Source organism: Pristiophorus japonicus, chromosome 12 (assembly GCF_044704955.1).
Source record: "Pristiophorus japonicus isolate sPriJap1 chromosome 12, sPriJap1.hap1, whole genome shotgun sequence".
NCBI lineage: Eukaryota > Metazoa > Chordata > Chondrichthyes > Pristiophoridae > Pristiophorus > Pristiophorus japonicus.
In genome coordinates, this window is record NC_091988.1 from 197,114,374 (window position 1) to 197,230,981 (window position 116,608).

General features: G+C 47.2%; 2 protein-coding genes across 4 annotated transcripts; both read left to right on the forward strand.

Moving 5' to 3' along the window:
* Positions 1-8,686: 8,686 nt before the first annotated feature.
* On the forward strand, positions 8,687-36,196 carry pnp4a (purine nucleoside phosphorylase 4a). The gene is made up of 6 exons (XM_070895126.1): positions 8,687-8,816; positions 13,156-13,319; positions 20,613-20,716; positions 23,750-23,925; positions 25,937-26,127; positions 35,827-36,196. The coding sequence occupies exons 1-6, from the start codon at positions 8,791-8,793 to the stop codon at positions 36,039-36,041; spliced, it is 876 nt and encodes a 291-aa protein (XP_070751227.1). The 5' UTR covers positions 8,687-8,790; the 3' UTR covers positions 36,042-36,196.
* Positions 36,197-42,551: 6,355 nt separating this feature from the next.
* On the forward strand, positions 42,552-106,849 carry c12h20orf96 (chromosome 12 C20orf96 homolog). Of its 3 annotated transcripts, none has more exons than XM_070896387.1 (11): positions 42,552-42,627; positions 46,831-46,905; positions 49,252-49,429; positions 52,624-52,751; positions 55,209-55,367; positions 62,262-62,361; positions 63,553-63,710; positions 64,594-64,695; positions 72,031-72,117; positions 81,816-81,934; positions 106,620-106,849. In XM_070896387.1, exons 2-11 carry the CDS (start codon positions 46,846-46,848, stop codon positions 106,678-106,680), a joined length of 1,152 nt encoding a protein of 383 aa, XP_070752488.1. In that variant the 5' UTR covers positions 42,552-42,627; positions 46,831-46,845; the 3' UTR covers positions 106,681-106,849. The 3 variants fall into 3 exon arrangements, with proteins under 3 accessions (XP_070752488.1, XP_070752486.1, XP_070752489.1); XM_070896385.1 differs by lacking the exon at positions 106,620-106,849 and adding an exon at positions 93,545-93,642; XM_070896388.1 differs by lacking the exons at positions 72,031-72,117; positions 106,620-106,849 and adding an exon at positions 93,545-93,642.
* The last annotated feature ends 9,759 nt before the right edge of the window (positions 106,850-116,608 follow it).

The following is a 116,608-nucleotide window of genomic DNA, read 5'->3' on the forward strand; positions in this document are numbered from 1 at the left end:
GAGAACTCCCCAGCTCTTCTTCGGAATAGTGCCCTGGGATCTTTTACGTGCACCTGAGAGGGCAGACGGGGTCTCGGTTTAACGTCTCATCCGAAAGATGGCGCTTCCAACTATTGTGTTCCTAACACAGATGAGGCTGCACACAGGGAGGTTAAAGTAACAGTGATCTCAGTCTTTATTAAGACACTCCAGAGTGAGGAACAGGCCTTAGGAGCCAGCTTATATACAGTGCTCCCAAGGGATGCTGGGATCCCTTGGGACTTCAGGGGATGAGCTCCCTGGTGGCGGAACATGGGATTGCATGCTTTACAGATACACAACATCACTTCCCCCCCCCAAAGTCAAAATGAAAACTATTTACAAGGTGAGGCGATCGGGAGCCTTTCTTTCCCTGGTGGACCGCCTCGGTACAAATGTCTGTTCTGGTGTGTTGGCTGTGCCCTCGCTGGGCTGGCGTGTTGTGGGCCCTGCAGGGCTGCTGGGTGAGCCTGGCCTTGCTGGGCTGTTGGGTGTGATGGGTTCGAGTTCCTGGTCCGGGGTGGTGTCGTTGATCCTTTGGGTGTGTTGTGGGCTCGAAAAAGGTTGTGTCTGCTGTGGGTTGTTCAGGGCAGTCTGTGAACCACAGCCTCGTTTGGTCCAGGTGTTTTCTGCAAATTTGTCCATTGTCTAGTTTGACGACAAACACCCTACTCCCTTCTTTAGCTATCACCGTGCCCGCGATCCACTTGGGTCCATGTCCTTGGTATAGCACATACACAGGGTCATTCAGATCAATTTCCCGTGACACAGTGGCGCGACCATTGTTTACATTTTGTTGCTGCCGCCTGCTCTCTACCTGATCATGCAGGTTGGGGTGAACCAGCGAGAATCTGGTTTTAAGTGTCCTTTTCATGAGTAGCTCAGCCGGGGGCACCCCTGTGAGTGAGTGGGGTCTCGTGCGGTACCTGAGCAGTACTCGGGACAGGCGGGTTTGGAGTGAGCCTTCTGTGACTCGTTTAAGGCTCTGTTTGATGGTTTGTACTGCCCGCTCTGCCTGCCCATTGGAGGCTGGTTTAAACGGGGCCGAGGTGACATGTTTGATCCCATTGCGGGTCATGAATTCTTTAAATTCGGCACTGGTGAAACATGGCCCGTTGTCACTGACCAGTATGTCAGGCAGGTTGTGGGTGGCAAACATGGCCCTCAGGCTTTCAATGGTGGCGATGGCAGTGCTTCCCGACATTATTTCACATTCAATCCATTTTGAAAAAGCATCCACACCACCAGGAACATTTTACCGAGAACCGGGCCCACATAGTCGACATGGATCCTCGACCATGGTCTGGAGGGCCAGGACCACAAACTTAGTGGTTACTCTCTGGGCGCGTTGCTCAACTGAGCACGCACGCTGCATTGCCGTACACAGGACTCTAAGTCAGAGTCGATACCGGGCCACCACACGTGGGATCTGGCTATCGCTTTCATCATTACTATACCAGAGTGTGTGCTGTGGAGATCCGAGATGAACGTCTCCCTGCCCCTTTTTGGGTAGCACTACGCGGTTACTCCACAACAGGCAATCTGCCTGAATGGACAGCTCATCCTTTCGCCACTGGAATGGCTTGATTGGCTCTTGCATTTCAATGGGGATGTTGGCCCAGATCCCATGCAGTACACAGTTTTTTACTAGGGACCGCAGAGGATCTTGGCTGGTCCAAGTCCTAATCTGGTGGGCCGTGACAGGTGATTTATCATTGTCATACGCTTCCATGACCATCATCAAGTCTACGGGCTGCGCCACCATCAACAAGTTTGCAGGCTGCGCCATTTCCACCCGCGTGGTGGGCAATGGTAGCCGACTGAGAGCATCCGCACAGTTCTCGGTGCCTGGCCTGTGGCGGATGGTATAGTTATACGCTGATAGTGCGAGTGCCCACCTTTGTATGCGGGTTGAGGCATGAGTATTTATCCCCTTGTTTTCAGCGAGCAGGGATGTGAAGGGCTTGTGATCGGTTTCCAGCTCAAATTTGAGGCCAAACAGGTACTGATGCATTTTCTTTACCCCGAACACACACACTAATGCCTCTTTCTCAATCATGCTGTAGGCCCTCTCGGCCTTAGACAAGCTCCTGGAGGCATAGGCGACATGTTGCAACTTCCGCGCAACGTTAGCCTGTTGTAATACACACCCGACTCCGTACGACGATGCATCACATGCTAGCACGAGTCTTTTACACAGGTTACACAATACAAGCAGCTTGTTGGAGCATAAAATGTTTCTGTCTTTCTCAAAAGCAATTACTTGTTTTTTTTCCCCATACCCAGTTCTCACCTTTACGTAATAACACATGTAGGGGCTCTAAGAGGGTGCTTAACCCCGGTAGGAAGTTACCAAAATAGTTGAGGAATCCCAGGAACGACCGCAGCTCCGTGACGTTCTGTGGCCTGGGCACATTCCTGATAGCCTCTGTCTTGGTGTCTGTGGGCCGAATGCCATCTGTCGCGATCTTTCTCCCCAAAAACTCCACTTCTGTTACCATGAAGATGCATTTCAACCTCTTCAGCCGCAGCCCTTCGCGATCCAGTCGCTGGAGGACCTCCTCCAGGTTTTGTAGGTGCTCGACGGTTTCCCGACCCGTGACCAATATGCCGTCCTGAAAAACCACCGTGCGTGGTACCGACTTGAGTAGGCTCTCCATGTTTCTCTGGAAGATCGCTGCAGTCGACCGAATTCCAAACGGGCATCTGTTGTAGATGAACAGTCCCTTGTGCATGTTGATGCAGGTGAGGCCCTTCGAAGACTCCTCCCGCTCCTGCGTCATGTCGGCCGAAGTCAGGTCGAGCTTGGTGAACATCTTGCCTCCTGCCAGCGTCGCAAATAGGTCGTCTGCCTTTGGTAGCGGGTATTGGTCCTGTAGCGAGAAACGATTAATAGTTACTTTATAATAGCCGCAAATCCTGACCGTGCCATCACTTTTGAATACTGGAACAATCGGGCTGGCCCACTCGCTGAATTCCACTGGGGAGATGATGCCCTCTCATTGCAGCCTGTCCAGCTTGATTTCCACTCTCTCCCTCATCATATGAGGTACCGCTCACGCCTTGTGGTGAATGGGTCGTGTCTCTGGGATCAAGTGAATCCGCACCTTCGCCCCGGAAAAGTTTCCAATGCCTGGTTCAAAAAGGGAAGGAAATTTGTTAAGAACCTGGGTACATGAGGCCTCATCGACATGTGATAGCGCTCGGATGTCATCCTAGTTCCAGCAGATTTTGCCCAGCCAGCTCCTTCCAAGCAGTGTGGGGCCATCGCCCGGGACAATCCAGAGTGGCAGTTTGTGCACTGTGCCCTCGTAGGTGACCTTGACCATGGTGCTGCCCAGGACAATGATAAGCTCTTTGGTGTACGTTCTCAGTTTCGTGTGGATGGGGCTCAGGGCTGGTCTGAATGCCTTGTTGCACCACAGTCTCTCAAACATCTTTTTATTCATAATGGATTGGCTAGCGCCAGTGTCCAATTCCATGGCTACGGGTAAGCCATTCAATTTTACATTTAGCATTAAAGGTGGACATTTCGTCGAAAATGTGTGCACCCCGTGTACTTCAGTATCTGCCTCCTCTCTCTGAGGCTTGAAATTGCTTTGATCCACCATGGATCGATCTTCCTCTGCCACGTGGTGGTTAGCAGGTTTTGCAGAGCTTGCAGCTCCTCTGCAAGCTCGTTGGAGGTGCCCCATTGTTCCACAGCTCTTGCAAACATACCCTTTGAAGCGGCATGACTAGGCTGAATGGAAGCCTCCACAATGCCAACAAGGTGTGAATTGCCTTGTATTCATCCTTTGTTGCGGACTCTGGGTTATCTGGGTCACCTGAGGCCTGCTGGCAGTTGCAGACTCGTGGTTTCTGCCCTGTATATTTCTGCTCGCAAACACAGTTCCGGTTAATTTTGAACATTGCTAGCACTTGTGTGCTGAGAGATTTGTTTAGTGTTATCACTGGTGGACATAAACGCCCGTGTTATCGCAATGGCCTTACTGACGGTCGTTGTCTCTACAGTCAAAAGTTTTCATAGGATGGTCTCGTGGCCAATGCCCAGTACAAAAAAGTCTCTGAGCATCTGCTCCAGGTGGCCATCAAACTCACATTGTCCTGCAAGTCGCCTTAGCTCGGCGACGTAGCTCGCCACTTCCTGACCTTCAGATCGCTGGCACATGTCGAACCGATACCTCGCCATCAGCACGCTCTCCCTCGGGTTAAGATGCTCCCGAACCAGTGTACACAGCTCCTCATACGACTTATCTGTGGGTTTCACCAGAGCCAGAAGATTCTTCATGAGGCTGTAGGTCGGTGCCCCGTAGACTGTGAGCAGGACCACTCTCCTTTTTGCAGCGCTTCCTTCTCCATCCAGCTCGTTGGCTACAAAGTACTGGTCTAGCCGTTCGACAGAGGCTTCCCAGTCCTCACCCTCCGGGAACTTCTCCAGGATGCCCACAGTTTGCTGCATTTTTGCATTGGATTCGTATACTCGTCGCCAGTTATTATGTTCCTAACACAGATGAGACTGCACACAGGGAGGTTAAAGTAACAGTGACCTCAGTCTTTATTAAGACATTCCAGAGTGAGGAACAGGCTTTAGGGGCCGGTTTATGTACAGTACTCCCAAGGGATGCTGGGATCCCTTGGGACTTCAGGGGATGCACTCCCTGGTGGCGGAAAATGGGAGTGCATGCTTTACAGATACACAACACCAACAGTGCAACACTCCCTCAACACTGCACTGGGAGCGTCAGCCTAGATTATGTGCTCGAGTCTCTGGAGTGGGACGATGAACCTTAATCTTCTGAGTCAGAGGCGTGAGTGCTGCATTACAACAGCAACGACACTTCAAAAAGTACTTCTTTGGCTGTAAAGCGCTTTGGGATGTCTGGCGCGATATAAATGCAAGTCTTTCTACTTTCTTACAGTTCCAACCCACCAGGAAACACTTTGCGCATTTCCACACTGTGACCCCCCAGCATCCCACACCCCCCCGCAATGCTTTCACAATCCGCTACTACCACCCCATTGCTGAGACACCCCAACCCACTCTCCCACCATTGCCAGTACCCTGAGTAACATCGCTTAGTTAACTCTAGATCTGTTTGGTTTCCATGTTTCAAGCCACTTTTATAAGGTGTGCTGTACACCCCAGAGAGGTATGGTTTCATGTGTCTAGGTATCTAGGAAGAACCCTTACTGGGTCATGTTTAGTTTTATTGACAGGCGGAACACGAGTGATAGTGAATCGCCCCCCCCCCCAAACATCGGGCAGGGATCGCATCTCATAAAAGGTAATTTGCCCATCTCCGGCCCCGCATCAGCTCATCCGCTGCTGAAACCCTCGTCTAGACTTGACTATTCCAATGCACTCCTGGCCGGCCTCCCATCTTCCACGCTCCCTAAACTAGAGCACTATCGCCCATACCCTAACTCGCACCAAGTCCCGTTCACCCATCACCCCTGTGCTTGCTGACTTACATTGGCTCCCGGTCCGGCAATGCCTCAATTTTGTTTCCAAATCGACCGTCCCAATGACGACCATCCCAATGGCCCCAACCTCCCTATCTCTGTAATCTCCATAGCCCTACAACCCTGAGAAATATCTGCGCTCCTCTAATTATGGCCTCCTCGTATTCCCGATTTTAATTGCTCCACCATTGGCAGCCATGCTTTCAGGGGTACGGTAGTGCAGTGGTTATGTTACTGGACTAGTAATTCAGTGGCTTGGACTAATGATCCAGAAACGTGAGTTCAAGTCCCACCACGACAGATAGGGGAACTTATATTCAATTAATTAAATAATTCTGGAATTAAATGGCTCGTAATGGTGACCATGAAACTACCGGATTGTTGTAAAAACCCAACTGGTTCACTAATGTCCTTTAGGAAAGGAAATCTGCCGCCCTTACCCAGTCTGGCCGATATGTGACTCCAGACCCACAGCAATGTGGCTGACTCTTAACTGCCCTCTGAAATGGCCCAGTGAGCCACTCAGTTGGTGAAGTCAGCACTGTGGGAGCACCTTCACCACACAGACTGCAACGATTCAAGAAGGCGGCTCACCACCACCTTCTCAAGGAAAAGTAGGGATGGGCAATAAATTCCGGCCTTGCCAGTGACACCCACGTCCCATGACCGAATAAATAAAATTAAAAGTTACTTGGCCCTAAGCTTCCTACACCTCTCCTCCTTTAAGAGGTTCCTTAAAACCTACCTGTCATCTGTGCTAATATCTCCTTATGTGGCTCGGTGTCAAATTTTGTTTGAAAACACTCCTGCGAAGCGCCTTGGGACATTTTACTACGTTAAGGTTGTTATATAAATGCAAGGTATTGTTGTAGCTGTTGGTTTTTTTCTGGTATTTTGCCTCTCCCAGGATATTCCATAACTGCGGGTTTGGAGGAGGTGGGATGAGGGGGTTTAGGAAATGTCTAGTCAGGAGCAGGAGTGGTCCACTCAGCGCCTCGGGCCTGCCCAGCCATTCAGTTAGATCGTGGCTGATCCGTACCTCAAATCCAATTTCCTGCCTTTGCTCTGTATCCATAGTTATTGAATGATGCTCCAGCCATCAAACGTGTGGGGCAGACTTGATGGGCCAGATGGTCTTTTATTGCCCATCGTTTTCATATGTTCGTGTGTAATGTTTTATTTTCCACTGCACTACCCAGAAGACCGTTCTATTTGTTTTAATTCATTCGCGGGATGTGGACATCGCTGGCAAAGGCGGCATTTATTGCCCATCCCTAATTGCCCCTCGAGAAGGTGGTGGTAAGCCGCCTTCTTGAACCGCTGCAGTCCGTGTGGTGAAGGTGCTCCCACAGTGCTGTTAGGAAGGGAGTTCCAGGACTTTGACCCAGCGACGATGAAGGAACGGCCGATATATTTCCAAGTCAGGATGGTGTGTGGCTTGAAGGTGGTGGTGTTCCCATGCGCCTGTCGCCCTTGTCCTTCTCATTGGTAGAGGTCGCGGGTTTGGGAGGTGCTTTCGAAGAAGCCTTGGCGAGTTGCATCTTGTAGATGGTACACACTGCAGCCAGGGGGCGCCGGTGGTGGAGGGAGTGAATGTTGAAGGTGGTGGATCGGGTGCCGATCAAGCTTTGTCCTGGATGGCCGAGAAGAGGGTGACAGCTACAAAGCCAAGTCGCTGATTGCAGTGCGGGCAGGCACAGCAGGAGGGGCGAAGGAGCGGCAAGAGTCCGTAGAGGGAAGTGACCGGGGCCCAGAAGAGGCGAGGGCCCAGGGGCAGCATGGGCCAGCCCACACTGCGATATGTCTGCGCACTAGGTCCGTGCAGCAGGGCTGGTCTCCAGTTAGCCTTGGGTAATCCTTGCCACTGGTCCAAGACCTGGCTCTGTCAAGCCCGTGTGGTGGCTGGTGTGCAATGGCCACCACACATAAAAAAAATCCACGCACAGGCATCTTCCACCCTTCAGGATGTAGTTCGGGATCTGGAATATTGGGTCCTTCATTGAAATACCTGTGAACTCATCCCTTTTTGGCATAGAAGCAAGTCATCCTCCCTTCGAGGGACTGCCTATGATAATCTTGATGATGTCCTGGATGGTGTCGAGCTTCTTGAATGTTGCAGGAGCTGCACTCATCCAGGCAGGTAGAGAGCATTCCATCACTCTCCTGACTTGTTCCTTGTTGGCGGTGGAAAGGCTTTGGGGAGTCAGGAGCCTGGACACTCGTCATAGAATACCCAGCCTCTGACCTGCTCTTGTAGCCACAGTATTTATGTGGCTGGTCCAGGTAAGTTGGCCACTCTTAGATTGAAGTTCCTCTTGCTATCTATCACACATTGGCCTTTCATTGCCTTAGGCTATTTAATGCTGTGATTTACCTCGAAGCAGTGTTCAAATTTAACCTTTTTATATAATTTAATATTTAAATGACTAAAAGGCTTTCCATGCCACTGATTCTGGAGGGGTTCCAGCAAAGACTGTTTGAATGGGTCTGAATGTAATGCCTCCCCACACAATGCGTTCTTGTGCTCATGTATATCCCTCTGTTCTGTCTCTGGTTATTTATGGGTCTGTCTAGAATTTGTGTGAACTGATGTTTAGACAAAACTCACTTTATAGTCGAGATTACAAATAGAATAATAGTTAGTTTGGGCTGTGCCACAAAGGCTGAGATGCAATAAAAGGAGATATGGGAGACCGCTTATGGTCACCTGACATTGACCCTGTGGTTCTATGTCAACATGCAATGTCTTCTTTTGACTCTTGAGAGTTTAAATGTTGGCGATATTTACTGTTTGTGGTATAGTACAGTTCAATAAGGGTTGACATCATTGCACCACCCTACCAAATCGCAAAAGCCAAAATCTTGGCTGATCTATCATTCAGAAACCTGTAAGGAACTTAACTTTTCTCAGTTGGCTAGTCTACAAGGAAGTGCAAAAAGACTAAACTCTATACTACAAAGTGTCTTTTCGATTACAACTGACCCAAGGCCATTTAATTGCTGGTCACATGCACTTACTTGAGTGAGTATCTTTCTTGCTCCGAAAAAAAATTATTGCATTTAACAATTAATCACTCCACCCTCACCGCGGCCAATCATATTCTTACATTAGCTTACGTGAACCAATCACTTGGCATCATAGTAGGATGCCAGTTTTTTTTAAAGATACAAATTGAAAGTCTGGGCCGGTGAAGCGGTGGGAAGTCACACAGCAAACAGTGTTCGTGCCTCCTTACTCAGCTGCTGAAGAATTGTCTGAAAGAATCTTTCCTTGGAAGAGCTCAAGAAGCAGGCTTTGTATTTGACATGATGCACTCGGAAGAGCTGATCCGGTAAGTTATCATTTGAATTGATGTCCCGGTGAATCTCCCATTGGTGTTGCTCACGGCAAGTCAGGTGGTATACGGTGCATTGTGCACACAATTCTGTGCCCAGGTGGAGGTGTGTCCAGTACGGCTTGTCCCTTCACAGACAGTAGTCCTGGCCACGATAAAGATCCTGAAGACAGTTCCTAATTACTTGCTGTTTAGTGCGGTATATCTCACTATCAATCGTCACTTTCTGTTTATTAAGTACATTGAATAGTTCATTTGAGGATAACCTACTGAGATCGATAGATTTTTGTTGGGGAAACAAAGGCGGGAAAATGGAGTTGAGGTGTGGGCCAGCCATGATCTCATTGAATGGCGGAACATGCCCAAGGGGCTGAATGGCCTCTTCCTCTTCCTACACTGGAAGAATATTAGTAACATGATTGTACGTCACGTTGCATAATGTCACATACCTTCAGGTTCCCAATCACTGTCAGCTACAGATTAAAAATTCCATTTATTTGCTTCCAATGCACACTAGAAGCGCGTTGTGTATTGCCAGCCCGTGAATTATGTCCTCTTTTTAATTTTAAATGACAGAATGTTGTGCTCTGGGGTTTTCCAAGAGTACAGAAGCAAAATTTCTACCATCGAGTGCAGGTAGAACACTTGCCTCTGAGTCAGAATAGTTGTGGGTTCAAGTCTCAGTCCAGAGACTTGAGCACAAAATCTAGGCTGACACTCTCAGTGCAGTGCTGAGGGAGTGCTGCATTGTCGGAGGTGCCGTCTTTCGGATGAGACATTAAACCGAGGCCCCACTTGCTCTCTTAGAAAGATGTAAAAGATCCCGTGGCACTATTTCAAAGAAGAGCAGGGCAATTATCCCCGGTGTCCTGACCAATATTTATCCCTCAATCAACATCACTAAAACAGATTATCTGGTCATTATCACATTGCTGTTTGTGGGAGCTTGCTGTGCACAAATTGGCTGCCGCGTTTCCCACATTACAAGAGCGACTACACTCCAAAAAGTACTTCATTGGCTGTAAAGCGCTTTGAGACGTCCGGTGGTCATGAAAGGCGCTATATAAATCCAAGTCTTTCTTTCTTCTTCTTCTTTCTTGTATTAGCGACATCGTAAAAGCATTCTGAAAGAATGCGTTTCTAATGCTGCAAGAAAGGACAAGCAGAAGAAATCTTTCCCCCCCCCCCCCCCCCCCCCCCGATTCACTTCAGCCTCCAATCTGAAGATTCTGATCGCTCTCCAATTGGCTGCGAGAAGGCGGGGCCCCGTGAGGATGGATGTGTCGAGCGACCAATGGCCTGAGTGGGGGGGGGGTGCGGGGCAGTTGGTGGCGGGAGGTCATGTGATGAAACATCCTGGCATTTGTCCAACCCAGAGATGGTCACACTACATTCCTCCCCCAGTGTTAATTTTATATTTCCTGCTCCAGCCGTCTTTGTAACCTCGTGGGGCGGCACCAAGAAATATTTTGATAACATTTTCATCCTCACCAAGAATGAAAGTCCATTTGTTATTTCAGAAGTGTGATGAGGCGTGAATCATTAAAAAAAAATAACTGAATGTATAGCCTGCCACTCATCCATTTCTTAAACTGGTTCACCAGATCTTGCCAGTAAAATATTAACTCTTTCTTTCAGTTGGGGATTTGGAGATTTTATCTTTACTGCTGTGGGGTTTTGCTTGGGTCGATGTCCACACCCCATCATCCCCTCACATACCAAACGGGTCTTAATCCTCCCCCTTGACTGAGGATTTTAGATGGCCTTCTCTTTCACATCTGTTACCCCCCTTTCTTTTGCTCTTTGGGCAGTTTCCTCGGCTGTTAAAGGATCCTCACCTCCGGCACGGGGGGTGGGGGGGGGGAGTGGGGGGGCAGGGGGGGAACGGACTCATGTCCCTTCTTTGTGGCTGAAGCCAGTTTAAGGTTAGTTTAGAGTCACCAACCCTCCAGGATTGAGCCTGGAGTCTCCAGAAATTGAAGATTGATCTCCTGAACACTGCAGTGAGCAACCTGGTGGGAACCTTCAGGGGAAATTTAAATATATTGTGTGTTTTTAGCATTTTCTTTGAACACTTTTTTTTATTAGTCATAACAGTATTGGAGATGGGCAACAGGTTGTTTGACTGACAGCCAAGCATCATCCACTATGGCTAATGAAGTGTCTATTCACTTTCTGATTGGCTGTGGGAAGTCGGGGCTCCGCGATGATGGATGTGTTGGGCGACCAATGGCGGGTGGGGCTGTGAGAGGTCATGTGATGAAACACCCAGGAACACGCCCAACCAGACAGAGTTGGCGATCCCTAGGTTCGCTGCAGATTTGTTTGACTGTTGCATCACTTGCTTTCCCAATGTAGTTGCTTTTCTGTTGTCCTCATCATGCCGGTCCGTTTTTTTTGTACAAAGTTTGCTCTCGGGACGCGTCATTGCGGGCAAGGTCCCATTTATTGCCCATCCCTGGTTGCCCTGACAAGATGGCAGCAGTTGTCGTTCCTTCTTCCTGGGACGTTGTTTCTACAACTGAGCGGCTTGGGAGAGAACTGCAGAGGGCATGAAGAATCAAGCTCAGGGAGCGGGAGTGGGGGTCACGTGTCAGCCAGACCGAGTTTTTTTTTTTAATTAGTTCCTGGGATGTGGGCGTCTCTGCCAAAGCTGGCATTTATTGCTCATTCCTAATTACCTTCAAGAAGATGAGCCACCTTCTTGAATACAATGGAGTGTCTCGCTGGGCCATTTCAGAGGGCAGTTAAGAGTCAACCACATGGCTGTGGGTCTGGAGTCACATATAGGCCAGACCGGGTGAGGACGGCAGATTTCCTTCCCTGAAGGACATTAGTGAACCAGTTGGGTTTTTACTGATACTTGCTTTTTATTCCAGATTTATTTAATTAACTGATTTTAAATTCCCCAGCTGCTGTGGTGGGTTTGAACTCGTGTCTCCAGATCATTAGTCCAGGCCTCGGGATTACTAGCCCCAGTGACATAACCACGATGCTACCATGGGTGGCAAATTTCTTTCCCTGAAGGACGTTAGTGAACCAGTTGAGTTTCCATGACAAAATAGCAACTTTCATTACATTACATAGAATTACAGCAGAGAAACAGGCCATTCAATTCGACTTCCTGAACATTTGCCAAGAGCTGATAACTATTGCTCCCAGACCCAACCAGATGATGAATCAATCTGTCCACCCTCTGTGCCATAGATTCATGTGCGCGAGACTCCAGTTATTATTCTGTATGGTATCACTACGTCTAGCTGATATTCTGATCTATGTTTTGTGTGGTGTTTGAGAACAATGTCATGAATATGTGGAGAGTTCGATACATGCTGAGTGAAATCGAGTCAGTGATGGGCCACCTCTTCCATCTCTCAACATTGATTTTAATTTGTTTTCGTCCATTTGCCCTAAACTGCATTACACAGTATTTACAGCACAGAAACAGGCCATTCAGCCCCACAGGTCCATGCTGGCGTTTATGCTCCACACGAGCCTCCTCCCACCCTTACCTCATCTCATCCCATCAGCATATCCTTCTATTCCATTGCCCCCTCAAGTGTTTATCTAGATTATCACAAATTACCATATTTATTGAAATGAATTCATGATCACTGGGCCTGAGTCTTGCTACACCAGACTGAGATGAGGAGGAATTTCTTCACTCAGAGGGTTGTGAATCTTTGGAATGCTCTACCCCAAAGGGATGTGCATGCTGAGTCGTTGAGTATATTCACGGTTGAGATCGCTAGATTTTTGGTCTCTAGGGGAATCAAGGGATAATGGCACATACCTTCAGGTCCCAATCACTGTCAGCTACAGGTTAAACTCGCCGCAGAAAGTTAGGGCTGGTACTCAGTGGCGTAAGGACCCTTTTAATGATGAGTTTATGTTCCTGCAATGCCACCCAACCTCTCTGACCCAGAAAAGAACAATTGAAACTGTGGAGTCTCATTCCTGCAGGTAGTAAATTGTTCTTCCAGATTTTTAATTGGTTCCATCGTTCACCGAGGGCCCAGATGCCAAGTTATCGGCTCGCGCTGCCAGCAAGTTAAGGTGCTAATAATTGTCGAGCTGAAGGGTGAGGAAAATGAATCTAACTTACGGGGCACGCCGTAAGATGCCCCGCTCCAGCAATTTCTGGGCCATTATGTTATTAAATCAAAAAATACAAATAAACAGGAAGAAAATCTACAATACAAACACCCAAGTAGACTAGCTGCAGTCTTGCCTGGTTCCGGATGCATAGAACTTTGATAGTCCCAGAACATCCTTGAGATCCCAGTTTGAAAAAACATTACTGTGGGTAATTATTTAACCGTGAGAATGTTTTCAGCTATGAGACCTACCAGGAGACAGCAGAGTGGCTGCTATCGAGAACCAAACATCGACCAAAGGTGGCGATAATCTGCGGCTCCGGACTGGGAACGCTCGCAGAGGCACTCGCAAACCAGGAAACGTTCAAATACACCGACATTCCCAACTTTCCACAAAGCACAGGTACGGAACATGATTTATTGGGGGCCCATTAAGAGACTTGAGAGAGGCGTTCAAAATATTCAAGAGTGTTGATAGAAGAGAGAAGGAGAAACTGTTTCCAATTGCGGAAGGGTCAGTAACCAGTAGACACAGATTTTAAAAAATTGACAAATGAACCAGAGGTGAGATAAAGAAAAAATATTTAATGCGAGTTCCTGTAATCTGGAACGCGCTGCCTGAAAGGGCTGTGGAAGCAGATTCAACAGTAATTTTCAAAATGGAATTGGATAAATACTTGAAAAGGAAAGATTTGCAGCATTACGGGGAAAGAGCAGGGGGGAGTGGGACTAATTAGAAACATAGAAAATAGGTGCAGGAGTAGGCCATTCAGCCCTTCGAGCCTGCACCACCATTCAATAAGATCATGGCTGATCATTCCCTCAGTACCCCTTTCCTGCTTTCTCTCCATACCCCTTGATCCCTTTAGCCGTAAGGGCCGTATCTAACGCCCTCTTGAATATATCCAATGAACTGGCATCAACAACTCTCTGCGGCAGGGATTTCCACAAGTTAACAACTCTCTGAGTGAAGAAGTTTCTCCTCATCTCAGTCCTAAATGGCTTATCCCTTATTTTTAGACTGTGTCCCCTGGTTCTGGACTTCCCCAACATCGGGAACATTCTTCCTGCATCTAACCTGTCCAGTCCCGTCAGAATTTTATATGTTTCTATGAGATCCCCTCTCATCCTTCTAAACACCAGTGAATACAGGCCCGGTCGATCCAGTCTCTCCTCATATGTCAGTCCTGCCATCCCGGGGATCAGTCTGGTGAACCTTCGCTGCACTCCCTCAATAGCAAGAACGTCCTTCCTCAGATTAGGAGACCAAAACTGTACACAATATTCCAGGTGAGGCCTCACCAAGGTCCTGTACAACTGCAATAAGACCTCCCTGCTCCTATACTCAAATCCCCTAGCTATGAAGGCCAACATACCATTTGCCTTCTTCATCGCCTGCTGTACCTGCATGCCAACCTTCAATGACTGATGGACCATGATACCCAGGTCTCGTTGCACCTTCCCTTTTCCTAATCTGCCGCCATTCAGATAATATTCTGCCTTCGTGTTTTTGCCACCAAAATGGATAACCTCACATTTATCCACATTATACTGCATCTGCCGTGTATTTGCCCACTCACCTAACCTGTCCAAGTCACCCTGCAGTCTCTTAGCATCCTCCTCACAGCTCACACCGCTACCCAGCTTAGTGTCATCTGCAAATTTGAAGATATTACACTCAATTCTTTCATCTAAATCATTAATGTATATTGTAAATAGCTGGGGTCCCAGCACTGAGCCCTGCGGCACCCCACTAGTCACTGCCTGCCATTCTGAAAAGGACCCGTTTATTCCGACTCTGCTTCCTGTCTGCCAATCAGTTCTCTATCCACATCAGTACATTATCCCCAATACCATGTGCTTTAATTTTGCATACAAATCTCTTGTATGGGACCTTGTCAAAAGCCTTTTGAAAGTCCAAATACACCACATCCACTGGTTCTCCCTTTTCCATTCTACATCCACATCCTCAAAGAATTCCAGAAGATTTGTCAAGCATGATTTCCCTTTCATAAATCCATGCTGACTTGGACCAATCCTGTCACTGCTTTCCAAATGTGCTGCTATTTCATCTTTAATAATTGATTCCAACATTTTCCCCGCTACTGATGTCAGGCTAACCAGTCTATAATTACCCGTTTTCTCTCTCCATCCTTTTTAAAAAAGTGGTGTTACATTAGCTACCCTCCAGTCCATAGGAACTGATCCAGAGTCGATAGACTGTTGGAAAATGATCACCAATGCATCCACTATTTCTATGGCCACTTCCTTAAGTACTCTGGGATGCAGACTATCAGGGCCCGGGGATTTATCAGCGTTCAATGCCATCAATTTCCCTAACACAATTTCTGTCAGTTCGTCCTTCTCACTAGACCCTCGGTCCCCTAGTATTTCCGGAAGGTTATTTGTGTCTTCCTTTGTGATGACAGAACCAAAGTATTTGTTCAACTGGTCTGCCATTTCTTTGTTCCCCATTATAAATTCACCTGAATCTGACTGCAAAGGACTTATGTTTGTCTTCACTAATCTTTTTCTCTTCACATATCTATAGAAGCTTTTGCAGTCAGTTTTTATGTTCCCAGCAAGCTTTCTCTCATACTCTATTTACCCCCCTCCTAATTAAACCCTTTGTCCTCCTCTGCTGAATTCTAAATTTCTCCCAGTCCTCAGGTTTGTTGCTTTTTCTGGCCAATTTATATGCCTCTTCCTTGGATTTAACACTATCCTCAATTTCCCTTGTTAGCCACGGTTGAGCCACCTTCCCCGTTTTATTTTTACTCCAGACAGGGATGTACAATTGTTGAAGTTCATCCATGTGATCTTTAAATATTTGCCATTGCCTATCCACCGTCAACCCTTTAAGTATCATTTGCCAGTCTATTCTAGCCAATTCACGTCTCATACCATCGAAGTTACCTTTCCTTAAGTTCATGACCCTAGTCTCTGAATTAACTGTGTCACTCTCCATCTTAATAAAGAATTCTACCATATTATGATCACTCTTCCCCAAGGGGCCTCGCACAATTGGATTGCTCTTCCAAGAAGCCGGCACAGAAATGATGGGCCGAATGGCCTCTTTCTGTGCTGTATCATTCTATGATTCGATTATTTATTCTGAGCAATTTCCATTCATTTAAAAGCACTACTCAGAATTACAGATAATTTATATTTCCAAATAAATAGATAATTGGGGACCAGGGGTCACAATTTTGGGTTGTATAAGGTCGGATCTCGGTTAGATGTCAGGAGGTAGATCTTTTCCCAGAGAGTGGTGGACCTGTGGATAGACAGCGATTCACTGAATTTCTTCAAGTGAGAACTGGACCTCTTTTTGGCAGGGCCGGAGATCCTCTGGTACAAAAGGTAGGTACTGCACGGCATGAATCAGGGCAGAGTGATCCCCTGGACTAGTCTCGATGGGTGGAGGGTCGGAGAGAAATTTCCCAGATTCCCCCCCACCCCGCCCAAATTGATCTGGGTTTTTATCTGCTTTATTCACCTCTCCCAGGAGATCACATCTTTCGGGTGGGGTGAGGAGCTTATATATTTTGATGCACATGTAGAAGAATCATAGAATTATAGAATCATAGAACGGTTACAGCACAGAAGGAGACCATTCGGCCCGTCGAGCCCTGCCGGCTCTCTGCAAGAGCATCTCACCCAGTCCCACTCCCCCGCCCTTTCCCCGTAGCCCTGCAAATTTTTTCCTTCGGGCATTTATCCAATTTTTTTTGAAAGCCACGATTGAGTCAGACAGTGGATTCATAAGGCTAGAAATTCAGTATCGCCCCGGTTGGGGCGTTTACTTTTGAAAAATTGTAAGTTTTGTGCCAGGTACTAATCAATCTCCACGCCCGTGAAATTCAGTCTCAGCGCTTATAGAATGCAGCGGAGCGCTAAATCAGGCGCTAATGGCAAAGCTGAGTGGCGTTAGGCTCCAAGCGATAACGAATATGAGGTGTTGTGTAATCGGGAGTGAGCGTTGCTGAAGGCGCCTTACACCCACTAAGGGGAGGGTCACTGGAGTCTGCACACCCGCCCCCAGTGATTCGGGGAGAGCAGAACGGCCATATGCCGTGGGATGAAATGCAAAGTCCTTTGACGGCCCGCAACACTCCGGGAACCGAGCAGCCTTTATTTGGCTGCAGATACATCCTTCGCTCTTGGGCACGCATAACTGAGCTTTGGAACGAAAGTACTGGGGCGCATCCAGTTAAGTATCGTCCCGCCAGCCGGCTGGTTCACGCCTTCGCTCCCTGACACTGTCGGTGCGAGGCGGGGGCGGGGCGCTACTCACGTTTGCAGATCGGGTGTCCAGCGAGCGTTGCACACTCATTGACGTCGCGATCTGCACACCGAAAGATGCCGAGGCGCTAACAGTTATCGCTGGCGTTACGTGGGCGGAGCGGGATTCACCCGGTTAGTGACCCCCCCCACCCGGCGCTAACTAGAGGCACTAAGCAGCCAAATTTCTCCCCCATAGAATCATAGAATCGCAATTGTCCGAGGACAGGCTAGATGTCCGTCATTGTTCATATGTTCTGGCAATGCTTTTCCCTTTTTCCTCTCCTGCCTTGAAAGCAATGACTCACACCATTGCTACCAGCGTCTTGCTCAAATGACCATATGTAGGCACTTCCAAGACCAGCCACTAATTAGCGAGTGGGGACTTTGACCAATCTTTCCCTTCACCAGCACAATGATGGGAAATTTCAATGGCTCAGCTGAAATCAGTTAATTTATCACAGATTCGGGTTTGAACCAGGGACTTTGCTTTACTGTATGGCGCAGTGCGTTTAATCATTAAGCCACTGCGAGAAAGAAACATAGAAACAAACATAGAAACATAGAAACATAGAAAATAGGTGCAGGAGTAGGCCATTCGGCCCTTCTAGCCTGCACCACCATTCAATGAGTTCATGGCTGAACATGCAACTTCAGTACCCCATTCCTGCTTTCTCGCCATACCCCTTGATCCCCCTAGTAGTAAGGACTACATCTAACTCCTTTTTGAATATATTTAGTGAATTGCCCTCAACAACTTTCTGTGGTAGAGAATTGCACAGGTTCACCACTCTCTGGGTGAAGAAGCTTCTCCGCATCTCGGTCCTAAATCGCTTACCCCTTATCCTTAGACTGTGACTCCTGGTTCTGGACTTCCCCAACATTGGGAACATTCTTCCTGCATCTAACCTGTCTAAACCCATCAGAATTTTAAACGTTTCTATGAGATCCCCTCTCATTCTTCTGAACACCAGTGAATACAAGCCCACTTGATCCAGTCTTTCTTAATATGTCAGTCCCGCCATCCCGGGAATCAGTCTGGTGAACCTTCGCTGCACTCCCTCAATAGCAAGAATGTCCTTCCTCAAGTTAGGAGACCAAAACTGTACACAATACTCCAAGTGTGGCCTCACCAAGGCCCTGTACAACTGTAGTAACACCTCCCTGCCCCTGTACTCAAATCCCCTCGCTACGAAGGCCAACATGCCATTTGCTTTCTTAACCGCCTGTTGTACCTGCATGCCAACCTTCAATGACTGATGTACCATGACACCCAGGTCTCGTTGCACCTCCCCTTTTCCTAATCTGTCACCATTCAGATAATAGTCTGTCTCTCTGTTTTTACCAGCTTGTGGACAGATTGTTCTGTGCACTGGGACTATGTTTGGAGACAATAGTTCTGTGATTTGTGGTTACCCAGAAAGTGTGGTGCCCAAAATTGGACACAATGGCCCAGCAATTCCGGCCTCCCCGGGTCCATACGAGTGTGCACAGACCCAGGAAGGCATTGCAAAAGCCGGTTTTCAGTGCACAATGCGCATGCGCTGAAAACCGGCTTTTCCAATCTGTCAAACTGGAGCTCGACCCATCCTCCGCATCTTGGGAGCGAGGACATTTGCAAGGGCAAGATTGCGGTATTTATCCATATCTTGCCCAGCAAATGTCCTCAAAACTCTTGCGCCTGATAAAAGCAGGCACATAACCTACTGTTACGGGCATAAGAGTTTTAAAATACACAAAAACATTTTAAAATAAAATTATAAAAACACATTTTATTGTTAAAAATACTCCTCACCACGGTAAGTTTATTTTAAACCCTAATTTTAAAAACTTTGTAAAAATCGGAAAAAATATTTTTTTTATAATACATAAATAAATGTAATTTAAATTAATAAAAATATGTGGTGTATTTTTTCTGTTTTTTTTATTAGTGTTTTGGGTGTTTGGGGGCTGTTTCTCATTCATAATAATGGGAATTCCAATTTATGGAGTTCCCATTATTATGAATGAGAACATACTTTACCTGATTGGCTGCCCAGAGCCATGTGACTGCAGCTCCAGCCCTGCGCACGTCCCGACATGCAGTCAGTGGAGGCCTCAGGACCGGGAACTTGTGTGGACGCAGCAGGATAAGGTAAGTGCGCATCTTTTTAAAGATTTTCCCTCGATCGCCCGCGGGAAGCAGACGACTGGGAACTCTGGGCCAATACTCCAGCTGAGGGCTAACCTGTGATTTATAAGGGTTTACCGTAACTTCCTTGCTTTTGTATTCTATTTATAAAGCTAAGGATCGCATAGGCTTGTTTAACAGCCTTATCCACTTGCCCTGCCACCTTTAAAGATTTTATAGAGATCTATAAAATACTAAACCGTATAGAAAAGGTAACTTGTTCTAGTTAGACAGTAGGACAGGACGGACAAGTGCAAAACTAACAAAAGGCAAACAAAGGACGGAAGAAAGAGGGTCTTTTTCACATGAGGAGCAACCAACATCGGGAAAGAACCTCCAAATAGGCCAATGGAGTTAAAACCCTGGGATCATTTAAGAAACACTGGGTCCCACTATTAGCGACTGTTGCTTTGTTCTGGGTGGATTGGGTGCGGCAGAATGAGTAGTCATCCTCATTCATGATCTAATTCGGTATGATGACATAGTGTTATCTTACTGGATTAACAATCCAGAGGCTAGGACTAATGATCTGTGAGGGCACAAGTTCAAATCCCACCATGGCAGCTGGGGGATTTTAATTTAGAATTAAAAAAACTAGTATTGGTAACGGTGACCATGAAACTACCGGATTGTCGTAAAAACCCATCTGGTTCACTAATGCCCTTGAGGGAAGGAAATCTGCCGCCCTTACCCGGTCTGGCCTATGTGTGACTCCAGACCCACAGCAACCTGGTTGACTCTGAACTGCCCTCTGAAATGGCCTTGCAAACCACTCAGTTGTATCAAAACCTATATGGCCTTCACCTCACGGGACTGCAGCAGTTTAAGGCGGCGGCTCACCACCACCTTTTCAAGGGCTGAGGCTAGGGATGGGCAATAAATGCTGGCTTTTCCAGCGACGCCCACATCCCGTGAATGAAGAAGAAGCTTACATACTTACATTGTCTCCCTGTCCGGCAATGTCTCGATTTTAAATCCCTCCATGGCCTCGACCCCTCCCCATCTCTGTGACCTGCTCCAGCCCTATAACTCTTTGAGATCTTTGAGCTCCTGCAATTCCGACCACTTGTGTATCCCCGATTGTCATCGCTCCATTGGCGGCTGTACCTTCAGCCGGTAAGGCTCCTGTGAAGCACCTTCGATAGTTTTGCTACATTAAAGGCGCTATATAACTTGTTGGGTTAGGAACAGTTGCGAGCTTCTTGCGGTATGCTGCTGATTGTCCTCTATTTCTCTATCCAGTGCAGGGACATGCTGGTCAGCTGATATTTGGAGAGCTGAAGGGCAAGACGTGTGTCTGCATGCAGGGGCGTTTCCACATGTTCGAAGGATACCCACTCGCAAAGGTAATGGCAACTGTAGTATCTCTGCACTGTATTACAAAATCACACGAGGCATAAACTGCAGACAAGGTCACTCATGACCTGCACCTTTATTCCCAGGACCAAGGAGTGCTGAGCCTGCGTGGAACCTCCCTTTAAGTACCTGGCTGACCAGGTGAGGAGTGTCTCCCACAAGTTCACCCCCTGTGGTCAAGGTGTGTATTTCACAGTTGTATACAGTGTACAGTGTTGTTACATATTGGTTACAGTTATGTGAAGGTTACAAACATGACAGCAACGTCCTCCAATTCCTGCCGCATGAGGTAGGTAACGTGACTCAGTGGGCAGCACTCTCGCCTCTGAGTCAGTAGATTGTGGGTTCAAGTCCCACTCCAGAGACTTGAGCACTTAAATCTAGGCTGACACTCCAGTGCAGTGCTGCACAGTCGGAGGTGCCGTCTTTGCGTGAAACTTTAAACCGAGGTCCCGTCTGCTCTCTCAGGTGGATGTAAAAGATCCCATGGCAGTATTTCGAAGAAGAGCAGGGGAGTTATCCCCGGTGTCCTGGGCCAATATTTATCCCTCAACCAACATCACTAAACCAGATGATCTGATCATTATCACCTTGCTGTTTGTGGGAGCTTGCTGTGTGTAATTGCTCTACGAGATTGGCTGCCGTGTTTCCTACATTACAACAGTGACTGCACTTCAAAAAGTACTTAACTGGCTGTAAAGCGCTCAGACGTCCGGTGGTCGTGGAAGGTGCTACATCAATGCAAGTTGTTTGTGTTATTTGTGATGCAGTCCTTGTTAGCGGTCGTCTCGTCAGACACTGCCCAATCACAGTGCACCAGGTCAAGAGGCCGCTTCAGCATAAACATTGCAGAAAGAACAGCATCGTTTTACATTTCCTATAAATGAGCCTCCTTGCAAACTCACCACACGAAGGTGACGGCCATTCACAGCAATCGTCACTGTATTTCAATGTCGTACTTTACAGCCTCAGGACGTCCCAAAGCACGGTGTGGCCAATGAAGTACGTTTAAAGTGCAGTCGCTGTTGCAATGCAGGAAACGTGGCAGCCAATTTGCGCACAGCAAGCTCCCACACGCAGCCATGTGATAATAACTAGATCATCTGTTTTTAGCGATGTTGGTTAAGGGATAAATCTATCTACTGTACTGCATTTATATAGCGTCCCTAAGGTAGTAAAATGTCCCCAAGCGCTTTCACAGGAACGATTATCAAACAAAATTTGACACCAAGCCACATAAGGAGATATTAGGACAGATGGTCAAATGCTTGGTCAAAGAGGTAGGTTTTAAGGAGCATCTTAAAGGAGGAGAGGTGGAGAGGCGGGGAGGTTTAGGGAGAGAATCCCAGAGAGGGCCCAGGCAGCTAAAGGAACGGCCGCCAATGAAGTAGCAATGAAATTGAGGGATGCGCAAGAGGCTTGAATAGAATCATAGGGGTCAAGTTTCGGGCCGCGCCTTGAACGGGGCCACGAGCCACACCTGATTTCCGCGCTCAAAACGTGCCTAAAACTTACCTCGGTATTCTCTCCGCTGCTGGAACGTTCCAGGCCCTTGGCACAGCACAGCACGAGGGGTCGGGGGCCGAGCCATGTCCCAGCGCTGAAAACAATGCCGGGACCTCTGTACATGAGCGCTAGAGTGTGCGCGCATGTGCAGTAGCTCCAGGCCACCGAGGCTGAGTGGGAGGGGCCCGAAGCACGCCGCCCCTAGCCCTGGCCGAATGGGCTCACTGGGGCAGTGAAGATAGGATTGGACCTCCCTCCTCTTGAGCTCCTGCTCCGGCTCCCTCCCCCCCGTTCAGCTCCCGCTTCCGGTCCGGCTCTCTCCCGCCGCGTCCCCCCCCAATTCAGCTCCCGGTCAGCCATTCGGCCCGTCGAGCCCGTGTCGGCTCTCAGCCAGTCCCACTCCCCCGCCCTTTCCCTGTAGCCCTGCAGATTTTTTTCCTTCAGGTACTTATTCAATTCCCCTTTGAAAGTCACGATTGAGTCTGTCTCCACCACCCTTTCAGGCAGTGTATTCCAAATCTTAACCACTCGCTGCATAAAAAGATTTTTCCTCATGTCGCCTTTGGTTCTTCTGCCAATCACCTTAAATTTGTGTCCTTTGGTTCTCGACCCTTCCGCCAATGGGAACAGTTTCTCTCTATCTACTCTGTCCAGACCCCTCATGATTTTGAACACCTCAATCAAATCTCCTCTCAACCTTCTCTGCTCGAAGGAGAACAACCCCAGCTTCTCCAGTCTATCCACGTAACTGAAGTCCCTCAACCCTGGAACCACTCTAATAAATCTTTTCTACACCCTCCTTAAGGCCTTCACATCCTTCCTAAAGTGCGTTGCCCAGAATTGAACACAATACTCCAGTTGAGGCCGAACGAGTGTTTTATACAGGTTCATCAGTGAGCTGGGATGGGCCAAACCATTCCCTTGGAGGTTGAAGGTAATAGGAGAGAAGCTGAGATGTGTAAAGGAATGGTGATTACTTGATGCCAATCTTAGGCTATACAAGTTTGTAGGATGTGGGCTCTGGACTTGGCCCAAAGATGGCAATCCTACCTGGTGAGAAGATTTTCTTCTGATCGCACCCAAACACCAGTATCTTCGACAGAACTCTGACTGTTGAATGAGATCCTGGTGAGTCTGGGATTTTTCAGATGTACTCAATGATGACCCAAATGGTTTCACCTCATCAGGCGTTGAATGTGCCAAAAGCTGTGAAGGTCAGCAGTGGTCACACCTGTAGTGTATGTAGGCACCTTTGGTAATGACTCCACGAGACCTGCAGTCCTTTATTAGCAGCTCCGGAGTGCCAACAACAAGCTGCGAGTTCCCTTTTATATTGGGTTACCTGCTGTGTGCAGGCAACCCCTAGGTCTCCAGCAACAGCACCCTCTCGTGTACCGGTAAGGTGTGTACATTCAATGTGGCACAACAGTATTTCAGACATCACACAGAAAACAGGCATGCATACACAACAACACCGAACAGGATTAAAAATATGTTTTCTCTCCCTGTTTCCCGAGGTGACCTTTCCAGTCCGGGTGTTCCGATTGCTGGGTGTTGAAGTCCTGATCGTGACCAACGCCGCAGGATCAATTGCCGATGGTTACAACACAGGAGACATCATGATCATTAAGGATCACATTAATATTCCAGGTTTCGCTGGGCAGCATCCTCTCTGCGGACCCAATGATGAACGGTACATAACCATTCAGGTCGATACCGTAGACGCTTTACATTTGCCCCCAGCTCCCTTTCAATTTTTCTTTTGCGTAGAATTACATAGAGTTTGTAGCACAGAAACAGGTCACTCGGCCCAACAGATCCATGCTCCACAGGGGTCACCTTCCATTCGACTGCATCTAACCTTAACAACATGACCTTCTGTTCCTTTCGACCCCATGTGATTATCTCGCTTCCCCTTAAATGCATTGCTGCTATTCGCCGCAGCCACTCCCTGTGGCAGCGAGTTCCACATTCTCACCACTCTCTGGGTAAAGAAGTTTCTCCTGAACTCCCTGTTGAATTTATTAGTCACTATCTTGTATTGAAGGCCTCTAGTTTTGGTCTCGCCCACACGTGGAAACGTCTTTTCTACCTCTACCCTATCAAAACCCTTCAGTATTTTAAAGACCTCTGTCAGGTCACCCCTCAGCCTTCTCTTTTCTAGAGCAAAGAGCCCCAGCCTGTTATACTTAGGGGTTAAAATTCAACCTTGACCGGGGCGCTGTATGGGTATTGGCAGATCGAGCGTGTGTTATACACCCTGCCCGATTCTCCTTTCCATAGTATTTGGGGTAGGGCATCTTGGTAAAGGTTTACATACTGGTGAAAATAAACCTTTTTTGTTTTGAGCAAGGATATGTACTTTTTCTGTATAAAATTATAGAGCATTGCTTTTTACTAAACTGTCGCTATAGAGCTCCCCAGTTTTTAACCGACACTTCTGCCAGTGGAAACCGTTTCTCCTTATTTACTCTATCTATTCCTCAATGAGTGGATGGAGATTTAAATGAGTGGGATAAAGTTCATGGTCATGCCTGGAAGGCAGCTCGATACGCTTTTCACACTCCATGCTTTGTATGGTACGTTGATGTACTTATCCACTGTCACAGTTATTAATGGAAACTCGTATATGGCAAATAAAGTGTCCATAGTAAGGATACACCGTCAATTAAGAATACTGTGGGAAGGAGGACTTCCAATATAAATACTCCCGAACACTGGCATGCAACAGATGATTGGGTATAATAAGCAAATTCATAAAAACAAATACTTGCATTTATATAGCACCTTTCATGACTATTGAACGTCCCAAAGAGCTTTACAGCCAATGAAGTACTTTTGGAGTGTAGTCACTGTTGTAATGTGGGAAACATGGCAACCAATTTGCACACAGCAAGCTCCCACAAACAACAATGTGACAATGACCAGATTATCTGTTTTTGTTACGTCGGTTGAGGGATAAATATTGGCCCCACGACACAGGAGAGAACTCCCCTGCTCTTCTGCGAAATAGTGCCATGGGATCTTTTACGTCCACCTGAGAGAGCAAACAGGGGCTCCGGTTTAACGTCTCATCCGAAGGACTGCACTGCACTGGGAGTGTCAGCCTAGATTTACGTGCTGGAGTCTCTGCAGTGGGACTTGAACCCACAACCTTCTGGCTCAGAGGCGAGTGTGCTACCCACTCAGCCACATTGGACCCCAATAACCAGAAAAATACAACTGGCCACTGCCCATCTTATCTGCTGTATCGGGTAGAAGTAGAGAAGATGTTTCCACTGGTGGGGAAACGAAAACTAGGGGCCATCAATATAAGATAGTCACTAATAAATCCAATTGGGAATTCAGGAGAAACCTCTTTACCCAGAGAGTGGTGCGAATGTGGAACTCGCTCCCACAGGGAGTGGCTGAGGCAAATTGCATAGATGCATTTAAGGGAAAGCTGGATGAGGGAGAAATGAACAGAAAGTAATATTGATTGGGTGAGATGAAGAGGGGTGGGTTGAGGCTCATGTGGAGTATAGACACCGGAATAGTCCTGTTGGGTGGAGTGGCCTGTTGCTGTGTTGTAAATACGATGTTATTCTAGGCACTGTATAATCTTTCTGCAGCAGTGTTTTTTTGTAGGTGTGAGAAAAGCTTGGGGCAGAAAAGAAGAGGCAGAAGAATCAGTAAATGAAGTATTGAGATGTTCTTGTTTGTAGGTTTGGTTCCCGCTTCCCCTGTTTGTCTGATGCCTATGACAGGAGCCTCGGCAAGCTGGCTCTGGATATAAGCAGGGAGATCGACCACTCTGACTGTATACATGAAGGCGTCTACTGCATGGTTGGAGGCCCCAGCTTTGAGACGATTGCTGAAGCGCGTCTTCTTCACAAGCTCGGAGCTGATGCTGTGGGTAAGGTAGTTCATACTAACCTGTACGCGATTCGTCAATCGCAGGCTACAGAAAGACTTGCATTTATGTCGCGCTGTTCACGAACTCATGACGTCCCAAACCTCTGGCCTGCTCGTCCACAACCTCTGGGTTACAGCCATACCATCTTCAATATAGTAACGAAAATTGTGTTTCTGCAGTTCTCCAAATGGAAGTACTTCATGCCCACTACAAGTCTGCTCAGTAGCAACTAACCCTGAGCTGCAGTCTTAGTCAGCTGACATGTTTGGCCTTGCTGCTTCTTCAGCATCTAAATGGAACTCTCTCAGACCCACCATTGCTAAAAAACCACCTCAAAGAGCTTTGGCTTCCTCTTTCACATCAGACACTCCTTCTGCTCTCAGCGACCTCCATAAAGCTATAGTCCGTCCAAGACTTGAATATTGCTCCCACGTCTGAAGATCCTACTTCTCACACTTCTCCTGCCATCCTAGATGGGATACAAGAAAAATGTTGTTGTCGTGTGATGTGTGACCCTTCCCTCATAAAATCACAGAATAGTACAGCACAGAAGGCGGCCGTTCGACCCATCGAGTCTGCGCCGGCTCTTTCGAAGAACAATCCAGTTAGTCCCACTTCCCTGCTCTTTCCCCATATCCCTGCAATTTTTTTTCCTTATTCAATTCCCTTTTGAAGGCTACAATTGTCTCTGTATTCACCACCCTATCAGGCAGTGCATTCCAAATCCTAACCACTCGTTGCATAAAAAAGTGTTTCCTCATGTCGCCTCTGGTTCTTTTGCCAACCAACCTAAATCTGTGCCCTCTGGTTTTCGACCCTTCTGTCATTGTAAACAGTTTCTCTTTACTGACTCTGTCTGAACCCTTCATAATTTTAAACATCTCTACCAAATCTTGTGTTGGCCTTCTTTGCTCTAAGGAGAACAGCCCTAGATTCTCCGTTTAGCCCCCTAATCCCTCATCCCTGGAACCATTCCATACCATCTCTTCCATACCATCTCCAAAGCCTTCACGTTCTTCCTCAAGCATGGTGCCCAGAATTGGACACAATACTCCATCCTTAGCCCTCGAACCTCTTCTCTTTCCATTGCAACCTGTCTTCTATTTCTCTATTTTGTTGAGACCACTATAATCAGTTCTCTTTTGAACTTTCTTCTCTTGGTCCTAAGCTACAAAACCGCCAACTCAGAAACACTTCCTCCTCTTTGGATCTTTAAAACATGAAAGCTAATTATTCTAACTGATTCTTTCCCAGGTTTGAAAACTCTGGCACTCCTGATCGCTCTTCAGCTATTTTTCCTCTCTGCAATCTTCAGGATTTTAAATCCAAGTTTAGCATCATCTACTCATCACTTCCTGATTCACCTCATCACTTACAGAATTAAAAAAAAAATAATTCATTCTTGGGATATGGGCATCGCCGTCACTGGCAAGGCCAGCATTTATTGGCCATTGAGAAGATGGTGGTGAGTGGCCTTCGTGAAGCGCTACAGTCCAAATGGTGAAGGTACTCCCACAGTGCTGATATATTTCTTTATAGCGGTTTGGTAAAACTGAATGGCTTGCTGGACAGTTAAGAGTCAACCACATTGCTGTGGGTCTGGAGTCACACGTAGGCCAGACTGGGTAAGGACGGCAGATTTCCTTCCCTAAAGGATGATTGGGTTTTTATGACAATCTGGTAGTTACATGGTCATCATTAGTGACACTAGCTTTGTATTCCAGATTTATTTAACTAACTGAATTGAAAACTCCCCAGCTGCCATGATGCAATTTCAACTCAAGTCTCCAGATCGTTAGTCCAGGCCTCTGGATTATTAGTCCAGTGACATAACCACTATGTCCACCTCACCTCCTGCACTCTTGGGGTTTCCAACAGTAGGGGCTTCAAAAAGGAGGCATAACACCAAGGTCAGTCCTGTGTTCCACATAGATTAACAGGTAGCTCAGAGTGTGCGATTATATCTAGAATAATGCACAACTCATACAAATATAGCTTGCCCACAAGCATAATATGACCCTAAATTCTCTGCAGTTTAGAAAAATCAGAGGTGATCTCATTGAAAAGTGGCCTGACAAGATAGGTGCTGAGAGGATGTTTCCCCCGGCTGGAGAGTCTAATACTAGTGGTCAAAAATCTCAGGATAAGGGTTGGCCATTTAGGACTGAGATGCGGAGAAATTTCTTCACTCAGAGGGTTGTGAATCTTTGGAATTTTCTGCCCCAGAGAGCTGTGGAGGCTCAGTCATTGAGTATACTCAAGACAGAGATCGCTAGATTTTTGGAATTAAGGGATTTGGGGATCAAGCAAGAAAGTGGAGTTGAGGTCGAAGATCAGCCGTGATATTGAATGGCGGAGCAAGCTCGAGGGGCCGTATGGCCGACTCCTGCTCCTGATCCTAATTCTTATAATAATGACTATTACCATGGTTTGTACACCGAAAGCAATACGTGGTGGGCTTGCATGGCAACCAAGGTATCCGAATATTGGGAAGACCGAAGCCATTGTTTTCAGTGCCTGCCACAAACTCCGTTCCCCAGCCACTGACTCCATCCCTTGCCCCAACTTCTGGCTGAGGCTGAACCACACTGTTCGCAACCTTGCTTTCAACCACATAGGCACCTATTTCCACCTCCATAACATCGCCCATCTCCACCTTTGCCTCAGCTCATCTGCTGCTGAAGCCTTCATCCCTGCCGTTGTTACCTCTAGACTTGACTATTCCAATGCACTCCTGGCTGGCCTCCCACATTCTACCCTACGTAAACTAGAGGTGATCCAAAACTCGGCTGCCCGTGTCCTAACTCACACCGTCCCGCTCACCCATCACCCCATGTGCTCACTGATCTACATTGGCATTCAGTTAAGCAACGCCTCGATTTCAAAATTCTCATCCTTATGTTCAAATCCCTCCATGGACTTGCCCCTCCCTATCTCTGTAATCTCCTTCGGCTCCACAACGCCCCCCCCCCCCCCCCCAAGATGTCTGCGCTCCTCTAATTCTGCCCTCTTGAGCATCCCTGATTATAATCGCTCAACCATCGGTGGCCGTGCCTTCTGTTGCCTGGACCCCAAGCTCCGAACTCCCTCATCTAAACCTCTCCACATCTCTGCCTCTCTTTCCTCCTTCAATACACTCCTTAAAACATACCTCTTTGACCAAGCTTTTGGTCACCTGTGCTAATTTCTACTTATGCAGCTCGGCGTCAATGTTTTTAATCTCATAACACTCCTGTGAAGCACCTTGGGACATTTCACTATGTTAACAGCGCTACATAAACACAAGTTGTTGTTGTTGTGTAGTTACCAACATGGTGGAAAGGTACACAAATAACTTTCCAACAGTAATGTTTCCCTTCAAAATTACTCAACACCTGGCATGTAATATGGGATGGAAGCTTCAAACCAGAGAAATAAATCTCCAAGATAAATACTTTTGATACAAGTAAGGAGCTCAATAAAGCTGCAATCAGACACAAAGGATCAGGACTGCAAGGAAGGAGAGACAGGAACAAAGCATTGGAGGACAGAACACTCTGAAGATTGGAGATAGAGGGATGTACAATGAAGGATTGGAGATGGAGAGATGTACCATGAAGGATTGGAGATGGCGAGATGTACCATGAAGGATTGGAGATAGAGGGATGTACAATGAAGGATTAGAGATAGATGGATGTACAATGAAGGATTGGAGATAGAGAGATGTACAATGAAGGATTGGAGATGGAGAGATGTACAATGAAGGATTGGAGATAGAGGGATGTACAATGAAGGATTGGAGATAGAGGGATGTACAATGAAGGATTGGAGATGGAGAGATGTACAATGAAGGATTGGAGATGGAGAGATGTACCATGAAGGATTGGAGAGAGAGGGATGTACAATGAAGGATTGGAGATAGAGGGATGTACAATGAAGGATTGGAGATCGAGGGGTGTACAATGAAGGATTGGAGATAGAGGGATGTACAATGAAGGATTGGAGATAGAGGGATGTGCAAGTTTAATTTAAAGCCAGGATGCCAATGCAATCATCATCAAGTAGGTTGTGGATGGCATGGGGCTTGTTGGTCAATGAATGGACATCCTGCAGGGAAATAAAGTGAGGGGCAGGAAGGTCAGCAAAGAGGAGGACTGTAGTGTTTGGGGTTGCTGCTCGTAAAGAGGCAATGCCAAGCGTCTCTGTGAGCCCTTCAGAGAATAGATGGAGAGGGAAGCTGTGGGTTTATCAAAGGGGTAACTCAAGTACCAAATGGCAGCAAGAGAGGAGGAAGGCAGATGGATGCTGATGGTGTGTGGGAGGTGGGCAAAGTATTCAGGAGAGAAAAATTTAAACATGGCATGACTGAAGAGGTGACATGAGAGAAAGGCCCAACAGGGGTCAAGAGAAGAATAAAGGAGATAGAGGTAATGGACTTGGGTTCGAAGGGGCACATGAATGGACATGGACAGGTGACATTGGCGTGGCAGAGATTAGACGAGACACTGTTATAAAGGAAGGACCTTCGCCATTAACCAAAGTGCCTTGTATTGGACGGGACAAAAATGGTTACACTCTGTCCCTTAATGTTACAATAAAATGTTACGATAGCTAATTAGCCCACTGTCAGCCACGGGTACAAAACTTCACTGAGTCAACAGCCTCACCAAACACTAACGCACGCTCAGAAGTTGTACTGTTTTTATGAGTCTCCCTCTGTGAGTTTACTAGGTTAAGCCACCGATCCGTGGTCTGCCCTGGTTCCCCAATGGTTTACTGGGTAAAGTCACCGATCCCTGGTCTGTGTGGGGTCTTCTCCTTTCGTACAGTAGTAGCAAAGCAAATCAAACCTCAATATCTAAGTCGGATAGCCAGACCAAAGGTTCCGGTGTAACAGCGTGGATATCTTGTAAGCTGCCTGCGAATTCCCTCTGAGGGCAGTGCTCGATGACGTGCTCCAGGATCTGATTAGCCGCTCCACAGTCACATGACCCATTGTGAACCTGTGGAATTCTCGACCACAGAAAGTTGTTGAGGGCAGTTCGTTGGATATATTCAAAAGAGAATTAGATGGGGCCCTTACGGCTAAAGGGATCAGGGGGTATGGAGAGAAAGCAGGAATGGGGTACTGAAGTTGCAAGATCAGCCATGATCATATTGAATGGCGGTGCAGGCTCGAAGGGCTGGATGGCCTACTCCTACACCTATTTTCTATGTTTCTATGATGGAGATGCTTAGCCTGTGCTGAGTCCCTGGTGGGTGATTAGAGAGAGAAAAACCCAATGACCGATTATAAATAGAGGGAGACAGATACTGAAGGATTGGCGACAGAACAATAGCACAAGGACTGATTGGAGGCACAAACAGAAATAGAGTAGTGAACTGAAGATGTCAGATTAGGTACAAGTAAATAAACATACTGATAGTACAGAAAAACTGCCAGGTGACTTTTTGTTTTTCAAACTAACTGCCTTCTGGCCAATTGTTAAGATATCAGAGCCTGAATCTGATCAAAATTACAATACAAGTCTCAATTATAACAAACAGCCCCTCACTACCAGACACTCTGGCCTAACACATGATTTACAAAGCTCAGTTTGGGTTCCGCCAGAACCACTCGGCTCCAGATATCATTGCAGCCTTGGTCCAAACATGGACAAAAGAGCTGAATTCCAGGTATGAGGTGAGTGTGACTGCCCTTGATATCAAGGCAGCATTTGGGTGTGGGATGAAGCCCGAGTAAAATTGAAGTCAATGGGAATCAGGGGGAAAACTCTCCACTGGCTGGAGTCATACCCAGCACAAAGGAAGATGGTTGTGGTGGTTGGAGGTCAATCATTCCAGCCCCAGGACATCGCTGCAGGAGTTCCTCAGGGCAGTGTCCTAGGCCCAACCATCTTCAGCTGAGTCATCAATGACCTTCGCTCCATCATAAGGTCAGAAGTGGGGATGTTCGCTGATGATGGCACAGTGTTCAGTTCTATTCGCCACCCCTCAGATAATGGAGCAGTCTATACCCGCATGCAGCAAGACCTGGACGACATTCAGGCTTGGGCTGAGAAGTGGCAAGTAACATTCGCGACACACAAGTGCCATGCAATGACCACTCCAACAAACGAGAGTCTAACCATATTCCATGATATTCAATGGGATTACGATCGCCGAATCACCACCATCAACATCCTGGGGGTCACCATTGACCAGAAACTTAACTGGACCAGCCACATAAATACTGTGACTACAGGGGCGGGTCAGAGGCTAGGTAATCTACAGTGAGTTTTCTCACCTCCTGACTCCCCAAAGCCTTTCCATCATCTACAAGGCACAAATCAGGAGTGTGATGGAATACTCTCCACTTGCCTGAATGAGTGCAGCTCCAACAACACTCAAGAAGCTCGACACCACCCAAGACAAAGCAGCCCGCTTGATTGGCACCCCATCCACCACCTTAAACATTCACTCCCTCCACCACCGGCGCACCGTGGCTGCAGTGTGTACCATCTACAAGATGCACTGCAGCAACTCGCCAAGGCTTCTTCGACAGCACCTCCCAAACCCACGACCCCTACCACCTAGAAGGACAGGGGCAGCAGGGACATGGGAACACCACCACCTCAAAGTTCCCCTCCAAGTCACACACCATCCTGACTTGGAAATATATCACCGTTCCTTCATCGTCGTTGGGTCAAAATCTTGGAACTCCCTCCCTAACAGCACTTCACGGACTGCAGCGATTCAAGGTGGTGACTCACCACCATCTTCTCAAGGGCAATTAGGGCTGGCCAATAAATGCCGGCCTTGCCTGCGATGCCCACATCCCAGAATGAAGTAAAAAAAAAGAAAGAATCTATATAGCTCTCTCAATAGAGCATACTGCTTACTAAGTCTATAAAAATTCTGCACTATTTTGAAGAAAAGTAGGGGAGGTATCCCTGGTGTCCTGACCAATACTTAGCCCTCCATCAACTAACATAAAAAACAGATTATCTGGTCATTATCACATTGCTGTTTATGGGAGCTTGCTGTGCGCAAATTGGCTGCTGCATTTCCTACATTATAACAGTGACAGCACTTCAAAAAGTACTTCATTGGCTGTAAAGCACTTTGGGGGTGTCCTGAAGGCGCTATATAAATGCAAGTCTTTCTTTCTATAGTGACAAATTGAACATTTCAGTTCCAGTTCAGTAGTATCTCAACAGAAACATAGAAACATAGAAAATAGGTGCAGGAGTAGGCCATTCAGCCATTCGAGTCTGCACCGCCATTCAATGAGTTCATGGCTGAACATGCAACTTCAGTACCCCATTCCTGCTTTCCGCCATACCCCTTGATCCCCCTGGTAGTAAGGACTACATCTAACTCCTTTTTGAATATATTTAGTGAATTGGCCTCAACAACATTCTGTGGTAGAGAATTGCACAGGTTCACCACTCTGGGTGAAGAAGTTTCTCCTCATCTCGGTCCTAAATGGCTTACCCCTTATCCTTAGACTGTGATCCCTGGTTCTGGACTTCCCCAGCATTGTGAACATTCTTCCTGCATCTAACCTGTCTAAACCCGTCAGAATTTTAAACATTCCTATGAGATCCCCTCTCATTCTTCTGAACTCCAGTGAATACAAGCCCAGTTGATCCAGTCTTTCTTGATATGTCAGTCCCGCCATCCCGGGAATCGGTCTGGTGAACCTTCGCTGCACTCCCTCAATAGCAAGAATGTCCTTCCTCAAGTTAGGAGACCAAAACTGTACACAATACTCCAGGTGTGGCCTCACCAAGGCCCTGTACAACTGTGGTCACATCTCCCTGCCCCTGTACTCAAATCCCCTCGCTATGAAGGCCAACATGCCATTTGCTTTCTTAACCGCCTGCTGTACCTGCATGCCAACCTTCAATGACTGATGTACCATGACACCCAGGTCTCGTTGCACCTCCCCTTTTCCTAATCTGTCACCATTCAGATAATAGTCTGTCTCTCTGTTTTTACCACCAAAGTGGATAACCTCACATTTATCCACATTATACTTCATCTGCCATGCATTTGCCCACTCACCTAACCTATCCAAGTCACTCTGCAGCCTCATAGCATCCTCCTTGCAGCTCACACTGCCACCCAACTTAGTGTCATCCGCAAATTTGGAGATACTACATTTAATCCCCTCGTCTAAATCATTAATGTACAATGTAAACAGCTGGGGCCCCAGCTCAGAACCTTGCGGTACCCCACTAGTCACTGCCTGCCATTCTGAAAAGTACCCATTTACTCCTACTCTTTGCTTCCTGTCTGACAAGCAGTTCTCAATCCACGTCAGCACACTACCCCCAATCCCATGTGCTTTAACTTTACACATTAATCTCTTGTGTGGGACCTTATCGAAAGCCTTCTGAAAGTCCAAATATACCACATCAACTGGTTCTCCCTTGTCCCACTCTACTGGAAACATCCTCAAAAAATTCCAGAAGATTTGTCAAGCATGATTTCCCTTTCACAAATCCATGCTGACTTAGACCTATCATGTCACCTCTTTCCAAATGCACTGCTATGACATCCTTAATAATTGATTCCATCATTTTACCCACTCCCCGATGTCAGGCTGACCGGTCTATAATTCCGTGTTTACTCTCTCCCTCCTTTTTTTAAAAAGTGGGGTTACATTGGCTACCCTCCACTCCATAGGAACTGATCCAGAGTCAATGGAATGTTGGAAAATGACTGTCAATGCATCCTTTATTTCCAAGGCCACCTCCTTAAGTACTCTGGGATGCAGTCCATCAGGCCCTGGGGATTTATCGGCCTTCAATCCCATCAATTTCCCCAACACAATTTCCCGACTAATAAGGATTTCCCTCAGTTCCTCCTTCTTACTGGACCCTCTGACCCCTTTTATATCCAGAAGGTTGTTTGTGTCCTCCTTAGTGAATACCGAACCAAAGTACTTGTTTCAATTGGTCTGCCATTTCTTTGTTCATGGTCATGTGAAAGAGTCCCCCTCTTTAAAATTATGTTCAGCTTGGCAGAGGGGATTTCTTTTTCCCAATGTAATTCCAAACATACGGACATGACGGGCAGGAAAAGTCCCACTGGTCCATCAAGCCTGCCCCACACTCATGATGGCCGGAACATCGTGACTAGACACTCCCCACACCCCCCTCCTCCCGCATTATGGGGAGAGGCAAAAAAAAAAAACAGGGGGGAAAACCAGCGCCAATAAGGGGGAAAAAAAATGTAGATAATTCCTCTCCGACCTCCCACCCCCCCGGGCGATCAAAGCCAGTCCAGGGAGATCACGCGGGCCAAATGTTAGCGGCTTGGTAATGTGCTGCTCCCCAGGGGCTTGACAAGGTGGATGCGGAGAGGATGTTTCCACTGATGGGGGGAGACTAGCACTAGAGGGCACAATCTTAGAATAAGGGGCTGCCCATTTAAAACTGAGATGAGGAGAAATTTCTTCTCTCAGAGGGTTGTGAATCTGTGGAATTCGCTGTCTCAGAGAGCTGTGGAAGCTGTGACAGTGAATAAATTTAAGTCAGAAATAGACAGTTTCTTAAATGATAAGGGGATAAGGGGTTATGGGGAGCGGGCGGGGAAGTGGACCTGAGTCCATGATCAGATCAGCCATGATCGTATTAAATGGCGGAGCAGGCTCGAGGGGCCGCATGGCCTACTCCTGTTCCTATTTCTTAATGTTCTTATGTACTTCTTGTGGTGCCTCCCGCCTTGCAGGAATGAGCACCGTGCCCGAGGTCACCGTTGCCAGGCACTGCGGCCTGCGGGTGTTCGGACTTTCCCTGATCACCAACAAGGTGACGAAGGAGTACGACTGCAACGAGGCGGTTGACCACGAGGCAGTCTTAAGTATTGGCAAGATGAGGGCGAGAGTGGTGGAAGGCCTGGTCACAGAGCTGGTGGCACGCATGGAACTCAACATGGGCTGCTGACACGCTTGCCAGGAAACGCAGCGGACGCCAAGGTCAGCAGGAAAGCAAAGCCTCCTTAATTTGTGGAACAACAAGGCATAATTCCGTGTAACTGAAACTTGGTGTTAAACCGTGTCACCCTGGTGATTGTACCTGCACTGGCCTTCATATTGTCACTGGCAATAAAAACCAGTTTATCATCCGACTTGATAAATTATATTTTTTTTACAATTTTACACTGCTGTGTCCAATTTTGAAGGGGGCGGGGGGGGGATCGGGGCGAAGAGGATGACAATGAGCTTTTCCGAAGAAGCCTACCATCCTGCAAGAAATGTATCCCAGAGACCTGAGCCCATAATCCAGGCTGACACTCCCAGTGCAGTGCTGACGGAGTGCTGCACTGCCGGAGGTGCCGTCTTTCGGATGAGACGTTAAACCGAGGCCCCGTCTGCCCTCTCAGGTGGACGTAAAAGATCCCACAGCGCTATTCCGAAGGAGAGCGGGGGCGTTCTCCCCGGTGTCCTGGCCACTATTTATCTCCCAATCAACATCAGAAAAATAAACAGATAATCTGGTCATTATCACATTGCTGTTTGTGGGAGCTTGCTGTGCACAAATTGGCTGCCGCGTTTCCTACATTACAACAGCGACTACACTCCAAAAGGACTTCATTGGCAGTAAAGCGCTTAAGACATCCAGAGGGTCCTGATAAATGCAAGTATTTTGTGCCCTATTTCAGTGCCCTGACAACACTTTATTCCTGACCCAAGTATTCTCCTGTCTCACCCCACTCTTGCTTAGTGCCCAGGTCTTGCCTCGCCGCCCGCCCCGTCCTTGTTCACGGAACAACCTGCTCTTTCTCCCTGCTGTTCCATTCCTACTATGATCCTGTTAGTCTTCGAGGTCTTTTCTTTCTTGACCCAGCTTTCACTCCCCGTCCAGTCGTGGCTTGGGATCATATAATGATGGTTAGTAGACAATAGGGAGCATTTCGCAAAGACTGACAGGAGCATGGGTCTTGCAATCGGGCCCAAGGAACCTATCTGTGGCTCCTGTTAAACAAGAATTCTTGCTGGCAGCATACATTCACACATTTTATCCTAATATGCAGAAACAGGAATGCTTGAGGGAGCTACCTACTTATGACATCTAACTGTAGAGGCAGCTGCTTTCAATGTAATCCCCCTCTCCACCTCCTACGTCAAATTCTAGAATAAAAAACTTTACTTTTGAAGAATAATTTGACTGAACAACAGCAATCACTGCACCCCAACATTAATGGCCCTGATATACTTCTCAACATTCAGTTCCCAGGGCTTACGGCGAGGAAATGGAATGACATAGCCATTATATTGGGTCATAAGAACATAAGAAATAGGAGCAGGAGTCGGCCATTTGGCCTCTCGAGCCTGCTCCGCCATTCAATAAGATCATAACTGATCTGATCATGGACTCAGCTCCACTTCCCTGCCCGCTCCCCATAACCCTTTACTCCCTTATCGCTCAAAAATTTGTCTATCTCCGCCTTAAATATATTCAATGACCCAGCCTGCACAGCTCTCTGGGGCAGAGAATTCCCCAGATCTACAACCCTCTGAGAGAAGAAATTCCTCCTCATCTCAGTTTTAAATGGGCGGCGCCTTATTCTAAGACTATGGGCCCAAATTTTGGCATCAGGTGAAAACGGCGCATCTCTGAGACTTATGTGACCTGCCTGGGCTCGAAGGTGCGCCGGAATATTTTGCTGCAATTCTCCGGTCCTCCTGGACCGTGGCGTGGCGTGGCGCAGTCTTCCTGGGGCGGAGCAAGCTGCAGGTGGGCGGAGCAAGCTGCAGGTGGGCGGGGCTAAGCCCCTGCGTGTCTGAAGACTGCCGGCTTCGTTGCGCGTGCGCGTTGCAACGTGCGCGCCTGCACAATGGCTCAGCAGGGCGTTTTTCCCCAGTCTGTTTCAGAATGGTGTGGGTACCGGGGAGGGATGGAGGAGCGTGGAAAGGGGGCACTGTGGAGGTGATCGGTGGGGGAGAAACATGGGGCGGGATGGAGGAGCGAGGCAAGGGATGGAGGAGCGTGGGTTGGGGGGCACTCGAAATGATCGAAGGGCCGGAGGAGAGAGCAGGGGTGCCTCCGTCCAGCACCCCCACACACCGCGCCCCCCCCCCGCATTCAGCCCCCCACCCCCCTAACCCACACCACACCACCCCCCCACCACCCCCCACAACCACACCACCCCACCCCCCACACCTCCCCATACCACCCCCCCCTCACATACCAACCCCCCCCCACCCCCACACACCACCCCCCCATACACACACCCCCACACCCCACCCCACCCCACCACACCCCACCCCACCATCCCCCACACCCCCACCCACACACCCCCACACCCCCACCCACCACCCACACCACGCCCCCCCCACACCACCCACACCATCACCACCACCCCATACACACCCTAACCCCGCCCCCCCCCCCCACACACACACACCCCAACCCTCATTGTCAGATACAGAGAGAGAGAGACACTGACAGAAACACCTTCCTTCACATAAAGGTAGGACTTCTATTTTTTATTGATTGGTTGCTTATTACTTTGGTCTTGGTGCTTTAGGTGCAGGGTTTCTTCTATTTTTTATTAATTAATTGCTTATTACTTTTTTTGCTTCGTAAAAGTACTGCTTTGTTTTGTGCTTACTGCTTTAAATGTATTTTGCTTCTTTAATGTTGTTGTGAAGATATTTATGGAAAATCCTCTAACTTCCCTCCCCCCCCCCTGTTGTGATGTTGATGTGTCTTTTGTGTTTAATGCTCCCCCAAGTCCCCCACCCCGGCTGTGCCTGCACTAAACTTAACTCTAGGTAATGTTTTTCAGAACTTACAAAAGTCAATACTTACTCCATCCTAAGTTAGTTTGTAGTAAGTTTTCACTGCCGAAACTTGCAAAACAGGCCGGAGTGGCTGGACACACCCACTTTTGAAATAAAAATACCTTACCTAAAGCCAACCTAAACTAACTCACTAGAACTGGAGCAAACTAATATCCGAGAATTGCAATTTCTGACATACTGCAAACTAAACTAGTTGCTCAAAAAAACTAAGAGCAACTCCACCCGAAACTTGGGCCCTTTGTCCCCTCGTTTTAGTTTCCCCTATTGGTTGACATTTTAACAAAGCTACTGCATGCGAGGGACACAATTTACAGCAAAATATCTTCCAACAAATACCCTCAATGTGCTTTATATTATTATTGTTTTAAACTGATAATATTCCTTGTTCCTGATAGGGAATACATAATGATAAGTACGTTATACAATACAAAACAACTGTTCATTTGTACAAAAGCAAAATATTGCGGATGCTGGAAATCGGAATTAAAAACAGAAAATGCTGGAAATACTCAGCAGGTCAGGCAGCATCTGTGGAGATTGAGAGAAACAGATTTAACGTTTCAGGTCGATGACTTTCCATCAGAACGGGCAAAGGTTGGCGATTTAACAGGCTAGAACAACGGGTTAATTTATAAATGTCTTGCTTGAATCGGCATATACAGTTTAGCTGTACTCTGCTAACTTTGTAAGGAATTGGCTAGGACAGTGGGATAACTCCCCTGCTGCTCTTTGAAATAGTGGCATGGGATCTTTTACGTCCAACTGCTCTAACGTCTCATCCAAAAGATGGCACCTCCAACAGTGCAGCATAGCGCTGGAGTGTCAGACATTTATGTGCTCAGGTCTCTGGAGTGGGACTTTGAACCCACAATCTTGTGACTCAGAGGCAAGGGTGCATACATAGAATTATATAGGATATACGGCACAGAAACAGGTCATTCGGCCCAACCAGTCCATGCCGGCGTTTATGCTCCACTTGAGTCTCCTCCCGTCTTTCCTCATCTAAATCTATCAGCATAACCCTTTATTCCCTTCTCCCTCATATGCTTGTCTAGCCTCCCCTTAAATACATCGATACTATTCACTTCAACCACTCCCTGTGGTAGCGAGTTCCATATTCTCACCACTCTCTGGGTAAAGAAGTTTATTCTGAATTCCCTATTGGATTTCTTGGTGACTATCTTATATTGATGGCCTCTAGTTATGCTCTTCCCCACAAGTGGAAACATTCTCTCTGTATCCACTCTATCAAAACCTTTCATCATTTTAAAGACCACGATCAGGTCACCCCCGAACCTTCTTTTTTTTTAAAAAGAGAAAAGAGACCCAGCCTGTTCACCCTTTCCTGATATGTATACCCTCGCATTTCTGGTATCATCCTTGTAAATCTTCTCTGCACCCTCTCCAGTACCTCTGTATCCTTTTTATAATATGGTGACCAGAACTATGCACAGTAGTCTAAGGACTCAATATTGGCCAGGAGTATTTTTTGGAGCAACTTGATTTTTCTGGAGTATCTTAAAAATCCCCATTTTGCACATTTAATTTGCACCAGTGTAAGTGAATTAGTTAGGATTTTTTTTAGTTTCGTTTTTTTTTCCCAAAAGGGGGCGTTACCAGCCACCTACGCCCGTTTTGGCCATTTAGGCCACTTTGGACAGCTAATAGTTACTCCAAACTAACTTAGGCCAGCGAATGTGGCCACTTGCAGAGAATTAAGAAATCAGCGCAGGTAGGTACATTGGAGACCATTCGTAGAGCTAGGGGCAGGAAGGGAAGCAGAGAGGACCTTGCAAAGCACTAAACAAAGCACAAGAAGTAGTAAGCATTCAAGAAGACATAAAAACATTCAAGAAGAAATAAGAAGTAAAACTAAGTCCTACCTTCATATCAAAACTCTAAACAAGGCACAAAAATAAGCATTCAATAACAAATAAAAAATAGAAGGAAGCGAAGATGACCTGCAACTAAAGCACCAAGACTTACAAAGCACAAAAGGTAATACACATTCAATAACAAATAAAAAATAGAAGTAAGCCCTACCTTCATCTCAAAACACAAGACTCCGTTTATCTACACTTGCCGGTTCCTGGTATTGTATTATTGATGTACAAAATTCTAAATAAATGACAACGCCCTCTGCACAGCACGCACTTACAATTCTTCACATTTACAATGCGTTCCACAGCGAGCCAGGCCAGTGCGGGAGACCACTCGGCCAGGGATAGGGGCGCGAGCATCGGGTCTCTCCCACACAAGCTGCAGAACGCGCTGGGGGGGGCGAGGAGCTACTGCGCGTGCGCGCGCACTCTAACGCACATGTGCAGACGTCCCGGCACTGTTTTCAGCGCCGGGACAGTAGCTCCGCCCCCAATCCATGGGCCACGCTGCGCCAAGCCCCGGGAGAGGCAACACAGCGGCCAGAATCGGAGGACATTTTTTCGGCGCCCTTTTCATCGTACAAAAGCGGCGCAACTCCAGTGAGTGCGCCAAAAATCTGCAGGGGCCAATTTTGAGCCCCGAGTGTGGTCTAACCAAGGTTTAATACAGGTTTACCATAACTTCCCTCCTTTTTCAATTCCATCAGCGCTACCAACTGAGCCACGGCTGACACCCCTAGAAAACACTAAATCGGGGCCAGGCAGCAAGAGGCATGGGACTACCTGAGCCACAGTTGACACGATGCGCAGTTACACTTTTCTACACTTGTCAACTATTACTCAATAGGCGTGAGAATCAATCAATCTTCGTGTCTATCGCAAAATACTGCGGATGTTGGAAATCTGAAATTAAAACAGAAAATGCTGGAAATACTCAGCAGGTCAGGCAGCATCTGTGCTGCGAGAAAAGGCCTGTCATTTATCAGACCTCAGAATCAGTGACATGACTCATCATCATTAAAGGCAGTCCCTCGAAATCGAAAAAGACTTGCTTCCACTCTCAAAGTGAGTTCTCAGGTGACTGTACAGTTCAATAGGGGAATTACAGTCTCTGTCACAGGTGGGACAGACAGTGGTTGAAGGAAAGGGTGGGTGGGGGAGCCTGGTTTGCCGCACGCTCCTTCCGCTGTCTGCGATTGATTTCTGCATGCTCTCGGCGATGAGTCGCGAGGTGCTCAGCGCCCTCCCGGATGCACTTCCTACACTTATGGCAGTCTTGGGCCAGGGACTCCTAGGTGTCCCTTTATCAGGGAGGCTTTGAGGGTGTCCTTGAAACGTTTCCTCTGCCCACCTGGGGCTCGCTTGCCATGTAGGAGTTCCGAGTAGAGCGCTTGCTTTGGGAGTCTCGTGTCAGGCAATGCGAACGACGTGGCCCGCCCAACGGAGCTGGTCAAGCGTGGTCAGTGCTTCGATGCTGGGGATGTTGGCCTGAGCAAGTACACTGATGTGTTAATCAGTAACATGACTGCAGCCTCACTGAATCCAGGTGGGGTTTGCTGCTGGAAAGTGGGGGAAGGCGCATGCGCATGCGCATCCAGCTGGGTCCCCGGAGTGTTGGCGCGCAGGCGCATCCAATTGGTACCGGGGGGGGCCGGTGGGGGACGCTGATGCGCGTGCGCGAAACGGGCCGGCAAACAAATGCGCAGGCGTAACAGTAGCGGTACCGGCACTTCCACGCCGCCGCCGGCAACAGAGCATGCGCAGTGGCTAAGGCGCGGAGGGCAGTTGTGAGTTATCGGGCGGCGGCCGGCGGCGCTGGTGTGAGGCCGGGCCCCGGAGGCGGTGAGTGATTGCGGTCCGACACCCGTGCAGACCATGCCGGCTCTGGCTCTGTGCGGTTAGAGGCGGGAAAACTTTCCCGGTGAACTTTTTTGGCTTGAGAGATTTAAATCACTGCTGCTCCCAGGCTCAGGCCTGACTGGGGTTGTCATAGCAACGGGCAACACTAAAGTCTCCAACAAGGCTCCTGGAGAAATGTCCCACATCACACAGTGACTGCACTTCCACAGGACTCCATCGGCTGTTCGGCGCTTTGGGACGTCAAAGGCGCTATACAAATGCAAGTTTTTTTCCCCAGCTTGCATTTATATAGCGCCTTTCACGTCCACGGAACGCCCCCCCCCCCCCCCCCCCAAAGAGCATTACAGCCAATTAAGTACTTTTGGAGTGTAGTCACTGTTGTAATGTGGGAAACGCGGCAGCCAGTTTGCGCACAGCAAGCTCCCGCACACAGCGCTGTGATAATGACCCAGATCATAGCGGCTGAAACTGCGATGGCAGGCTTCCCGCGCGGGCAATTGCCTCCGACTTGAAACACTTCTACGAATTTACCTGGTGGCCCGGCAGGAGCCTGGGATTCCGGTGGGGAGGCCTCCTCTTCCCGCTCTGCGACGCGCGCTCCCGTCCTCCAGGTTCCCACGCAAACGGTGCAGTCGCTTGTGAGTGCTCAGCCAATCAAGTACAGTGTTCCCCAGCTTTCCCATTAATAGCAATGGGCACTCTGTATCTACGAATTCTCACTGCTATTAATAAGAAAAACATCAAAGACACTAAACACATGTAATTTAAAAAATAAAGAAACACACTTCACATAATTAAAATTAATTGAAATTAAAGTTAAATATCTTAGAGAAAAAATGTTTTCCCGAGTTTTTAAAAGGTTTTGTTAATTATGGTCAGGAATAAATGTAACGTACTGGGCACAGTTTTTAAAAATAATGTGTTTTTTAAAATTTAATTATATTTTTGTATGTTTTTAAACTCTTACGCCTGTAAAAGTAGGCTATGCGCCTGCTTTTGTCAGACGCAAGAATTTTGAGGACATTTGCTGGGCAAGATATGGGTCAATCCCGCAACCTTGCCCGTGCAAATGTCCTCGCTCCCGACATGCGGAGGATCTGTCGAGCTCCAGCTCGACAGATTGGAAAAGCCGGTCTTCAGCGCATGCGCATTGTGTGCTGAAAACCGGCTTTTGCGATGCCTTCCTTGGTCCACATGCACTCCGTATGGACCCAAGGAGGCTGGAATTTCCAGGTCAATCTGTTTTTTTTTTTCGTGATGTTGATGGAGAGATAAATATTGGCCCCAGGACACTGGGGATAACTCCCCTGCTCTTCTTCAGAATAGTGTCATGGGATCTTTTTACGTCCACCTGCGAGAGCAGACGGAGCCTCGGTTTAAGTGTCATCCGAAAGACGGATAATATCAAGTATCTATTATAAGTCAACTGACTCCTACAGCTACCTCGATTATACTTCTTCCCATCCTACTTTTTGTAAGGACTAAATGTAATATAAGGCCCGTCTTCACCCGCACCCCCCCCCCCCTCACCTCAGGTCATCTTCTGCTGAAACCCTCATCCATGCCTTTGTTACCTGTAGACTCAACTATTCCAATGACCTCCCATCTTCCAGCCTTCATTAACTGGCTGTATCCTGACTCGCACCAAATCCTGTTCACTCATCAACCCCTGTGCTTGCTGACTTATGTTGGCTCCTGGTCTGGCAATGCTTCAGTTTAAAAATTCTCATCCATGTTTTCAATTCCCTCCATGGCCTTGCCCCTCACTATCTCTATAACCTTCTACAGCCCTCCAGGATCTCTGCGCTCCTCCAATTCTAGCCTCTTGTGTAGCCCTGATTTTCATCGCTGCACCGTTGGCAGCCGTGCCTTCAGCTTCAAGGCCCTAAGCTCTGGAATCTCCTCCCTGAGCCTCTTCGCCTCTCTAGCCCTCTCTCATTTTAGATGCTGCATAAAACCTTTTGACCAAGTTTTTGGTCCTCTGTCCCAATATCTCCTTATCTCCTCGGTGTCAGATTTCGCTTGATAACACATGTGTGAAGCACCTTGCTGTGTTTTACTACATTAAAGGCACTACATAAATGCAAGTTGTTGTTGTAGCTGTGTTTGCAAAGTGCACTTTGTTGCGACCAGTGCCAGCATGAATACTTTCCAATGTGACTGTTCTCTCCCTTTATGTTTATAGAAAAGAGAAAGAAAGGCTTGTATTTCTATAGTGCCTTCCATGAGCACCGGACATGCCAAAGCTTACAGCCAATTAAGTACTTTTTTGAAGTGCAGTCACTTGTAATGTAGCAGCCAATTTGCACACAGCAAGCTCCCACAAACAGCAATATGATAATGACCAGATAATCTGTTTTTAGTGATGTTGGTTGAGGGATAAATATTGGCCCAGGACACCGGGGGTAACTCCCCTGCTCTTCTTTGAAATAAGCCATGGGATCTTTTACGTCCAACCGAGAGAGCAGACAGGGCCTCGGATTAACGGCTCATCAAAAAGTCAGCATCTCTGACAGTGCAGCACTCCCTCAGCACTGCACTGGGAGTGTCAGCCTAGATTTTTGTGCTCGAGTCTCTGGAGTGGGACCTTCTGACTGAGGCGAGGGTGCGGCTGACATTACTAATAGTTCTTTGGATCACACAACTTTGCCAGAAGCACCATTTTACTTTTGGAGCAAAAGGGGATAAGCTGGTTCCAGATTTCATCAGGCTAATGATATTAGATCCATTTGTAAGAGAAGGGGAAGAGGATACAAGATATGCCTTTGCTTTGATTCAAAAAAAATTCTCCTCCTCTCCCCCCCCCCCCCCCCCCCCCCGGGTCCTATGGCCGATTATCTTAAATCTCTGCCCTCTGGTTATCAACTATATAGTAATAAGTCTGATCCGAAGGACACGGCAACATCCCTTGAGTACTTAATTGAAGTGTCCGCCTAGATTCTAATCGAAGATCTTTGGTAAGAGGCTCCAAACCACAGCCTTCTGAGCCAATGGGTGAGAGTGTTACTGATTGAGCCAAGCTGACACTTTACCTTCATTATCGTCCGTGACTTTGAAGAGCAGCTACAATCCCCACTTCTCTTTCACATTCACAACCCCCCACCCCCCCCCCCCCCCCCACCTCGACAAGAAGAAAAATTGCCATGGAATTGCTCCTTTGTTGCGAGAAATAAAATAATCATAATTTTGGGTTGGGGGAATTGGAAAGCCGTTGGGAGGTGCACGCTTGTGCCCACGCAGCAAGTTGCCAATCTCGGCCGTGCTGCCGAGAGGTGGGAAGACGACGAATCGAAGCCTGACAGTTCCCCACAGGTAAAGGAGAGATAACTTAGGAGTGTCGTCCCGAGGGCACCTCGCTGCACTGCTCGTGGCCAATAAATGAATTAAAAGTTGCAGGAGGCCCGGAACCAAGTCCCCAGCCGAAAGTCTGTTATGGGAAGGTGCATCGTACGTGGAAACTACAGGTGAGAAAATAAGGAGAAGCTGGATAAGTACATGAGGGAGAAAGGAATAGAAGGATATGCTCATAGAGTGCCACGAAGTAGCGGGGGGGGGGGGGGAAAGGAAAGGAGGCTGGTGTGGAGCATAAACACCGGCACAGACCTGTTGGGCCTGATGTCCTGTTTGTGCGCTGTCAAATTCTATGTAAAAAAAAAAAACAATGACTAGACTATCTGGTCTAGCAAAGAACTGCCCTATTGCAGAACAAAGCAAATCTGAAAGATCTACAGTGACTTTTCATCTATGTTGTCCCGGGGAACACTTAATTCACGGCCACAGATATAAGGAAATGAAGCAGAGTCATTACAACAGGTCTCCGGTACTGCCTCAGGGAATCCCTGGGGCTTATAATAGTTATGTCACTGAACCTGTAGACCATCATCATAGGCAGTCCCTCGAAATCGAGGAACTGCTTCCACTCTAAAAGTGAGTTCTCAGGTGACTGAACAGTCCAATACAGGAATTACAGTATCTGTCAAAGGTGGGACAGACAGTGGTTGAAGGAAAGGGTGGGTGGGGAGTCTGGTTTGCCGTACGCTCATTCCGCTGCCTGTTTTCTGCATGTTCTCGGCAACGACCTGTAGACACAAAGCTGGAGACAATGAAGGGCTAACTGTCCCTTCCTCGAGTCCTTGCCTGCGATATGGTGTATTATAGTTTGATCATTTGCCGTGTTATCCACAGGTCCTTTGGAACAAGATGGCAACAGTGGCCGACGCCAACATCATGAAGTCCTTAGAAAAGGAATTTGATATGATAGTAAGTGTCGGGAGCAAGAATATGTGATTTGTTGACATAGTTTAAATCAAATCTAATATTAAAACAGAAGTTCACAACACCAAGGCTTTGAAGACTGGGCTTAGCAGTGCCAACTGGCAGTAGTTTAGAGAAATGGATTGCTGCTTTCAGATAAGTATCCCAGAAGCTGATAGCTACTTTCACTGTTCACTTGATGGCTGAAGACATAGCAGACGACAGCTGATAGCATCTCAGGCCTCCCATTGACCAGCAGCAGCGCGAGTCATAACGTTTCTCAACCGTTTGAGAACCTAAGCAGCACTTGTCATTCGATACACCTCCAAATTGTTGAAACTGGTATCCAAACTAGAAACTCAGAGATCTGGAAAGTAGAGTTCCACAACCAGATCTGAAGTTAGGAATTGGCTCTTTGCCACACTGAATGGACTTCATTTGTAAAGCTATATCCATTTGAGATCTGAGCTAATAGTATATTAGCCCTTCTGTCATCAGCAAAGCAGTTCCCCCTCTCAGATCAATTGTCCTCTTTGCTGCCCTGGCATTTGTGCGGGTTAGATTGTACATAAAAGAGTTGACACTGATGTACAATACAAAATGTGAGACTGGGTCTATGTAAGCTGCTTTTTGTTATGCTGTGTAATTTTAAATGATATGCTCAATATTTCTTCATGGAGTATTAGATTTATTCCACACATGAGCAAGCTCACTATAATCCATCATCATCATAGGCAGTCCCTCGAAATCAAGAAGGACTTGCTTCCACTCTAAAAGTGAGTTCTCAGGTGACTGTACAGTCCAATACGGAAATTACAGTATGTCACAGGTGGGACAGACAGTCATTAAAGGAAAGGGTGGGTGGGGAATCCACCATCAAGATTCACGGCGCGGCACTGGACAATATGGACTATAATCCACATGTAGAGGAAAACCCATATTTCACTTTTACAGCCACCTGAACAGGCAAACGCAGCCTGAAATTATCATCCCATCTAGAAAGAAAGAAACTTACATTTATATAGCGCCTATCATGACCTCCGGACATCCCAAAGCGCTGTTCGGCCAATGAAGTGTTGTCATCATCATCATCATAGGCAGTCCCTCGGAATCGAGGAGGACTTGCTTCCACTCCCAAAGTGAGTTCTTTGATGACTGAACAGTCCGATACGGGAGCCACAGACCCTGTTACAGGTGGGACAGACATTCGTCGCGGAAAGGGGTCGGTGGGGCTGGTTTGCCGCGCGCTCCTTCCGCTGCCTGCACTGGCCTTTTCATGCTCCTTGCATCAAGTCTCAAAAGAGCTCAACACCCGCCTGGATGGACTTTCTCCACCTCGGACGGTCTGCGGCCAGGGTTTTCCAGGTGTCAGTGGTGATGTCGCACTTTACCAGGGAGGCTTTGAGTGTGTCCTTATAACGTTTCCGTTGGCTCGTTTACCATGAAGGAGCTCCACATAAAGCATTTGCTTAGGGAGTCTCGTATCTGGCATGCGTACTATGTGGCCTGCCCAGCGAAGCTGATCGAGTGTGGTCAGTGCTTCAATACTGGAGATGTTAGCCTGATTGAGGACACTGATGTTGGTGCGCCTGTCCTCCCAGGAGATTTGCAGGATCTTGCGGAGACGTCATTGGTGATATGTCTCCAGCGACTTGAGGTGCCTTCTGTACATCGTCCATGCCTCAGACCCATACAGGAGGACGGGTATTACTACAGCCCTGTAGACCATGAGTTTGGTGGTAGATTTGAGGGCCTGGTCTGCAAACACTCTTTTCCACAGGCGGCCGAAGGCTGCGCTGGTGCACTGGAGGCGATGCTGAATCTCCGCCTCAATGTCTTAATTTCTTTTTGTAGATCAAAAAAAGAATAGAAGCATTCTGGTAATGTGACATTCTTGTTAGAAGCCTCAGGGTGGAAGACTTGACGTATGGTTGATAAGAGATAATGGTTGATGCTCCCGAGATAAGGGAAATGGTCCACGTTGTCCAGGGTCGTGCCGTGAATCTTGATGATTGGAGGGCAGGGCTGTGCGGCGATGACAGGCTGGTGAAGGACCTTTGTCTTACGGATGTTAAGCGTAAGGCCCATGCTTTCATATGCCTCAGTGAATACATTGACTATATCCTGGAGTTCACTGAAGTGTTGTCACTGTTGTAATGAAGGACATCCCGCCAAAAATGCAGCACCCTTTTAACGTTGCACTCAAGTGACTGCGTAGTTTATGCTCCCAAGTTCTGGGGTGACATTTGAACCTTTTGACTCGGATCGGAGTGAGCCAAGCTGACACCGGATCACTTTTAAATTCATCTGTTACATCATGTCTGCAAATGCTTTGCTTCCTGCTGTCTTTAGGATTATAGTCAGTGGGAGCGGACGGACAGAGCTGGAAGGGGCCGCAGTGCACAGACCTCTTCACTTCCACCTATCAAATGGTCGCCAGAAGCTTTAGGAAATCACTGGACGATTGTGAAGAAAGACAAGGAAAAAGCAGCAGTGCATCGTGCTACCCAGGAGGGATACAAGTCCGAAGGTATTTTGAATTCTTAGACAGCCAGGAGGTTTAGAGAAATTCTAGCCTCCCTATGCTGATCATTTTGTGTTAACTCTCATACTTTGATGCTAAAATAAACACACATATTACAGTGATCAAACAATTTGGATATCCGGACTCGTTCTATTAAGGCAATACTGATGCACAGTTACAAAAATAAAGGCATAAAATAGTTAAAAACAAAAATAACGTGAAACATTTTCCTTTCCTCCTATTCCCTTTTCTCCAATTTATTTTGTGCCCTTTCTATCTGCTATTTTTCTTCTTTTAACTGTATTTCCGATATTTTCTGTGCCACCTTACTCCTGTTTGCTTTAACAAATGAAGTTTAACACACTATACTTACTGTTTATCCCCTGGCGTCTAAATTCCACCATTTATTTTGAAGGTGGGAGCATCATTGAACATAAATTAGACTTTGAAAGAAAACCAAGTTGTCGAAGACAAGTTTTTCAGATGATTAAGGCTTTAGGCTGGATGTTTTTGGGGCGGTAATGGCGGCAGGGTTGTGCCTCCGACAGTAACATTGGGCAGCTGGGCCCTGAGTCGGGGCACAGCGCTAAAGGAGGCGTTGTACACCTCTCTCAGGGCGTTAGGATGGGAAACTCCCTGATAAAGAGCCTGGCTGGGAGTGCTCTGAGAGATGCCTGCGGTGGGGGGAAAAAAAAACTTTAAAAAAAAAAGCCATAACAACAGTCAACAAAAAAAATTAAAAGAAGAAACAGTCACACTTACCGTAGGAGTCCATTACTTACCCCTCTGCAGTCGGGATCATTGGACTGCCTGATTTGCCAGGCGTTCACTGCGAGGCGCGCTGTGGTCGGTACGGGAGCCAAAACTCGCGCCGATGTCGCAACCAGGGGGTGTTGCACACCGGGCGCAGCTCTTCCGGGCGGTGCTACTCCACGCCGCCGCAAAACCGGACCCAAGGATCACCGCGGGGCGCTGGAGGCTGACTGCCCGCCCAGAACACCTCACCGTCACCATTGCCGCCACTCCGGAGCGAAAAACAGAGCAGACTCGACCTGAAAATCCGCCCCCAAGAATCCACAAGATAAGTTATCGGACCATCCTCATCAGCCCATCTTAGCTCATCTGTCCAGAAAAGTCCTACAGCTAGCCTTCTCTCCCCCCGCCCCTCCCCAATTCCATCCTGTTTCAGCATCTAATTGTTTCTTAAATGATTTTTGAGGTGTCAGCTGTGGCTCAGTGGATAGCATCCTCGCCTCCAAGTCAGAAGGTTGTGGGTTCGAGTCCCACTCCAGGAACTCGAGTCCATAAATCCAGGCTGACACTCCCAGTGCAGTGCTGAGGGAGTGCTGCACTGTCGGAGGTGCCGTCTTTCGCATGAGACGTTAAACCGAGGGCCCCGTCTGCCTTCTCGGGTGGATGTAAAAGATCCCATGGCATTATTTCGAAGAAGAGCAGGGAAGTTATCCCCGATGTCCTGGGACCAATATTTATCCCTCAATAAACATCACTAAAACAGATTATCTAGTTAATATCACATTACTGTCTGTGGGAGCTTGCTGTGCACAAATTGGCTGCTGCATTTCCTACGTTACAACAGTGACTACACTCCAATTAAATTGCAACATTGAGACAAGCAGACGCAAACAGTAAAAGGTAAATTTACAACTGATACAACTTCATACAAAGAGTGATCAACTCATGACTACACTCCAATAGTACTTAATTGGCTATAAAGTGCTTTGAGACATTCGGCGTTCCTGAAAGGCACTATATAATTGCAAGTCTTTCTTTGATTCTATTGTTTTTGCCTCCTCTATTCTATCTGGAAGGGGATTCCATGAGTTGATCACTCTTTGTCTGAAGTTGTATCGGTTGTAAATTTACCTTTTACTGTTTGCGTCTGCTTGTCTCAATGTTGCAATTTAATTTAAAGAAACGTTTACAATTTACCTTTACCATTCCCTTAACTATTATATCTCCTTTCACCTTATTTCCAATCTGAGAAGCCCAAGTTTCTCCAATCTTGCCTCATAACGCTGACAGTTGGGATCAGCCCTTTGGCTCATCTCTGCCCTGCCTCAGTGCCTGAATGTCTCTCTTTGTTTTTCATTATAATTAGTTCGTGAAAACTAAATAACCTACCAGTTTTTCTTTCTCCCCATTCACACTACAGGTATAACGTCTCAAATCCGGCTGTCTGAAGATCGGAATTGTCCGAAAACCGGACATTTTTGAGAAAAATCCCATTTGATATTCAGTAAAATAAAATCTGGAATTATTGTCCAAAAACCGGCGGGCCAGACTAGTTATCAGCTTCACCGCTATGTTTTAAATGGCGTGCAATCGGTCTGAGCCTTGCCGAATGACCCCCGACCCGACCTGACCTGACCCACACCACCATTAGTACTTTGTCTGTCTTGGTAGCATACGTATACTCTTGATTTTCTTGTCTGGAAAAATCCAAAAATCATCACGTTTTCGGTCCCGAGGTTACCGGATTTGAGACGTGCCTGTATCCCAATTATCCCGGAGGGCAACTCATTCTACTCCACATATGCAACCAATGTTTTTTCGCTCCAAACGTCAGAAATGAATGCTGTTGAAATATATATTGCCTGGAATGGCAATAGTAAGAAAGACCTCCATTTACGTACTGCCTTATCGGGTCTCCCAGAACAACCTCCAGACACTTTACATACAATTTTGGTTATCGTATCTTCACACACTTCCCTTGGAGAAGAGTGTAAAGTAGTGGATGGATTTGCAGGCTGATTTTCAAATCCCTCCATGTCCTCGCCTCTCCCTATCTCTAACCTCCTCCAGCCATGCAATCCTCCGAGATCGCTGCACTCCTCCAATTCCAACCTCTTGCACATTCCCGATTTTAATCACTCCACCATTGGCGGCCGTGCCTTCAGCTGTTCAGGCCCTATGCTCCGGAATTCCCTCCCTAAACCTCTCCACCTCTCTCTCCTCCTTTAAGACGCTTCTTAAAACCTACCTCTTTGGCCAAGCTTTTGGTCATCTGTTCTAATATTTCCTTATGCGGCTCGGTGCCAAATTTGGTTTGATAATCACTCCTGTGAAGCGCCTTGGGACGTTTAAGGCGCTATATAAATATAAACTGTTGTTGTTCAATTAAAATAGCGGATTTACGCCAGTGTCCGATGGCATAACCTCAAGACCTTGGTCTGTTTTAGGTATATTCCGGCCGTGTACGGATCAGTCCTGTTCAACCAAATGCAACCATCCCTGGCATAAAAGAATCGTCCTAAGAGAAGATGATCCCTGCTTCATCGAAATGAATGAAAAAATCATGATACTTAAGGTAATTATTAATTATGACATTACCGTTGAATTGTATGGTGCGGTAGAAATGTACACTTCAAGTGTATGATGGAGATGAAAGAAAGTCTTGGGGGATGCTTTTTGTTTAACGTGCTTCCTTAATCTGCGTGTGCGCATGTCTGTCTGTCACTGGAGTGACCAAACGGTGGAAAATGTGCTATTTGAAGTAGTGCCACTGTAGGCTTTCCTTCTCGCTGCATTCATTCTTTGTTTGGATGCCCAGTCACCCAGGTGGCTATTACTGAACCGTGGGCATTGACGGTGAGCGTTGGCAGGAGATTCCACGTTGCCGTTAAGCTGCGCGGCCACGCAGCAGTATGGATTTCCCGCGCGGGCCACTTGCCGGCTTCACAATTGGGAAAATTGCGCACGCGCGCGGAAATTTTAAACGGGCCGCGCACCCCAAAAAAATTTAGAGGGAACCTTTTATGAGGGACATCGCACGGAGCCCGTTACTGTTCTCGCACCACATTCACACTACATTCACTTGCACTACCATCCAGGCTCACCGACTCGTGTGAAGGGCTGCAGCTCTGACCAATTTTACCTTTCCCTACCCCAGCGCAACAAAGCCAATCCCCATCAAATAATTAAGATCAAACCAAAGACTTTCCTATGTTGTGTGGCTTAACTACTCCATGGATAAACCCGCTGAACTAGAGAAGGAACCTTTCTTCCCCTTGTAAATTTAATCAAAACAAACAGTATTCCAAACCATTTTCAATATGGTGTACGCATGGTGTACATTCCTATTCATAAGAACATAAGAAATAGGAGCAGGAGTAGGCCATCTGGCCCCTCGAGCCTGCTCTGCCATTTAATAAGATCATGACTGATCTGATTTGATGGACTCGGCTCCACTTCCCTGCCCGCTCCCCATAACCCTTTATTCCCTTATCGCTGCCTTAAATATATTCAATGACCCAGCCTCCACAGCTCTCTGGGGCAGAGAATTCCATCGATTTACAACCCTCTGAGAGAAGAAATTCCTCCTCATCATTAACTTTCCATCAGTACTCCTGCCCATTTACTCCTTGTCCACAATCCCCCTCAGAATCTTGTATGTTTCAATGAAAAATGCACAGCCCTTGGCTTAGGAAAATTCCCTGTCAAGGCCAAACAATGCCACACCATAAGGGAGGGGAATTCGGAGGGAGAGTCAACTCTGGGATGCTTTTGTGCACTGCCAAGCATCTTGTTATGGAATAGCACTGGCCAAGGCCTGCAAGCACTTTGGCTGTCCGTGGTCTCGGCTACCAGTGCAGCTTAGCTTGGGTCAATCACAAGGGTTAGACGCAACAACAACAAAAAACACCAGGGGCTGGATTTTCGGTTGGCTAACGCCTCAGTAGGTGGCCAGAGGGGGCGTTAACGCGAGCATTAGAGCTTAAGACTAGCCGCGCAGCTTTTAACACCCCGACAGAAAATTCTTTACAGGCTCACCGGGTATGCAAACCATCCGTGCCTGGTTGCTGACGCTCACTCCGATCCTGACGTATTCCTGGTACAATGCGCACACTTGCGCCCTGATCGTTAGATTCGGTGCGTGCACCTTATTGAGCGTCCGCCAATAACAACGTCTGGAAAAACAGTGGGTCCAGGCTTGCAGAGTCGTTCACTGGTGGCTACTTAAAGGGATGAGGAAGCGCTTCACTCGGAGGTTACAGTCAGTGCAATGTTTACACACAGCACGGTGCGTGAGCCTCCGAGTTTGCAGCGGCAGACAGACACACAACAGTGCAGGTTGGAAACAAGTGATTTTGAAAACTTTAATGGGTGCCTTACTATGCCGTGCCTTTAAGAGTCGGCTTTTCCCAGGATCTGATTCGGAGATCCGCACATGCGCAATGGGTCTGCAAAGTGTATCGACCAAACTTTCGTTATCGTTCAAGCTTAAGACTGGGCGCACAGCTTTTAGCGCCCCAACAGAAAATTCTCTAAAGGCTCACCGGGTACACAAACCATTCGTGCCTGGCTGCTGCCGATCACTGCATTCGTGACGTATTCCTGGGGCGATGCGCACACTTGCGCCCTGGCCCCTTCCCCACCCAGTTCTGGTGTGCAACGGCTGATTTATCGCCCCTGTCAGCTCTTCCACCGATTCTGACGAATTTCTGGGCGGGAGGTGCAAGCTTTTTCAAGGCACTAAAAGTACCGCTCCGCCTGGATTAACGCCGCAACAGAGGTGCGAGCAAACTTCTCTCCCCAGGTGTTATCTTATAAAAGAAACGCTCACAGTTTTGCTAATACTTTTTATAGGTATAGCTGCCTTGGGGTTCACACGGTGAAAGTCTTGGGTTAAGGGCATAAGGGGAGGATCTAGAGGTATACAAGTGCATTGAGTCCCACCGTAGTTTGTTCCTTTTATAATTCTAACTCTATGCCTGAGCACCTTGTGGTTTGAAAGCCTCTGATGTTTAACAATGCTGTTTCTTAGTATTTAATAACGGCCAAGAAGAAGCAGATGGATGAATGCAAGGAATATAGCAAGACCCTCCTGGATATGAACATGAAGCTGTCAAAGGAAATGAAAGAGATGGATGAAGCCACCATGTTGGAGTCCAGAAACCTGTTGGTTCAGTATGGCAAGTTTAGGGTACGCGATTGACCATGTGACAAGTGATGTCTGTCGACTCAGTGCTTTTCGCAGCCATAAGCCAATACGCCTAGAACGTCTCGAGTGCAATTCAAAATGGATGATCACGCCCTTCCCCCCCCCCCCCCCCACATTGAACTCGCAGAGAATCATAGAAATTTACGGCACAGAGAGAGGCCATTGTAGTGTCCCTGCACCTTACTGCAAATTCACACGAGGCATGTATAGCAGACATGGTCACTCTGTGACCTTAACCTTTATTCCCAGGACCAAGGAGTGCTGACCCTGGGTGGGACCTCCCCTTTTATACCTGGAAACCCAGGTGAGGAGTGTCTCCCGCAAGTTCACCCCCTGTGGTCAGGGTGTGCATTTCTAGGGTATAAGTACAGCGTACAGGAGTTGCATGAAGGTTACCATTGCAAGATGGTTACATACATGACAGCCATTCCGCCCATCGAGGCCGAAATTCAGTGTCCGGATAAGGCTCGTTACCGCCGTCATGCGGTGGAATCGAGAGTCCGGCGCGTTGCAGTCGACTGGCCGCCACGATCCAAATTCACCTCGGCCCGTCCCCACTTCCGCCTCGCTGCTGCCAACCGCCCCAAGCGGGTCATCAAAGCGCACACCGCCGATCCGTCCCACTCAGAAAATCTTTGATCCACCGCACGGTGTCCCCGACAGATTTTCTGTCGGTGCACCTTGTTTTGTGTGTGAACCACGGCAGCGCAGTGGCCCTTCGAGGGGAGGGCGCACTGCCTCGGCCGCCATGTTTTTTTTTTTTTTGCCGGCCGATTTCCCGGTCGGCCGGACAATTTATGGCCCCGGGTTCAGCCGGGCCGCCAACTGGCAGCCTAAAAAAATCGCTGCTTCTCTTCCCCTTTAAATGAGGGGAGAGACGTGGTGACGCACACGCGCACTGACGTCACCAGCGCTCTGCCGCTGAGTGACAGCGGCAGAGACTCGGTCCCACCTCCACTCCCGCCCCTCACCAGCACTTACCGCCGCACTCCCTTCCCCATTATGACCAACTTCCGGTCTGCTCGGGGGGGAAAAAAAAGACAAAGACCTGAATATAGATCAAGAGTCGACCTCTTCCGAGACTGCGGTAAAAACACTTAAAAAGTTCTAAGTGGGCCAGCTTTCTGACGGGCCTGAATTTTGGCCCCATCATGTCTGTACTGGCCGAAAAAGAGCTACCCAGCCTAATCCCACTTTCCAGCTCTTGGTCCATAGCCCTGTAGGTTACGGCACTTCAAGTGCACATCCAAGTACTTTTTAAATGCGATTAGGGTTTCTGCCTCTATCACCCTTTCAGGCAGTGAGTTCCAGACCCCCACCACCCTCTGGGTGAAATAATTTCTCCTCAATTCCCCTTCTACCAATTACTTTAAATCTATGACCCCTGGTTATTGACCTCTTTGCTGAGGGAAATAGGTCCTTCCTATCCACTTTATCTAGACCCCCTCATCATTTTATACACCTCAATTAAGTCTGCCCTCAGCCTCCTCTGTTCCAAAGAAGACAACCCCAGCCTATCCAATCTTTCCTAATAGCTAAAATTCTGCAGTCCTGGCATCATCTTTGTAAATCTCCTCCGTTCCCTCTCTAGTGCAGTCACATCTAGCATCGGCCATAGTTTTGCCCACAAACTTGGTCTGTCCATGTTCCTTTGTAACCTCTGGCTCCCATGCACAGTATTGTGTATGTAGGCACCTTGTTAATGACCACACGAGGCAGGGGTATGGTACTTAAACTGTAGTGAAATGGTGACATGATAGGTCCAAGTCAGCATGGATTTGTGAAAGGGAAATCATGCTTGACAAACCTTCTGGAATTTTTTGAGGATGTTTCCAGTAAAGTGGACAAGGGAGAACCAGTTGATGTGGTATATTTGGACTTTCAGAAGACTTTTGACAAGGTCCCACACAAGAGATTAATGTGCAAAGTTAAAGCACATGGGATTGGGGGTAGTGTGCTGACGTGGATTGAGAACTGGTTGTCAGACAGGAAGCAAAGAGTAGGAGTAAATGGGGACTTTTCAGAATGGCAGGCAGTGACTAGTGGGGTACCGCAAGGTTCTGTGCTGGGGCCCCAGCTGTTTACATTGTACATTAATGATTTAGACGAGGGGATTAAATGTAGTATCTCCAAATTTGCGGATGACACTAAGTTGGGTGGCAGTGTGAGCTGCGAGAAGGATGCTATGAGGCTGCAGAGTGACTTGGATAGGTTAGGTGAGTGGGCAAATGCATGGCAGATGAAGTATAATGTGGATAAATGTGAGGTTATCCACTTTGGTGGTAAAAACAGAGAGACAGACTATTATCTGAATGGTGACAGATTAGGAAAAGGGGAGGTGCAACGAGACCTGGGTGTCATGGTACATCAGTCATTGAAGGTTGGCATGCAGGTACAGCAGGCGGTTAAGAAAGTAAATGGCATGTTGGCCTTCATAGCGAGGGGATTTGAGTACAGGGGCAGGGAGGTGTTGCTAAAGTTGTACAGGGCCTTGGTGAGGCCACACCTGGAGTATTGTGTACAGTTTTGGTCTCCTAACTTGAGGAAGGACATTCTTGCTATTGAGGGAGTGCAGCGAAGATTCACCAGACTGATTCCCGGGATGGTGGGACTGACCTATCAAGAAAGACTGGATCAACTGGGCTTGTATTCACTGGAGTTCAGAAGAATGAGAGGAGACCTCATAGAAACGTTTAAAATTCTGACGGGTTTAGACAGGTTAGATGCAGGAAGAATGTTCCCAATGTTGGGGAAGTCCAGAACCAGGGGTCACAGTCTAAGGATAAGGGGTAAGCCATTTAGGACCGAGATGAGGAGAAACTTCTTCACCCAGAGAGTGGTGAACCTGTGGAATTCTCTACCACAGAAAGTAGTTGAGGCCAATTCACTAAATATATTCAAAAGGGAGTTAGATGAAGTCCTTACTACTCGGGGGATCAAGGGGTATGGCGAGAAAGCAGGAAGGAGGTACTGAAGTTGCATGTTCAGCCATGAACTCATTGAATGGCGGTACAGGCTAGAAGGGCTGAATGGCCTACTCCTGCACCTATTTTCTATGTTTCTAGTGACTGTCGTCCTTTATTGCAGCTTCTAGTGTGAGCACACTGAGAGGTGAGCTCCCTTTTATACTGGGTTACCTGCAGTGTGCAGGTGGCCCTTAGGTCTCCAGCAGCAGCACCCTCTGGTGTACAGGTAAGGTGTGTACAGGGTGAAGGTACATTCAGTGTTACAGTACATCATAACATTACATCATAACATTACATCATAACATTGTAGGCATGCATACATAACACACAGAAACAATGTTGAATGAGGGGAAAGTGGAAGGCGAGTCAACCCAAACCATTCTATTGCACCTCATTGAAGAGTGAGCTTGGCAAAGGCCTGGAGTGGGTTGCTTGCCAATGTCCAAATGGGAGTGCGGTCATCCGGTCGAGGGGACCAGCGAGTGCACACCATCAGGAGTACGTCATGGATACGACTGGTAAATGTAACGTGTATAATCTTAAAAAGCTGAGGGAAGAATTCGCTTATGGCATGTGGGTATCGCTGGCGGGGCCAGCATTTGTTGTCCATCCCTAATTGCCCTAGCAAAGGTGATGAGCCGCCTTTTCAGAGAGGCAGTTAAGAGTTGACCGCATTGCTGGGAGTCTGGAGGCGCATGGGCCGGACGGAGTAGGGATGGCAGGTTTCTTTCCCTGAAGAACATTAGTGAATTTAACAACAATCCGGTGGTTTCATGGTCGCCATTGCTGATGCTGGCTTTTTATTCCAAATTTATTTAATTTACTGAATTTAAATTCCCCAGCTGTCGTGGTGGGATTTGAACTTGTGTTGCTGGATAATTAGTCCAGACCTCTGTATTGCTAGTCGAGTAACATAACCACTGTGCTCCTGTACATTCCTGTGGGGTGCACCCTGCCTCTTTAATTATTTATGTTTTGGTCAGACATAGTTTTGATTAGTGAAAACAGTCTGATCATAGATGCTTTGGTAATGCATAATGTGATCAAGTTACAGCCTCTATTTTCGCTTTTGGTATAACTAGAAAATGATTGAAGAAATAGGTACTTTATGTACATTCCTTCATTTATTCTGAAAGATGGATCATGCTGGTCTTGCAGAATTTGTTGTCCAAACATATCTATGCTGTATAATACTTTTTGAAAGCATAGAAATGGGCCTAACTTTCTCTGAGATGACCAACTTGAAGCCTTCTATAAGGTATAAAGGAATTAAATTTTCTCACTGTTTACATTACACATGTCTCACCAGCAATTTTTTTTTAAACCTCAGGCCCTGCTTTGGAGAGATGAAGCTTAATATCTTTATATCGGCACCTTTTATAGCAATGCTGTATGCTTTTTACCACAGTCTGTCCCTTCCCCCAACTTGTGTGATGTAAACAATGTAGTCTAATAACAGAAAGTTACAATTTTATTCATTTATCTTCCCTCCTATTGTGCTTAACTAAGATCCATGTAAAATGTGAATTTAAAATAATCTATTTATTCAAGGAGTTGTGTATAATACTAAAATCGTCTGATAGTCTGATGATTTTGATTGGTTTGCTCAGTATTTTATAAAATGCCAAAATATTTTGATATGTAAAATTTGAAGTTTTTACTTGGAAACAACAAAGTGGAGAAAGATTGCAAAGTGCCACAGTACAGCAGGACCTGGGGGTACTTGTGCATGAAACGCAAAGAGATAGTATGCAGGTACAGCAAATGATCAGGAAGGCCAATGGTATCTTGGCCTTTATTGCAAAGGGGATCGAGTATAAAAGCAGGGAAGTCTTGCTACAGCTACATAAGGTATTGATGAGGCCACACCTGGAATACTGCATGCAGTTTTGGTTTCCATATTTACGAAAGGATATGCTTGTTTTGGAGACAGTTCAGAGTAGGTTGATTCCAGGGATGAGGGGGGTCGACTTATGAGGAAAGGTTGAGCAGGTTGGGCCTCTACTCATTTGGAATTCAGAAGAATGAGAGGTGATCTAATCGAAACGTATAAGATTATGCGGGGGCTTGAAAAGGTGGATGCAGAGAGGATGTTTCCACTGATGGGGGAGACTAGAACTCGAGGGCATGATCTTAGAATAAGGGGCCGCCCATTTAAAACTGAGATGATGAGAAATTTCTTCTGAGGGTTGCAAATCTGTGAAATTCACTACCTCAGAGAGCTGTGAAAGCTGGGTCATTTAAGAAACTGTCTATTTCTGTCTTAAATTTATTCAGTGATATGGGGATAAGGGGTTATGGAGAGCGGGCAGGGAAGTGGAGCTGAGTCCATGATCAGATCAGCCATGATCTTATTGAATGGCGGAGCAGGCTCGAGGGGCCGTATGGCCTACTCCTGTTCCTATTATGTTATGTTATGTTATGTAAGAGAGGGAAAATAAGGGAGCCAAACCCTTCCCGTAGATCAGAGTGAATTTCCATGGAAACTAGTGTACAAAGTTGATGTGCAAACTGTGTCCCAGCCCGCGGTACGATAGCAGTTTAATTGGACAGCTAGCGCCTGAGTAAAGCAAGACTCCCAAGCCAGGAAAATCAGCTGACTTGCTGGTACCACAGGATAGTGTTTGAACACCATCCGTTCAACGGGTTGCAGAACGAGAAAAAAAAGAAAGATTTGCATTTATGTTGTGCCTTTCACGACCACCGGATGTCTCAAAGCACTTTACAGCCAATACTTTTGAAGTGTAGTCACAGTTTTATGAAACCTCATTGAGGTGTATAACATTTTGAGGAGTCTGGATATCGTGGATAGCAAGGGCCTATTTCCTTGGTGGAGGGGTCAATTACAAGGGGGCATAGTTTTAAAGTGGCTGGTGGAAGGTTTAGAGGGGATTTGAGGGGAGGCTTCTTCATACAGAGGGTTGTGGGGGTCTGGAACTCACTGCCTGGAAGGGTGGTGGATGCAGAATCCCTCACCACATTTAAAAGGTGCTTGGATGGGCACTTGAAGTGCCATAACCTACACGGTTACGGACCGAGAGCTGGTAAGTGGGATTAGACTGGATAACCTCTTGTTGGTTGGCGCACATACGATGGTAATAATGGTAATACTTCAAGGAATTGAATACGGCCAGAGTGATCTCCTGGACTAGTTTCGATCGCCTGGATGGGTCGGACAGGAATTTTACCAGATTTTTTTTCTCCAATTGGCCTGGGTTTTTAATCTGGCTTTTTGCCTTTTTACAGGAGATCGCATGGCTCCAGTTGAGGTGGAGTGTAAAATGTTGTGGTGCATGGGGTATCGCATTTGTGTGGGGCGAACTGGTTGGGCCGGATGCTCGTTACCTTTCCGCCATTGTTCATAGGTTTATATGTAACCTTCAGGACTGCTGACCGAGAGCCACGTGGATCTTTGTCGGCCGGCACGGACACGATGAGCTGAAATGGCCTCCTTCTGCGCTGTAGATTTCTATGTTTTTAATGTGGAAAACGCGGCAGCCAATTTGTGCACAGCAAGCCCTCACAAATAGTAATGTGATCATGACCTGATAATCTGCTCTTCTTTGAAATAGTGCCGTGGGATCTTTTACATCCACCTGAGAGCAGGCAGGGCCTCGGTTTAATGTCTCATCCGAAAGACAGCACCTCTGACAGTGTGGCGTTCCCTCAGCACTGCACTGGGAGCATCAGCCTAGATTCATGTGCTCAAGTCCCTGGAGTGGGATTTGAACCCACAATCTTCTGACTCCACGGCTGAGGTGTGTGTGTGTGTGTGTGTGTGTACGCCAGAGTATTTTACAACAAGAGACTGAATGGAGCTGAGTAGTAGAAATGAGTGTGGATAAATTGGGTTTGTTCACTCCCTTCTGAAGTCACTCTTATCAATTTCCTCCCTTATTTTGTATGTAAGAAAGGAATTTCTGGTGTAGGTGAATGGAAACGACAGGAGATTGAAGCTGCAAAAATCGACCTCAAAGATGGTGAAAAAATAATGGGACAAAAATCCAAAGGTCAGTGAAGAACCATTTGTGTATTATGAATTTATTTCCTTGTAAGAACATGCAATGCAGTTAACTTCAGTGCCCCAATGGTAGAGAAGGGAAAATCAGCCGTGGTTACTCTTCCTGATTGCTATCCAGTAGATAGAAAGACAGACTCACTCACTTACTCAGATTTATATAGCACCTTTCACGACCACCGGATGGACGTCTCAAAGCGCTTTACAGCCAATGAAGTACTTTTGGAGTGTAGTCACTGTTGTAATGTGGGAAACACGGCAGCCAACATGTGCACAGCAAGCTCCCACAAACAGCAATGAGATAATGACCAGATAATCTTTTTTGATTTTGTTATGTTGATTGAGGGATAAATATTGGCCAGGACACCGGGGAGAACTCCCCTGCTCTTCTTCGAAATAGCGCAGTGGGATCTTTTACTTGAGAGAGCAGACGGGGCCTCGGTTTAACGTCTCATCCGAACAACGGCACCTCCGACAGTGCAGCACTCCCTCAGCACTGCACTGGGAGTGTCTGCCTAGATTTATGTGCTCGAGTCACCTGAGGACTTGAAAGCACAACCTTCTGGCTCAGAGGCGAGAGTGCTACCCACTGAGCCACAGCTGACACAAGTAGGGTGGGAGGAGACTCGTGGAGAATAAACACCGGCACGGAACAGTTGGGCCGAATGGCCTGTTACTTATATTTGCTAGAATTTAGAAGAATGAGAGGGGATCTCATAGAAACATATAAAATTCTGACGGGATTGGACAGGTTAGAATCAGGAAGAATGTTCCCGATGTTGGGGAAGTCCAGAACCAGGGGGTCACAGTCTAAGGATAAGGGGTAAGCCATTTCGGACCGAGATGAGGAGAAACTTCTTCACTCAGAGAGTGGTGAACCTGTGGAATTCTCTACCACAGAAAGTTGTTGAGGCCAGTTCATTAGATATATTCAAAAGGGAGTTAGATGTGGCTCTTACGGCTAAAGGGATCAAGGGGTATGGAGAGAAAGCAGGAAAGGGGTACTGAGGGAATGATCAGCCATGATCATATTGAATGGTGGCGTAGGCTCGAAGGGCCGAATGGCCTGCTCCTGCACCTATTTTCTATATTACTATGCTGCATGTTCCATGTAATAAAGATGCTAAACTACGTAATGAATTGTTATCAAGCAAATCTGTTGCAAATACTTTTATTTCTGCAGAGTTGCATCGTCGAGTGGAAGAAATTAACACACGGATTCGGAAGGCGCAGGAGGAGCGTCACATGCTGAAGGAGTTCAGAGACAAAGAGTTTCCCGTGTACACTTTGAGAATTGCAGAGCTGCAGAGGGAAATTGGGAGACTCTCTCAAAAGCACAAGGCAAGAGGAGCCGTTTGTGTCACTGCCCAACCAAGGTTCCCGCTAAGCTGTACTCGTGGCTGTGCAATCGTCTGCGATGTCTCCCGCGGGCCGCTCACCAGCTTCTCCATTGTAGACACCGCACATGCGCAGACATTTAAAGGGGCCGCGGATTGAGAGACACAGGACAAAGCGCAGCTCACGGGGAACATTGCTTCCAATCCACTGTTGTGGAACGATTCGCGCTTCAGGGTAGCCCGAGCTTCAGAAACAGCACTCTAATGTACGGGGGGTGGGATGGGGTGCAGAGGCGGGGTCAGCACTCCTGTGCATTTCTACGCTTACCGTACGCGACATCAGTTTGTTGCTGTCTGTGCACAACTTTGCAGAAAAAGTTCCAGAATCAGTAAAAATGCCAATCGCGGGCCGTTATTCTAACTTAATCATCACCCCTGTGCTCGCTGACCGACATTGGCTCCCGGTTAAGCAATGCCTCGATTTCAAAATCCTTATCCTTGTATTCAAATCACTCCATGGCCTCACCCCTCCCTATCTCTGTAATCTCCTCCAGCCCCACAACCCCCCCAAAGATATCTGTGCCCCTCAAATTCTGCCCTCCTGAGCATCCCTGATTATAGTCGCTCCACCACCGTTGGCCGTGCCTTGTGTTGCCTGGGCCCCAAGCCCTGGAACTCCCTCCCTAAACCTCTCCGCCTCTCTCTCCTCCTTCAAGTCGCTCCTTATAACCTACCTCTTTGAGTAAGCTTTTGGTCACCCGCCCTGATTTCTACTGGTGCGGTTCGGTGTCAAATTTGTTATCTCATAATACTCCTGGGAAGCACTTGGGACGTTTCACCACGTTAAAGGCGCCATATAAATACAAGCTGTTGTTGTTATCGAATAGGCTGAACTGCACGACGCGGAACAGATTACACTTGCACAGAAGAAAAAATTGGAAAGCACATTGCAAGAGAAGGAACAAGAAATACTACAGAAGATCGCTGAGGTTAGTGACTGATAGTAGTAAAGGATATTGGAAACGTGGAACTCTTACTTCCCTGTGGTCATCTCCCCCCCCCCCCATCAAATAATGCTGTTGCAACTGGGGGTCAATTGACAATTTCAAAACTGAAATTGATAGATTTTTGTTACGCAAGGGTTTTAAGGGTTATGGAACCAAGGTGGGCAAATGGAGTGGAGATACCGAAGAGCCATGATCTAATTGAATGGCGGAACAGGCTCGAGGGGCTGAATGGCTGCTTCCTGTTCCTATTTGAAGAGTTCACCCTCACAGGTTTGCCAATATGTCGAAGCATTTTACTAGAAATATTCCAGCAGTGCATTAACACAAGGCTCAAAAGATCACTTTTCCCTTTGGTGGTGGCATTGCTAATGTATCCGTGGAAAACAAATGATTTTCAAACACGCGGTGGGCAGGAGCCCACAGCATAACACTTTGCATCAGTTTAGCTCACTTGGCAATATTCTCACCTTTTGAACTAGAAAGTCATGTGTTGAAGGAAGGGAGCTGGGAGGAGAGACAATAGCCTGGACTAATTGAAGGTTATTTGAAGACCTTGGAGGGAGTGCAGCACAGGTTCACCAGAATGATTGCCAAGTATTGCAATTTTCAAGTATTTACAGTCCAGAAACAGGCCAATTGGGCCCAATAGGTCCGTGCCGGTGTTCACACAAGCCTCCTCCAACCCTTCTTCATCGAACTCCATCAGCATATCCTTCTATTCCTTTCTCGTGTGCTTATCTAACTTTCCCTTAAATGCATCTGTGCTATTTGCCACAACTACTCCTTATGCTCGCGAATTCCAAATTCTAACCACTCTCTGGGTGAAGAAGTTAACCTAATGATGCCAGGGCTAAAGGCATTAAATAATGAGGACAGGTTGCACAGACTAGGCTTGTATTCCCTCAAGTATAGAAGATTAAGGGGTGATCTAATTGAGTGTTTAAGATGATTTAAAGGAATTGATTGGGTGATAGAGAGAAACTATTTCCTCTGGTGGAGGAGTCCAGAACAAGGAGGCATAACCTTAAACTTAGAGCCGTTAGGATGTTCAGGGGATGTTGTCAGGAAGCACCCAGAGAGTGGTGAACCTGTGGAATTCTCGACCACAGAAAGTTGTTGAGGCCAATTCACTAAGTATATTCAAAAAGGAGTTAGCTGTAGTCCTTACTACTCGGGGGATCAAGGGGTATGGCGAGAAAGCAGGAATGGGGTACTGAGGTTGCATGTTCAGCCATGAACTCATTGAATGGCGGTGCAGGCTCGAAGGGCCGAATGGCCTACTCCTTGCACCTATTTTCTATGTTTCTATGTTTCTTCACACAAAGGGTGATGGAAATCTGGAACACTCTCCCGCAGGAAGCTGTTGAAGCTAGAGGGGGACAATTGAAAACGCAAAACTGAGATTGATAGATTTTTGGTAAATTGAGGGTTACGAAAACAAGGCACGGAGACGGATTTAAGAGACAGATCAGCTATGATCTACATAACAACATAAGAAATAGGAGCAGGAGTAGGCCACTTGACCCCTCGAGCCTGCTCTGCCATTTAAGACGATCATGGCTGATCCGATCATGAACTCAGCTCCACTTCCCCGCCCGCTCCCCATAACCCCTTATTCCCTTATCGGTTAAGAAACTGTCTATTTCTGTCTTAAATTTATTCAATATCCCAGCTTCCACAGCTCTCTGAGGCAGAGAATTCCACAGATTTACAACCCCCTGAGAGAAGAAATTTCTCCTCATCTCAGTTTTAAATGGGCGGCCCCTTATTCTAAGATCATGCCCCCTAGTTCTAGTCTCCCCCCATCAGTGGAAACATCCTCTCTGCATCCACCCTGTCAAGCCTCCTCATAATCTTATACGTTTCGATAAGATCACCTCTCATTCTTCCGCCTTTCAACGCATTGGAATTCAGAACAGGCTCGAGGGACTGAATGGCCTCCTGCTGTTCCTGTGATTCTTCTCTTTGCCGATTGTGCCGCCGCGCCCCCCCACCACTCGCCCGTATTTTCCAGGTTCGGCTTAATTTCACCAATCAGGGCGAGCTCCCGGCATTCGAATCATTCGTTTGAAGGTGGGAAGTGACAGTGCGGCTGAACGTAAAGTTGAGCACCGCGGTGTTTGACTGGAAAACAAAAGGCAAGTTGTAGCGAGATTTATTTTCTTTAAAACTACCTTGCCCAGATTAAACAATGAAAGTTCGGCAAGCAGAAATCTAGACCGGCAGCGGGGAAATATATAAGCAGGAGGGGGAAAAGAGTACAAATCAAGAATGATCCAGTAAGTTTTAAAAAAAAAACGAACGGAACAATGTTTAATGAATGAATAGGGAGACTTTGAACCTTAAAAAGATTTGGGTGATTACTGGACAGATAATATAAGAGAAAGCCAGGACAAATGTAAAGAATATGGGAAGAAACAACAACAAATTGTATTTATATAGCACCTTGAATGTAATGAAACATCCCAAGGCGCATTATGAGATAAAAACTTTGACACCGAGCTGCACAAGTAGAAATTAGCGCAGGTGACCAAAAACTTGATCAAAGGGATAGGTTTTAAGGAGCGTATTGAGGAGGAAAGAGAAGTGGAGAGGTTTAGGCAGGGAGTTCCGGAGCTTGGAGCCCAGGCAACAGAAGGCCCAGCCACCAATGTTTGAGCAATTATAATCAAGGATGCTCAAGAGAAAGCTACAAAAGTAGGGAATAGGAGCCAGGAGAGTCGGTAACCAGAGGTAATTGGCAAAAGAACATAGAAACATAGAAATTAGGTGCAGGAGTAGGCCTTTCGGCCCTTCGAGCCTGCACCACCATTCGATAAGATCATGGCTGATCATTCCCTCAGTACCCCTTTCCTGCTTTTTCTCCATACCCCTTGATCCCCTTAGCCGTAAGGGCCACCTCTAACTCCCTCTTGAATATATCCAATGAACTGGCATCAACAACTCTCTGCGGCAGGGAATTCCACAGGTTAACAACTCTCTGAGTGAAACCATTGGGGAGTTGAGGTTTTTTTTAAACGCAGCGAGTTACGATCTGTAATGTGCTGCCTGAATGGAGGCAGATTCAATAGTAACTTTCAAAAGGGAATTGGATAAACACATGAAAAGGAAATATTTGGAGGGTTGTGGGGAAAGAGCAGAGGGAGTGGGACTAATTGGACAGCTCTCTCAAAGAGCCCAGATAGGCATGATGGACCAAATGACACTCCTTTACTGTATTTTCAACAGCTGTGGAAGAGGGTAATTTTAAAATTTGAATTCTGATCGCTCGATTTAAAGTCTAGAGTGCTCACCATTACACTGTAATTGAGCAACCTTCTGTTGACAGGTGTATTTTTAAAGGGTGCAGTATTGAACATCTACCACCAGGTGTCACCAGCGCTTCATACACACGATATCGTCAAATTTACAGAGGAGGCTGAAGACCAATATTTTCTTTATTTTGCCTTTCTTAAAGTCCACTGTTCGGCTCCTGATATTTGGATAATATTTGGAGCAGAGCAAGATGCAGGGCTTTGGGGAGGTAGTGGGGCAGTGGGATTAGTTTTCCATTGCTGCAGCAAAGAGCGAGGATCAACACAATGGGGTAGATTTTTGCCTTTACTGCCTGGATGATAATGTTTCAAAGGGTAGCTCGCCCTTCATAGAATTCGCCTGATTTTCATGCCATTGGTCTATAATGAGTAGGCAGTCCACTCCGCTGGTGAAGACGGTAATCTACCCCAGCAGGTCGAATGGCCTCCTTCTGTATTGTAAACATAGGGATTGCTAGACACGAGAAGACCACGGTACCATCTCGTTCGCTTGCTGCCCCCTGATAGCTGCACGACACAACAAAAATGGAGTTGTTGACCAATCACAGCGATCAATCTCTATCAACGGGTCTACAACAGACCCAGACACGAGGCGAGGAAAACCCCCAGTGGGGGAGAGCTTTGGGAACCCCGGGTCCAAGGTCAGCTGTTCTTCCAGCGCGAGTCCGGGGTGCGTGGTGAGGCCTATAAAGACCCAACGTCGGAGGAGGAGAAGCAGTTCGAGCAGCGCCAGTCCGGGATGCGTGGTGAGGCCTATAAAGACCCAACGTCGGAGGAGGAGCAGCAGTTCGAGCAGCGCGAGTCCAGGGTGCGTGGAGAGACCTACAAAAGGCCCAACGTCGGAGGAGGAGCAGCGCGAGTCCGAGGTGTGTGGTGAGGCCTATAAAGACCCAACGTCGGAGGAGGAGCGGCAGTTCGAGCAGTGCCAGTCCGAGGTGTGTGGTGAGGCCTATAAAGGCCCAACGTCGGAGGAGGAGCAGCAGTTCGAGCAGCGCGAGTCCGGGGTGCGTGGTGAGGCCTATAAAGGCCCAACGTCGGAGGAGAAGCAGCAGTTCGAGCAGCGCGAGTCCGGGGTGCGTGGTGAGGCCTACAAAAGGCCCAATGTCGGAGGAGGAGCGGCAGTTCGAGCAGCGCGAGTCCGGGGTGCGTGGTGAGGCCTATAAAGGCCCAACGTCTGAGGAGAAGCAGCAGTTCGAGCAGCGCGAGTCCGGGGTGCGTGGTGAGGCCTATAAAGGCCCAACGTCGGAGGAAAAGCAGCAGTTCGAGCAGTGCCAGTCCGGGGTGCGTGGTGAGGCCTATAAGAGGCGGGGCTTGTGCAGCTCCAGCCAGGAGAAAAAGCAAAAAAGAAGTAGGAAGAAATCAAAAGATGACGTCACAGCCAAAGGGGTAAATGATTGGCTGGTGATTGGTGAGTAGCATTTCTTTTTCTTTTTTATATCAGTAAGTAACCTGTTAGCATTGTTATCGCCAATTTAAGTTAATCTAGGGTTAAGTCATGGCAGGGGAGTTCGGTCACGTGATATGCTCCTCCTGTACCATGTGGGAACTCAGGGACACTTCCGGTGTCCCTGACGACTAGGTGTGCGGGAAGTGTATCCGCCTCCAGCTCCTGACGGACCGCGTTGCAGATTTGGAGCTGAGGGTGGATTCACTCTGGAGCATCCACGATGTGGGGGGGGGGTGATGGGGGGGATGGGGGGATGGGGATAGTGGGGGGGGATAGGGTGGGGGGATGTGGGGGGAAATGGGGATAGTGGGGTTGGGGGGGGATGTGGGGGGAAATGGGGATAGTGGGGTTGGGGGGGGATGTGGGGGGGGATAGGGGGGAAGGGGGGGAGGGGAAGGGAAGGGCGGGAGGGGGGAGAAGGTGGGAGGGGGAGGAGGGAAGGGGAGGGGAGGGGAGGGTGGGTGGGCATGGGGGGAGAGTGAGTTGTGGGGGAGGGTGGGGGGAGAGTGAGTCGCGGGGGTGGGGGGGGATGGGGGGAGAGTGAGTCGCGGAGGTCCCGGCACTGTTTTCAGCGCAGAGACCGGGGGGAGAGTGAGTCGCGGGGGGGGGGGGGATGGGGGGAGAGTGAGTCGCGGAGGTCCCGGCACTGTTTTCAGCGCAGGGACCTGGCTCTGCCCCCAACAGCTCGTGCTGCGCTGCGCCCAGCTGCAGAAGGCCTGCAAGGAGCCGGAGAATCTAAGTTTTTTTAGGTGCACTTTCTGGCGCGAAAAACGGGCTTCCAGGTCCGGGCTGTGCCGTTTTAGGCACGTCCCGAAACTTGGGCCCCCTAAGTGAGTTCTCAGGTGACTGAACAGTCCAATACGGGAATTACAGTCTCTGTCACAGGTGGGACAGACAGTGGTTGAAGGAAAGGGTGGGTGGGGAGTCTGGTTTGCCGTACGCTCCTTCCGCTGCCTGCGCTTGATTTCTGCATGCTCTTGGCGACGAGAATCGAGGTGCTCAGCGCCCTCCTGGATGCACTTCTTCCACATTAGGGCGGTCTTTGGCCAGGGACTCCCAGGTGTCGGTGGGGATATTGCACTTTATCAAGGAAGCTTTGAGGGTGTCCTTGAAATGTTTCCTCTGCCCACCTTGGGCTCGCATGCCATGAAGGAGTCCCGAGTAGAGCGCTTGCTTTGGGAGTCTTGTGTCGGGCATGCGAACAATATGGCCCACCCAATGGAGCTGGTCGAGTGTGGTCAGTGCTTCAATGCACCTTTCACCACCACCGGATGTCTCAAAGCACTTTACAACCAATGAAGTACTTTTGGAGTGTAGTCACTGTTGTAATTTGGGTAATGTGGCAGCCAATTTGCGCACAGCAAGCTCCCACACATAGCAATGTGATGATGACCAGATAATCTGTTTTTTTGTTTTGTTGATTGGGGGATAAATATTGGCCAGGACACCAGGGATATCTCCCCAACTCCTCTTCGAAATAGTGCCGTGGGATCTTTTACGTCCACCTGAGAGAGCAGACGGGGCCTCGGTTTAACGTCCCATCCGAAAGACGGCACCTCCGACAGTGCAGCACTCCCTCAGCACTGCACTGGAGTGTCAGTCTAGATTTATTGTGCTCAAGTCCCTGGAGTGGGCCTTGGACCTTCAACCTCCTGACTCCGAGGCGAGTGTGTTTCAGAGTTCTCAACGTCATGATGCCAAATATTAAAAAAACATCCATCTTTAGAAAATGCTGGAAATGCTCAGCAGAAAAGTCACTTGTGTAAAGGGCAGTTGCCTGTGGAATTCTCCTGCTGAGAATTCCCGCACATTCGCCACTTATAAACAGCGGGGAATGATAGCTGCCAGCGATTCAGCAGCTCTTGTACTGTACAGCAAGACCTCGTCGATCATTATTGCATCCTAGAACACAATCAGAGCTTCGCACTCTGAAGCACAATTGCAGTGGCACAACACTGTTCAGGTTTTTTTAATAATCATTCTCTGGGTGTGGGCACCGTTACCAAGGCTGGCATTAAATGCCCATCCCACATTGCCCTTTGAGGGTTGTATAGCGGTTTTGATAACAAAAACTTGCATTTATATAGCGACTTTAATGTAGTAAAACATCCCAAGGTGCTTCACAGGAGCGTGATCAAACAAAATTTGACACCGAGCCACATACAACTGAGTGGCTTGCTAGGCCGTTTCAGGGGGCAGTTAAGAATCAACCACATTGCTATGGGTCTGGTGTCACATATCAGTCAGACCGGGTAAAGGCGGCAGATTTCCTTCCCTGCCTGACATTCGTCACCAATCAGGTTTTTACAACAACCCGACGGCTGCGTGACAATTTTTACTGATGCCAGCTTTTTAGTTCCAAATTTCTTTGTTACACTGAATTGAAATCCTCAAGCCTCCGTGTTGGGAGTTCAACTCCCATCCTTCGCTTCATTAGTCCAGGCCTCGCCGGTAATATAACACCACGCTCCCCAACCCTTCCCACTTCGGCTACAATGCAGCTTTGTTACTCTGTTGAGCAATTACTTTTTAATGGTTATCATTTTATGCTGGCAGGAACAATTCCGTTTCATCCCTCCAGGAATGCAAGAGCTAATGTTTCACAATACTGTGATGAGGAAGGAAATAGAAATGCACAAAAAGGTCAGTGCAGAGAGCGGCGATGCTGGAATAATCTCCGACCTGTCTAAATGCAAACACGCAGCACTGATTCCAACTGCTGTGCGTGGTGTGGATCTGTCCCCGGACTCTGGTTTGAACAGAGTGGTGCCGCCTCGTGTGGTTGGTCGTGCTGTCCAAGGGGCCGCCATGCCGGGGCCGCAGTCTAGGCATCGCAGTGCTCGGAGCACCGTGCACCAACAGTAACTGGTTGTGTTTCAGGACTGTGTGCACCAACAGTGCTGGGGCCGTTGTGTTTCAGGACTGTGTGCACCAACAGTGCTGGGGCCATTGTGTTTCAGGACTGTGTGCACCAACAGTGCTGGGGCCGTTGTGTTTCAGGACTGTGTGCACCAACAGTGCTGGGGCCATTGTGTTTCAGGACTGTGTGCACCAACAGTGCTGGGGTCGTTGTGTTTCAGGACTGTGTGCACCAACAGTGCTGGGGTTGTGTTTCAGGCACTGTGTGCACCAACAGTGCTGGGGTCGTTGTGTTTCAGGACTGTGTGCACCAACAGTGCTGGGGCCATTGTGTTTCAGGCACTCTGTGCACCAGCAGTGCTGGGGTCGTTGTGTTTCAGGACTGTGTGCACCAGCAGTACTGGGGTCGTTGTGTTTCAGGACTGTGTGCACCAACAGTGCTGGGGTCGTGTTTCAGGCACTGTGTGCACCAACAGTAACTGGGGTTGTGTTTCAAGCACTGTGTGCACCAGCAGTAACTGGGGTTGTGTTTCAGGCACTCTGTGCACCAACAGTACTGGGGCCGTTGTGTTTCAGGCACTGTGTGCACCAGCAGTGCTGGGGCTGTTGTGTTTCAGCCACTGTGTGCACCAACAGTACTGGGGCTGTTGTGTTTCAGGCACTCTGTGCACCAGCAGTAACTGGGGTTGTGTTTCAGGCACTGTGTGCACCAACAGTACTGGGGTTGTGTTTCAGGCACTGTGTGCACCAACAGTAACTGGGGTTGTGTTTCAGGCACTGTGTGCACCAACAGTAACTGGGGTTGTATTTCAGGCACTGTGTGCACCAGCAGTACTGGGGCTGTTGTATTTCAGGCACTGTGTGCACCAGCAGTACTGGGGCTGTTGTGTTTCAGGCACTGTGTGCACCAACAATACTGGGGTTGTGTTTCAGGCACTGTGTGCACCAGCAGTGCTGGGGCTGTTGTGTTTCAGGCACTGTGTGCACCAACACCAACAGTACTGGGGTTGTGTTTCAGGCACTGTGTGCACCAACAGTACTGGGGCCACAGTCTAGGCACCGCAGTGCTTTGGGCACCGTGTGTGCCACAAGTTCTGCAGAGCACCCTTTGCGCTATAATGCAAGGTCAGCGGTGCACAGGGGTCAGGGAGCGCTGCGGAGCTGGGTAATTCAGTAGGTGCCTCGTGCCGTTGCTTGGAATGACCCCCCTTGCCGTAAAGGTTCGAGGCTTGGACAACATTGGCGTCTCTGTTGCTGAGGCCGTTTACCAGTGTAGCCGCAGGGGTTGGGGGGGGGGAACAATTCCAACCGAACCCGCCCGCCGGGAAACTGACAGGATCGGGTGCAGCGCTGGGTTTACACTCAGTCACTGGAGAGTAATATCGGGCGGAGTGTGAATCCAGGGTTCCGCCCGATCCCCCTGGGTTTCCCATCTGCCTGGTTAGGTTAAAATTACCTCCATAGTCTTTACACTTTAAATTAAACTGCGGGAGCAGAGCAAGGGGACACAGATTCAAACTAGTGAAGAATCCTTTTAGGACGGATATCAGGAAATTTTTCATCACTCGAGCGAGCAACATGGAATAAGTTTCTGGGTAGAGTAACGGCAGAATGATTTAGGAAGCAATTGGCGCTACCATTCAATGGCGTTAGGATCTCTCTGGATGGATGGTCCAAGTGGCCTTCATTATCCATAGTCCCCTTGTGATAGCCAGGTACAAATATCTGGGTCTGTGTACGTGGCTGGCCGTCCAGGGACCAATCCCCATTGATCTTAAGAGGTGCATCTCTGGACCATGAATTTTAGTTTTGTCTGTCTTTACAATAAATTTACTTCGAGTTTTAGATCTAATCTTTGTTCCTAAGTCTTACTTTGTCTTCGGGGGAGGGGAAGGGAAAACTTTAAATATGTAGTTTTACTGTTCAATATTGGCAAGATTCTTTTCAAAGTTTGTCACAACTGTAATTTTACTCTTGTAGAATTCACAAGGCCATGAGAAATATGAGGAAATGAGCTGAGGCTTGAACGACAACTAAAACCTTAGTCGCCTGTCCCAGTTTCCAGTGTTGCAGTTTTATTCCTCTATTTGGTAAACCAGGATGTATACCCCTTGCCAAAAAGGCACATTTAAAACTTGTAGAATCATAAAAATTTATGGCACAGAAGGAGGCCATTCGGCCCATCGTGTCTGCATCGAACAAACTAGAATGGCCTTTGACAAAAGCACACCGGAATGAAACTGCTGTTGTGAATATTGAAGGATGAATGCTTGGCCGATTGTTGTGCGATGGCTATCACTTACAGCAGTGCGGTCTCCAGGCGCGATTGACGGGGGAATTACCCAATCATCTGATCGCCGGGCCTTGTGGTGTCACTCTAGGCAGCTATTTTCTAACAGCTTTAGGCAGTGGCAAAGGAAGTTTCACCGTGGAGGGATTTAGGGAGGGAATTCCAGAGACTGGGATCCATTGATTGAAAGAGCAGCTGTCAGTGGGGGGCGGTGTAGAAAAAGAACCTGCATTTATATTCACGGCCAATGGAAGTGTAGTTGCTGTTGTAATACAGTATAGGAAACGTAAACATAGAAACATAGAAAATAGGTGCAGGAGTAGGCCATTCGGCCCTTCGAGCTTGCACTACCATCCAATAAGATCATGCCTGATCATTCCCTCAGTACCCCTTTCCTGCTTTCTCTCCATACCCTTTGATCCCCTTAGCGGTAAGGGCCATATCTAACTCCCTCTTGAATATATCCAATGAAATGGCATCAACAACTCTCTGCGGCAGGGAATTCCACAGGTTAACAACTCTGAGTGAAGAAGTTTCTCCTCATCTCAGTCCCAAATGACCTACCCCTTATCCTAAGACTATGTCCCCTGGTTCTGGACTTCCCCAACATCGGGAATATTCTTCCCGCATCTAACCTGTCCAGTCCCGTCAGAATCTTATACGTTTCTATGAGATCCCTTCTCATCCTTCTAAACTCCAGTGAATAAAGGCCCAATTGATCCAGTCTCTCCTCATATGACAGTCCAGCCATCCCTGGAATCAGTCTGGTGAATCTTCGCTGCACTCCCTCAATAGAAAGAACGTCCTTCCTCAGATTAGGTGACCAAAACTGAACACAATATTCCAGGTGAGGCCTCACTAAGTCCCTGTAAAACTGCAGTAAGACCTCCCTGCTTCTATACTCAAATCCCCTAGCTATGAAGGCCAACATACCATTTGCCTTCTTCACCGCCTGCTGTACCTGCATGCCATCTTTCAATGACTGATGAACTATGACACCCAGGTCTCGTTGCACCTCCCCTTTTCCTAATCTGCCGCCATTCAGATAATATTCTGCCTTTGTGTTTTTGCCCCCAAAATGGATAACCTCACATTTATCCATATTATACTGCATTTGCCATGCATTTGCCCACTCACCTAACCTGTCCAAGTCACCCTGCAGCCTCTTAGCGTCCCCCTCACAGTTCACACCGCCACCCAGTTTAGTGTCATCTGCAAACTTGGAGATATTACACTCAATTCCTTCATCCAAATCATTAATGTATATTGTAAAGAGCTGGGGTCCCAGCACTGAGCCCTGCAGCACTCCACTAGTCTCTGCCTGCCATTCTGAAAAGGACCCGTTTATCCCGATTCTCTGCTTCCTGTCTGCCAACCAGTTCTCTATCCACGTCAGTACATTACTCCCAATACCATTGATTTTGCACACCAATCTCTTATGCGGGACCTTGTCAAAAGCCCTTTGAAAGTCCAAATCCACTGGTTCTCCCTTGTCCACTCTGCTAGTTACATCCTCAAAAAATTCCAGAAGATTTGTCAAGCATGATTTCCCTTTCATAAATCCATGCTGACTTGGACCGATCCTGTCACTGCTATCCAAATGCGCTGCTATTTCATCTTTAATAATTGATTCCAACATTTTCCCCACTACTGATGTCAGGCTAACCGGTCTATAATTTCCCGTTTTCTCTCTCCCTCCTTTTTAAAAAGTGATGTTACATTAGCTACCCTCCAGTCCATAGGAACTGATCCAGAGTCGATAGATTGTTGGAAAATGATCACCAATGCATCCACTATTTCTAGGGCCACTTCCTTACGTACTCTGGGATGCAGACTATCAGGCCCCGGGGATTTATCGGCCTTCAGTCCCATCAATTTCCCTAACACCATTTCCCGCCTAATAATGATATCCTTCAGTTCCTCCTTGTCACTAGATCCACTGTTCCCTAGTACATTCGGAAGGTTATTTGTGTCTTCCCTCGTGAAGACAGAACCGAACGTAGCAGACAATTTGTACATCGCAAGATCCCACAAGCAGCAATGAACTAAATGACCAAATCATCTTTTTTTGGTGTTGGTTGGGGGATAAATGTTGTCCGCGACTCCAGGGAGAACTCCCCCCTCTTTGAATAGCGTCGTGCTTTTACGTCCACCTGAGAGGGCCTCGGTTTAACGTCTTATCCGAAAGACAGCACCTCTGGCACTGCACTGGAGTGTCAGCCTAGATTTTTGTGCTCAGGTCTCTGAAGTGAGACTTGAACCCACAACCTTCTGACTCCGATGCGAGAGCGCTACGCGCTGAGACACGGCTGATGAGGGGCAGATCGAAGTTAGAGGAGTGAAGGGTGCACGGTGGGAGATAGGGCTGGGGGTCATCGCCGAGAATGGGAGGGAACCAATGGAAGGGGCGATATCCTCCCGGGGGGAGTTGCTAATGCTGTTGGGGAGGGTTTAAACTAACTTGGCAGGAGGGGTGGGAACCTGAAAATAGATTCAGTAGGGAGGGGAGTAAAGCTAGAATTAGAAAGCAAAAATAAAGAAAGTGAGTTTGAAGGAGAGAGGAAACGAGCAGGAAAAAAGGGTAAAAAAACAAACTTAAAGGCACTTTGTCTCAATGCATGTAGCATTTAGACAAAAATAGATGAATTGACGGCACAAATAGAGACAAATGGGTATGATCTGATGGCCATTACAGAGACATGGTTGCAAGATGACCAGGACTGGGAATTAAATATTCAGGGGTATTTGACAATCCGGAAGGACAGATAGAAAGGAAAAGGAGGTGATAAAGGATGGAATCACTGCAATAGTGTGAAATGATATTGGCTCAAATGATCAGGATGTTGAAACAGTTTGGGTGGAGATAAGAAATAATAAGGGGAAAATAGTCTATAGGTCCCCTAACAGTAGCAACTCTGTTGGTTGGACCATAAACTAGGAAATATTGGGGGCTTGTAAAAAGGGAACAGCAATAATCATGGGTGATTTTAACCTCCATATTGATTGGACAAATCAAATTGGTCAGGGCAGGGTAGCCTTGAGAAAGAGTTCATAGAGTGCATAAGGGATGGGTTCCTTGAACAGTATGTAACGGAACCAACCAGGGGGCAGGCTATCCTAGATCTGGTCCTGTGTAATGAGACAGGATTAATAGGCAATGTCCTAGTACAGGATCCCCTTGGAATGAATAATCATAGCATGATTGAATTTTAAATTCAGATGGGGGATGTGAAAGTTTGATCTCTAACCAGCGTATTAAGCTTAAATAAAGGAGACTATGACGGTATGAGGGCAGAGTTGGTGAAAGTGGGAAAATAGATTAAAGTGCAGGATGGTTGATGCACAGTGGTGTACATTTAAGGAGATATTTCACAAGAAAAATATATTCCAGTGAGGAGGAAAGGGTGTAAGAGAAAAGATAGCCATCCGTGGCTAACTATAGAAATAAAGGACGGTATACAATTTTTAAAAACAAGGGCATACAAAGTGGCCAAAACTAGGGGGAGGACAGAAGATTGGGAAGCTTTTAAAAGCCAGCAAAGAATGACTTAAAAAAATGATTAAAAAAGGGAAGATAGACTATGAAAGTAAACTAGCACAAAATATAAAAACAGATAGCAAACGTTTCTGTAGGTATATAATAAGGAAAAGAGTGGCTAAAGTAAATGTTGGTCCCTTAGAGGACGAGACCGGGGCATTAGTAATGGGGAACATGGAAATGGCAGAAACGCTGAACAAATGTTTTGTATCAGTCTTTACGGTAGAGGACACTAACAATATTCCAACAGTGGATAGACAAAGGGGCTATAGGGGGGGAGGAACTTAACACAATCACAATCACTAAGGAGGTGGTACTCAGTAAGATAATGGGACTAAAGGCAGACAAATCCCCTGGACCTGATGGCTTGCATCCTAGGGCCTTAAGAGAAGTAGTGGCAGGGATAGTGGATGCACTGGTTGTAATTTACCAAAATTCCCTGGATTTTGGGGAGGTCCCAGCAGATTGGAAAACTGCAAATGTAACGCCACTATTTTAAAAAGGAGGCAGACAAAAAGCAGGAAACTATAGACCAGTTAGCCTAACATTTGTGGTTGGGAAAATGTTGGAGTCCATTATTAAAGAAGCAGTAACAGGACATTTGGAAAAGCAAAATTCGGTCAGGCAGAGTCAGCATGGATTTACGAAGGGGAAGTCATGTTTGACAAATTTGCCGGAATTCTTTGAGGATGTAACGAAGAGGGTGGATAAAGGGGAACCAGTGGATGTGGTGTATTTGGACTTCCAGAAGGCATTTGACAAGGTGCCACATAAAAGGTTACTGAACAAGATAAAAGTTCACTGAGTTGGGGGTAATATATTAGCATGGACAGAGGATTGGCTAACGAACAGAGAACAGAGAGTCGAGATAAATAGGTCATTTTCAAGTTGGCAACCAGTAACTAGTGGGGTGCCGCAGGGATCAGTGCTGGGACTCCAACTATTTACAATCAATATTAACGACTTGGAAGAAGGGACCGAGTGTAACGTAGCCAAGTTTGCTGATGATACAAAGATGGGAGTAAAAGCAATGTGTCAGGAGGACACAAAAAATCTGCAAAAGGATATAGACAGACTAAGTGAGTGGGCAAAGATTTGGCAAATGCAGTATAATGTTGGAAAGTGTGAGGTCATGCACTTTGGCAGAAAAAAATCAAAGAGCAAGTTATTATTTAAATGGAGAAAGATTGCAAAGTGCTGCAGTACAGCAGGACCTGGGGGTACTTGTGCATGAAACACAAAAGGTTAGTATGCAGGTACAGCAAGTGATCAGGAAGGCCAATGCAATCTTAGCCTTTATTGCAAAGGGGATGGAGTATAAAACAGGGAAGTCTTGCAACAGTTATGCAGTTGGTGAGGCCACACCTGGAACACTGCATGCAATTTTGTTTTCCATATTTATGAAAGGATATACTTGCTTTGGAGGCACTTCAGAGAAGGTTCACAAGGTTGATTCCAGAGATGAGGGGGTTGATTTATGAGGAAAGGTTGAGTAGGTTGGTTGGGCCTTTACTCATTGGAATTCAGAAGATTGAGAGGTGAGGGGGCTTGACAAGGTGGATGCAGAGAGAATGTTTCCACTGATGGGAGAGACTAGAACTAGGGGGCATAATTTTAGAATAAGGGGCCGCCCATTTAAAACTGAAATGAGGAGAAATTTATTTTCTCAAAGTGTTGTGGATCTGTGGAATTCGCTGCCTCAGAGAGCTGTGGAAGCTGGGACATTGAATAAATTTAAGACAGATAGACAATTTCTTAAGCAATAAGGGGTTATGGGGAGCGGGCAGGAAAGTGGACCTGAGTCCATGATCGGATCAGCCATGATCGTATTAAATGGCGGAGCAGGCTCAAGGGGCCGTATGGCCTACTCCTGCTCCTATTTCTTATGTTCTTAAAAGCAAAATGGAGGAAATTAAAGTCAATATGCTGGGATGTGGAGATTGACAAGAACAGGGGTGATGAGAGTGTAGGGCTCTATGCAGGTGAGAAGAGGTCTGTGCTCTCTCTATGGGCCCAAGTTTCCACATGATTTGCGCCTGATTTTTAGGAGCGACTGGTGGAGAACGGACTATCTTAGAAATCGCAATTCTCCACATTTTTTTTTCTGCAATTCTAGTCAGGTAGAACAGTTCGACTTTGGAACAGAATTTTTTCTTCAAAAGGGGGCGTGTCCGGCCACTGACGCCTGATTTGAAAGTTTCCACAGTGAAAACGTACTCCAAACTAAAGTAGAATGGAGCAAGTGAAGATTTTTGTAGAACTGAAAAAACCTGTTCTACACATTAAAAAATCAGGCGCAGGTTACAAATCAGGCGTCCAGAACGAGGTGGGGGGGGGGGAAGGGAAGTCATTAAATTCTACAATAAATCCTTATTTATACTTATACAAATATTATACAAATAATTCCAACCTGAATAAACATTTATAAGCAAAGAAAAGATTAAATAAACCATCTTCCTACCTGTGTGAAAGTGCTTCAGCCAGGGAGAATGGTGCAGCAAGCGTCACAAAACGAGGCAGCCGTTACCGAACGCGGGGGAGGGAGGGAGCCGACCGAATACGGGCGGGAGGGAGGGAGGGAGGGAGCCAACTGAACGCGGGGGGGGGGAAGGGAAGGGAGCCGACCGAACGCGGGCGGGAGGGAGGGAGGGAAGGGAGCCGACCGAGGGAGGGAGGGAGCCGACTGAACGCGGGAGGGAGGGAGCCGACTGAACGCGGGGGTGGGGAGGGAAGGGAGCCGACCGAACGCAGGGGGGGGGGGAAGGGAGCCGACCGAACGGGGGGGGGGGAGGGAAGGGAGCCGACCGAACGCGGGAGGGAGGGAGCCGACCGAATGCGGGGGGGTGGGGGGGAGGGAAGGGAGCCGACCGAATGCGGGGGGGTGGGGGGGAGGGAAGGGAGCCGACCGAACGCGGGGGGGGGGGAAGGGAGCCGTTCCAGATGGCTGGCGGAAAAGAGAGAAGGCTGCAGGAAGCCTCAGAAATTGAGGAGGCATTGCCCGACGGCAAAAGGGGGAGGTCGTCGGGAAACGGCTGCCTCAACTTTCTGAGGCTTCCTGCACCCTTCTCACTGCTACAAGAAGCCTCAGTGCTGATGTGCTGATAGCAATGTACTTTTATTAAAAAATGTTCAAAAACTAAACAGCTACAAAGAACTACAAAAATGGCCGCGTGCCAATGTTTCCTTCACACTGAGCATGCGCGAATGCTCCAACGCGCACGCGCAGCGTTGCCGGCAGGAAAAAAACGAATTTAAATAGTACCCGTCCCCTCCCACTTACAATTTGGCGCGAGTGTAGGCTCCGCCCCCCTGGGCGCCGCGCCAAACGGACAAGGAGCTGCAAAGCGCTCCAGAACCGCTCGTTTTTTTTCCGGCGCCGTTTTAGGCGCGAGAAACGGGCGCCCAGCTCGGAGGGGCGCCCGTTTTCTATCGTGTGGAAACTTGGACCCAATGAGTGGTAATTTGGTGGTGTGGCCAACGAGAAAAGCACTTGATAAATATGTGGATTAGGTATCGGTTGAACATATTTATGCTTGTGTTCACAAAGTATAATTTCAAGTCCACTTTTTTCAGTTTGAATTAGCTCTTGCTGTATTGGTGAGCATATTAATATAGCTTCTCTAACTTTATTAACATTTATTTTTAAATGTACAGCTGAACAAAGATATGGAAATGAATATCTTGGAGTTACAGCAGCAAATGTTAGATCTACTGAAATCAAAGAGGGACTGCAGAGAGGAGATCTTCGCAGATATTCTTAAGAAGGAGCCGAAGTACGTATCTCCACTGGTCGAGAACAGTATGTCGACTGAAGCTGTTACAGGGGGTTTTATTAAAGTATGAGTAAATTGGACGCACAAATCTGGCAAATATACAGCACAATTATAGAACGAGGAATAGACTGTGAAACTTCCCTGAAGCTTCACAAGAACATAAGAAGTAAGAGCAAGTGTAGGCCATTCGGCGCCTTGAGAATGTCTGATCTTCGACCTCAACTTCACTTTGCTGCCCGATCACCACATCCCTTGATTCCCCTAGAGTCCAAAAATCTATCCATCTCAGTCTTGAATATACTCAGAGACTCAGCATCCACAGCTTTTTGGGGTAGAGAATTCCAAAGATTTATAACCCTCTGAGTTAAGAAATTCCTCCTCATCTTCGTCTTAAATGGCCCACCCCTTATCCTGAGTCTATGCACCATAATCCTACACTCTTCAGCCGGGGAAACAACCTGCCTGTCAATCCCCCTCAAAATCTTATGTTTCAATGAGATCACCTCTCATTCTTCTAAACTCCAGAGAGTATAAGAACATAAGAATTAGGAACAGGAGTAGGCCATACGGCCCCTCGAGTCTGCTCCGCCATTCAATAAGATCATGGCTGATCTGGCCATGGACTCAGCTCCACTTACCCGCCCGCTCCCCGTAACCCTTAATTCCCTTATTGGTTAAAAATCTATCTATCTGTGACTTGAATACATTCAATGAGCTAGCCTCAACTGCTTCCTTGGGCAGAGAATTCCACAGATTCACAACCCTCTGGGAGAAGAAATTCCTTCTCAACTCGGTTTTAAATTGGCTCCCCCGTATTTTGAGGCTGTGCTCCCTAGTTCGAGTCTCCCCGACCAGTGGAAACAACCTCTCTGCCTCTATCTTGTCTATCCCTTTCATTATCTTAAATGTTTCTGTAAGATCACCCCTCATCCTTCTGAACTTCAACGAGTAAAGACCCAGCCTACTCAATTTATCATCACAAGGTAACCCCCTCATCTCTGGAATCAGCCTAGTGAATAGTCTCTGTACCCCCTCCAAAGCTAGTATATCCTTGCTTAAGTAAGGTGACCAAAACTGCACGCAGTACTCCAGGTGCGGCCTCACCAATACCCTGTACAGTTGCAGCAGGACCTCCCTGCTTTTGTACTCCATCCCTCTCGCAATGAAGGCCAACATTCCATTCGCCTTCCTGATTACCTGCTGCACCTGCAAACTAACTTTTTGGGGCCAAAAAGAGTTTCATGCACAAGGACCCCCAGGTCCCTCTGCACCGCAGCATGTTGTAATTTCTCCCCATTCAAATAATATTCCCTTTTACTGTTTTTTTTTCCCCAAGGTGGATGACCTCACACTTTCCGACATTGTATTCCATCTGCCAAACCTTAGCCTATTCGCTTAACCTATCTAAATCTCTTTGCAGCCTTTCTGTGTCCTCTACACAACCCACTTTCCCACTAATCTTTGTGTCATCTGCAAATTTTGTTACACTACACACTGTCCCCTCTTCCAGGTCATCTGTGTATATTGTAAACAGTTGTGGTCCCAGCACCGATCCCTGTGGCACACCACTAACCACCGATTTCCAACCCGAAAAATACCCATTTATCCCGACTCTCTGCTTTCTGTTAGCCAGCCAATTCTCGATCCATGCTAATACATTTCCTCTGACTCTGCGTACCTTTATCTTCTGCAGTAACCTTTTGTGTGGCACCTTATCGAATGCCTTTTGGAAATCTAAATACACCACATCCATCGGTACACCTCTATCCACCATGCTCGTTATATCAAAGAATTTCAGTAAATTAGTTAAACATGATTTCCCCTTCATGAATCCATGCTGCGTCTGCTTGATTGCACTATTCCTATCTAGATGTCCCGCTATTTCTTCCTTAATGATAGTTTCAAGCATTTTCCCCACTACAGATGTTAAATTAACCAGCCTATAGTTACCTGCCTTTTGCCTGCCCCCTTTTTTAAACAGAGGCGTTACATTAGCTGCTTTCCAATCCGCTGGTACCTCCCCAGAGTCCAGAGAATTTTGGTAGATTATAACGAATGCATCTGCTATAACTTCCGCTATCTCTTTTAATACCCTGGGATGCATTTCATCAGGACCAGGGGACTTGTCTACCTTGAGTCCCATTAGCCTGTCCAGCACTACCCCCCTAGTGATAGTGATTGTCTCAAGGTCCTCCCTTCCCACGTTCCTGTGACCAGCAATTTTTGGCATGGCTTTTGTGTCTTCCACTGTGAAGACCGAAGCAAAATAATTGTTTAAGGTCTCAGCCATTTCCACATTTCCCATTATTAAATCCCCCTTCTCATCTTCTAAGGGACCAACATTTACTTTAGTCACTCTTTCCGTTTTATATATCTGTAAAAGCTTTTACTATCTGTTTTTATGTTTTGTGCAAGTTTACCTTCGTAATCTATCTTTCCTTTCTTTCTTGTTTTCTTAGTCATTCTTTGCTGTTGTTTAAAATTTTCCCAATCTTCTTGTTTCCCACTAACCTTGGCCACCTTATACACATTGGTTTTTAATTTGATACTCTCCTTTATTTCCTTGGTTATCCACGGCTGGTTATCCCTTCTCTTATCGCCCTTCTTTTTCACTGAAATATATTTTTGTTGAGCACTATGAAAGAGCTCAAAAGTCCTCCACTGTTCCTCAGTTGTGCCACCATTTAGTCTGTGTTTCCAGTCTACTTTAGCCAACTCTGCCCTCATCCCACTGTAGTCCCCTTTGTTTAAGCATAGTACGCTCGTTTGAGACACTACTTCCTCACCCTCAATCTGTATTCCAAATTCAACCATACTGTGATCACTCATTCTGAGAGGATCTTTTACTAGGAGATCGTTTATTATTCCTGTCTCATTACACAGGACCAGATCTAAGATAGCTTGCTCCCTTGTAGGTTCTGTTACATACTGTTCTAAGAAACAATCCCGTATGCATTCTATGAATTCCTCCTCCAGGCTACCCCGTGCGATTTGATTTGACCAATCGATATGTAGGTTAAAATCTCCCATGATTACTGCCGTTCCTTTTTCACATGCCTCCATTATTCCCTTGATTATTGCCCGCCCCACCGTGAAGTTATTATTTGGGGGCCTATAAACTACGCCCACCAGCGACTTTTTCCCCTTACTATCTCTAATCTCCACCCACAATGATTCAACATTTTGTTCATTAGAGCCAATATCATCTCTCACAACTGCCCTGATATCATCCTTTATTAACAGACCTACCCCACCTCCTTTCCCTTCTTGTCTATCTTTCCGAATCGTCAGATACCCCTGTATGTTTAATTCCCAGTCTTGGCCATTCTGCAACCATGTTTCTGTAATGGCCACCAAATCATACCCATTTGTAATGATTTGTGCCGTCAACTCATTTACTTTATTTCGAATGCTGCGTGCGTTTAGGTAGAGTGTTTTAATACTAGTTTTTAAACCATGATTTTTAGTTTTGACCCCTCCTGCAGCCCCTTTATATTCAGTGGCCCTTTTTGTTTTTTGCCTTGGGTTTCTCTGCCCTCCACTTTTACTCATCTCCTTTCGGTCTTTTGCTTTTGTCTCCTTTTTGTTTCCCTCTGTCTCCCTGCATTGGTTCCCATCCCCCTGCCATATTAGTTTAAATCCTCCCCAACAGCACTAGCAAACACTCTCCCTAGGACATTGGTTCCATTCCTGCCTAGGTGCAGACCGTCCGGTTTGTACTGGTCCCACCTCCCCCAGAACCGGTTCCAATGCCCCAGGAATTTGAATCCCTCCCTGCTGCACCACTGCTCAAGCCACGTATTCATCTGAGCTATCCTGCGATTCCTACTCTGACTAGCACGTGGCACTGGTAGCAATCCCGAGATTACTACTTTTGAGGTCCTACATTTTAATTTAGTTCCTAGCTCCTTAAATTCGTCTCGTAGGACCTCATCCCTTTTTTTACCTGTATCGTTGGTACCAATGTGCACCACGACAACTGGCTGTTCACCCTCCCTTTTCAGAATGTCCTGCACCCGCTCCGAGACATCCTTGACCCTTGCACCAGGGAGGCAACATACCATCCTGGAGTCTCGGTTGCGGCCGCAGAAACGTCTATCTATTCCCCTTACAATCGAATCCCCTATCACTATTGCTCTCCCACTCTTTCCTGCCCTCCTGTGCAGCAGAGCCAGCCATGATGCCATGAACTTAGCTGCTGTTGCCCTCCCCTGATGAGTCATCCCCCTCAGCAGTACTCAAAATAGTATCTGTTTTGCAGGGGGATGACCGTAGGGGACCCCTGCACTACCTTCCTGCCCGCTCCCCATAACCCCTTATCCCCTTATCATTCAAGAAACCATCTATTTCTGTCTTAAATTTATTTAATGTCCCAGCTTCCACAGCTCTCTGAGGCAACAAATTCCACAGATTTACAACCTTCTGAGAGAAGAAATTTCTCCTCATCTCTGTTTTAAATGGGCGGCCCCTTATTCTAAGATCATGCCCTCTAGTTCTAGTCTTCCCCATCAGTGGAAACATCCTCTCTGCATCCACCTTGTCAAGCTCCCTCATAATCTTATGTGTTTTGATAAGAGGTATAAGATTATGAGGGGGCTTGACAAGGTGGCCCAATCTACTCCATCTCTTTTCATAGGACAACCCACGCGTCCCAGGGATTAATCTAGTGAACCTTTGTTGCACTGCCTCTAAGGCATGATTGTCCTTTCTCAGATAAGGAGACCAAAACTGTGCACCGTGCTCCAGGTGTGGTCTCACCAAAGCCCAGAACTATTGCAGCAAGTTTATCCGACAAGCTGTTCAAGTCACACGAACCAGTGAGGTCCCAGGTCTAGACTGGGTTAGCTGAACTCAGCCAGGGTGAGGGTAGGGCTGCTCCAACTGGTCTCTGTGCCCTTGGCTTGGGTGTGGCGGGGGGGAAATCACCCAGGGTTTCTGCTCCCGTTCGCTGGGCAATGACCCTGCCGAGACATCGGGCATCGGGTGGGCACCGGATGCGGGTTTTGTGCCTCAATCACCTGCAAGTTAGAGGTTTCAGTATCGCCAGAGCCACTTCGGTGAGGTAAATGTGCGGATAAACTGCCGTCACTCAATGAAAGTAGGAAAAGCTGCTGATGAGGCAGCCTGGGTACGTTGTGCGCCTGGCTTAAGTGTGGTAACTGGACTGTGTACACCGTCTTTATAACGTATTAAAACGTCTCAAGGCACTTCACAGGAGCAATTATTAAACAATATTTGACACCGAGACACATAAGGGATGTGGAAGAGTAAGAATTGGAGGAGTTTGGAGGTCTCGGAGGATTACCCTATTTCCGCCGTGCCTTCAGCTGCCTTGACCCTAAACTCTGGAACTCCCTCCCTAAAGCGCTCCACCTCCCAACCCCTCTCTCTCCTCCTTTAAGTCGCTTCTTAAAATCTAGCAAGCATTTGGTCACCTGACCTAATATCTCATTATGTGGCTCGGTGTCACATTTTCCCTGATAATGCTCCTGTGAAACACCTTGGGACGTTTTACTACATCAAAGGCGCTAAATAATTTCAAGGCGTCACAGTTGTTGTCTTAACAGCAACAGTTAAGGCATGTTGGGATGGAGAAGTGGGAGCATGGCTCTGCATGTTTCTGACCTGGAAAAACATTCAAAGTCTTTCTTTCTCTGGTAATTCCATCCCTTGACTCGAGCACGACATTAAAATATGAATTATTCAGATATGTGCACCATGTGAGGCTTGGCATAGTTCGTAAGATACACCAGGCCCTGTGATATTAGGCAATTCCCCATTGCCTGTCATATGTGATGGCCGTGATGTACCGCCACAAAACTGGTCATTTAAAAAAATATATTTATTCATTCACTGGACATGGGCGTCGCTGGCAAGGCCAGCATTTATTGCCCATTCCTTGTCCTTGAGAAGGTGGTGGTGAGCCGCCGCCTTGAACCGCTGCAGTCCGTGTGGTGAAGGTGCTCCCACAGTGCTGTTAGGGAGGCAGTTCCAGGATTGTGACCCAGCGACGATGAAGGAACGGCCGATATATATCCAAATCAGGATGGTGTTTAACTTGGAGGGGAACTTGCAGGTGATGGTGTTACCATGCACCTGCTGCCCTTGTCCTTCTAAGCGGTAGAGGTTGCGACTTTGGGAGGTGCTGCCCAAGAAGCGAGTTACTGCAGTGCATCATGTAGATGGTACACGCTGCAGTCACGGTGCGCCTGTGGTGGAGGGAGTGAATATTGAAGGTGGTAGATGGGGTGCCAATCAAGCAGGTTGCTTTGTCCTGGATGGTGTCGGTGTTGTTGGAGATTAACTCATCCAGGCTGATGTCTACAGAGCATTCTCAGTTTTTAATATTTTTATTGCCTGTCTTTATTGAGCAACTGGCATCAGTGAAGTCACGGGGAAGCAGGCCCATTATGTTTGTGAAGTTATTTGTCTCTGGCATATGTTTCAGTGGTTGTCTTAAGAGGTCGGAACAGAGTCATCTGTTTGTGACTGCTGTCTTGCAATAGGCGTATAATACCGATACCAGCACCAACATTAATGTGCATTTATTGTGGTTAAGGCCTTTTATTTTAAATTCTAAACCCACGTGCACGGTTTAATGCAATTAAAGGTGTATTTACCATCCTGCCAGAGCTGGCATTGTCAGTGGAGTGGATTTCAACATGGTATCGGTGGGAAGTCTGCGACGATTTTAGTGGCCGGGCCTCATTTACATCCCACTGGCTGGCCGGCCGGCTGCCCAAAAGGGACAGAAAGAGTCTGCTGGCCCACTTCAGACTGGTCAAAAGCCCTTTGGCACCAAGGTAAGTGGATTTAGGGGGGGACGAGGGAGAACCTGGGGCAACAGAGATCCAGACTTCCCTTGTGGGGCCCGATAAGTTTGTGACTTGCCTGATAGAACTCCCTCTTTTTTCTGACTGGCTTTACTGAGGGGGGAGTGGTGGTGTCTGGCGGCTACCTAAAGGAAGGCTGGAAGTCTTTGCGCAGCTAATTTAACTGCTTGCCCATCCCGTTCATGCCAGATGGAATGGGACGGGTTAAAATTTCCGCCTAGCTTACTTACGGTCCTAACTCCCAGCCGGCGCCTGCCATTCCTCTGGCTCTGGGTTGTTGCTGGCTCCTCCAAGGCTTCCTGTTCCACCTTCCGGAAGAGGGCTGATCCATCAGTCATTACACCTCTGCCCTTTTGGACTTCTGCCGAAACCACTTTACCGTTAAATCCTTGCGCCTGTCCATCCAAGAGCCTACCTCATCGATTCTGCATTTAGCCCTGGTTCAGTCGGTCCCCATCAGGTGCCAGCAACTCATCCCAATTATTACAATAATTGGCTTCTTCGGCAGCACCTCCCCAAACCCACGACCTCTACCACCTAGAAGGACAAGGGCAGCAGGCGCATGGGAACACCACCTCCTCCACGTTCCCCCTCCGAGTCACGCACCATCCTGATTTAGAAATATATCTCCATTCCTTCATCGCTGGGTCAAAATCATGGAACTCCCTCCCTAACAGCACTGTGGGAGTACCTTCACCAAATAGACTGCCGTGGTTCAAGAAGGCGGCTCACCACCACCTTCTCAAGGGCAATTGGAGATGGGCAATAAACACAGGCAAGCTCCCAATCGGAGGCACTTGCGATGTCTGGATTTTGCTCTCAACATTCCAGTGAATCCGGCAGCGTAAGCATTGGCACTGTCTGGCAGATGGGTTACATTGAATTTTACAGCACAGAAACAATCCAACTGGTCCCTGCTCCACACGAGCCTCCTCACAGCTCTCTTCATCTAACCCCATCAGCATAGCTTCCTGTTCCTTTCTCCCTCACATGCCACACTGGCCTGCCAGGGTAGCAGCCATGATTGCGCTGCAGGGAAAAATTCATGCTGCGTAGATTTGTAGCATCAAAGGTGATATTTTGTATGTCAGCAGACATGACCAGGCTTTCACAGAGATTGCATGACATGCTGATGGTGGTGCCCCCGCCCCCCCCAAGTTTAGTTCCTGCTTTAAATACTCAGCGGGTCAAGCAGCATCTGTGGAGAGAGAAACAGTTAACGTGTCAGGTCTGTAATGAATCGAGTCTGGTTACTGTAAACTCACTCAGGTGCAACCTGATCCATCTTTATTCCAGTCCAAGAGTGCCTGTGTGACAAAGACACCCAGCTTATATACAGGTGACCAAGCACACATGCCACATGCGTACAGCCCGATGACCTCTGACCGTGGCGCCCTCTGGTGTCTGGTGATCCCCAAGCATTAATACATAACAACATCCCCCTTTTTAAAATCTTAACAGTCTTTTTACAAATTAAGACGATCTGGGGCTTTCCTCTCACGAGTTGATCGTCTCAGTTTGGCTCTGGGCGAGCGTTCTGAGTCCGTTGAGACTGAGGGCTGAGTAGCCGATCTGATGGGAGTGGTCATGACCACATCAGAGACTGAAGGTTCAGAGTCAGTAATGTCAGCAGAGTCCTCTGATGAGTGAACAATGGTTTGTTGGCACTGACTGCATCTTCCTCACTCAGTTCCAGTTCATCCGTGTGCCGCAATTTAACCTGGTCATGGTGTTTCCTGCATGTTTGCACATTCTTGAGCACGACAATAAACACTCTCTTAACCTCCTTGGCAGTAACAGTGCCGGCGATCCACTGTTCAGTGTATAAACCGTTGACCGAGATGTCACGCGACACGGCAACACGATCATGACACCATTGCTGACTTTGACATCTGTTTTCAACACAATCATTCGAATCATAAGAATTAGGAACAGGAGTAGGCCATCTAGCCCCTCGAGCCTGCTCCGTCACCCAATAAGATCATGGCTGATCTGGTCGTGGACTCGGCTCCACTTACCCGCCCCCTCCCCGTAACCCTTAATTCCCTTACTGCTTAAAAATCTATCTATCTGTGACTTGAAAACATTCAATGAGCCAGCCTCAACTGCTTCCTTGGGCAGAGAATTCCACAGATTCACAACCCTCTGGGAGAAGAAATTCTTTCTTAACTCGGTTTTAAATTGGCTCCTCCGTATTTTGAGGCTGTGCCCCCTAGTTCTAGTCTCCCCGACCAATTGAAACAACCTCTCTGCCTCTATCTTGTCTATCCCTTTCATGATTTTAAATGTTTCTATAAGATCACCCCTCATCCTTCTGAACTTCAAGGAGTAAAGACCCAGTCTACTCAATCTATCATCATAAGGTAACCCCCTCATTTCTCGAATCAGCCTAGTGAATCGTCTCTGTACCCCTTCCAAAGCTAGTATATCCTTCCTTAAGTAAGGTGACCAAAACTGCACGCAGTACTCCAGGTGCGGTCTTACCAATACCTTTATATAGTTGCAGCAAGACCTCCCTGCTTTTGTACTCCATCCCTTTCGCAATGAAGGCCAACATTCCATTTGCCTTCTGGTTACCTGCTGCACCTGCAAACTAATCTTTTGGGATTCATGCACAAGGACCCCCAGGTCCCTCTGCACCACAGCATGTTGTAATTTCTCCCCATTCAAATAATATTCCCTTTTACTGTTTTTTTTCCCAAGGTGGATGACCTCACACTTTCCGACATTGTATTCCATCTGCCAAACCTTAGCCCATTCGCTTAACCTATCCAAATCTCCTTGCAGCCTCTCTGAGTCCTCTACACAACCCGCTTTCCCACTAATCTGCAAATTTTGTTGCACTACACTCTGTCCCCTCCTCTAGGTCATCTATGTATATTGTAAACAGTTGTGGTCCCAGCACTGATCCCTGTGGCACACCACTAACCACTGATTTCCAACCTGAAAAGGACCCATTTATCCCGACTCTCTGCTTTCTGTTCGCCAGCCAATTCTCTATCCATGCTAATACATTTCCTCTGACTCCGCGTACCTTTATCTTCTGCAGTAACCTTTTGTGTGGCACCTTATCGAATGCCTTTTGGAAATCTAAATACACCACATCCATCGGTACACCTCTATCCACCACGCTCGTTATATCCTCAAAGAATTCCAGTAAGTTAGTTAAACATGATTTCCCTTTCATGAATCCATGCTGCGTCTGCTTGATTGCACTATTCCTATCCAGATGTCCCGCTATTTCTTCCTTAATGATAGTTTCAAGCATTTTCCCCACTACAGATGTTAAACTAACTGGCCTATAGTTACCTGCCTTTTGCCTGCCCCCTTTTTTAAACAGAGGCGTTACATTAGCTGCTCTCCAATCCGCTGGTACCTCCCCAGATCCAGAGAATTTTGGTAGATTATAACAAATGCATCTGCTATAACTTCCGCCATCTCTTTTAATAACCTGGGATGCATTTCATCAGGACCAGGGGACTTGTCTACCTTCAGTCCCATTAGTCTGTCCAGCACTACCTTCCTAGTGATAGTGATCATCTCAAGGTCCTCCCTTCCCACATTCCTATGACCAGCAATTTTTGGCATGGTTTTTGTGTCTTCCACTGTGAAGACGGAAGCAAAATAATTGTTTAAGGTCTCAGCCATTTCCACATTTCCCATTATTAAATCCCCCTTTTCATCTTCTAAGGGACCAACATTTACTTTAGTCACTCTTTTCCGTTTTATATATCTGTAAAAGCTTTTACTATCTGTTTTTATGTTTTGTGCAAGTTTACCTTCGTAATCTATCTTCCCTTTCTTTATTGCTTTTTTAGTCATTCTTTGCTGTTGCTTAAAATCTTCCCAATCCTCTAGTTTCCCACTAACCTTGGCCACCTTATATGCATTGGTCTTTGATTTGATACTTTCCTTTATTTCCTTGGTTATCCACGGCTGGTTATCTCTTCTCTTGCCGCCCTTTTTCACTGGAATATATTTTTGTTGCGCATTATGAAAGAGCTCCTTAAAAGTCCTCCACTGTTCCTCAATTGTGCCACCGTTTAGTCCTTGTTTCCAGTCTACTTTAGCCAACTCTGCCCTCATCCCACTGTAGTCCCCTTTGTTTAAGCATAGTACGCTCGTTTCTGACACAACTTCCTCATCCTCAATCTGTATTACAAATTCAACCATATTGTGATCACTCATTCCGAGAGAATCTTTTACGAGGAGATCGTTTATTTTTCCTGTCTCGTTACACAGGACCAGATCCAAAATGGCTTGCTCCCTTGTAGGCTCTGTTACATACTGTTCTAAGAAACAATCCCGTATGCATTCTATGAATTCCTCCTCCAGGCTACCCCCTGCGATTTGATTTGACCAATCGATATGTAGGTTAAAATCCCCCATAACTACTGCCGTTCCTTTTTCACATGCCTCCATTATTCCCTTGATTATTGCCCGCCCCACCATGAAGTTATTATTTGGGGGCCTATAAACTACGCCGACCAGTGACTTTTTCCCCTTACTATCTCTAATCTCCACCCACAATGATTCAACATTTTGTTCATTAGAGCCAATATCATCCCTCACAACTGCCCTGATATCATCCCTTATTAACAGAGCTACCCTACCTCCCTTCCCTTCCTGCCTATCTTTCCGAATCGTAAGATACACCTGTACGTTTAATTCCCAGTCCTGGCCACCTTGCAACCATGTCTCTGTAATGGCCACCAAATCATACCCATTTGTAATGATTTGTGCCATCAACTCATTTACTTTATTTCTAATCCTGCAGGACGAACAAAAGAAAGCCTGGTCTTGAGATTTCATCAATAGTTCAGCAGGAGGAACCCCAATAAGCGTATGAGGTCTTGAACTGTAACTGAGGAATATACATTACAACCGCCTCTGCAGTGAGCCCTGAGTTACACGTTTCATACTTTGCTTGAGCGTTTGAACGGCATGCTCTGCTTAACCATAGAAGCAGGCTTAAATGGAGCTGATCTCACATGTCTGATGCCATTGAGTTTCATGAACTCTTGGAACTTAAGACTTGTGAAGCAAGATCTGTTGTCGCTCACAACAATGTTAGGCAAACTATGAGTAGCAAACATAATACAAAGGCTCTCAATGGTAGCTGTAGACATGCTGGATGACATAATAACACACTCTATCCACTTAGACTATGCATCTACTACGCCAAAACACATCTTTCCTAAGAATAGACCCACAAAATCAATGTGGATCCTCGACCATGATTTGGATGGCTATTACCAAAGACTCAGCGGAGATTCCGCTGGTACTTAGCTGCATGCAAGTATTGCACTGATGCACGCATGATTCCAGATCAGAGTCAATTCCAGGCCACCATACATGAGACCTAGCAATGGACTTCATCATGACAATACCAGGATGAGTGCTATGAAGTTCACGTACAAATTTTTCTCTACCTTTCTTAGGCATGATTACACGATTACCCCACAGTAAACAGTCTGACTGAATGGACAGCTCATCCTTGCGACAGTTGTAAGGTTTGGTCTCCTCACGCATCTCCATAGGTATGGCAGACCAATCACCACTGAGTACACACTGTTTCACAACTGATAAGCTAGGGTCATGGCTGGTCCAGATCCTAACTTGTTGAGCAGTGACGGGGTTCCTTCACTCCCAAAAGCATCCATTACTAACAGTAGATCTGCAGGTTAAGGCATCTCCATCTCAGTTGTGGACAAGGGCAGACGACTCAGTGCATCGGCACAATTCTCAGTACCAGATCTATGACGGATGACGTAATCATAGGCAGACAATGTCAGCCTTTGAATGCGGGGCGACGTATTAGTATTAATACCTTTGTTTTCCGCAAACAATGAAATGAGTGGTTTGTGATCCGCTTCTAGTTCAAAACGAAGACCAAACAGATACTGGTGCATTTTTTTTACCCCATACACACAGGCCAAAGCTTCTTTCTCTACCATACTGTAAGCTCTTTCCACTTTAGACAGACTTCTCGAAGCATACGCAACAGGTTGTAGCTTGCCCGATTCATTTGCTTGTTGGACTACGCAGCCAACCCCATATGATGAAGCATTACAAGCTATATAAGACGCTTAGGCGGATCATAATGAACAAGCAACTTGTTTGAACATAGCAGATTATTGGCTTTCTCAAAGGCTCTATCTTGAGACGCACCCAAGACCCAGTTGTTGCCTTTTCTTAGTAACACATGCAGTGGCTCTAGTAAAGTGCTCAATCTGGGTAATAAATTACCAAAGTAGTTGAGTAGCCCAAGAAACGAATGCAGCTCCGTCACATTCTGAGGCCTGGGTCCATTTTTGATGGCCTCGGTTTTCAAATCAATGGGCCTGATGCCATCAGCAATCTTCCTCCCGAGGAATTCGACTTCAGGTGCCATGAATACACACAGCGTTTCAGCCTGAGTCCTACTTTGTCCAGACGTTGTAGGACTTCTTCAAGATTGTTCAGATGTTCAGCAGTGTCGCGACCTGTGACCAGAATGTCATCTTGAAACACAACAGTTCTAGGAACAGACTTCAGTAAACTCTCCATATTCCTCTGAAATATGGCTGCAGCCTAACGAATCCCAAAAGGACACCTGTTGTAGTCCTTTATGGGTGTTGATGCAGGTGAGTTTCTTCGAAGTGTCGACAAGTTCCTGGGTCATATAGGCCGACGTTGGATCCAGTTTCGTGAACGACTTTCCACCAGCTAGCATAGCGAACAGGTCATCAACCCTCGGTAATGGATACTAGAGAGCTGGCCATCCTAGACTGGGTGTTGTGTAACGAGAGAGGATTAATTAGCAATCTTGTGCGAGACCACTTGGGGAAGAGTGATCATAATATCATTAAGATGGAGAGTGACACAGTTAATTCAGAGACTAGGGTCCTGAACTTAAAGAAAGGTAACTTCGATGATATGACTCATGAATTGGCTAGGATAGACAGGCAAATGATACTTAAAGGATTGACAGTGGATAGGCAATGACAGACATTTAAAGATCACATGGATGAACTACAACAATTGTATATCCCTGTCTGGCGTAAAAATAAAACGGGGAAGGTGGCTCAACCGTGGATAACAAGGGAAATTAGGGATAGTGTTAAATCCAAGGAAGAGGCATATAAATTGGCCAGAAAAAGCAGCAAACCTGAGGACTGGGAGAAATTTAGAATTCAGCAGAGGAGGACAAAGGGTTTAATTAGGAGAGGGAAAATAGAGTATGAGAGTAAGCTTTCAGGGAACATAAAAACTGACTGCAAAAGCTTCTATAGGTATGTGAAGAGAAAAAGATTAGTGAAGACAAATGTAGGTCCCTTGCAGTCAGAATCAAGTGAATTTATAATTGGGAACAAAGAAATGGCAGACCAATTGCACAAATACTTTGGTTCTGTCTTCACTAAGGAAGACAGAAATAACCTTCCGGAAATACTAGGGGAGCGAGGGTCTAGGGAGAAGGAGGAACTGAAGGAAATCCTTATTAGTCAAGAAATTGTGTTAGGGAAATTGATGGGATTGAAGGCCAATAAATCCCCAGGGCCTGATAGTCTGCATTCCAGAGTACTTAAGGAAGTGGTCCTAGAAATAGTGGATACATTGGTGGTCATTTTCCAACATTCTATAGACTCTGGATCAGTTCCTATGGATTGGAGGGTAACCCCACTTTTTAAAAAAAGGAGGGAGAGAGAAAACAGGAAATTATAAACCGGTTAGCCTGACATCGGCAGTGGAGAAAATGTTGGAATCAATTATTCAAAATGTAATAGCAGCGCATTTGGAAAGCAGTGACAGGATCGGTCCAAGTCAGCATGGATTTATGAAAGAGAAATCGTGCTTGACAAATCTTGACGCATGCATACCTGCGCGCGCCTCTCTGTGCATGCGCGCGCATCTCCGTGTATGTGTGTGTTGCGATACGATGAAAAGTTGTTGACATTTTTTAAAGAATGTATAAAGTGTGGCATCGAATAGTTTGTCCTGCTATGTAGCTCTCTCTCATGTTAGCTGCTGTGACAGTGGAATGTATATTTGGCCTTTACGGTGCCAACACACGAGGATTGCCTGAGAAACACGGGCCTTGAAATGACACTGACTGTTATTAACATGTGAGCACAATGAGCTGGTGGGCAATCCTTTGTCTTGAATTTATAGTGATGGTGTTGGCATGTTTCATTTCAATAGATTGACACCATTGTCACAAGAATTTCATGCAAACACGTTGACCTTTCGTAATATTGCAAGTAATTATAAGGCCATTCTATTGACATAGTCAGGAAGGGAAATGCCAGAATTTCCCCGCGCCCCATCCGGGGGCGGTAACCTTCCGGGCCAGGGTTACTTATCGCCTGGGCGGGAAGTCCTGCCCCCAGTGTGGAATTATCCTTTGCGCCCCTCAAATGAGACGGAGCACTGTCTCAGGTGCTGCACCTCGTTGGAGGGGCGCTCCTGAGGCATCTGTGCGGCGCTGAAGAGGTCATTGCTACGCGAAAGCACCGCAGAGTGCTGACGCGCCACAACGCCCCTCCCCCTTCAGTTAAAGGGCCCTTTGGTGGCCACCAGGGACAATCTCGAGTGGGCCAGCGGCCCGGCATCCAAAGAAGGGTGCCGAGCTGCATGATGGCTGCCCGGTCAAGGCAGTGTCAGGCCGACGGAAGAGTAAAAATGGCGGCCTGAGGTTGTTTCTCCATTTAAGGGATGCTCCGGGCGGATGTCAGCGCCCTGCAAAGCGGGCGAGGGCAACAATCCACGCCAGCCACACGGGGCGCAAAGGGGGCGGTGAGGGGTTGGCGCACACGCCCAAAATCTCGGGGCAACTTTAGCCCCAGGCGCAAAGGCAATTACACCCCATTAGCAACTCCCGGTGGCACTAATGGTGTAAACAACGAGCAATTTCAGCCCCCTAGAATCTTACAGAAGGAGGCCATTTGGCCCATCGTGCCTGTGCTGGCTCTTTGAAAGAGCAGTCGTACTGTAAGTTCCTCATCCTCCAGTACCCGTCCAACTCCCTTTTAAATAATTTATGGAATCAGCTCCCACTATCTTTTCAAGTAGGGTGTTCCAGATCCCGACAACTGATCTCCCCTCTAGATCTTTGCCAACGATTTTGAATCTGACCTCTAAATATTGACCCACTCGCCAGAAGGACTAGTTTTTCTGTATCAAAACCTCTCATCACCTCCGTTATGTCACTTCTTAACCTCTATTTCAAAGGAGAAGGGTCTTGTTCTGCATTTGCATTGCATTCAGTCACACCTTGTGTTTACTGCTAAAGACATGTGGGACAGGGGTGTTGTCCCACTGCACCGGTCAGTTACATTGAACGCAATGCTGAGAGGCTGCTAGCAGGCAAAGATCGGGTGGCAATTGGCTGCCTGTTGGTTTCCAGGTAAGTGTTGGGAGGAGTTTCGTGGAGCGCTGGCTGTGTGTTTGGGGAGTGGGGTGGTGGGGGGGTGTTGCTGGCCTGCTTTCCCACTCGGGACCTGATTACAATTCGTGTAATAGAACCCGACTTCAATAAGATGGCACGAACCATCCGGGAAGACCTCAATTTTTAAAATCCTCGTCCTTGTTTTCAAATCCCTCCGTGGCCTCGCGCCCTCCCGATCCCTCCTCCAGCCCCACAACCCTCCGAGCTCTCTGAACTCCTCTAAATTTGGCCTCTTGCACATACCCAATTCTAATTGCTCCACCATCGGCAGCCATGTCATTAGCTGTCTAATCCCTAAGCTCTGAAAATTCCTCTCTACCTCCCTTTCCTCCTTTAAGACGCTCCTTAAAACCTACCCCTTTCACTAAGCACCTGCCCTAATATCTCCTTATGTGGCTCAGTGTTAAGTTTTGTTTGATGGTTGCTCCTGTGAAGTGCCTTGGGACGTTTCACAATGTTAAAGGTGTTAGAGATTGAACCCTCCTGACCCAGCACCCTCGGGACCTGGCCTGTGGCGAATAAGGGATTTTCCGGACGTGGGGAAGTCATGTGTTATATAGGGAGCAACGCTATACAAACCATTTTTTACAACCTCATTGGTATCGATCATTGGTCAAAAACAGACCAAGTCTCCATTTCTGTGCCATAGCGACCAAGTACTCACATTATTGTGTATATGAAGCGTCATTTTTACAACTTTCATGAACCCCGATCGCTGGCCTGACCCCGCGATCCACCGTGCCACCACCCCACCCCCGCCCCCGCCCCCGCCCCCAACGATCTCTCTGGCACACTCCCGGCCCCGATAACCCCAACCGCTACACTGCAAACTCCGCGTGACTCCTCGATCTCTTCCACCGCCGCTGATTCCCCCGCCCCCACACAGCTTTCCTCAGCGGCAGCAAGATCGGAGGCGGGGTGGGGGGGGGGTGATGGTGTGGATTGCGGGGTTAGGCCAGCGCTTGCGGGAATGGCAGCGAGAAAGGACTTCGATTTGTACATGTCGGAGGACCCGGCCGCGTTCTGCGCATGCACCCACCGGTGGCGGGCATGATGCAGATCGAGGGGTGGTGCCAGACAAGGGAGTCCCAGATAAGGGAGATCCAACCTGTACATGAATGCAAGTTGGTGAAATGGTCTGGATCTGAGCAGGTAAGTCACTTGTTTTTAGCTGCCCACCCGCCCATTTTGCACTGGTTTGAGTTCAATTCGACACATTATCGTCCCACTGTTTGTGGGACATTGCTGATGCACAATGACATTAGTTCAAATTTCCCAGAGAGCTGTGGAAGCTGGGTCATTGAATAAATTTAATGCAGAGATAGACAGTTTCTTAACCGCCAAGGGAATAAAGGATTATGGGGAGCGGACATGGAAGTGGACCTGAGTCCATGATCAGATCAGCCATGATCGTATTAAATGGGTGGAGCAGACTCGAGGGACCGTATGGCCTGCTCCTGCTCCTATTTCTTATGTCCTTATAACCTTAGAATTAGAGCTAGGATGTTCAGGGGTGATATCAGGAAGCACTTCTTCACTAACAGAGTTCGGGAAGTCCGTCTCCCAAAAAGCTGTTGAGGCTGGGGGTCAATTGAACATTTCAAAACAAATTTTTGTTAGGCATGGGTATGAAGGGTTACGGAACCAAGGCAGGTGAGCTACAGATCACCCATGATCTCATTGAATGGAGGTGCAGGCTCGAGGGGCTGAATGGCCTATGTTCCAATCAACACTGCCCTTTGGAATTGAGTAGAATGGGTACTGCTTTCCTGATGCAAACAAAATAGTCATTCTGGGTTGATTAGTAATCTGGACTGCAACCTCCTCCGATTGCAGTGTGTCGCAATATAAGTCCATTTGTCGAGGTTTGCATTGTTTGGTATCTCGAGCTACATTGTAAGCACCGTGTGATCTTAACAATACTGCTGTGGGCAGTGGTTAAAGATCGCTGAACTGCTGGTGGGGGAATCAGTGTTGGATATAACTTAGAACTGGATTTTTGCTCTCGCTGCGCCCAGCATTAACCTGGCAAGGCGAGGCTATGACTCTTGTGTCCAATTACTTCAGCACTAACTCCATGTAATGAGGCTAAATCCCTCTGCATTATTCATGTGTGTATCTCCCTAATGAGAAGAAAAGAATAAAATATCCTCCACAGCGTGCTGCATGCTGGACAGACTATTCAATATTCAGGAAAGATAGAATAAAAGGAAAAGGAGGTGGGGTAGCATTGCTGGTTAAGGAGGAAATTAAGGCAATAGTTCGGAAGGACATTAGCTTGGATGATGTGGAATCTATATGGGTAGAGCTGCAGAACACCAAAGGGCAAAAAACGTTAGTGGGAGTTGTGTACAGACCTCCAAACAGTAGCAGTGATGTTGGGGAGGGCATCAAACATGAAATTAGAGGTGCGTGCAATAAAGATGCAGCAGTTATAATGGGTGACTTTAATATGCACATAGATTGGGCTAACCAAACTGGAAGCAATACGGTGGAGGAGGATTTCCTGGAGTGCATAAGGGATGGTTTTTTAGACCAATATGTCGAACCAACTAGGGGGGAGGCCATCTTAGACTGGGTGTTGTGTAATGAGAGAGGATTAATTAGCAATCTCGTTGTGCGAGGCCCCTTGGGGAAGAGTGACCATAATATGGTGGAATTCTGCATTAGGATGGAGAATGAAACAGTTAATTCTGAGACCATGGTCCAGAACTTAAAAAAGGGTAACTTTGAAGGTATGAGGCGTGAATTGGCTAGGATAGATTGGCGAATGATACTGAAGGGGTTGACTGTGGATGGGCAATGGCAGACATTTAGAGACCGCATGGATGAACTACAACAATTGTACATTCCTGTCTGGCGTAAAAATAAAAAAGGGAAGGTGGCTCAACCATGGCTATCAAGGGAAATCAGGGATAGTATTAAAGCCAAGGAAGTGGCATACAAATTGGCCAGAAATAGCAGCGAACCCGGGGACTGGGAGAAATTTAGAACTCAGCAGAAGAGAACAAAGGGTTTGATTAGGGCAGGGAAAATGGAGTACGAGAAGAAGCTTGCAGGGAACATTAAGACGGATTGCAAAAGTTTCTATAGATATGTAAAGAGAAAAAGGTTAGTAAAGACAAACGTAGGTCCCCTGCAGTCAGAATCAGGGGAAGTCATAACGGGGAACAAAGAAATGGCGGACCAATTGAACAAGTACTTTGGTTCGGTATTCACTACGGAGGACACAAACAACCTTCCGGATATAAAAGGGGTCGGAGGGTCTAGTAAGGAGGAGGAACTGAGGGAAATCCTTATTAGTCGGGAAATTGTGTTGGGGAAATTGATGGGATTGAAGGCCGATAAATCCCCAGGGCCTGATGGACTGCATCCCGGAGTACTTAAGGAGGTGGCCTTGGAAATAGTGAATGCATTGACAGTCATTTTCCAACATTCCATTGACTGGATCAGTTCCTATAGAGTGGAGGGTAGCCAATGTAACACCACTTTTTAAAAAAGGAGGGAGAGAGATATAACGGAATTATAGACCGGTCAGCCTGACATCGGTAGTGGGTAAAATGATGGAATCAATTATTAATGATGTCATAGCAATGCATTTGGAAAGAGGTGATATGATAGGTCCAAGTCAGCATGGATTTGTGAAAGGGAAATCATGCTTGACAAATCTTCTGGAATTTTTTGAGGATATTTCCAGTAGAGTGGACAAGGGAGAACCAGTTGACGTGGTATATTTGGACTTTCAGAAGGCTTTCAACAAGGTCCCACACAAGAGATTAATGTGCAAAGTTAAAGCACATGGGATTGGGGGTAGTGTGCTGACATGGATTGAGAACTGGTTGTCAGACAGGAAGCAAAGAGTAGGAGTAAATGGGGACTTTTCAGAATGGCAGGCAGTGACTAGTGGGGTACCGCAAGGTTCTGTGCTGGGGCCCCAGCTGTTTACACTGTACATTAATGATTTAGACGAGGGGATTAAATGTAGTATCTCCAAATTTGCAGATGACACTAAGTTGGGTGGCAGTGTGAGCTGCGAGGAGGATGCTATGATGCTGCAGAACGACTTGGATAGGTTAGGTGAGTGGGCAAATGCATGGCAGATAAAGTATAATGTGGATAAATGTGAGGTTATCCACTTTGGTGGTAAAAACAGAGAGACAGACTATTATCTGAATGGTGACAGATTAGGAAAAGGGGAGGTGCAACGAGACCTGGGTGTCATGGTACATCAGTCATTGAAGGTTGGCATGCAGGTACAGCAGGCGGTTAAGAAAGCAAATGGCATGTTGGCCTTCATAGCGAGGGGATTTGAGTACAGGGGCAGGGAGGTGTTGCTACAGTTGTACAGGGCATTGGTGAGGCCACACCTGGAATATTGTGTACAGTTTTGGTCTCCTAACCTGAGGAAGGACATCCTTGCTATTCAGGGAGTGCAGCGAAGGTTCACCAGACTGATTCCCGGGATGGCGGGACTGACCTATCAAGAAAGACTGGATCAACTGGGCTTGCATTCACGAGTTCAGAAGAATGAGAGGGGACCTCATAGAAACGTTTAAAATTCTGACGGGGTTCGACAGGTTAGATGCAGGAAGAATGTTCCCAATGTTGGGGAAGTCCAGAACCAGGGGACACAGTCTAAGGATAAGGGGTAAGCCATTTAGGACCGAGATGAGGAGGAATTTCTTCACCCAGAGAGTGGTGAACCTGTGGAATTCTCTACCACAGAAAGTTGTTGAGGCCAATTCACTAAATATATTCAAAAAGGAGTTAGATGAAGTCCTTACTACTAGGGGGATCAAGGGGTATGGCGAGAAAGCAGGAATGGGGTACTGAAGTTGCATGTTCAGCCATGAACTCATTGAATGGCGGTGCAGGCTAGAAGGGCCGAATGGCCTACTCCTGCACCTATTTTCTCTGTTTCTATGACTACAACTGAAGGCATGTTGGTTATGGCTTCCTCACTGCCAGATAGATCTTATAAAGTAACCTCTTTAAAAAAAAAATGGTGTAGTACTTGCAGTTTTCTGCTAAATTTAGTAGTTGTCCTAAATATAGTGGTGATGGCAGCTGTCAATCAACACCGTGCCATGTTCTACTGCTACCCTTAGTCAATCTCTCGTAAGAGTTATATACATTAAAGAAAGAATGGGCGAAGCACATTATTTAAACAAGCTATATAATGTTATTTTGTTCTTTGCTTTTTAACAACTTGCATTTATATAGCGCCTCTCCTGACCTCAGGACGTCCCAAAGCTCTTCGCAAACTATAAAGCACTTTTTGAAGTGCAGTTAATGCTGTAATGTAAGGAAGCATGGCTGACGATTTGTGCACAGCAAGCTCCCGCAAACCGCAATTATACAAATGGCACAGGACACCGGGGAGAACACCCCTACTTTTCTTTGAAATAGTGGCCATGGGATCTTTAAGTCCATCTCGCAAATGGGACCTCAGTTTAACGTCTCATTTGAAAGAAAGCACCTCTGACAGTGCAGCACACTCTCAGTACGACACTAGAGTGTCAGCCTGGATTATGCAGGTATTAAGGGTAATTATTAACAAAAAAAATACACTTTTTTTTTAATGTTTGCGTCTCTAACATACTCCTAACCCAACAGCCCCCCACTCCCTCTGAGTGAATGTTATAGCTGGAATCTACCTTATCTTGACTGGTCCGGGACATGGTTCCCAAGCTGCGTGAATCCCGTGATCATACAGGGAAATTTTTTAAATCGTGGAAAAAGGCTCTTGAGTGCCTGTAAAGTACCTCATAATAATTTCAATTGGGTCCCCTGCCGCTGCAGGTCGAGTCGACTTCACGATAACAGATGCACCAGTGGGAAAGGCATATGGGAGCAAGATGACAGGGGGTTCATGACTGGCTGTCAAAAAAAACAACTTTCCCACCCAACCCGCCACTGATCGCGCCCATTACCGCCACAGAAAATTCAGCCCTTTGATTGTGATCCATATCCTAACTCATACCAAGTCCTGTTCACTCATCTCGCCTGTGCTCGCTTACCTACATTGGTTCCCGGTCCGGCAACTCCTTGATTTAAAAATTCTGATCTTTGTTCTCAGATCCTTCCATGGCCTCGCCTCCTCCCTATCTCTGTAACCTCCTCCCAGCCCTACAACACTCTGAAATTTCTGCTCTCGTCCAATTCTGGCTCTTGCGTGTCCCCAATTTTCATCGCCTGGGCGGAATTCCCTCCCTAAACCACTCCACCTTTCTCATCCCCATTAAGACACTATTTAAAACCTACCTTTTTGACTTAGCTATTGTACGAGTGACTAATTTTCCCATGAGAAAGTTGCACCTGCCTTAATGTTCCCTTATGTGGCTCGGTGTCAAATTGTGTTTGATAATCGCTCCTGTGAAACGCCTTGGAACGTTTTACTACATTAGGTGCTATGTAAATGCAAATTGTTTTACCCAATACCCTCATTTCCCCCTCCCCCCACCCCAGGAAAGCACATAGTTTGAAGCCTGAGGGAGGGGTGGGTTACACGACACACATCCCACTATTCTGTGGAGCACCAAAGTTGGGGAATCGCTGGCCTGTACCACCTCTCCATAACTTCCCTACCAAAGGTGATTGCTAACCTCCTAAACCTCTCTGCCTCCATTTCCTCCTTTAAGACGCTCCTTAAAACCTCTTCGACCAAGCTTCTGGTCACCTGTCCTAACATCTCATTGCGCGGCTTGGTGTCAAATTTTGTTTGATAACTCACCTGTGAAGCGCCTTGGGACCTTTTACTACGTTAAAGGCGCTACATAAATACAATTTGTTGTTGTTCAGCTACGTTCTGATATTTGTGAAGAAATGTGAAGAGTTAGAGGCGAATGAAGTAACACTGTGCGTGTTTTCCTGTCAAGCAACAGGGCTGTTTCTAGTCAAACTTGGCCGGCATTCCTGGCGCAATCATATGCACCTAGCATGCTGTTCCACTGTGGTTATCAGTTGCACGTCAAATAACAGAGAGGAAAGCACAAGCCAGATTCTCCACTTTTTATATTTATCTTAACTTTTCAGTGCAACTTTCCCATGGGAAAATGACCTGCTTGTACAAAGATTGCTAAGGACTGCCTTCGGGGGTGGGGGGCGGCGGGGGGGGGGGGATAATGAAATGAAAAGCAGATTGCTGAACAGGAATGCTAATAGATTGTGAGGGTTTCCCCAGCTCCAGCATCTATCAAGGTTTAACCCATTGATTGGCATAATTACAGTAACTAGTTACACCAGTGCAGTGGACCCTCCCTTATACTGCCCCCGCCCCCCACAAAACCAGTAACCCCAGATATGTAAATGAAGATATTTGCCAAAAAAAAGTAAAATACATATTACATATATAGAATGTACAGCTCAGAAACAGGCCGTTCGCCCCGACTGGTCCGTGCCGGTGTTTATGCTGCACACAAGCCTCCTCCCACCCTACTTCATCGCACCCTATTAGCACATCCTTCTGTTCCTTTCTTCCACATGTGTTTATCTAGCTTCCCCTTAAATGCATCGATACTATTCGCCTCAACCACTCCCTGTGGTAGTGAGTTCCACATTCTCACCATTCTCTGGGTGAAGAAGTTTCTCCTGAATTCCCTATGGGATTTATTAGTGACTATCTTATATTGATGTCCCTCAGTTCTGGTCTCGCCCACGAGTGGAAACATCTTCTCTACGACTGCCCTGTCCAACCCCTTCATAATTTGAAAGACCTCCATCGGGTCACCCCTCGGCCTTCCCTTTTCTAGAGAAAAGAGCCCCCAGCCTGTTTGGTCTATCCTGAATTTTAATTTTAATTCACCCTGCAAGGAGATGAAGTATAAATCACCAGAAGCCATGACATGAGGCAGTGTCTCATGCTGAGCATTGTCCTGTGTAGTATAATGGTTATGTTGCTGGACTAGTAATCCAGTAGGCCTGGACTAATGATCTTGATTCATGAGATCAAATCCCACCGCAGCAGTTGGGGAATTTAAATTCAGATAGTAAATAAATCTGGAATAAAAAGCTAGTATCAGTAATTGTGACCATGAAACTACCAGATTGTCGTATAAACCCATCTCGTTCACTGATGTCCTTTAGGGAAGGAAATCTGCCGCCCTTACCCAGTCTGGCCGATATATGACTCCAGACCCACAGCAATGTGGTTGACTCTTAACTGCCCTCTGAAATGGCTCACCACCTCCTTCTCAAAGGCATTCGGCAATAAATGCTGGCCTTGCCACGACGCCCACATCTCAGAAACGCATGTGTAAAAAAATCTTAGTAGCGTTTATTTCCTCTTTTACGGATTTTACTTTTGTGCATTTGAAGGGCTGGTTGCAGCTTGGGCTCGGGTTAGCATCAAGACAGTAACAAAAGGTACTGCTGCAGATCCTCAGTTTCACCCACAGTAGTAACTCCCCTTTCCTTGTTCCTACAGATGCACACCAGACATGGATGTTGTGCTGGACATCCCGAAGGAAGAGTGGCTTCCGATCTAACCCCAGACCCTCGTGTTGTTTCCAACACTGGCCCGGGTGGGGACGGACAGACTGTGTTTTACGTTCCGATATCCGCAGAATGGCCTGAGCTGAATTTATTAAATGTACAGAAATGGCAGAAAGAGGCTGGATAACAATTGTGCAGCAATAAAACTTCTTTCAAAACAAAGCCTGTGTTGCAGAGGTTCTGTTTTTAAATTTACCCACTCTGTTGTGTATCTGTAAAGCATACATTCCCATGTTCCGGCACCAGGGAGCTCATCCCCTGAAGTCCCAAGGGATTCCAGCATCCCTTGGGAGCACTGTATATAAGTCGGCCTCTATGGCCTGTTCCGCACCCTGGAGTGTCTTATTAAAGACTGAGGTCACTGTTACTTTAACCTCCCTGTGTGCAGCCTCAACTGTGTAAGGAACACAATAATTGGCGACGAGAATACGAATCCAACGCAAAGATGCAGCAAACTGGGCATCCTGGAGAAGTTCTCGGAGGGTGAGGACTGGGAAGCCTATGTCGAACAGCTAGACCAGTACTTTATAGCCAACGAGCTGGACGGAGAAGGAAGTACTGCAAAAAGGAGAGCAGTCCTCCTCACAGTCTGCGAGGCACCGACCTACAGCCTTGTGAAGAATGTTCTGGCTCCGGTGAAACCCACAGATAAGTTGTATGAGGAGCTGTGTACACTGGTTTGGGAACATCTTAACCCAAGGGAGAGCGTGCTGATGGCGAGGTATCGGTTCTACACGTGCCAGCGATCTGAAAGTCAGGAAGTGGCGAGCTACGTTGCCAAGCTAAGGCGACTTGCAGGACAATGTGAGTTTGATGGCTACCTGGAACAAATGCTCAGAGACTTTTTTGTACTGGGCATTGGCCACGAGACCATCCTACGAAAACTTTTGACTGTAGAGACACCGACCCTCAGTAAGGCCATTGCGATAGCACAGACGTTTATGTCCACCAATGATAACACCAAACAAATCTCTCAGCACACAAGTGCTTGCAATGTTCATAAATTAACTGGAACTGTGTTTGTGAGCAGAAATGTACAGGGCAGAACCCACGAGTCTGCAACTGCCAGCAGGCCTCAGGTGACCCAGATGACTGAGTCCCCAACAAAGGATGAATGCAAGGCAATTGACACCTTGTTAGCGTTGTGCAGGTTTCCATTCAGCCTATTTATGCCGCTTCAAAGGGTATGTTTACAAGAGCTGTGGAACAATGGGACACCTCCAACTGCAAGCTCTGCAAAACCTGCTAACCACCACGTGGCAGAGGAAGTTCGGTCCATGGTGGATCAAAGCAATTTTGAGCCTCAGAGAGAGGAGGCAGATGCTGAACTACACAGAGTGCACGCATTTTTGATGAAATGTCCACCTATAATGCTTGAATGGCTTACCCGTAGCCATGGACTGGACACTGGCGCTAGCCAATCCATCATGAATAAAAAGATGTTTGAGAGACTGGTGCAACAAGGCATTCAGACCAGCCCTGAGCCCGATCCACACGAAACTGTGAACATACACTAAAGAGCTTATCACTGTCCTGGGCAGCGCCATGGTCAAGGTCACTTACGAGGGCACGGTGCACGAACTGCCACTCTGGATTGTCCCGGGCGATGGCCCCACACTGCTTGGAAAGAGCTGGCTGGGCAAAATCCGCTGGAACTGGGATGACAGCCGAGCGCTATCACATGTCGATAAGGCCTCATGTACCCAGGTTCTTAACAAATTTCCTTCCCTTTTTGAGCCAGGCATTGGAAACTTTTCCGGGGCGAAGGTACGGATCCACTTGGTCCCAGAGGCATAACCCATTCACCACAAGGCACAAGCGGTACCTCACATGATGAGGGAGAGAGTGGAAACCGAGCTGGACAGGCTGCAACACGAGGGCATCATCTCCCCAGTGGAATTCAGCGAGTGGACCAGCCCGATTGTTCCAGTACTCAAAAGTGATGGCACGGTCAGGATTTGTGGCGATTATAAAGTAACTATTAATCGTATCTCGCTACAGGACCAATACCCGCTACCTAAAGCAGACGACCTATTTGCGATGCTAGCAGGTGGCAAGACGTTCACCAAGCTCGACCTGACTTCGGCCTACATGATGCAGGAGCTGGAGGAGTCACCGAAGGGCCTCACCTGCATCAACACGCACAAGGGACTGTTCATCTACAACAGATACCCGTTTGGAATTCGGTCGGCTGCAGCGATCTTCCAGAGAAACATGGAGAGCCTACTCAAGTCGGTACCACACACGGTGGTCTTTCAGCACAATATATTGGTCACGGGTCGGGACACCGCCGAGCACCTACAAAACCTGGAGGATGTCCTCCAGCGACTGGATCACGTAGGGCTGCGGCTAAGAGTTCGAAATGCATCTTCATGGCAACAGAAGTGGAGTTTTTGGGGAGAAAGATCACGGCGGACGGCATTCGGCCCACAGACGCCAAGACAGAGGCTATCAGGAACGCACCCAGGCCACAGAATGTCACGGAGCTGCGGTCGTTCCTGGGACTCCTCAACTATTTTGGTAACTTCCTACCGGGGTTAAGCACACTCTTAGAGCCCCTTCATGTGTTATTGCGTAAAGGTGAGAACTGGGTATGGGGAAAAAAAACAAGTAATTGCTTTTGAAAAAGCCAGAAACACTTTATGCTCCAACAAGCTGCTTGTATTGTATAACCCGTGTAAAAGACTTGTGCTAGCATGTGATGCATCGTCGTACGGAGTCGGGTGTGTATTACAACAAGCTAACGTTGTGGGGAAGTTGCAACCTGTCGCCTATGCTTCCAGGAGCTTGTCTAAGGCCGAGAGGGCCTACAGCATGATTGAAAAAGAGGCATTAGCGTGTGTGTGTTCGGGGTAAAAAAAATGCATCAGCACCTGTTTGGCCTCAAATTTGAGCTGGAAACCGATCACAAGCCCCTCACATCCCTGTTCGCTGAAAACAAGGGGATAAATACTCATGCCTCAGCCCGCATACAAAGGTGGGCACTCGCGCTATCAGCATATAACTATACCATCCGCCACAGGCCAGGCACTGAGAACTGTGCAGATGCTCTCAGTCGGCTACCATTGCCCACCACGGGGGTGGAAATGGCGCAGCCTGCAAACTTGTTGGTGGTGGCGCAGCCCGCAGACTTGTTGATGGTCATGGAAGCGTTTGAAAATGATAAATCACCTGTCACGGCCCACCACATTAGGACTTGGACCAGCCAAGATTCTCTGCTGTCCCGAGTAAAAAACTGTGTACTGCATGGGAGCTGGACCAGCATCCCTGTTGAAATGCAAGAGCTAATCAAGCATTTCCAGCGGCGAAAGGACGAGCTGTCCATTCAGGCAGACTGCCTGTTGTGGGGTAACCGCGTAGTGCTACCTAAAAAGGACAGGGAGATGTTCATCTCGGATCTCCACAGCACACACCCAGGTATAGTAATGATGAAAGCGATAGCCAGATCCCACGTGTGGTGGCCCTGTATCGACTCTGACTTAGAATCCTGTGTACGGCAATGCAGCATATGTGCTCAGTTGAGCAACGCGCCCAGAGAGGCACCACTAAGTTTGTGGTCCTGGCCCTCCAGACCATGGTCGAGGATCCATGTCGACTATGCGGGCCCGGTTCTCGGTAAAATGTTCCTGGTGGTGCTGGATGCTTTTTCAAAATGGATTGAATGTGAAATAATGTTGGGAAGCACCACCACCACCATTGAAAGCCTGAGGGCCATGTTTGCCACCCACGGCCTGCCTGACATACTGGTCAGTGACAACGGGCCATGTTTCACCAGTGCCAAATTTAAAGAATTCATGACCCGCAATGCGATCAAACATGTCACCTCGGCCCCGTTTAAACCAGCCTCCAATGGGCAGGCAGAGCGGGCAGTACAAACCATCAAACAGAGCCTTAAACGAGTCACAGAAGGCTCACTCCAAACCCGCCTGTCCCGAGTACTGCTCAGCTACTGCACGAGATCCCACTCACTCACAGGGGTGCCCCCGGCTGAGCTACTCATGAAAAGGACACTTAAAACCAGACTCTCGCTGGTTCACCCCAACCTGCACGATCAGGTAGAGAGCAGGCGGCAGCAACAAAATGTAAACGATGGTCGCACCATTGTGTCACGTGACATATATCTGAATGACCCTGTGTATGTGCTAAACTAGGGACATGGTCCCAAGTGGATCGCAGGCACGGTGATAGCTAAAGAAGGGAATAGTGTGTTTGTAGTCAAACTAGACAATGGAGAAAGCACCTGGACCAAACGAGGCTGCGGTTCACAGACTGCCCTGAACAACCCACAGCAGACACCACCTTTTTCGAGCCCACAACACATACCCAAAGGATCAACGACACCACCCCAGACCAGGAAATCAAACCCATCACGCCCAACAGCCCAGCAAGGCCAGGCTCACCCAGCAGCCCTGCAGGGCCAACAACACGCCAGCCCCGCGAGGGCACAGCCAACACACCAGAACAGACATTTGTACCGAGGTGGTCCACCAGGGAAAGAAAGGCTCCCGACCGCACTTTGTAAATAGTTTTCACTTTGACTTTGGGGGGATGGGGAGTGAGGTTGTATATCTGTACAGCATGCACTCCCATGTTCCGCCACCAGGGAGCTCATCCCCTGAAGTCCCATGGGATCCCAGCATCCCTTGGGAGCACTGTATATAAGCCGGCCCCTAAGTCCTGTTCCTCACTCTGGAGTGTCTTATTAAAGACTGAGGTCACTGTTACTGTAACATCCCTGTGTGCAATCTCACCTGTGTTAGGAACACAATACACTCCATATATAATATATAAATTCCCTCATTATTTGGTTTCCTCTCTGTTCCCCCATGCCAACATTATTTTTCCACCAAATTTCTGAAAACCCCTTAAATCTATCGAGGAAACCCCATTCTTCTAAATCTGAAAATTTCTATTACTGAACTATAATTACTGATGATCGAGAAGGTCAATTCAATTCAGCATTTTAGATATATTTTTCTCAAACGGAATCTAACTCACAAGGTAGGGTTGGATGATGGAACATAAGAACATAAGAAATAGGAGCAGGAATTGGCCATACGGCCCCTTGAGCCTGCTCCGCCATTTAATACAATCAAGGCTGATCCAATCATGGACTCCGCTCCACTTCCCTGCTCGCTCCCCATAACCCCTTATTCCTTTATTGGTTAAGAAGCTCTATCTCTGTCTTAAATTTATTCAATGACCCAGCTTCCACAGCTCTCTGAGGCAGCGAATTCCACAGATTTACAACCTTCTGAGAGAAGAAATTCCTCCTGATCCCAGTTTTAAATGGGCGGCCCCTTATTCTAAGATTATGCCCCCTAGTTCTAGTCTCCCCCATCAGTGGAAACATCCTCTCTGCATCCACCTTGTCAAGCCCCCTCATAATCTTATACGTCTCGATAAGATCACCTCTCATTCTTCTGAATTCCGATGAGTAGAGGCCCAACCTACTCAACCTTTCCTCATAAGTCAAACCCCTCTTCCCCGTGAGCTGCCTCCAAAGCAAGTATATCCTTTCTCAAATATGGAAACCAAAACTGTACGCAGTGTTCCAGGTGTGGCCTCACCAATACCCTGTCTAACTGTAGCAAGACTTCCCTGCTTTTACACTCCATCCCCTTTGCAATAAAGACCAACATTCCATTGGCCTTCCTGATCACTTGCTGTACCTGCATACTATCCTTTTGTGTTTCATGCACCAGGACCCCCAGATCCCGCTGTACTGTAGCACTTTGTAGTTTTTCTCCATTTAAATAATAACTTGCTCTCTGATTTTTTTTCTGCCAAAGTGCATAACCTCACACTTTCCAACCTTATACTCCATCTGCCAAATTTTTGCCCACTCACTTAGCCTGTCTATGTCCTTCTGCAGGTTTTTTGAGTCCTCACACGTTGCTTTTTCTCCCATCTTTGTATTGTCAATAAATTGGCTATGTTACACTCAGTCCCTTCTGCCAAGTCGTTAATATAGATTGGTAAATAGTTGGGGTCCCAGCACTGATCCCTCGGTGCCCCACCAATTACTGGTTGCCAACCCGAGAATTAACCATTTATCCCGACTCTCTGTTCTCTGTTCGTTAACCAATCCTCTAGCCATGCTAATATATTACCCCCAACCCAGTGAACTTTTATCTTGTGCAGTAACCTTTTATGTGGTACCTTGTCCAATGCCTTCTGGAAGTCCAAATACACCACATCCACTGGTTCCCCTTTATCCACCCTGTTCATTACATCCTCAAAGAATTCCAGCAAATTTGTCAAACATGACTTCCCCTTCATAAATCCATGCTGACTCTACCTGACCGAATTTTGCTTTTCCAAATGTCCTGCTACTGCTTCTTTAATAATGGACACCACATTTTCCCAACCACAGATGTTAGGCTAACTGGTCTATAGTTTCCTGCTTTTTGTCTGCCTCCTTTCTTAAATAGGGGTGTTATATTTGCAATTTTCCAATCTGCTGGGACCTCCCCAGAATCCAGGGAATTTTGGTAAATTACAATCAATGCATCCACTATCCCTGCCGTTACTTCTGTTAAGACCTTAGCATGCAAGCCATCAAGTCCAGAGGATATATCTGCCTTTAGTCCCTTCAGGCCCATTTGATCTTGTCTTGCCAGATGCCTGGAGAAGCTGGGGTTGTTCTCCTTCCAGCAGAGAAGACTAAGAGGAGATTTGATCGAAGGGGTTAGATAGAGTAAATAAAGAGAAACTTTCCAACGGCTGAAGGGTCGGTAACCAGAGGGCACAGATTTAAGGCGATTGGCAAAAGAACATGTGAAAAATTTGGTTAGGATTTGGAATGCACTGCCCAATAGGGTGGTAGATACAGATCCAATAGCAGCCTTCAAAAGGAAATTGGATAAATACTTGAAGGAGAAAAAATTGCAGGGATATGGAGAAAGAGCGGGGGAGGGGGACTGACTGGGTTGTTCTTCGAAAGAGCTGGCGTAGATTCGATGGGACGAATGGACCTCCTTCTGTGCTGTACTGTACTAAGATTCAATGCCAACTTTACTGAACTCCCATTGCAGCTTTAGCCATGCCCTGAACAGATGCACATGAGCTTGGTTTTACATCTCACATGAAGAATGGGGCCTCTAACAATACTGCGTGCGATATAACTTCAAAGCCTCCGTCACTACCGTCCCATCTTACTCTTCAATAGAACATAAGAATTAGGAGCAGGATGAGGCCATACGGCCCCTTAAGCCTGCTCGCAAGTCAATAAAATCATGGTTGATCTTCAACCTCAACTCCACTTTCCTGCCCGATCTCCATATCCCTTGATTCCCCTGGACTCCAAAAATCTATCGATCTCAGTCTTGAATATATTCAGGGACTCAGCATCCATAGCCCTCTGGGGCAGAGAATTCCAAAGATCCACAACCCTCTTAAGTGAAGAAAATTCCTCCTCATCTCAGTCTTAAATGGCTGACCCCTTATCCTGAGACTGTGCCCCCCCAGTTCTAGACACTGCAGCCCGGGGGGAAACAACCTCTCAGCATCTACGCTTGTCTATCCCCTTCAGAATCTTGTAGGTTTCAATGAGATCACCTCATTCTTCCAAACTCCGGAAAGCATAGGCCCAATCTACTCAATATCTCATCTTCAAATCCCGCATTGTACAAATGACTGCAGTGCCACATCTTACATCAAGAATGGAATCAAAGATGAGATGAATATTTGGAGATGAAATTCACTGCCTTGTATAGGTTTCACCAGCACGATACCAGGGCGAGAAGTGTGAGCTACCAGAGAGAGTGGGTTGGTCATCAGAGATGCCTCACATCGGTCACCAGAATGATACCAGGGTTAAAAGGGTTAAATTATGAGGGCAGGTGGGGTAGCCTGGGCTTGTATTCCTTTGAGTTCAGAAGATTAAGGGATGATCTAATTGAGGTGTTTAACATGATTAAAGGAGTTGATAGGAAAGACCGAGAGAAACTATTGTCTCTGGTGGAGGAGACCAGAATAAGGGGGCATAACCTAATTAGAGCCAGGCCTTCCGTTATTTCTGTAAACACCAATCTCATTTCCAATCAGTTACTGCAGTGGACAAAAATAGTTCTAATTTCTCCTCAGTGAAGGCTTATTAAGGTTAAATTGGCCTCGCTTTCTCAATTAAAACAAATTAATTTATTTTCACAAATGTTCTCCGCCCCCCCCGCTGACAAACACAATTTTCGCTGAATTAAACCATCAAGAAACCACCGTTTAGAAAGGACGTCAAGGCCTTAGAGAGGGTGCAGAGGAGATTTACCAGAATGGTACCAGGGATGAGGTGTTTCAGTTATCTGGGGAGGTCTGGATGGCTATCCTTAGCGGAGAGAAGGTTAAGAAAGACTTGCATTTATATAGCGCCTTTCACGACCACCGGACGTCCCAAAGTGCCTTACAGCCAATGAAGTACTTTTAAAGTGTAATCACTGTTGTAATGTGGGAAACGCGGTAGCCAATTTACACGCAGCAAGCTCCCACAAACTGCAATGTGATAATGACCAGATAATTTTGGTGATGTTGATTGAGGGATAAATAGTGGCCAGGGGATAACTCACCTGCTCTTCTTTAAAATACTGCCATGAGATCTTTATCGTCCACCTGAGAGAGCAGGTGGGGCCTCGGTTTAACGTTTCATCCAAAAGACCTGCACTGAACTGGAGTGTCAGCCTAGATTTACGTGCTCAAGTCTCTGGAGAGGGACTTGAACCCACAACCTTCTGGCTCAGGCGAGTGTGCGACTCACTGAGCCACAGCTGACACTGTGAAGATTTAATCGAGACGTTCAAAATTCTGAGTTGCTTTGAGTGAGTCACTAAGGAGAAACTGTTTCCACTGGCAGGAGGACACAGATTTAAAATTAATTGGGTAAAAAGCTAGGGGGAAATGAGGAGAAATATTTTTACGCAGCGAGTTGTTGTGATCTGGAACGCGCTGCCTGAAAGGGCGGTGGGAGCAGATTCAACCGTAACTTTCAAAAGGGCATTAGGTAACTACTTGAAGGGGAAAATATTGCAGGTCCATGGGGAAAGAGCAGGGGGGAGTGGGACTAATGGGATCGCTCTTTCAAAGAGCCGGCACAGGCACGATGGGCTGAATGGCCTCCTTCCATGCTGTATCATCCTATAAGATTGACTCACAGAAGCACAAGGTGCCAGGGGGCAGGATGAACGCTCACGGAAATGTACTCGCATGGAAGTCACCCGACTTAAAATATTTATGCAACTTCTTTATAAAGAGCAAATTGACACAGCATGAACCGCTCTTGCTGATAGGCCCGTCCTCCAGATCCTCGACTCCGTGGTGGAAAAAGCAGCTCTAATGTCCAATCTCGGTTGAGTCCTGTTAATTTTAAAACCTGTGCCCTCTAGATTTACACTGGTGGAGCCTGAATAGCTGTTGTTCTGCGGAGAACCTGAGAGCATGACCCTTGCCAGGCGAGCTGCTGAATTTTTAACAAGGCTTTGGAACTGGACACCATCCCCATGGCAACACTATTCAGTTACAAGGGTCAATGGAAATTCCAATGGAAATTGTTAATTCTGATGGAAAGTCTCGATTACGTCACAAGCGTTTCCCTGTTGTCACCCAAGAAATTAACACCCTGTGTTTGTTTTTGTTATTTGTTCACAGGATGTGGGCATCGCTGGCAAGGTCAGTATTTATTGTTCATGCCTAACTGCCCTTGAGAACATACATAAGAACATAAGAAATAGGAGCTGGAGTCGGCCATTCAACCCCTCGAGCCTGCTCCGCCATTCAATAAGATCATGGCTGATCTGATCCTGGCCTCAGCTCCACTTCCCTGCCCGCTCCCCATAACCCTTCATTCCCCTATCGTTCAAAAATCTGTCTATCTCCACCTTAAATATATTCAATGACCCAGCCGCCATAGCTCTCTAGGGCAGCGAATTCCAC

What these genes read in the sequence shown, in the direction of transcription:
- pnp4a (XM_070895126.1), top strand. Translation starts at nt 8,791, where the DNA reads ATGATGCACTCGGAAGAGCTGATCCG. An exon ending in CACTCGGAAGAGCTGATCCG is followed by an intron (nt 8,817 to 13,155) that starts GTAAGTTATCAT and finishes GAATGTTTTCAG; the next exon opens with CTATGAGACCTACCAGGAGA. An exon ending in AAGGATACCCACTCGCAAAG is followed by an intron (nt 20,717 to 23,749) that starts GTAATGGCAACT and finishes CTGTTTCCCGAG; the next exon opens with GTGACCTTTCCAGTCCGGGT.
- c12h20orf96 (XM_070896385.1), top strand. Translation starts at nt 46,846, where the DNA reads ATGGCAACAGTGGCCGACGCCAACATCATGAAGTCCTTAGAAAAGGAA. An exon ending in TTCAGTATGGCAAGTTTAGG is followed by an intron (nt 55,368 to 62,261) that starts GTACGCGATTGA and finishes TTTGTATGTAAG; the next exon opens with AAAGGAATTTCTGGTGTAGG. An exon ending in ATTCTTAAGAAGGAGCCGAA is followed by an intron (nt 81,935 to 93,544) that starts GTACGTATCTCC and finishes CTAATCCTGCAG; the next exon opens with GACGAACAAAAGAAAGCCTG.